Here is a 144,179-nt window from a genome sequence, read left to right as displayed (position 1 = left end):
GTGTTCATATTACTAGTTTGGCAGTAAGAGTCATCCAGCCTTCAATCTATTAATGGAACCCACTAAATCCAATGTTGGAGTCTTGGGGAGCTGTAGCTTTCTTATTAGCTTCAGATGAAAGGCAGAAACCAGTTCTTGGGTGAGGTACCAGTCCAGCACATGACACTTGCCCAATGTAGAATAACCTGTTGCCTTTAAATTTCTGTAAGATGTAGAAGGAGTACCCAAAAAAAGCCCACTCAGAAATGGGGAGAATGTTTGTGCTTCACAAAGGCAGTGACTACAGTATGTGCACCCTCTGCTGGACTTGGATGAATAGGCACTGCTATAATTGGCCATTCATGGTGTTATGTTATGACGTGATGGCATGATTGGTAGATGAATATAGGACATGGAAAAGAAACATGACCATGGGAGTGGTCTAATCTAGTACATCATATGCTTACTGCCCAACCATCTCTCAATGTGTTGTTATTAACAGGTGTGACCAAAGACACTATTGATACTTCAGCCGAAGTCTGCTGTCTGGACATTGCACAGAACAAGAGGCTCTTATTTTGTGGGCTGGTATCTGGCACAGTGCTCGTTTTCCCTCTGAATTCCCCCTCAGACACCATGTGCCTCCCGCCCCCTTCTTCTCCTCAAAAAGTCCGCTGCTTTGGAGTGAGCCCGAATGAGGAATGGCTGGCAGTGGCCTATGAGGACACAATCTTACTATATAATATCTACCCTGGCATGGAGCACTGCATGGTCGAGGGGCCTGATCACACCTTCCTACTCCCTCAAAAAGCAATCATTACTAGCATAGCTGTACTTTCTAACTACCGCATGGTCTACGGAACGGAGGCTGGAGAAGTGACTCTGCACCTCCTGAACGAGTCTACCTCTGTGCCTCTGAAGTCACACAGCAGCAGCATCACCTGCATAGCGGTCAGCCATGGTGAAACGCACGCTCTGATTGGCTCGCAAGATTCGGTGCAGCGCCTGTGGGACTTGAACCTTAGCCTTCTAGACCATGAAATAGACTATAAGGTGAGTCACTTTAAATTTGTTAAACGAAATCTGTAAAACCTTTGTGGGAAATATTGGAATCTTTTCAGCTCTTGATAGTGTGAAGTTCAAGATCAGGAGCATCAACTATTAAGCTTGTGTACATGCAAAAAGAGGCTTGAAATGTTCGTACACAACTTCCCACGCAAACATCAGGATTAATAAAAGAAATCTTGATGGGGGAACTTGCGTATATCTACAGCAACACTGATCCATGCATTTGCAATATTTTGGAGAAACTGGGAAATTACAACATCCTTGATCAAGTAAGGAAATGCAGTCAAACCAGCTAAATGACAACTTGCATGTATAATAATTCATATCACTGAGCTGCTATTATAAAGTGTGTTGATGTGACAAACATATTACACCTCAAAAGAGTTGAATATGGTGTTCAGACTGTGTTTTAGTTTAGTATATTTGCACTGAAGAACGTTTTGGGTTTTTCATCAGTTTATATTGGCTACCTGTTCTCATTTGTCAGGGAACTGGCTGACAGGTCAACAGTATCTCAGCCAAACCTCACTCCTTCGTGACCGCTGTGCTGAAAGCCATTGAACAACCCATGAGGCACTACATCCATTTTTCCTATGGTGTGGATGTACATACATAAAATATAAAATATTTTTGTGAACATAAACAGGCAATGTGCATTGTCCAGTTCTCTTAATGTAACAGGAGCAATTTACTACACTCATATTGCAATAATGACAGCTAGTTAGAATGAAGCTGCTTTTAAACGTGAGCATAACATCCCATTAAGACACAAGTCACCTGTGATGCCAAGATGAGACTGACAACCCTTGTGTCTCCATGGCCTGGATCAGCCTATGATTAGTTCATTTTGAGACAAAATGGCTTTGACAGGCATGATGGTGCTTTACATGGTAGCCAGCTTGTTGGTGAGGTAACTGGCTGAACCCGCAGTCTTTCACATAGCCTGTACTATTCATTGTAACAGCAATCACGTCATTACATGGATCACTCAGACCCTGGCACCTTATGCCTTTACCTGACTCTCAGAATGCAGAGGAGAGGTGTTATAATTCCACACATGATCTTTTGCTCTCAGTTGTGGAGCGCAGCCAGATACTCTTGAATGCAGGTGGCAGGGTATCGATGCGTCAGATAGGAAGAGGCTGCTCTACCAGCCATTGAAGTTCTGCAGAATTGTGATTGCATATGTATGAGGTTGATTGACATGCTCCATATATGAATGTTTCAGAGTAGCATTTAAGACATGTTCGCGTATGCACATTTGCATGGAGATTGTGTGTAAGCAAGTTTATATAAATCTTTTTTTGGCGTACATGCAGTACTTTTCTGCTTTTTTGGCATGTGCATATTTTCACACTCAAATCCACGCAAAGTTTAATAAATGAGGCAACAGGTCCTCAAGATGTCTAATTGATAAGCCTGACTTAACTTCAAGTCTTCATTCATATCAACAGATTAATCATTCATTTTCTGGCCAGCTCGTTGAGTTCAGGGTTGGCTATGCTTTCCCCACAAAAATCTGGATTAAAAATGCAGTAATCAGCCTTGGGCACATTGGACACTAATGCTGAGCCAATTTAATTTCACCAATGAGCCTAACACACGTCTTTGTGATGTGGGATAATGTACAGACTCCTGAGATTTGAACCAAGGACTCTGAAACTGTGAGACATCAACACAAACCACAATAAACAAATCAAGAATGTCAAAAACAGGCGTGAATGAACACCATTAGAACTAATATGTACTTAACTTTGTGAATTAACTAATGAGCAGTCCTCCTGTGTTGACTCAAAGTCAAATCTGGCTTGGCCTAGTGGTTAAGGTCCTGTACTGTAAAGCACAATGTTTCTGGTTTGATCCTTACTACTGACTCGTAAAAAAAACACTTTAAACCATTAATTCCATCAACTGTATAAGCACAGAAGCCAGCTGTATTATTAAAGTGAAAAAGTGGTGTAATTCTGTAAAATCCATAGAGTTTAACATTTATTGATGTGAAGACAATCACTTAATGAATTTTCAGATTAGTCTTTGGTTAAACCAGTCATTAATGAAATAATCTGGTAAGGCTTCCACATTATTTTCTTTATCTTTCTCTGTAGAAAGGATTTCCCTCCATTAAAAATCTATCAACGTAACTGAAGCACTACTTTTAAAAAACAAGTAATACAATTTTATCGAAAAATGCAAGGATTATAGAAATATGATAACTCATATATATCAACATAGAAGACAGGATGTAAGACAGATGAGACAAACACAACACAACACAGAACAGACTGGCTATTTGCTGGCCATTTAGACTTCAAATTAATCTTAGCACAGATAAACAGTTTTATTGTCCCAAGTCTTTAAGTATGGTGTCTGACGCTGTGTGCAGTTGAGTGTCATTGCTTTAGGGTCAAGGGGAGGATTCTTCTTGCATTTAATGCAGTTTTAGTTTTTGCTACATGGTCCTTTGCCCATAGTGTGGTATGATGTCACCTTCCTCAGCTCATTGTTAGGCTGTGTATTCTGCAACTTCATAAGGAAAAGTGTAACTCTGTGTTGCACAAGTGTGTAGGTGCTGAAGTTCCTTTTTTGAAATAATGGCTGCTTCTCAGTCTTCTCAGAGTGGACTTGGTCACTTGCTCAGAGCTTGGCTTAGAAGAGTGGATCCCTAGTTCATAATATGCAGCTCCAAGACTCTATGGAGAGTAGCTGTCATGAACTAGGAGTCCCAAGCAGTAATGAGTCCCAAGCACTTCCACAAGCTTCTTACAATAAGTTACTGGAATTTTAGCCCACTCCTCCAGACAGAACTGGTGTAACTAGGACAGGTTTGTAGGCCTCCTCGCTTGCACATGCTTTTTCATTTCTGCCCACAAATTTTCAGTCAGATTGAGGTCAGGGCTTTATGATGACCACTCCAATAGCTTGACCTTGTCATTCTTAAGCCATTCTGCCACACCTTTGGAGGTATGTTCAGGGGTGTTGTCCATTTGAAAGACCCATTTATGACTGAGTTTCAACTTCCTTGCTGAGCTCTTGAGATGTTGCTGCAGTGTATCCTCAAGATGCCATCTATTTTGTGAAGTGCACCAGTCCCTGCTTCAGGAAAGCATCCTCACAACATGATGCTCCCAACCCCATGCTTGATGGTTGGGATGGTGTTCTTTGGCTCACAAGCCTTACCTTTTATCCTCCAAACATAATAATGGTCATTAGGGCCAAACGGTTAGATCTTGAATTCATCAGACTAGAGGACATTTCTCCAGAAGTTAAGATCTTTGTCCCCAAGTGCCATTGCAAAATACAGTCTAGCCTTTTTATGGTGCTTTGGAGTAGTGTCTTCTTACTTGCTGAGCAGCCTTTCAGGTTATGTTGATATAGGACTTGTTTTACTGTAAATATAGATACTTGTCTACCTGTTTTCTCCAGCATCTTCACAAGGTCCTTTGCTTTTTTTCTGTTATTGACCCCCGTGACCCTGTAGTTAGGATATAGCAGGTTGGATGGATGGACTTTTCATGCCAAAGTACAGTATGTTCTTCTCTAGGAGATGGAATTCATTTCCTTCCTGAGCGGTATGACAGCTGTGTGCTCCCATGGTCTTCATACTTGCGTATTATTATTTGTACAGATGAACATGGAACCTTCAGATATTTGGAAATTGCTCTCAAGGGTGAACCAGATTTGTGGAGGTCCACATTTTTTTACTGAGGTCTTGGCTGATTTCTTTTGATTTTCCCAGAGAGGCAGTGAGTTTGACAGTAGACCTTAACATACTTCCACAAGTTGACTCCAATTAGGCTAATTGCCTATCAGAAGCTGTCTAATTGCAGGGACCCTGGGGCTGGTAGAGTTGGTACTGACATGATGACCACAGTAGTTGCTTAGACCTTTCCCAACCCCAGAAATGGTACTCAGAGGAAGTAGTCCTAGTGCAGGACTTTAAAGGATCTACTGGTCTTAAGCTGGTAATACCTGAAGTTGGGAGATGTAGTAGTGGCAAATGTAGTACTGGCAGGATGAAGAGAAACAACAAAAAGTAAAAGGTGTAAAGAGTCAGCAGACTTTAGGCAATTGGAGCAGCAGTCCTTCCAGTCAGTTAGGCATTGAACTATTTAGTTAGGTCCAGAAGGGCTTTAGGTTTATTATTTTTTCCTTTCATTTTGTATACTTATTTACAAATATAATGTATCATACTGTATCATACCATATCATTTTCCTTTTGTACATTTAGGCTTCCTTAGCTTTATGGGTTTGGCAGCATCTCAAGATCAAATCCAATAGTACAAAGACCCACTGGTCACACTTGCACCACTCCTATTAATAAGACATATTTGTGAGTAGTGGTGGTTAGTGCTGCTACAGTACCTCACAGATATAAGCTACTGAGTTTAACCCCTTGTCCACACAATGGGAATGCAGAGTCTGTAAATTTTTCCTGTGTCTGCTCGGATTTATTCTTATTTACTCATTTTTTCATTCCACATCATAAAGACATTCACGTTACATTAACTGGCACCTTAAAATAAGCTGGGTGTGGGTGTGCATGTGCCCCGTGATTTAATGCCATCTATCCAGGGTTGGTTCCCTCTTTGTGTCCTGTGCTGACAGGACAGGGACTCGGCTCTCTGAAACCCTCATCTTTATCAGTGGTTTTAAAACTGACTGGATATTATATTTTGTTGTGAATTACAAATATGATGCCCATTATTTTATTTGTGTTGTTGAGTATACTGTATTAAACACTATTAGAAATTGTCATAATCCTGTAATTGACTAATTGAAGCAGTTAAATGTTAAAATATATTCAAAGTGGCTATCATATTCAGTATGCATAAGTCCCCTGTTTAATGTCTTCATATTCTAGTTAATTTCACTGTGTATTTTTTTTTAGAGTTTCTTTTTTCAGGGGATCCTCTGTGCTGCATTTTCCCAGGATGATCAGTTTGTGTTTACAGGATCCCATGATAGGACAATCAAAGTCTGGCATGTAGACAATGGTAAAGATACCATTTTTTTCCTGTATTCTATGAATCCATTGTTAAGGAATAAGTTAAAACACATCTTTGATGTCACCTGTTTTTTTTCTTTTTATCATTCAGGTACTCTGCTGGCTGTTCAGTACGTCTATGCCTCTGTCATAAGAATCATTCCTACCTCCGAAGGCTTCACTGCCCTCACTTATCTGGGCTATGTGATTAAGGAGAAATTCTCCTGTCCCCGAAGGGTCCCACTGCAGTACAACCCACTGCAGAATTTCAGGGCATCATACACCTTGAACTCCCGTAAACCTCCCCCTGTGTATCCATCACCGTCTCCTGATCCACAGAAGAAGGTGGCCCAGCGGGATGGTGTGAGAGCATCTCAGATGTGCTATCTTCTCTAATCAATGAAACGAGAAAGTGGAAGGTACTGGATTTTTGAAAAGCAATTGGCTAGCCTTCTGGATGACCCAACAACGAAATACATTCCTGCGTGCTTTAGAAGTGAAATGAGTTGTTAAGTACATGGGTCTCAAGAAACTAACCCGTGAAAGAATATATGCTTTAAATAGCACCTTGCACAAAATACTATATACCTTACAGTTATCCAGTATTTAACAAAGTGCCAAATTTAATTCACTCATGTTTCTTCCATTTCTGAAATGTACAATAAAATTAAGTCATTTGTAGTTGTATTTCAAGAGTGAATTTATGTGTGTCAAGCAGAAAGCTGCATATTGAAATTGTTTATTGATCAAAGCAGAGTGGGCATTGATGGTCTGTTTGTTTGTGGTTTCTTAAAACAAATAAGTGTAGCATTAACTTTTATATTCCTTTTCCTCTTAAGACAGGGGTACTCAATCATGGTCCTGGAGGGCCACAGTGGCTGCAGGTTTTCGCTTCAACCCAATTGCTTAATAAGAAGCACTTATTGCTTAAGTAACACTTCTGCTTCACTTTAGTTAAGATTTTGAACCTTTATTGCTTTTTTTAGTCTTAAACAGCTGTATTCTTGGTTTTTAATTGCTCCTAATTAGCAATAACATTCAAATGACGAAAGAGACCAGCATTTCTCCATTTCGCTTATTACCATTTACACCTGTGTGTATTTATCATGCACTATTGGGTTTAACTAAATACTTGGAAGGAAAGTGAAGAGAAAAAAAGTGAAGGACTGAGAATTACTCATCCATTTTAGCCTTCAAATCATTTGGATGATATCCTTAGAAAGGGGAAGAAAATCTAGGATATGAGAATGACCTGACATAGCAGAGTTAGACCACTAACAAGCCATGACATTAAATTATTGGCAAAAATTTCTTTCTAACTAAGCAGCCGGGTTAGAACAAAAACTTGCAGCCACTGCAGCCATCCAGGACTGTGATTGAGAACCCCTGTCTTAAGAGAAGGACCAATGAGTCATAGTGGACTCAATATTATCAACCACCAGGCAGTTTTCAGAAGCCTTTAGGAAGGCTAACAGAATGTTAGGTTTTTTAGCACTATGTGTGGACTACAAGTCAGAGGAGGTTATGCTCAAGCTTTATAACGCACTGGTGAGACCTCATCTGGAGTACTGGGCACTGTTGTGGTCTCCAGTCTACAAAAAAGATACAGTGAGACTAGAAAAAGTCCAGAGAAGAGCAACTAGGCTGATTCCAGAACTGCAGCTATGAGGAGTGACTGAAGGAATTGAACCATTTCTATTTATAAAAATAGAGATGAAGAGGAGACATGATTGAAGTGTTTAAAAATACGAAAGGAATTAGTACAATGGATCAAGACTGTTACTTTAAAATGAGTTCAGCAAGAACACAGGAGCATGGTTGGAAACTTGCTGTGGGTAAATTTTGCATGAACATTAGGAAGTTTTCGTTTACATGGAGGACCATAGATACATGAAAATAAGTTACCAAGTAGTGTGGTAGACAATAGGACTTTAGGGACCTTCAAAACTCGACTTGATGTTATTTTAGAATTAAGTGGATAGGATTGGCAAGCTTGGCTGGAATGAATGACCCGTTCTTGTGAAAAGCTTTTCTAATGTTCAAAGAATGTCACTTCATCTGTGAAACCCCATCACAAAATATCTGTCCCACTCCAATACTGGTTCACTTATTTGACTAAAATAAGTTTATTCATGATATGTATTTGTTACTAGTCACACTGGTGAAAAAATATAAAACAATGCAGTGAAAATGCAGTACACCAGGAGTGTCAAATGGGAAGTCTCTGCAGGTCTTCATTCCAGCACCAGAGGATTTTTCTTCAGGTTCTTTGTCACATCCCAAGGACGTGTGGTGAAGCTGATTTGTCCCAATAATTGCTGTATAATAAATAATTCTCACACCCATTTAATCCAATCTAGTATCACTGGAGCCTGTTCCAGCATCACGGAATAGAAGGTAGGAATCACCTCTGAATGGGACTCCAATCTATCCCAGGAACATCGCACGCACTTTTAAACAAGAACATTTTAGAACTGCCAATTATCATAACTTATGAGGGGTGATTTCACACAGACAGGAGCTAGGTATGGGATCTGAACCCAGGATACTGGGTCCATGAGATAAGAGCTCTAACCACTACACCACCACCTCTTCCCTGTTCATGTTGTTCTTATTTAATGAATATTCAAATATCCAAGATAAAGAGATGAACTGAAATAGGTTCAAGGTATTCACATTTACACTAAGTAAGTCAGACAAGGGTGATGATGCCACTTCTATGTGGTAGTTTATGTCAGAATACAAATCAGAAGGGAAAAAGAAATCATCAACGCTGAAGAAAGCTTTTGATGGCCAATGAAGCAGTGTGTGGTGCACACATCTACCATCAGCACATCCATTTCAAAGCCTGGCGTGTCCACTGATTGACTGAAGACCTACCTATTTATTGATGCTACGACCACTCAGAGTTTAATCGTTATAAAGTGCAAGTCTGGTTGGATTCACAGTATCTGCTAAGGTTTACACATTTGCCAGTTTGCTTTAACTTTATACATTTAAAATGAGATCAGAAAATGATTTCTGAATAATCGTGATGACATAAACGTGTGACTCAATTTGGCTCCGGTATTGGGCCTGGTTAGGCCTATGCTTACTAACCCCAGCCTATGGTGCATGAGTGCATTTTAGTATACAGCTTCCTTTATTTAAAGATCAATTAATTATAAACCATCACAGTAAAGGTGCCAGTGTTAAGACGATGTAACATTATGTGACTTGTGTCATGGTGTTTGTCAGATTTGCCAACCCCATTCGCTGATCTTGTCATTGCACCACTTCAAATTACAGTACACAACTGAAAATCGCAGCCCATGTCATGTTTACCAACAGAGCACCGATTATCCAGTGCAGTTGTGCTTGGCCCTTTTTCTGAAAGCCAATAGTTTGTTGACTGAATGGTTAACAGCTGCAGCAAGTTCAGCAGCAATCTTTGCCCTTGAATTCTTTTTCCCAATCTGTTATGGTATGTAAAATAGGAGGCATCAGACAGACAAGCTTCTCATCTGCCTGTAGGGTTCCAGTAACCTTCTGCTCTCTGTTTCTGAGCCCATTTTCCTACCCATCTACACACTTCACCTTGAACTCCCATCTCTTTTAATTTGATGCTCAACCTCTCATGTGGCACCTTATCAAATGCTTTCTGAAAGTCAAGACAAATAATACGATATACTTCACTTTGATCCTTTTTCTGCTTCCTCACAGAATTACAGCATGTTAGTAAAACATCAAGTCCCTCTTTTGAATCCTTGCTGACTGTTCAGTAAAACTCCTGTTCTTGCCATGTGTTACTCAATCTCTGCCTTTATAATTCCTCCCAATAATTTGCCTGTGACTGCGGTGGGTTGGCACCCTGCCCGGGATTGGTTCCTGCCTTGTGCCCTGTGTTGGCTGGGATTGGCTCCAGCAGACCCCCGTGACCCTGTGTTCAGATTCAGCGGGTTGGAAAATGGATGGATGGAATTTTGCCTGTGATGCACATTAAGCGGGCGGCACGGTGGCGCAGTGGTAGTGCTGCTGCCTCGCAGTTAGGAGACCCGGGTTCGCTTCCCGGGTCCTCCCTGCGTGGAGTTTGCATGTTCTCCCCGTGTCTGCGTGGGTTTCCTCCGGGCGCTCCGGTTTCCTCCCACAGTCCAAAGACATGCAGGTTAGGTGGATTGGCGATTCTAAATTGGCCCTAGTGTGTGCTTGGTGTGTGGGTGTGTTTGTGTGTGTGTTCTGCGGTGGGTTGGCACCCTGCCCGGGATTGGTTCCCTGCCTTGTGCCCTGTGTTGGCTGGGATTGGCTCCAGCAGACCCCCGCGACCCTGTGTTCGGATTCAGTGGGTTGGAAAATGGATGGATGGATGCACATTAAGCTTACTGGCCTATATGGTTGCTTGGATCTACCTGGTTTCCCTTTTTATATAATGGGAAAATATTTGCCATTTTCCAGTCCTTCGGAAAATTTCCCCAGTGCACAGTGACTACCTAAAAATATGTGTCAAGGGTTAATATATGTACTCGTTATCCTTAAAAACTCAAGGATAAATATTATCTGGTCCTGTAGATTTGTTTGATTTTAGCCTATTTAATCTAAACAGCACTTCTCTCTCTACAATTTCCAAATCAATCTGTACCATCTTAGTAGTCTCTTTTACCCCTGGGAGGTTATCTACATTACTTTCTCACATGTAAAGACCTGAGAAAAATATGAATTTAGAGCATCAGCTATTTCACTGTCTGTATTCTTTAATTCCCCTTTACTATTCCTGATGTGCTTCACCTCTTCCTTGACTGTTCTTTTACTACTAAAATACTGAAAAAATCTATTTTGGTCGTCTTTTGTTATATTTGCTATGTTCCTCTCTAATAGAGCCCATGATGGCAAGGATTCAAGACAGGACACAGTCCTGTACATGACTGCCCATCTATTGCAGGGCCTTCCCAAACAGGATTAGATTGGAATGGCAAGAAGCCTATCCTGCACAACTTTGGGGATTTGAGAATACCTTCACAGATATGGTCGAAAATGGTCAAACTCCATATAGACCACATCAATGTTCAGATTTTAAACCAGATTGCATAATTTATGATGCAGCAGCAATACCTGATGTGCTGTGGTGGTGACTAAGAAAATTCTTACTGGAAAAAAGAAAAAAAATGCATGCATACCCAACAAAACAATTGAATTTACAGCCAGTCACTTGCATGATAATTTCAGGATTTTCAATCCCTGATTGTGCTTCACACCTCGAAAAGAGTAGAAGGTCCAGCAGTACCACAGCTGTTAATGCTAAACAGTGGTGCTCACATGAAGAGCTGTTCTGGAAGAATGTTAATGTGAGATCTATCCATCCATTCATTAACTATATTTTCTAATATTTCTATCCAGAACAGAGCTGTGAGGACGCTGAAGCTCATCCCAGCAAACATTGTGTACAAATCAAAAAGAATCCTTGGACAGGATGCCATTCCATCACAGGGTTAACACACAGACACACATTAGAGGGCAATTTAGCATTGCCAGTCCAACTAACTAAACTAAGAAGGAACACCTGGAGGAAAGCCACACGGAGACACGGAGACTAATGTGAGATCTACTCCACATTTAATGTTCTGGATTGAAAACAACAGAATATAATACAAATCTCTGTGTTATGGCATATGCCCCCTGGCTGGTGTTCAAAATTGTGTTTCTTATTTGTTTTGTGTTATTTTATACCATTTATTTGTATTAAGGTTTATTTTGTTTGTTGTATACATTTTTCTTTGTGTCCATTTGTCCTTGGTTATGTCCCTTGTGTTTTGTGGGTGGCTCCGCAAGGGGTGGGGCCACCTGCCAATCACCGCCAGGAGTGGCCCTTCATACTATTTAAGGGAGGGCTTCCCATGGCTTCACTGAATGTGCTGGAAAAGAGAGAGTTTTGATGAGTTAATGTGTTATTGCTTTGCTTTGTGTTTTCCAGATTTTCAACCCTGTGCTTTGTTTTTGACTTTGCCTCTTAAATTCTGTTTAGGAACTGTGCTTTCTGATTTTTTGAGGCTCTGCTCTGACGTGACAACAATTTTTGGATTTTTGGGACTGTGTCATCTGATATTTTTTGAACCTCTCCTCTGTTTTGACAATGATTTGGAATTCTGTAGTGGGTCTTTGTTTACTGTGTGTCGCATTGCCTTTTCAGGCATCTCCTTTGTGCTCTTTGGAGCTTTGTGATTGCACAGCCATTTTGGTAAAATAAACCTTTAATTTTTATCAAGCTTTGTCTTGTCCCTTTGGGGTTCTAGTTGGGGTATTTTGATGGTGTTTTCCCCCTCTAGGGGTGCTTTTGAACCCAAACAACTTCACGACACTCTGAGATCTTTTTCAGCTCTATGTGTATGCAGTATATATCTTACTCTTTATACTGTATACATGAATAGGAACTGGCAGATAGCCACCAGGAGACCGTTCTTCCTAGAATTATCCATCCCAGAAGTTCATAAAACATTCATCTTCTAGAAAAACATCAATTACATTGAAACACAACTTGGAAGGACTTATTTGCCACATCCCCTCATAGCCAAAATCAGGCTCTCCCGCAGAAGAGAGTTTTCATTGCACTACTTGGGCATCTACTTGATCTAACTTCATGGGTGGCAGTCTTCAGTCTTTTCAAAATGCTCATTAAAAAATAATAAATGTCAAAATAAACACTTTGTGTTAAAATGTAGTTTGATGTGGCCATGTGTTCCTTGATGGTTATAAGATGAGCTGTTCTGTAAAGGACATTGACATGGGCATAATGTGGTCATTTGCATAACAATTAATTTGCTGATTTGGCACAGAATAAGAGAATTTCCAGGTTAATTGAGGGTTTGCAGAGGGTTGAGGATTTTCTCTTTATTAAATGATCAGTAGAAGCTCAAGAAGATTTGAAGGTTCCTTTATTTATACCAATGGATGTTTTAGGCTGAACTAAGACAGTATTAAACTCCATGAGTATTTATAATTCTTGGACATCTTATGGCACTCACGTTAATCAATATATAACCATTAGTTAAGTACACTTCTTTTGTTATATCTGTCTGGACAAATATTTGTCTTAATCTTGCTGAATTCTAAAATGTCTACACTTTAAGTAAAACTTTGTTAATGTAAAACATTTCTCCTCGTACTTCAGATACCTGAAAAGTGGTCTTACTCACTTCTTCCAAAATGTGTTGAATGCCTGAAACTTTTCTGAACGCACTTCTTTCCATAGTGCAGTGTCTTAGGTAGTCAGAACTTCTCCTGGCAATTTCAAGCAAAAGGCAGAACACAGTCCTGGATAGGACACCATTCTGTTTTAGGATACAAGAGCATTCAGTATGTGAAAGCAAAGTTGTCGCTGATCCTAATCTGCTCATCTACAATGTATGAGGAAAACTGGAATATGGTGATAATAATCATGGGAATGTGAGCCGTGCTAGCATCTGACTTCCATGAACCTAGCATCACTTAATACTGATTCACCATTTTTGAATTTAAAATCAACAAGAGGAGTTTAGTTGTCTTCTGCATCAGTAGGCTTCCTGTACATTTAACCCTAGCTGTGCTTTCACTCTTAATAGGCTGAGGTGGAGCTAAATAAATAACCCTGCCCCCTGGATGCCATCCAAAATCCCACTGCTGTCACCACAAATTTCATTAATCCAAGCAATGAATGAAAGTGTCACATTAAAATTCTTTTCTCCTTCTGGAATAATACAGTCACAGGGTCTCTGGTGCCAGTGCTGCCATGGCATCCCTTCATGATCCAGTCTTGATAGATCCTTGAAAGGGACTGTCACCTATCGGGAGGTATACCTGAGGCTTTTCCTTTTTTTCTCATTTGATATCAAAGTAAGCTGAGAAATCTGGACAGAAGCCAACACAATCATGAAAATCTGTGGAGAAAAGGCAAGAGACATTTTTCATGCCATGGACACACAAATGAGTATGCACAGTATGTACACTGGTTATTTCACTCTTGGAGTTGTAGAGAGCCTGCTAATGGTATCTCTTCACCACACAGGTATGGTTGTGTGACTTACTTCAAGAACAAACAAACCCAGGGTGATCCCACCAATTGCCAACAGGTTCTGCCGTCCCCACACCACCACTTTGTCTAAGCAGCCTTCAACATAGATCTTATCAATCAGGTCCCATTCCCTTTGACTCTGAACTCCATAGCCACACATTGTGTTGATCACTGTCTGTGGAAAAAAACAAGAATGTTTTGGTGTGGGTTTGACCTTTTTAATTCACATTTTTTTTATATAAAATAATGAAAAGACTTACTGTTTGTCTCAATTGCTTTGGCACATTTCCCATAAATTGTGAATAAATTGGATTCAAAAAGTATTCTGACCCCTTCACTTTCTGCACACTTTATTGTGTCATAGATTTAATTTCAAATGGACACATGCTGCACTTCAGTCCACACTCAATAACCCATCATGACAAAGTGAAAAAATGTTTTAGGAAAGGTTGTCAAATGTATTAAAAATCCAAAACTGAAAACTCGAATTCATGAATGTATTCAGACTCATAATTCATTATTTTGTAGAAGCCCCTAAGGCAGCAGTTATAGCTGTGAGTCTTCTTGGGTAAGTCTCTTCAAACATTGCCCACCTGGGTATGGTTACTTTGTCCCATTCTTTCCTCTCAAGTTCCATTACATTAGATTGAAATTGTTTGTAAACTGTCGTCTTTAGGTCTCTCCATAGGTGTTCTATAAGGTCAAAGTCTGGACTTTGGCTGCAGCTACTCAAGAATGGTGTCAAATGTCAATCCAGCCTTGCTTTGGATGAATGCTTGTCATGCTGAAAGGTGAATCGTTGCCCCAGTCTGAGGTTTTGTGCACTCTGGAGCAGGTATTTTTCAAGAACCTCTCAGTATTTGGTTACATTCATTCTTCCCTCAGTTCTTATCCAGTCTCTGTGTCCCTTCTGCTGACAAGAACCCCCCATCGTCTAATGCATTCGCACCACTCTGCTTCACTGTGGGGATGGTTTTAGGTTGGGCGACGAGCAGTACCTGGTCTGCTTGGAGTTCTGCCTTATTTGGTTAATCTTTTCTCATAAGACCAGAGAATTTTTTCATGGTGCTCTCATAATCCTTTAAATGCCACCTAGCAAATACAAAGAAGGAGTTAGCCACTCCACCATAAAACTCTATTTGATGGAGTGCTGACAAGATGGTCGTCCTTCCAACAGGTTCTCCAACCTCAGCAGAGGATTTCTGAGGCTCTGTCAGAGTGACAATTGAATTTTTGGTTAATTCCTCGATCAAAGCACTTCTTGCCCAGTTAATTTTGTTTTGGGATGCCCATACTCTTTGTCTCCTCCGTTTTGATTTCCGTCTGTCTTTGACCACCATTCTTGAATACATTTTTCATCACCTGGGGCCTCATGTATAAACGGTTTGTACGCACAAAAATGTTGCGTTTCCTCGCACACTTTGAGATGTATAAACACTAAACTTGGCGTAAAGTCACGCACAGTTTCACAGTAGCCCACATAACCTTTCATCAGTGTCAAAGCAGTGCTACTATTTCTATGTCAGTTTCCTTTTTTTATCATATTCTCATCAATGACGGGGGATTGATCAAATTCACAGAAATTAATTGCATGGTGTTTACAAATTTAATTCACTTGATTGTAATCATTCTGTAACAATATAATAGTGCGTGGAATGGCCAAACTATTCCAACTACCATAGCTGTTTTAGTGTAGTTAGAAGACATCGCAAATTTAAAGAATTAGAAAAGAGTGTGTATTTATAGATGATGATGATAATGACTGATGGCTTCTAAGTCGATTTCGTTTTTGATTTCCAACTATCCTCTTGGAGCTGTGTGCTGAATTGGCACCAGCTTTACAAAGTGAGGAACTGTGCTTTATCTGCTGCTTTGCAAGTTCTGTCCACTCTCGGGTTTTTAACCACAGGAGCTTTTCAACGTGAACTTGCTGACCGATCGGGTATTTCACAAACATCACCAAGTCACGTCATGACAGCTGTATAGGATGGTAACATCACATCGCAAACATGACAGCTGTATAGGATGGTATTATCTGCTTGTCGTCCAGATATACAAGATTTCCTTACACTGTGTTTGAACTGCGAAACATCAAAGCTCAATTCGCAGCAATGTCCGGTTATTCAAATGTAATCGGAGCGGTCAGCTGCTATTGCAATGGCGCTAGACAAGTTACATCAGCCAGGGATGAACCACCAAAAGAATGAGCTGGCATTGCAACATATATAGCTGGAGAACCTATGAAAACGGCAGCTCCATACAGATGCAGGTGTTTTTTGCAACTAGCGCCGCAAAAGGTTTGCAGTTCTTTTAAAGATAGCGAGTCACCTCAGATCCGTTGTGGCGCTCGGTTCTTTCGCTACAGCAGCGTTTCTCAACCTTTAAGTATTTTCGACCCGAGTTTTCATAACAGTTTTAATCGCGCCCCACTAACGTTTTTTTGAAAGGAGCCCACTAATACCAATTTGTTCTTTTTTAATTAATGATATAATATAAATACTGTAAATCAGATATATCATAGATGCATATTTTATTATACCTACTTAACTTTAATCTAACTCTATATTTATTTTTCTAGTATCAGAATGTAGTTTAAGTTCATTTGTTTTGGTTTCAATAGATGTATTTTTCATATTTTCGATTCTTGTTTTCTTTTTTTCACATCTTCGCGCCCCCCTTTTTGTTACTTCGCACCCCCCTAGGGGGGCCCGCCCCACAGTTTGAAAACCACTGCGCTACACTATACAGTAAAGGCGCTTATGTAAATGCATTTGCACTCTATTAAAGTGCTGCTATACAGTCCACATAAAGTGTGTCGCAGCTTGCCAGTACCTGAAGAGATGTGATATGACGAACCTGATCCTGACCCCACCAAATGAGCAGCATTACAACTTCAGTTGAATGTAATTAGCGGAATGTAAAAACAGGTAATGAGATGCAGCATTTTTTTTTTTAAACCAATTCATATAAATAGTCTGTGGTGGGTTGGCACCCTGCCCGGGATTGGTTCCTGCCTTGTGCCCTGTGTTGGCTGGGATTGGCTCCAGCAGACCCCCGTGACCCTGTGTTCAGATTCAGCGGGTTGGAAAATGGATGGATGGATATAAATAGTTGTGAATATCACAAAGTACAGCCCTTATATTCCTTAGTTCACTGGCCACATGTCTTACAGCATCCACTATTGCATTTTGTTACTCTAAAACAGTGTCCGTCAGCACACAGCCAGATGGTCACCCAGCGGTTTCCGATGCAGAGCTGTGTGTGCAGTCAGTGCCCGAAGACGTGCTCTGCACAGCAGCACCATCATGTCATCGGCTTTTGTAATACTGTCTGAAACAGAATAAACGAACTGCGGGCTGCGACTCGCCTTTTCATGTTGACTGTGACATCGGACCACTTCTTTTTTTATTGCAGGCACTGTGCGACTTTCTGAACTTGAACTTTCGAGTGTCTCCGCCACGCTTTTGTTGCTTATACCACTGCCTAAGTCAACACATTGTACATTTTTCCTTGCCTCCACTCTCCACTTTCGCTGGAATTCTTCCTTTTTTCATGCTTTTGACACCCATTGTCTTTTATCATTGAACAGAAGGGGCTATTTATATTTCTTTACATATTAAAATATGCTAAATTATGGGGAGGAGTCGGGGTGGGGTGGCAGGCACTTTCATGTGCGTTACTCTTCACGCTGACCGGGACAAGTGCGTGGAGGTTGGCTTACGCACGGTTTTGTGCATCTGGATTGTTTTCGTGCTTATGCACATTTCCGTATGCAGTTTTGTTCGTACACCATGTTTTACTGTAAATTCTATGCACAGGGTTATACATGAGGCCCCTGGTCTTGCTTTTCACTTGTAATAATCCCCAGAAACTTTGTGCCTCCTAACACTTTGCTGTATACAACTGAAACAGAGCTGGAAGCAAATGAAACCCTCCATGGGTATGTTTGTGGATGAGGCTGGCCAAGGGCAGAAGGCAGGTGAAAATGTCATAGACCACCATTCTACAGTGGAGAACCTTGCAGTGTTGAAGTTGTGTCTGTGACGTGAATAATGTTCAATTTACTAAAAAAATATTAGTCAATATCAATGAGAAAGTAGAGGAAGAGTGTAATTTGGAGTTTTTGACATAAGGAGCAAGCTGACAGTGCACACTGACGACAATATGTCAAAGCATTTTGACTGTCATGGTTTAGACAATGATGAAGGTCACCCATTTTCTACCCTGCTTAGTCCTGAACAGGGTTGCGAGGGTCTGCTGGACACAATTTTGAATCACAAAGGTACTTTTCATTTTGGTGAAAACCTGCCAGCAAAGCATTATAAAAAAAGATAGGGGACACAGACATGTACTGGGCATATTTCGATCACTTTTTTGATCAAAGATGCTTTTTAACTAGGCACCTCCTGAAGTAGAAGAACCCAATTTGCTTAACACCAAATTCGGTGCTACTCTCAAGTTTACTCACTCACTGCCAGTGCTGTAATTGTAGTCAATACTCCTGAAGCCCACTGGTTAATCCCTCAGCCACTTAGCCATCCCAGGTCTCCACACTCAGTTTCCCCTTACCTCCTCTTTTTCAGGAATGCAGCAGGAGAAGGGCACCCCGCAGCGCTCCAGGCTTGGGTTTGAGGTGTCACAGCGGAAGTACACATTTGCAGACCAGTCCCTTAATGACTTACTCCCACAACACTGGAGCTAGATCAAAATAAACAGGGTGTTGTTAGTGGTACCCATGGGTAGCTCATTGCTCTTTCACCCTCAGCACCATCCACAGCTGTTCAATTCAGTCTTGTCTGGAGCTCCCCAGAAATAGAAATGGGACATCTGTGAACAAGCACTGCGTCTGACATACTCATAAAAGTCCTTGGAGACCCAAAACAGAAAAACTAAATTGTAAGTCTGCTACATTGGCATCCAGTGGAAAGAAATGAAATCAGTCAAGCTGCTCCAGTGAACACCGTGGCCCTCTCGACTGGAGCCAAAGAATTTAGAAATTTTGTGAAATCTGTCTACAGTCTCTATATCTCCAAAAGAAAAACAAAACATATATTTAGTATGCATGTCTTCGCCACTTCTTGGTGCAAGGTAACCTGGGATACAATTTTAAAAAATCGGGAATGGTCTCTCCTAGACTTTTTCGAATACTCAGATATCGGGATGGATATTTGAGAAGTAAACCGCAAGACAATGATTATATTTTTATATTATGTACATTAAAGAACCATCAACAACAAATCAAATCAAATTAATAATACATTGAACAATTATTATAAAAGTAAAGTTGAATAAATTGGACTCTGCAGCTGCATGAATAAAAAAGTACCACTTCCGGTTAGCGGAAATAGCCCAAAAGTTGATAGAAATCTATGTTTTGTACCTAATACTTGTATGCAAAATTTGGTTGACCTAAGTGAAAGTGTACTCAAGTTATCGTGTTTACACACACACACGCTCACACACACACACACGCACTAGGTACAATTGAGGATCGCCAATGCACTTAACCTGCATGTCTTTGGACAGTGGGAGGAAACCGGAGCACCCGGAGAAAACCCATGCAGACACGGGAAGAACATGCAAACTCCACACAAGGAGGACCCGGGAAGCACCACTGTGCCTACTGGTTACAGTTGGCTATAAATATATATGGCCAGTATGTATATATATATATATATCATTTCCTTGTTTTCCTCATATATCCCCAAAGCACAAGTTGCCTAACGAATCTAAAGTGGCCTGATTGCTGTATGATCAACTGGCAATCTGACTCTTTGCATTTCCAGTTCTGTGCCCACCAATAACTCCCTGCAACCATCTACTCAAAAAACTGGTTTCAGAACATGAATGACCAGATTATCTGCATAATTAAGAATCAAAGAAGACAATCATTTAGCCAGAAGTTACCTTTTTCTGGGTGAAGTCTATGAGATTGTCCAAGTCCAGATCATCTCTGTAAGTTGAAATTCCTCTTTCCACTAAAGCTTCAGCCCTTTCCACCACCTGGCAAGTAATTAAGGAATTGATGATAGGCAGTGAGTAAAAATGACCACTGGAGGAGCTACTGAGCTGGCCTGATCGCTTTACTGGTAGAATTTAAGTGCCAGCCAACTGAAAAAGGGACAAGATGAGCTTTAGTGCATGGTAATTTTTTTTTTTCCATTTATCTTATTTACCCTAAACTAAATTTAAACACCGCAATCCTAGGTGAGCTACTTTGAAGTGGTTGCACCTTCAGACAAAAAGGATGACAAAAAAGACAAATAAACAATATGGAAAATTTTTTATAAAGCTTACCAAATCACTGAATATAAAGCCAAGCACCGCAGCTGTTATTTGCAGGATAAGCACAACCAACATAATGCCAGCAAACTGTTGAAAAGACATAAAATAAAAAATATCAGGATAAATCCCAGAATTATGACATTGGGAATCGTAACAAGTGAGTTAAAAAAAAGAAAAGAACAAAAACGTTGCTTGACTAATAATTGTAAAAAGTGGTATCTAATTAAGACATCAAGTAGGAACAAAATCCTGAAGACACTGCAACCCATCAGGACTGAACATGAGGACCCCTAATGTATCAGTTGTGGCCTACATATATAAGCGCCAGGGTTGTTGCCAAGAAATGATTTGCAATTTACCCAGAAATAAAGGAAAGTCTCTCTTGGGGAAGATTTAAAAACAAAAGCCCTTTCTTTAAAAATTTCAGGTTCACAATTAAGCATTCAAGACTGTGATTTACTAGCTGCGTGTTGTCTTACGGGCAAAAAACAACCTGAAGATGCCTTAGCACTTTTACTGTATTCGTGAACTTGGAGAGGAGTTTGCTAACTCTTAAGAATTACCAGTGCAGAGGACATGGACCCACCTGTGGTTGCTGCCCACTGGCAATACCACATCTTAGTCGTATCGCTGGCATATCCTATTAATCTTTGTCTCAAGAAAATACCTCCAGATACACAAAGTTTTGGTGAAGACTTCAAGCCTTGCTCTCTGTTGCTGTTTCACTTCCACATTGTTGAGCTGTTACGATTGCTTTGTTTCGACGTTTCTGTTTATCTGTGTCATTAGCACGATGCATTGTTGCATGGCAGTGTTTGCTGCACCCAGGTCTTTCATAGCAAGTGCTGTGGTTGAGCGTGAGCAGAACGGACTGCTCCATACACACACACGCACACACACACACACACATATACACACACAAAAAGATCTTTTGTTTATATATGTCTAATGGTTTGTTCCAGCAAAGAAAGTTTGTTTGATTAATTTGTCCTTTCTTGTCCTGAGATTTCATTTGTGTCCTGTTACACATGTGCACATAGGGAACAGCTTAAAGCAGTGGTTCTCAACCTTATTTGGTCCATGCCCCACCTTAGGCCTCTCTAAAATCATGATGTCTCCCACTGTAACATATACCTTATTCTTATAATTGCCTATTCAAAAAGTAAACTCCTACTCACGTGGAGGAAGCCCATAATGTCATTAATTTGGTCTAAACAAATTAATTTGAATGTGAATTTCCCCTTGGGATTAATAAAGTATCTATCTATCTATCTATCTATCTATCTATCTATCTATCTATCTATCTATCTATCTATCTATCTATCTATCTATCTATCTATCTATCTATCTATCTATCTATCTATCTATCTAAACAAGCTTCCAAAGAACATGGAAACAAAAGAGGGAAAGGATAGCTGAAGTACTGACAAAGAAATCACTAAGAAATTGTTAAAAAAAAATCATATAATATGAAGTAATATGAAAATACAGCAAATGCAGTTTTGAAAACTTATAATAAGAGACATGATACTCATAAATATAAAATAACTTTAATGACAGCTTTTTCTGTAATATTTTGATCATTTTATATTTTTGTTATATTGGAAAATTTTATAATCATTGTTACAATTCATATTTTAATTGCAAAAACGATTTCTAAGTAGAAAAACCCAAGTTGGTTGTAAAATCATAAATTAAAGGGTTCTTCACCTTCCCTTCTATTTTTATATAAATATAGAAATGTCTCTGTAATAAAATAAAAATAAAAATTATTTGTCTATTTTTTGTCTATTATTTTTAACAGTGAATTTCGTTTTTTTCATTTTATAAATTGGTTAACGTACCTAAATTCTCAAATTGCCCCCCTAACAAATCAAATTACCCCCCCCCCCCCAGTGGGGCGTGTGCCCCACGTTGGGAATCACCGGCTTAAAGGCTTGAGTGATTGTAACTTTCTGCCGAGACATGAGGTGGTGCTGTGCAATAACGTTCTCTCTTCTCCTCCCTCTGCAAAAAGGAAGACTGACACTATTCCACCTATGATGTCACTTCCGGGATCCGACCACCTGGTCCCGCCTCTTCTTCCCAGAATGCCTCGTAAATCAAAGCAGTGCCATCTTGGGGAGTCTGACTAGGAACTACGGGAAGACCCAACATTTTTGCACATTTACACAGTTTTTTTTTTTACATATTATGTGCATTTAAATATACAGCATTGGCCAAAAGGTGCCCCCAACTACTTTCTTTGTGCTTGTATTTTTATAGTCCTCAAAAACTATGAGACATATCTGCAAGTTATAGGTACGCTAGTTATTATGAAGGAATGAAAGTATTCAAGATTTGACTCATGAGAGCAGACAGTCTTGTTAGTGACAGACTCAGACACTGTATGGCTTGTAACATTATATCTTGGACAAAGACAACCGTAAACCCATAGAAGCAACTTACGATTTTCAGTAAAATGGAGGTGTCCCTCAGTGCTCCTAGGCAGCCAAAAAATGTGATGACAAACATTAAGGAACCAATGACTATAAGCATCAGGGCAGGGTCAGTGGTCAGCAGGTCCACGATACCTGGTTAACAAAATGCATAAAAATACGCACATGAGAACATTAGAACAGCAAAGAGCGAGCCAGTCCTATTCAACTTCATTCTCCAAAATAACATCAACTTGAATTTTGAAAATTCCTAAAGTCCTACACTTGGTAATTTATTCCATGTGTTTATGGTTCTTTGCATGAAGAGAAAGTTTCCAACATGTGTGTGAATTTTGCACTTAACAAGTTTCCAGATGTGTCTCTGTGTTCTTCCTGAAGAATTTATTTTAAACTAACAACTGGGATCCACTGAATAAATTAAATCATGTCATTTCTTAATCTCTATTTCCTTAAATTAAAAAGTTCAACTCCTTCAGTCTCCTCTAATAGTTCATACCACTTAGTAGCAAAATCACCCCAGTCACTCCTCTCTGGACATTCTCTAGCACTGTTATGTTCTTTTTGTGATAATGAGACCAAATGCGTTGTGACGGATAGCAGGGGTCCATGTCCGGCCGGGACACCCCTGCAGCATATGTACCAGGGGAGCAAGCATGGGAAACAGAACATCTCCCCTTGGATGCTAGATGGCAGCCTCCCTGGGATGCAGTGGTGCCTTGGACTCCCCCAGGGCTTCATGGGGATTGGAGTTTTGTGCAGTCCTGTTGGGTTCCGCAGGCGCCGCCAGGGGGTGCTGCAGCAGGAGCTGCTAGACCCTTCTGGGCACTAGTTTCGCCACACCCAGAAGTGCAGCCGGATGTCGGCAATCAAACACCTGGAGCACTTCTGGGTGCCCAATAAAAGGAGCCAGCAACCACCACTCAGCGGCCAGAGTCGGGTGGAGGAGGACAAGGTTGCCGGGGAGGAGTGGTGGTTCAGAGTAAGGGTGGTTTGCTTTTGTGTTTTTTGGTCTTTTGGGACTGTGTTGTGACTGTGGGGATTACAGGGAAGACGTGCCCCACAAGTGAAGAAAAATGAAAGTTTATTTATTTTATACGTGTGCCTCCATGTCCAATCTGTGTTGGGTCGGGCGCATATATATTACAGTATATATACTACTACACATGCAGTCTCGCTAGTAAGATATATAGTTTAAGCACAACCTCCCTTTGCTTGTGCTCTACACATCATGCTATATAAACTAACATTCTATTAGCCTTCTTGATTGAGTCTGTCCACTGTCTGGATGTAGACAGTGATAAGTCTACTTCTCATAGGAACATTTTCACGTTTCAGACCTCTCATTGTGTATTCAAATCTAACTGTTCTTCTTTATAGCATATAGCATTTACTTACACTAAATTTAGTCTACCATATCCTGTATCTGCCCAAGCCTGTATACTGTGTGTGCTGTCTGGGTCCCTAAAATGTCATAAAGTGCATCAGAAACAGAGCAAAAAAAAGAAAACATCAGCAAGACATTTCAGAAGTCACTTGCCTGTGTTATTTGGAATGGAACAAAGCAAAATGGCACATAAAAACATTATGAGGCCATGTTTGATTTGAAAGAGTGTTTGTTATGGACAATATTATATGCAAAGAGTGATTTCTTGATCTTTAAGCAATTATCCTTCCATTTTTCTATGACTAGAAACAGCCTACATCAGCAACATCGGGGCAAGATAAAAATCAGCAACAAATGGAACAACAGCCCATAACAGAGCACAATCACACAGACACACACACACCAGGCCAGATGCCAATCTGAAGTATATCATTCACTGAGGGCACCAGCCGTAAATGGGGTACTCATCGATGGCACAACACATTTATGCCCATAACCACACCTATTTAGATATAGATAGATAGATAGATAGATAGATAGATAGATAGATAGATAGATAGATAGATAGATAGATAGATAGATAGATAGATAGATAGATAGATAGATAGATAGATAGATAGATAGATAGATAGATAGATCACTGTGGAGGCTTGATGTGAGTTGAGTCTCATGATTGTGAGATCAGAAGATGGGCAGATGATTGAAGATGTGGAAGTGATTCACACACTGACTGGCCACAAGGGTACGATGCCAGAGCATGACCTATAAGGAAATCTGATTTGTAATAATGAGTGTTGAATGATCTGGTAGATAAGATGGGGACATGGCTTGTGTATTAATGGTGAGTCAATGGAGCATGTTTAGATCTCTGTCATAGTAAACTGAGTCCTAGTTCAGATAGGCAGACCACCAAACTACTGCCATTAGAAACGCAGACAAGAATGATTCTAAAGGTTTAAATATTTTATGGTATCTATAAATACATAGATATATAGAAATGAAAGGTACCATGATAGATAGATAGATAGATAGATAGATAGATAGATAGATAGATAGATAGATAGATAGATAGATAGATAGATAGATAGATAGATAGATAGATAGATAGATAGATAGATAGATAGATAGATAGATAGATAGATAGATAGTCCTTTGTTTGTCCCAAGGGGAAATTTAGAGTCTCCATTTAACATGTGGCTGGTGTGGGATAAGAACGGCATCCTGGCCAGGGAGGAGTACAGGTTATTACCTGGATGAGAAGCCTGAGAGGAATGATGGACAGATTGGCCGGTTGGGTGGAAAGATAATTCTGTGCCCAGCCAGTATAAAATAATGGATGGACCAGCAGAAGCCAGAACTTGGGAATGGTTCCATCCCCCATGTGCTAGGTGGCACTGGTCCTCGTATGAGAACCCAGTCGGGACACCTGCAAGAGTGCTACGGAAATTGGGGCCCTGCAGAGGTCCCATGGAATTGGTAGAGGGGACTGTCAGGGGAGATCCACCATACTTTGTATATGGGCTTGAAGTGCTTCCTAGAGGAGACAAAACGGTACTGGAAGCATTCCCAGGTCCTGCATAAAAGGAAGCCTGTTGCCACACATGGTCGAGTAAGAGTCAGGGTCAGGAGGCATCAGGCAAATCTCAACTGATGGACGGAAGGAGGAAGATGAAGTAATATTGTTTGCTGTGAGTTCAGCGTCATGGTTATGGGAATCAGAAGATGTGTAAATGATTGTATGAAACCTTGAAGAAGCTGAAGCGATCCACACATCGACAGGCCACAAAGCAAAAATGCCAGAGCATTCCCTATAAAGAACTGTGAATTTTGAAGATCTGAATTTGGTGCACACACAGCCATTTCAGTTATGGGATGGTTAAAGGACATAAGAGCTTTCCTCTAGAATCACACCTTATTTTATTTTTAATGCCTCACCCATCTGGTGATATAGCTTGTTTAAATAAATAAATAAATAACAAATATGTCTATATCACAGTGGTAGGTGGTGCTGCCATGCAGCTGTGGAGCACTGGGCTCAAATGTAGGCCTGTTTGGAGTTTCTGTGTTCTCCCTGTATTACTGTGGGTTTCTGAACAAAATGTAATTTTTCTCCAGTATCTCAAAGACTTGTATATTAGACTCACCGGTGACTTTTATCAGATCCATTCTGAATGAGTGTGGGATGTAAAGCGAGTGGACTGGCACTCCAGCTGGGGTGTGTTTGGTGCTGCCAGGTAGAATGCAGGCTGCAGTCCTGAAACTGGATAAGTGGGTTCAGTAAACGAATATTTGTCAGGATCTATCCAGTCTAAACACACTTTGGTTTCTGTCAGCATATTTTTTTTCATATAACTAGTCTTCTACTTTAAGTGTGACCAGAATTTACATGAAATTATGTAGGAATGAGCTAAGACTTACTAGTCTATAATTAGTGGGATACGGTTGTCTCCATTCTTGTGGACCTCTTTGTAACGCTGCAGCTGAAATAATGGCTTTGTTTCTTTTAGGCTGATGAGTTTTTTGGTGTTCAGTTCACTTATTGCCTGAAGCACACTTTACACTTCAATTTCAAAATGTTAAGCAAGATCCTCCATTTCATTTGAACCAATAAACACTAAGAAAACCATTGATTTATTATCAATTAGTATAAGTGGGGAATCTGTAAGTGAAATGTGCAAATCCTGCTACTTCTAAGACAAGAAAATTAATCAGAATTTGGTTTTAATAGGCAGTATGGACTCAGCCCAAAGGTTGTGAAGTCAATCCCCACCTGTGACTCATGGTGTGACCCTGAGCAAGTCAAGTTACCTATTTGTGCTTTTAATGTAAAAGCTAACTGTAGACATCTGTACTTGTAAAGTGCCTTTGGGAAGTGTTCTGCTACAGAAAGGTGCCATATAAAGCAATGTTCTTTATTTTTTTTTAGGAATGAATAAAGATTAGTGAGAAAGGAAATCTAAAACACTTTATTCCCTGCTAATATATTTTCCTACAGAAAACAGACAATGATACTGTAATACATATGTGTGTGTGGCGGGGTCAGAGGTGTGTCACGCGACGATATCTTAGTTCTACAGAACGCACACTTACCTCCCTCTTTGGCCATTTTTGCGTAGATTCCTACAGCAATGAGCAACGCACTGGCCACCTGGGAATAAAAAAATGTAAAACAATGGTAAACATACTCCAAATACCACCAATACTTCTGAAAATTAAAAGTGCAATAGTAATTAACGTAAAAAAGAGTTTATAAAAATGTGAATAAGACAAATAGATAGAGACCGTAACTGTTAAAGGTGCTGTTTTACAACACTCAGTCACAATGGATTTCATTTGCCTGTTTTGTCACTGATCAATAGAAGAACACTCTTTAACATCAAACTGAAAACAGATCCCTGCAAAGTGGTCAAAATTATTACAAATGTAAAATATGAAAAATTCCAAGGGCATGAATACTTTTTACAATCACTGTAGATAGATTTATTTATTCACTATATTTTGGCCTACTTTTCATCATTCTGTGCACGAGGACTGCATCTACCTTGCCCTGGTCTTACAATACACAGTACACTTGTTCATAAGTCAGTCTCTTAATGCAGAACATTAATAGAAATCTCCCATCGATTGAGTGAGTCACTAAAATATATTTGGCACCCTGTCATGGGATGTGACTTCTGCTTTAATTTTTTTTTACTTTATTGTTATAAGGCACCTTCAACCATAATGATTATAAAACTTTTAAGTGCATACATATAATACTAATAATTCTTAACATTTATATAGCGGTTCTTCTCACTACTTGAAGCACTTTACATAGTGAGTGTAGAGCCACTTTAACCACCACTAATGTGTAGCATCCACCTGAATGATGCGATGGCAGCTGTTTGCATCAGTACGCTCACCAAAAATTACCTGTTAGATGGTGAAGGGGTGCAATGGATAACTAGCCAATTAGAAACAGAAGATGATTAGGGGGGGCAACATGACAAGGCCATAGAGGGCCGTTTCACCAGTACATTGAAATACACCATTCTCTTTATGAAGGATACCCAGAGATCTTTTATGACAGTCAGACAGGCAGGACCTCAGTTTTACGTCTCATCAGAAGGATGGCACCATTTCTACAGCACAGAGTCCCCATCACTGCAATGGAACTTTGAGATCCACATTCAGATCTCAGAGTAAGCGCCACCTGCTGACCACACCAACACCTCTTCCAGCAGCAACCCAAGCTTTTACAGTAACATCTGCATAGATAGATAGATAGATGCTAAACAGGCCTTTGCAATTCTATTGCCAAAATCAGTTCTGTGTTTCCAATTCAACATTGTACATATTTGTAAAGAAATTGTAAACAGCCTTAATTAAATGTGACATATCAGAGAATGTTATATAACGCCAATGCCACATTAAGCAACTTCTAATCCTAGGGTATCTCAAACCTGCTGACTGCTCTTGTCACCACACCATGTCAAACTACATGACTAATAATCAGTGGGCATATCACATTAAGTAACTACTTACTGACTTTCCAGCACATTTGGAGGCAGTTGTCGCTCCTTTATCTGAAAGCCAATAGCGTGCTGCCTGACTTCTGTTTTTAAGTCCAAAACAGCCCGATTCCAGAGTTCTCACTATTGCTTTATATACAGTATGTATTGTATTTCCAGATGAGCATTATTGGTTGTCAGCTCTTATGCACACATAGCCCACCCCTATGTCTACATCAAATCAAGCCTGTCTGATTTTGTCAGAGCAACCCATGAGTTTGTTGTAGTGAGCTGCTGGATATGTCACATTACACAACTAATTTCAAAGGAGTGGGCCTCCAACTGCCTCCAACTTGCTGAGATTGGGTAAATGATGTCTACAACTGAAAAATCAATGTGACATGGCCTAAAAAAACAATTGTTAATGCACATCTAACAAGTTTAAGAATCACTATTGAATGTAAATGCACCCATACAGCAAACCAGATTTATCCTCAGTGTTATGGTCTAGGTGAAAAATATGACCAGACTGAAGACTTACTGATGAAACAGCCTTAAGAGACTTAAACTTTATTACCTTACAATTCTACAACACCCCCACTTAATAATCTGAAGACACTAACAAAAGAGTTAATGAACATTTATCTGTTGCTCAGTCCTGCCAAATCTGAACTAGCAGCTTCAACCAGAGATGATCCATGGAAGAACATACAAAGTGGTTTCAGCACCAAAAGAAATACTATAATGGATTATTCACACTAAATGTCCAGATGTAAACCACAAGAATTAAGGAAAATGCCCATTAGAAAGGTAACATTTTATCCTTTTTATGTAGACACTGCAAAACAGGAAGATCACAGGAACGGTAGCCACCTGCTCCACACAACACATTAAGCATGCAATATGCCAACACCTGTGTGTGTTCCAACTGAATTTGACAACATTGAGAGAGCTCACACCTGTGACTTGCGGTGCTTTAGGCCAGTCAAGTGAGGCCAACTCACAGTTACACCGCTCTTCAGTACGCTTGATGTGGATGCTGATGAAACTAAGAATTGCACAAGTGTGTTGGCTGATCTCTGCCCCTTAAAACAAAATTGCCTTCAATGCTGAATGCTATGGCTAGAAACATTTACTTCTTTTCTTGTTTTTGGGAGATGAAAGGGTGATGAAAGATCAATGTGCCGATATCAAACAGCATGGCTAGTGAATTCTGTTTCCATGTAAATGTAACGTTACTTTCAGATGCTGTGGGCTGGTGAACAGCCACTTCTTGAACGCTGACATCGAGACATCGCAACAAATTGTCCTGCTTGTAAAACAGTGCAATCCACAAGTTCATTAATTGCCTAAAATGTACAAAACAAGACAAGGCAATCTTAAAATTAAAGCCAGGCAAAAATGACAATCCCAAATACATTTTGTAAATTAAACAAAGGTTAACATGACACTGATTTCAGTTTTCTAACATTATAACTGCTTCTTGTAATTTATTATCAGACTTTTCTGTTTTATTTTGCATGATCTGTTTCTTTTCTATGTAATACCTTTTGTGCCAAATTAAAAATGATTATCAAATAAATAATCTATTGAATAAGGGCAGCTACTGCAAGGAGTCATTAAATTGTGAAAAGCAAAGCATAATTAAACAAAAGCCATCTAATTAATGAAACCTTTACATATATTACTGCACATTTTAAACAGATGATTTATTTTACATTTGCCAATTTTTTTTTACTTTGGCACATATGATTTAACATATGTGTCTCTTTACAGATTAAATGTTTGCCGTCTTTCAAGCACTTTTTAAAAAATATTAATTAAGTGTAAGATCTGTGGTTAGGCAACTACCTCAGTGCTCTTGAGAATCAAAATCCAAAAGAAGCAAACAGTGCAGAACCGCCACGATCAGGCGCTTGTTTCTGATGTTTTCATGAAGTCTCCTTGACGTCAAAAATGATGTTAACCTTGTTTTAGGAGTTTTAGAGGCCAAGTAAAGGAATCTTCTACACTCTTAAAAATAAAAGTGCCAGAGTGTCTCTTCAGAGCGATGCCACATTGGTTACCAAAAGACCGATCCACATGAAGGTTCCAGAAAGAACCTTTATTTATTTAGATATATAACAGGCTCTGTACAGTAATTACCCATAAATAGATGGTAACAGATTTATAAAATACCAATAAGTCATGACTTGAAAAGGATTCTTGCTTACAGTACAACAGTCTAAGTCCAGGTTTTCGTAATTTATTAGCGTCATGCAAAGTAGCCTACCATGCATTAAAGATTTCAGATTTTCTCTGCATATTAGAAACCTTTTCAAAGGATAAATAACCAACTTCATATGCAAAGAACTTTTCCAAGTGTGTTTTGTCAAGCAATAGTTCTACATGGAACCACACACCCCAGTAAATAACCATAAAATGCAATTAAAAAACCATTATATTTAAGAGTGCGGTCACTTCTATTGTCATGTTTTTAGCAATGTTGAAAACAAGCAGTGTTTTCCATGACACCATTCTGTTTTCTTTTTTGTTTTGTAGTCAAATTTTTGCTGAAATTCAAAAGTTAACATTTTATATGAAAACATAATATATTTTGACAAGAAAGTCCACCACTCCATAACACAAGCAAACCTAGTCCATCCCTGCTACATTCAAAATAAGAACAACAACAAAAAGAATAAAGGAGCCCATTAGGACCAGCAAGCGAGGGAACAGCACAGCACTGACTCCATTAAAACTGTTTGTCTTCCTAAACAAATAAAGAATATCACATTACAGTATCTGTGGTGGGCTGGCCCCCTGCCCGGGATTTGTTCCTGCCTTGTGTCCTGTGTTGGCTGGGATTGGCTCCAGCAGACCCCCGTGACCCTGTGTTAGGATATAGCGGGTTGGATGATGACTGACTGACTGACTGACATTACAGATAAAACTTTCATTAGCAGAACACTTCACAAAAGCACTTTGAGGTACAGAGGTCTGCAGTTAATTTTCATAGTTAAACTACAGGCAGGTTAATTGACTTCCTTGGAGTCACACAGTGGGTCAGAGTGGGCTTAGATTCTGTACATACGTATATATATGCTGAACACATCAGTTTTTCTTCAAATTTAATCAGCTGAAATGCAATGCAAGACCTAAAATGGTGAAAAGGTAAGCAGTAAACTGCTAGAGATTTATATTTAAATTTTAGTTTAACAAAAACAGAAAAAAGGAAATTTCAGATTATTACAAATGGGTCTTCTTCAGAGAAGAACTAATAGCTTACAACATACAGATGTTCTACAGCAATTATTTTAATAAACCTAAACAACTGAGGTGTTCTAAAATGTTTGACCAGTAATGTACATGTGTGTGTGTGTGTGTGTGTGTGTGTGTATATATATATATATATATATATATATATATATATATATATATATATATATATATATATATATATATATATATACCTGTAAGATATATAAACTGCTCAAAAACTTAAAGGAACACTTTGAAAACACATCAGATCTCAATGGCAAAAAAAAATCCTGCTGGATATCTGTACTGATATGGACTGGGTAATGTGTTAGGAGAGAAAGGATGCCACATCGTTTGATGGAAAAGAAAATCATCAACCTACAGAGGACTGAATTCAAAGACACCCCGAAAAATCAATGAAAAAATCATGCGGCAGGCAAGTCCATTTTGCCGAAATTTCATTGCAGCAACTCCAAATTGTAGTCAGTAGTTTGTATGGCCCCCATGTGCTTGTATGCATACCTGACAGCTTTGGGGTGGATGGGTATGCTCCTAATGAGATGATGGATGGTGTCCTGGGGGATTTTCTCCCAGATCTGGACCAGGGCATCACTGAGTTCCTGGACAGTCTGAGGTCCAACCTGGCGGCGTCGGATGGACAGAAACATAATGTCCCAGATAGGGATGGGAATCGAAAACCGGTTCTTGTTGAGAACCGGTTCCCACTGTTTCAATTCCTTGGAATTGTTTGCCATTTTTGCAAACGATTCCCCTATCGATTCCATTCGCCTCGAATGACGTCACCACGTTGCCTAGCGTCATTTACCCAGCAGGAAACATGGGGCGCCTAAGCGGCACAAATGCTCAAAAGTTTGGTTAAACTTTACGAGAAAGGATGACAACAGGGCAACTTGCAATATTTGCAAAGTAGATATTTCATCAAAGGGAGGAAACTCTACGGATATGCAAAAGCATTTGCTCACAAAACACGCGATAACCTTAAATGAATGTCGTGTTTTTGATCCGCTCCGGACTAGTGAATCTCAACCGAGCAGCAGCGGTAACGTTTGCACGTCCTCTCCCGTTAATACGGCAGGTAACTAATCAACTAACATTGCATATTATGTTAGCGCGATTTGCCTTATTGCAAAATCTGCTATTACTGTGCATTGCATTTAGATGACCATGACGAGAGAGACAGACAGAGTCTGGCTGTCTCAGATTCTGGCAGTTCTCGCTGCAGTCTACCGGTAGCTTCTCCTTTCACAGAGGCGGGGAAAAGTAAAATGACACAGGCCAGGATAGACGAATGTCACCGAGCAGTGACTAAGTTTGTGGTAAAAGGCTTGCACCCATTTGCCACAGTAGATGCCCCCGATTTTCGGGGTGTGTTTAATTGTAGGCTAAGTCAGGGAATGTCAAAGTTGCATGTTCTCCTCTTACCAGATGTTTCATCCGTTTCCATTTCTGAGCTGAAACATGTGTTGAAGGCAGCCGTCACTGCAGATGGATGGACAAGTTTTAGTCAAGATCATTACCTCACAGTAACGCTGCATTATGTCAGGAATGGCCAGGCTCAAGAAAAAGTCCTCAAAACCAAACCAGTGTACCAGGCACAGACAGGGACAGCTGTAGCAGAGGAGATTGATGAGATCTTGGAGGAGTATGGTATCAAAGACAAGGTTGTGGCAGCCACTGTTGATAATGCGGCCAACATGGATGTACCTGTCAAAATAGTTGATGGTTGCAGAATTGCACAGTGCACAGTTCCATTGGACTTGAGTTGATTGTATTTGTTGCTGGCTGACGTAGTTTTATTTTTGAGTGCTCAGCTCATATATACTTTTAAAAAGGAGAGTGTAAATGTTACTGGACATTCTTGTGTAATTGCCACAGAATAATTTATGCTATACTTTGTTATTGCTATAGAAGAATATTTATTTTATTATTATTTTACATTTACAAATTTTTTTCTGGGGACCCCGTGGCACCCCATCGAGGAGCCGTAGGCTGTGGATCTCTTAAGATCTCACTGTTGGGTTTGTAAGGTTATCTTGTTCAAAGATAAGATATAAAACAAAGTTCTAAGCTAAGAGACCTGTGTGTTCTCCTTTTTTAAAAATAAGAATCGATAGGAGAATCGATAAAGAATCGAATTGTTAAACAGAATCGAAAATGGAATCGGAATCGTGAAAATCTTATCAATTCCCATCCCTAGTCCCAGAAGTGTTCTGTTGGATTTAGGTCAGGCGAGCATGGAGGCCAGTCAATGGTGCCAATTCCTTCATCCTCCAGGAACTGCCTGCATACTCTCACCACATGAGGCCAGGCATTGTTGTACACCAGGAGGAACCCAGGACCCACTGCACCAGCAAAGGGTCTGACAATGGGTCCAAAGATTTCATCCCAATACCTAATGGCAGTCAAGGTGCCGTTGTCTAGCCTGTAGAGGTCTGTGTGTCCCTCCATGGATATGCCTCCCCAGACTATCACTGACCCACCATCAAATCGGTCATGCTGAACGGTGTTATAGGCAGCATATAGTTCTCCACGGCTTCTCCAGACCCTTTCACATCTGTCACATGTGCTCAGGGTTAACCTGATCTCCTCTGTGAAAAGCACAGGGCACCAGTGGAGGACCTGCCAATTCTGGTATTCTATGGCAAATGCTAATCTAGCTCCATGAAGTTGGGCAGTGAGCACAGGGTCCACTACAGGACATCGAGCCACCCTCATGAAGTCTGTTTCTGATTATCACACCAGTGGCCTGCTGGAGGTCATTTTGTAGGGCTCTGGCAGTGCTCATCCTGTTCCTCCTCGCCCAAAGGAGCAGATACCGGTTCTGCTGATGTGTTAAGGACTTTCTACGGCCCTGTCCAGCTCTCCTAGAGTAACTGCCTGTCTCCTGGAATCTCCTCCATGCCCTTAAGATTGTGCTGGGAGACACAAAAAATCTTCTGGCAGTGGCATGTATTGATGTGCCATCCTGGAGAAGTTGGACTACCTGTGCAACCTCTGTAGGGTCCAGGTATCATCTCATGCTACCAGTAGTGACACTGACTGTAGCCAAATGCAAAACTAGTGACAAAACATTCAGAAAAGATGGAAGGAAAAATGTCAGTAACCTCCACCTGTTAAACCATACCTGTTTGGGGGTCGTCTCATTGTTGCCCCTCTAGTGCACCTGTTGTAGCCCAGAAGTTTCACTGACTTGATACTATATGATTAAAAAGTGTCCCTTTAATTTTTTGATATATATATGTATATATATATATAAACTGTATATTGTGCCTATAGAAAGTATTCACATGTTATTGTTATACATCATCACAATTGATTTAATTTGGCTTTTCTAAAACTGATCAACAGAAAAGGACTCTTTAATGCCAAAGTGAAAACAGAAGCTTTACAAAGTGATCTAAATTAATTTCAAATCTAAAACGCTGCTGAATAACAGTACCAAACATCAGTAACAGATGTGCTTCTCACAGTTTGGCTTTTAAAAAGCGTATAGGGCTGTTCAATACGCAGAGTTGTGGGACTCTAACAAAACTACGAGACAGAAACCTTGACAACCTTTAAGCAGCATCTGATTAAGATATTGGAACAGCTTAGCTATTAGCTAAACAAACGAGCTTGATGAACTGAATGGTCTTCTCTCGTTAGTCATTGTTTTATGTTTTTATGTAATCATCTGTAAGTGTATCTTAAAAAGAGATGTTTGATGTAACAGAACATATCGCGCCAGACGACGTGTTTTGGGTCTGAGCTTTGCAACGTGTGTGCAACTTATTACTGTTTATTAGATTCCTGCAAATTAACGAAAGTAAAAGATAACGTAAATAATGTTTTGAGGAGAGAGCTTTGACGCGATTTCGAGTTCTCTACGCCTGATGTCCAAAGCTCCTGGAGAGCCAACGGCTGATCTAGATAAGCAACTTAGCAAATGGATGGGTAGATGACCGGATGGACCATTTGCTTCACAACCATTACCGTTATATAATATATCGCAGTGTTTCACTTGACCTGTACGCATTCCTAGAAATCCTCCCGAGTTTCGTCCCCATTATATATCACTCTGGCACACGAAATGCAGTTGACTCGCGCGGACGTCCACTACTATACACCAGTTGACTTACAATACTCTGACACTCACCCAGAAGAAGAAGCAGAACGCGAACAGTGTGTATTTGATAGCTTTGCTGGTCTTCATGGTCCAGCTAATCAGTGGACGTGCGGTTCTCAAGTAGAGCCTGTCACGAAACTGACGAGTAGTTTAACCGGTGCTGTGCGCTCACTCAGATTTTGGCTCCCGTGTTTCCCCCGCTGGGTCTGCTCGAGATCCTGCCTCTTGTGAATTGTGCATTGGGTTTACTGTTGATCTCCTTCTCGGAGGACGTCTTCTGGTCCAGTTCAATCCGATCCGATTTTTTCTACATTTAGTTTCCTAATTATTATCAGTTTTCCCGGGTGGGTGAGCCTTCCTACACTGTTAATCTCATCGAGTCTATACTCTAGAGAGTTGAAAAGTGGTGCTGTCGAATGCTGACGATCATTCTTCGGAGTCCATGGCTTTGTCGGGATCCTCAAATTCCTGAGTACTACTAAACGAGTCCTCGTTGTCTGTCTAATCCTGCTTGGGTGCTTGAGGTCCTCATACCTGAAGTCGCTGGTGGCAGCCGGCGTGTGGAAGCTTGCTCTCTGCTCTACTGCCGGAATCGTATTGCTCAGTCTGTGATTCAGCAGCTTAGTGGGCAGTATGGGAGGGAGCGGCGATAGAGAATGTGAAAATCAGCTGCGGACTTTCTGACACTCTGAGAGCCCACCCATCCAGACATTCACTTGTTAATTCCGCCACTGAGTTTACACAGAAAGAGAGGAACCAACTATGATCTGAAAGACAATTCCCGATGTTTCGGCGTATACATTTCCAAAATGTGCAAACATTAAACGCTTCGGATCAATGTCGCTCCTAACATAATATAAATTCATATTATACACCCTTTGCGTTCACCCTTTAAGAGGCAGGTATGAACCGGCACACAGTACGGGTCTGGGTGTCCCTTGCGCGTGCTCGCCAAAAACTGTCCTTGCATTCAATTACAGTACTGTATTTGAAATCGAATTAAGCTTCTTCAGTAAATCGATATACTGTAATATGGAAAGAGCGGCATCCAGAATTATCCTGAAAAAAATTAAAACCAAAAGGCGTTGGCGTTGGTATATCAATAAGAATCTTAACCGACAAGATTAACCGCACAGTTTTATCAAACACACTTTCTTCTTGCGCATGGTGGGCTGTTCTGAGGTTTGGTAATCTCGACAAATTGTTTGTCCGATAGATACGCCCAGCTAATCATCTGGAAAGGTTCTGGTTGATTTATTACACGCATGTAATCCAATTCATTATTACCCGAATGTACATACAATTCAGGAACCAAACCTGGACCGGGCTGCCAGGTGCTCTGTCGAACCACACAGCCTATCGAATTGTGCTTCTGCGCATGCGCATTATACATTTATGCTAAACCGTCAATAAAAAGTTTCTTAAATAAATAAAATTAAGTTAATTAAAACAGACCATACTAAAATTATTATTTGCAGTTTATACCATTAAGAGCAATCCAATGCTTTTACCCGTTTTAATCTGTTTTTTTGTCCATCATTGTTGTGATTGTAAGTCGAACATGATTGGTATGGGCGACCTTACAAAAAAATCGACTGATGGTAATACCATAAAAATAATATGTTAATTTCGACGTTTTCACTTTAGAACGTGTAAATATTTGCATATGTATCTTGTTTCGACATTGCAGCACAAATCCATAGAATACCGGCACGCCGGACAATTTACATTCAGTCCCTTAAGAACGTCTTGGGAGTGTGGAAGTAAAACCGGGGAAAAACTCACCAGGAGAACTTAAGGATACGGGTCTGGACTTGAGCTTGTAGGACTGGAGCTGTCACCCTTTGTATCACCCAACCAAAAACCAGTTAGCAATTTTTATTGAGTGACTGAAAACTGCAGATCGCCCTCTTTATGCGCAACTTAATATTCGGCATATTCCAGTGATGATCACTGTATTAGATGGACTGCTTGTTTCACTTGGCGCTTTGCCATTGATCGTCCGTTTCCTGTATCACTTTCAGTTTTGATCAATCATTTCTTCCAACTTATTTTTTATTTTGACTGCTTTCCTTATTTTGCATTTTGAACAAGTTAAATTAATGTCTAGAACAGCAGTGGTGGTTTTGAATAACACATGCATAACTCTCATCCATGTCATAAACAGGATGTCTGATGGCGTAATTTTTCCAGTGAATGCCAGGTATAGCACAAGCAAACAAATGCCTTTTCTTTGTTCCTCGAGGGCAAAATAATTTGCCTGTCAGAACAGCGCACCTAAAAAATGTGTAAGCAAAATGCCTGGGGCTGATAAGGGGGAAAATTCAGTGAGGACCCAATAAGGTACTTCTTACATATCACATCTAACACTCCTGAAGATTTCAATAAAAAATGAAATGCATACCAGCAAAACTGGGTGAGTGCTATTACTGTGTGATTTTACTGATGGACCCTCTTGAACTGATTGAGGCATTTCCAGACACTACAAAAATATTTCCATTCATTCACCTGTCCATTTTCAAGACCATTTATCCACTTCCAGTACAACTATTTTTGCAGCCCTAGTTGAAGCTGTGGCGCCAGGACTGGGAAGAGTAAAATTTAGAACGTTTAGATACAAACAGTAAATTTACAGTTCAAGAATTGTGGGCATCGGATTTCTTATAGCAACATCTGTTTAAAAGACTGGTTACGAAAAAAATATGCGCTTGAGGAGTGATATTTCAGAAAATATTAGTAATAGGTCTGTATTAGCAGGATTTATTTATTTTACTTTTAAAGTTTCTATGAAAAATCAGATATGCATCAACAAAACAAATCATCACTTAAACAATAATTCTTCTTTGTAAACTCTATGTAAATCACCAGACTAACAGGTAGTTTGGCATAATGGTGACAATCCATTTATTGTTATATCTCACCCAGGGTTTCTCTCCTGCGGCTGGGGTTTAAAGTTTTGTTTTATATCCTTTTTGTTTTTTGTTGAACCATTTATTTATGCTCATGTTACTTTTGCTAATTATCTGCAGTATTTTCTTTGCCTGTGTTATGTTCCATGTGTTTTGTGGATGGTCCCCTAACAGGTTTGCCACCTGCCAATCACCATCAGGACCTTCCCTCCGCCCTGTGAATCCAGAGGTTCTCCCACAGAACCTGTTGGTTCTTTTGAATGTTCTAGGGAGTGGAGAGTTTGTGCGCTTTGTATTCCTACTCTGCTTTTCAAATTCTTGGACTTCATGCTCTGTTTTTTTGTCTTCATTTTTGGTGTACTGTATTGGGACTTTGATTGCTTTGGATTGCCACTCTGTTTAGTGCAAATCCTTTTTTTGTGCTATCAAGGAGCTTCATTGTCATTGAAGAGCATTTTTGTAATATTACATTTTTATTTTATAAGGATTCTACAGGACCTTTTTTGTGTCTAGCTGGGGATTTTGATGGAATTTTTCCCTCTAGTGGGCAGTTTTGGAAGTGCTTTTGGGACTTAAATGCTTTGGGGCTTTCAGTCAAAACAGTTATAATCTGACTTAGGCAGCTCTATGAACATATACTTTTTATTTAGGTTGCTGTAATAAACTGAAAACCTTAATGTAACCACATAAAATCAATGAAGTTGAAGTATAATGATTATCTTTAAGCATTTACCTATGGTTCTTATTTACTGCATCGTCACTAACATATGCAAATAATGCAATATAACTATTCAGTCAATGTATAACATCAGATAGTTTTTCCAGTAAGAGAATGATGATGGAGAGCTTTTCTTAGTTTGGCATAGATGGTGGTGAACAATGGAGAACAATATTTATCAAATTTTAACACAACTTTGAATGTAAGTCCATTTGAGAGATGATTATAGACGGAACTAAATCAGCCTCTAGCAATGCATTGAAGAGCTGCAGTCCTGTTGCTGTTTTGATCATGTGGACAAAAAAAGGCACACTGAAAGCAGGCAGATAATATTTCTTCAGGTCTCTTTATTATTCATTCGGAGTCACAGTAAGTAGAGATTCAAAGAGCATAACTTATTGCCGCAAAACTCAATTTAAAACCTGATCAAAAGCCAGGAGGGGTTTTTTATACTTCAGCATCTCATGATTAATAAGACAGAGAAACATTCTTATCATCTAAGTAGAGTTAAACAATATGTCTGTTGAGCTAAGCATTATCTGTGTTCTCAAAGCTAAGCACAAGAGAGACACCTTTGCATAAACTACATGTACTTTTCTGCAGCCTTGTGACCTTGTCCCTGAAACATTCACTCTGAGAAAGGGAAAACAAGAAACAGCTTAGATTTTATTCATGTGGACACTATTTCTCCTGAACCCTGGAATAACATATTTTTGTTAGTTCATAAGCCAAAGCGTCTCTCACTGGCAAGTTAGAAAAATAGTTATTATAAAAATTCTAATTTACTAAACACACAAAATACATGGTGCTGAGGAGAACATTCTTCTTCTACAATCATTTAATATTTTGTTTGCTATTTTTTTTGTGTGTCCTGTGCTACAGTATTTTGAGGATTATTATTTTTACTTTTTACTACCTGTGTGGGCGACACGGTGGCGCAGTGGGTAGCGCTGCTGCCTCGCAGTTGGGAGATCTGGGGACCCGGGTTCACTTCCCGGGTCCTCCCTGCGTGGAGTTTGCATGTTCTCCCCGTGTCTGCGTGGGTTTCCTCCGGGCACTCCGGTTTCCTCCCACAGTCCAAAGACATGCAGGTTAGGTGGATTGGCGATTCTAAATTGGCCCTAGTGTGTGCTTGGTGTGTGGGTGTGTTTGTGTGTGTCCTGCGGTGGGTTGGCACCCTGCCCGGGATTGGTTCCCTGCCTTGTGCCCTGTGTTGGCTGGGATTGGCTCCAGCAGACCCCCGTGACCCTGTGTTCGGATTAAGCGGGTTGGAAAATGGATGGATGGACTACCTGTGTTAACGGGCTTTGCCCAGGACGTTTCCTAAGACAGTAGGCCTCCGTTATAGTGCTGTCGGTTAATCGGATGTATCAGAAGTACTATGTAACTAACTGAATACATTTCCGTGTTAATATTTTTTTGTCCCCCCCCCCCCCCCCAGGTTCTATTATTATTAGTTCACTGGAGTTGCTCAATCTTAAACATGCTACATACAATTACACATGAGTAAAATATTCCTGTTATAGATTAATTCCTGCTTTATCTGTAACTTTCTGATGGTCGCTGCAAAACACAATTTTAGAGGAAACTGCATTCATTTGAATTCAAACAGGTAAATAGTATAGAAATAATGGGAATTTAAAGTATAAATGTAATTCCACCCTGTAGCACTTCCTGTAAAAATGGAAGCTTCAGTCAGATTTGAATGTAACTGTCATCTTGTACCGTTAGAAAGTTTTGGAGGGATTAGAACAAAAGAAATTTATATTAACTTTAGCTCATTACGTACAGTATTGACATTTACAGCCTGTACATTTATGATGTGGCCCATGGAATGAATTGAATGTTATAAGCATTGTACAGAACAGAACTGGTGCAAAGAAAAAAATATGCTGAACTATGTGCAATGTCCTCCTCCTCTATGTTCTGTCAGTGGTGGACCCCTTTACTGAGCTGTGTAAGTGTTTAAACTGACCAAGGCATTCCACTGCTCTGGGTCTGTGTTGTGTTGTTCCCAGGGCATGAAGTGTGCCCACATACTGTACCAGTAGTTTCCTATTTCTACTTTCAGAACTGGAGTGTAACGGTACATTGTGGTCTCACCTAAAAGGGGACACCTCACTTCTCTGGAATATTCCGTGTATTTTACCTCCAAGGACCCCTACCCCAACTCCATTCTTTGAAGTATATGCATTATATTCAATGTGAATTTCCCCTTGGGATTAATAAAGTATCTATCTATCTATCTATCTATCTATCTATCTATCTATCTATCTATCTATCTATCTATCTATCTATCTATCTATCTATCTATCTATCTATCTATCTATCTATCTATCTATCTATCTATCTATCTATCATTAAAGTGCACTTGCCGATCCAATCCAGCTTGAATTTTAGGTGTATTTTATACCGCATCGTGAGGAGTAAAAGGAAGCCGACAGAAAAGGGAGTACTTCATCCACTTCACATCTGATTTTCCATACAGCTCACCAGCTCATCTTCTTTTTCAGTGCAGGACAGCTGCCCTTCTTCACTTCCTGCCAGCCCCATTTCCTTTGCGATTACAGAATCAGTTGTTCAATGACACTCTTCTGCTTTTGGCGTTCATTTGCTTGAAGTGCACACCCTTTTCTGAGTGAAGTCTAAGATTAGCTCACCACTCTGTATAGCAGGGAAGGGCAGCATCAGTCCTGGAGGGCCACGCTGGCTGCAGTTTTTGTTCCAACTCAGTTTCTTAATGAGTAGTCAGTTATTGCTGATGAAGCACTTATTGCTCAAGTGACATTTTAAAGTTTTATTTTCGTTAAGGTTTCCCAATCTTAACCGCATATTTCAGTCTTAAACAGCTGCATTCACTGTTTTTAATGGCTCCTTGTTAGTAATAAGATGCAGATGACAAAGGAGCCAGCAGTTCTCCACCTGACTTGTTTCCATTTACACTGGTGTGGATTCATCATGCACTATTTGGTTTAATAAAACATCCATCCATTTTCCAACCCGCTGAATCCGAACACAGGGTCACGGGGGTCTGCTGGAGCCAATCCCAGCCAACACAGGGCACAAGGCAGGGAACCAATCCCGGGCAGGGTGCCAACCCACCGCAGGACACACACAAACACACCCACACACCAAGCACACACTAGGGCCAATTTAGAATCACCAATCCACCTAACCTGCATGTCTTTGGACCGTGGGAGGAAACCGGAACGCCCGGAGGAAACCCACGCAGACACGGGGAGAACATGCAAACTCCACGCAGGGTGGACCCGGGAAGCGAACCCGTGTCTCCTAACTGCGAGGCAGCAGCGCTACCACTGCGCCACCATGCCGCCCGTTTAATAAAACACTTAACGGAAAAATATGACAGACGGAAAATTATCCAGTTTAGGTTTCAAATCATTTGGATGATATCTTTGAAAAGGAAAAAAATGATATAAGAACTTAACACTGCAGACTAACAAGCCATTAAATTAAATAAGGTCTGAGACTGGCAATCATTGGTTTCAAACTAATCAATTGGGTTGGAACAAAAACCTGCAGCCTGTGTGGCCCTCCAGAACTGATGCTGCCCACCCCTGCTCTATGCCATTACTAACGACATACTGTACATTGACAAATAAAAAAACATGGGGTGGGTAATTTTCTTCTTTCCATAAAGTCATTACATTTCAGTCAATTTAGTCAAAGCATTTTTGAGGTTTTCAAGTATTTTGTTTGTCCTTTGTAAGGGGGTTTTACTGCTAAATATTGAAATATCAAAATGTCCTTTCTTAGTGAATACCTACAGCCCTAGATGTAGGATTCTGCCAAATCGCAGCCTTTTAACTAAATATGAAATCGTGTTTTTGATAATGAGTGACTGAGTGAGCAACTCAACTTTGCATTGTACTGTACATGTTATATACGTAGCCTATGATTTTTACCAAACCATGTTTATAACAGGTCGGAACACATGAACGTGAACACTATAAACCTGCTCCTGAAGAAAATAGAGAAACAAGAACATTTTGCAGAAGGGGAACCTCAGAGGAGCTGAGTTCAATGCATCTCAGGATTTGGAAGACCGCTTGTAAAGGGCTCATGTAGGTCATCAGATGCTAACACCAAACATTGTTATAATAATACAAAACAATATGATTGGATTAGTGGGAACTGGTCAGTTGTACGGAGTCCAGTCCAGTCTGTATTGTATTAAAAAATGCCACCACTCCCACATTTTGCTACTCTAGGCAACCATCTAGTTACTGTTACTAGTATTACTTGGCTGACATCTGTATTCAAGGTGACGTACAACATTTGAGATACAATTGCTCACACTTCCTTTTGTTTTTCAAATTGAAGAGCAGGTAAGTGAAGTGACATGCTTTTGATCACACAGTGTCAGTAACAGAATTTGAACCCACAACCTCATGGTTTGAAATCCAAAGCCTTAACCACTATGTCACACTGCCTAAATGGTAGAGCCAGCCCTGGACACAAGGTGAACCAACCCTACTCATCACAGGAGACACACACACCCACCTACACTGGGCCATCTTTGAAATACTCCTTAAACCAACTAGTGGTATGTAGTAGGAAAACAGGCATAATGTTTATTTATATTACAAGTATAACACCAATAATGGAACCCACAGGGCCTATAGTGCTACAGGTTAGTCCCCAGTTAAAGTTTAAGATGGCATCATTGCTGAAACCGTATCTAATATTTGGAACAGAAACTGGACGGTGGTATGAATTAAGTTGTAACTTGAAAATAAAGAAATTTGCATAAACTCATCACCCACTGAAACCACTAAATGTCTTGTCCATCCTGAGTTTTTATTATACTTATTCATATGAAAAGCACTTAGGAGCTCTAACATAACTAGATGGCTGGGTGGGCTGACAAGTGGTGACTTTTTGGAAGATGACCTGAATGAGTTTTGCTGTAACCTACTGCCCACTGGAAATTGAGCACTTGGTTGGAGATGCCACTCACACCCTGAATGTTTTCACTTTGTAAAAAGAAACTGAATGCCAGCAGCATTTAGAAGCTCAGAAAGATTTTATTACAAATGAGTGCTGCCCAGTAGGAGTTACCAGCTTCCAGTCCAGCATGTACAACAATTGAATGGGGCACAAGACTTTAAAACTGTCTCCTGCCCCCAAAGTGGTGGAGATGGCATGTAACGGTTGACCAACACTGCAGACTCTCCAAAGGGCCATGGCTGACACCTTAAAAACATTGTGGGACGATACCACTTGAGTCCAGTCAAGTCCCTTTTTCAGTTGCCCTCACTCAGCCTTCTTAGCTTTCCTCTTGCGTACTCCTTCATTCAGCTCCTCCTTCGTTTTGGCTGGAGATGGTGGGGCCGCAGGGGCTGCCACTGCATGGTGGGAGGCATCGTGACCATTGTGGTGGTTGTCACCCCCGGCAGCAGACCCGAACAGAACGGGGCAGACTAGGCCTTCGATCACGGCGAAGGGAGAGCCATGGGAGTGAGTGGCTGTCATGAAGATCTACAGAAGGAGGTAGAATGGAGGTGGGAAGAAGCAACAGGTTAGACACCACAAACTGGAAAATGAAGCTACGCTTGTCTGTTTTTGTGACTGCACCTCAAAAGACTACAGCATGCAATCAGTATCCCACCAGGCCAGTTTAACTCATTTCTCATTACTGGGAAAAAACAAATCTTACAAGCTTCTACCTTCAAAACTGCCATGAAGAGAGTGAAGAGGAAGATGAGGGTGGACTTGGACACGGGAAGCCAGTGCATTTGCTGCAAGGTGAAGAGGATGGCTCCATAAAAGCTAGCCTTGGTGGGGCTGCAGAGATAAACACGCATTAGAAAATACAATGATTCATGGTATGGGTAGCAGCAGAGAGCTTAACGCGTCCACATCCAAGAAAACAAGAAAAAGGTTCACTTTAATTAGCATCCATAACTAATAATAATATCTACCATGTATTTATACTCACTCCATACATATGTCGTTTATGAACGTATTTAAAGAGATAAGATCCACATGGTGCATGGAATCATAAATAGAGGCGGAGAACACCACAAATGTAAAATTAATACATTGCATAACAACTTTGAGTGCCTTACACTTGTGTTTCATGAATCTTTATTATAGGTCAGAAGATCTACTTATGTACATTTCATGTATCTGTATAACACATTTGAGAACTTTTGAGTTCTGTATGGATTTAGATAAAAGACTGAGAATTGTTTGCTGCACCTGACTGTATAAATATTTGAAAAATATACCCAGTATGAATAGATATCTATGAAAAGAAAAATAAATTCACACTTTTATGTTGTACAGATCCAAAGGAATGTCTCTGTATGAAACCCAAACACTTTGTATCTACAGCCAAGCGAAAAAGTAAATACAACCCATGACATTTTTTTCTTTTTTAAAATATTTAGATTTATCAAGATTTCATCTTCATTTAAACAGTATCGTTAGATAAAGATGATGTAATTGGAAAAATAAAATAAAATTTGACTTTGTAATAATTTATTTAATGAAAAATTGAAGAGATATACCATTTCCATCAGAGACCAAAGTAAGTCTACCCTTGGCTGTAATGGCTGCTATTGCCCCCACAAACAGGCAATTCCTATCCCTGCCTACCAGTACCTGACATTTACTGAGAGAAAGTATTTTTCCTACTCCTCCATGCAGAATTCTTTTTGACTTTTAGACAAATATTTTGACAGCCCCGTCCTTATACTTTGTATAATTCTTAGAAATGGCTAGAAATCCTACAGCTGTATATTTTATACCATTTTTGAGAATCCAGCACTTGTGTTTGATTCAAACCTCATATGTGCATTTTGCATGAACCTGTATAAAAATTCTGACAAGTCCAGTTCTGTTCTTTTGTATTGATACATATTACATTCTGAGAATGCAATATTGATATGCTGCACAGTACCATGTAAAAAGCTGAGAACTCCATGCTTATATTTTATTTATTTATTAGACAGTTCAAAGGGTATGGATGGAGCGGTGATCCAGATGGAGTGGTTGATGGTACCTTTTCCAGATTGACAGTTAATATAATGAATGGGCAGTGGAGTAATGCATGCCAGGACAATTTGATGTTCTCTCAGGGCTGTGGATGGCAGCATATCCCAGCATTGCTCTGGTTTGAACTCTCACACTGCTCTTGGGAAATGTAGTTGAGGCAGGCAGACCTGTCAAGGATGTCTAGAGCCACAAGAGGGAGCTCCTGGCTGGTGGCTTTTCTGCTCTCATATATCAGGCCAGGGTTTGGCCTTAAGAGAAGCTCTCCTTCTCAGTCAGGTGAGTTGGAGTTTGGAGTGGAGTAGGGGCAAAGCTCACCTGGATTTGGGGAGGAGGAGGAGGAATAATAGCACTACTGTAAAGAAAATCTCAGTGGTTATTGATGGAAAATGCGAAAAGAAAAAGTGTTTTTGAGCCAGAGACTTGATTGGAATAGTTGTGTTTCTGGGTTTGGGATGTCAGATGCTCCTTATCAATCACACTATTTATTAAAAGGCTGAGAACACAACATTTGTATGCTTTAGACATTCATGTCAAGAATTGAGAACGACATATTCATGTTTTTTTTTTTTTTGTATTTAAACAAAGAGCCTGAGTTCTTCACACTTATGTTTTGTTGGGAACACTAAACCTTAATTTTTTTGTATCTAAACAAAACCTTTAAGAAACCAAAATTTGTATTGTCTATGAATCTATGAAAATGGTTGGAAGCACTAAAGTAATTTTTAACCGTTTGGGAAGACTATACCTAAATGTTTGATATCCAAATCTTATTATGTGATATCATCCATCCATCCATCCATTTTCTAACCCGCTGAATTCAAACACAGGGTCATGGGGGTCTGCTGGAGCCAATCCCAGCCAACACAGGGCACAAGGCAGGGAACAATCCTGGGCAGGGTGCCAACTCACCGCAGGACACACACAAACACACCCACACACCAAGCACACACTACGGCCAATTTAGAATTGCCAATCCACCTAACCTGCATGTCTTTGGACTGTGGGAGGAAACCGGAGCGCCCGGAGGAAACCCACGCAGACACGGGGAGAACATGCAAACTCCACGCAGGGAGGACCCGGAAGCTAACTGCGAGGCAGCAGCGCTACTACTGCGCCACCGTGCCGCCCTATGTGATATCATCTACTGTTAAATTCTGCTCTGTTCTTTTAAATTTTTTATTTTTAGACTGTATTGAGGATTTGTTCTGTTCTGTTCTGTGTATTGTATTGTATTGTATTGTCCCCCTTCTTTTGACATCTACTGCACGCCCAACCTACCTGGAAAGGGGTCTCTCTTTGAACTGCCTTTCCCAAGGTTTCTTCCATTTTTTCCCTACAAGGTTTTTTTTGGGTAGTTTTTCCTTGTCTTCTTAGAGAGTCAAGGCTGGGGGGGCTGTCAAGAGGCAGAGCCTGTTAAAGCCCATTGCGGCACTTCTTCTGTGATTTTGGGCTATACAAAAATAAATTGTATTGTATTGTATTTTATTGTATATCTAAACAAAACCTTTAAGAGCCCAACACTTGTGTAATTTATGGATCTATATAAATGGTTAGAAGCACTACATTTTTATGTTTTGTATATCTGGTGAAAATTCAAGACCTGTGTTCCGTGTGGATCTATATGAAAGTCTGAGAACCCCACACTTATTTTGTGTATCTGTCTATAAGTTAATTTGAAACAACCAAAGAGATAATTTTAGTGGATGTTCTTGAAAAGGTTGAGATGACCACACTTTGTACGGTATAAACAATAAATATATATGAGAGGTTGGGAGCCTCATAAATAACAGCATGGATCCACTGTACCAATTTACCTTTCTTAATTTTGAACACTTCAGTCATGTCACCTTTTAATATGATTCTTTAAACTAAAAAGTCTCATCTCTTCATAGGTCGCTCCTGACAGTCTCACAATCAGCCAGTTGCTCTTCTCTGGACTTTCCCTAATGTGCTGTGGATTTTTGTTATACAGAGACGTAGACTGCTCACATTATTCCAGATGAGCCCTCACAAGTACAATGCATTATTTACTTTAAGCATATCCTCCCTTTATTTATACTCATCATATCATGGTATGTAACCTAACAATTCATTGACCTTTCCAATTGTTACTCTACGCTAGATGTGGACAATAACAAGTCCTCGATTACTTACTCTGTTTTACATTTCCATTGTGCATTCAAATCTAACATTTTTATGTCTCAATTGTAATACTTTGCACTTACTAACAGTATAGAACTAACTCCTTACGGAAACCACTTTTAATATTGCTGAATTTGTAAAATGTTTCTATACATCCTACATTTTTTCATTTTTAAGTCAGTTTTCCACCTCTCTACATGCTGTGCCTTGAAGTGCCACTTGTTTTAGTTTGATCACTAGGCTCTCCTGTGGTACCTTATCTAAAATATTTTGAAAAACAAGGTGAATGATATATATGCCCACCTGGTCAAATCCTTTTGTTGCTTCCTCAAGCTCTCAGCTCATGTAAACACAAGATGGTGGCTCAGTTATATACTGTTTTTTGATATGTGTTGCTAAATTTGTTCTTTAAATTATTAATTCTGTTAATTTAAGTGTGATACATGCTAAGCCAATTGATCTATATGTGATTTAATGACATGACTAAATAATAAAATGTTAGATACTCAGCTTGCATAAAGTACAAACCTAATGAAAACATTAAAAACATTTCACAGGTATGCTAAACGTATCCAGGTGATATGTTTAATAATATCAGGCATGCAATGCTGGCATAAAAAGATGAAGAACACTAAATGTATGGACTTACAATGACATGTACATGATCTCATTACTCTCTGGTCTCCAGACACCACGAATGAGTTGTTCAAAATTGGCCATCAGTGCCACACCAGAGCCTGTTTAAGAACAAAGATGAAGATTAGACTCCTTTGTAAACTATGGTAACCAGATTCTGAGATTTAACTGTGACAGTTTTTAGGCTATGCCTGCCGACAAATAATTTAAGAATAGGTGGCCCATCTAATAAACATAAGACCACTGACACAGACAACATTAACATTGATTTATTATTTGCGAACACAAGAAGAAACCAAAGGCAAGCCCCAATTTATTGTAGTTACAATTGAGCGTCTAAGGGGTACTCTGTGATCCCAACCATCTGTATAACAAGCTTTAAACTATGACTGAAAATCAAAAACAAAAGAAAATTTGAATATTATGTGGTAATGGATAAAAGCTGCCACAATGAATAGATTTTGGCGGGATATAACAAGTTTGCGATGGCTTATGGGTAGTTCAAACACAGCAGAGTGTTCTGCCATTAGTCTAGTTGAAGCCAAGGTCAAATGACCACGGAGTCACCGCTGCAGGATTGCACCAATTCGATGCAGTGAAATGTTCTGAAATTCACTGAAGGATGTTGGGTTGTGTGCAGATCAGTAAGCTGTTTGGGTATCCATCTTGCACAAACATTACTGTACCCCAAATCATCATGCACTATAACATGTGCAGATCCCTAGCTGATTTCTAAGTGTGCAGCAACAATGGACAAAATAATCCATTGGTCTTCTATGATGAAGGCATGCACCATGTTGTTGTGGGCTTGTGTGCGTGATGTTGATGGTTGACCAGGTCAAGCTTCGCTGGTTACACTTGTTCTTCCTGCTTTAAATATTTCTATCCATTCAAAACTTTTCTTTGCATCATGCTGTTTTCACTTTTGTACTGAGCCACCATCCTTCAGTGAATTTCAGAAGGTTTCACTCACTCATCCCAAAGAAATCACACTACAGTGTGTTGTTCAACAAAGGTGTAATCCCGCAGTGGAGCATCGATGCTCATTTGACCTTGACCTCAGATAGACTTATGGTAGAGCACTGTACTGTGCATGTTTGAACTACCAGTAAGCCATCGGGAACGTGTTGTATTGTGTCAGCTTCTATCCATTGCAGTTATCGCATAATTTTCAAATTGCCTTTACTTTATGATTTACCCTCGTACAACCTCAAAAGTATGTTTGATTTAATAAACTAGAAATTACATGCACCAAACTCCAAGGGAAAGTCTCAGCTTGTGACTTAGAAAATCTGGTCAGTCAGTTTCTAAATTAGAAGGAAGATGGTAAGCAGCAGAGAAGGGCCAGACAAAGGGGAGTGATGCAAGAAGACGATTTTACTGAAGTGAAATGAATAACAAGAGTTTGATGGGATTAGGGCTGAATTAATGTCAGGCATGGAGCTACATGAATAAATGTCAGGTAAAAGTACCAGGATATCAGTATGTGGTTGGTAAAGATGAAGACTAAAGGACAAAGGCCAAAAAGGCAAGATATATACAGTACATACTGTAAGGGAGGATTAAAAGGAAAGGACAGGGACTAAAAATAAGGCTTCTGCAAATGGCTGGGATTGACTGAACAGACAAACTGAGCATGAAGATTGTGTGCTGGTGGTTGTCTGAATAGTAACAAGAGTGAAAAACTGAAGCTTCTTGGTCATATTGGAGGAGATAGAAAGGGAAATGACCATCTTTAAAATTGAGAGAGATAGCTGAGATTTTTAGCTATGGACTTCTCACTGATGTAATTCCCACATCCACACAGCACTCCCCTTGTATTTGAATGTAAAAAAAAAAAGCTAACCTTTGACCCATCCAGTCAGGACCATAATGAACCAGCCGTGATGGTAGGCATGGTGTGCATGATGAACACCAGCAGCAATTTTGCGCACACGCACCACTTCCTTCAGGGCGACCAAAACCAGTTTAACAGGCAGGAAGGCAACACACTTGTAGAAGATGTTGAAAGGGCAAAAGAATATGAGGTACCTGCAAAGGAACAACAAGGATACAATTTCTATTGATAGGCCCCAGGAGAGAAAAACAACCTGTGTCGGATGCAGGGCACATCCACACACTCACCATACAGCTGATGCCAGCACCACATGAGAGTTGTTACTGAAGTAGTCAATAGGAGAGTGGCCCAGGAGGATGTCTGCCAGGACGTAGCTCCCGAAGCAGTAGAGCATTGCACAGAGCCAGGAGGCCACGGGACTGCGGCGGGACACTTCCACCGATCCTGTAGAAAACAGGGAGAGAGAAGTCAGAGGCAATTCATCTGAAGGCTCCATGCTTATTCTGATAGTTTCAATTTAATTTGAATTTGTTATTACTTGTGTTGAAGTATTGAAGCATTAACCTTCATTTTAGTATAACTTAGTATAAATCTTAAAACTGTTAATCCATAACATCCACTTTAATTTATAAGCCCAGAGCTCTGTGCACATGATTAGTGATGAAGTAATAATTGCAAGAAGCATTTTACACCACAGACACCCAGCAGTTTGCATGAGGAATGAATGTGATCTAACATAGTACCGATCTAACTATATGAAATACTGTTTATTATGGATGAAACTGTGGTAATCACACTAAGCAACTGGTGTCGGTAATTAGGGAATGTTATTCAAAACTTAATGAGTCAAGGGACAAACTGGAGAATTAAAAACAGTAAAAAGGTAAATATGCACATATGTACAAATAACAATTTGCATAAAACAATTTGCACAGTTATCAGTCAATCAAAGCAAGCCTAGCACCTGATTTGGGCTCACAGCCTGTTGTATGTGCAATTGGACAGCAGTCGAAAAGAAAAAAAAATTAAATAAAAAAGTTGTACCTTCACTTGTGATTGGATCAATCAAAACACATACAGATTTGCCAATAAATGTACAGCAGTGTCCTGTAAGACTGGCTTAAGTCCACTCAAGCTGAAGCCAGCAGGTAGACTTAGCGGCCTGGCTGAAATCAGTTTCTGGCCTGCTCCCTAGCCTGTTTTTGGAAGCCAACACCTATTTTTTACCTTGGAGCAAACTCCACATCATAACAGTTGGTATGTTCTGTCTGTGTCTGTTTGGAGTTTCTCTGGGTACTGTAGCTTTTCCCAAATCACATAAAACTGTGTGCTAATATCTCGTTTGTATATAATTGTTCTGGTAATGGATGACGTTAGGCTTCAGCTACTTGAGACCCAAAAAACAGGATTGCACAGCCTCAGTAAATGTATGGATTTTTAATAATAATAACAACAACAACAACAACAATAATACTACTAATAATAATCTCTCTGTTATAAAACAAATCTTGACATGAGACAAGACTATTGCCAAGAGATTTTTTCAAGTTCCGCACTACTCTCAACCATTTACGGTTAACGGCCCATGCCCACTGTCCTCTCACCTCACATTTGTGTGAATACTTTTGTCAGACACAGTTCTTGCACTCTCAGCTCTTATAAATTTTTACATTTTCCTCACTTTAAGTTCCCAATAAAAGAAGACTTATTATGTCCAAATCTTATTGAAGAAGTTCATCCCGAAGGGTTATCAACAGAAGAAATGAGTACACGGGCAATCCTAGCACAGAGAAACGATGAAGTCAAACGAATGAACGTGAAAATTGTCGATCGGTTACATGCCAAATTGGTTAAATGCGTAGCAATAGACTATGCTGAAACATAGTCGATACTGTCGAAAAGTTAATTCCAAATATTGTTTTTACTGAAGTTTTACAGTAAAAGTGTAAGTTTAAAAAGTATTTGATTGTTAATTTCAAAATCAAACAGAACGAAAATGTATAATGCAACATGAAAGATAATTTTCTTTCAATTTATTACGTTTTACTGTTTTTTACTATGGTTAATTACTTGCTGTAATGTAAAATAGTTAGGTCTATTATGCATGTGTAACAATTCCCATGAATATAACAATCTGTTTAAATTGTACATCCGTTTCCCTAAATGCAAGCGGCAGAGCTGTGAAGTGGCTAGTGCGTAGCACTCGCACGGGGGTTGGCGAGCGAAGCGAACAGGGGGCAGAGCACCCTAGTAATAATAATAATAACTCATCCTAAGGATGATATAACCCTAGAGCTCTGGAGACTTGAGATTAATTCTTGTCCTACTCTCTGTCTGTGCAGAGTTAATGTTCGTTCTATGTCTGTAAAGGTTCTCTCACTCTGTCTCAGTCCTCCTGTTTCCTTCCAAATGTCAAAGATTAGTGTTTTAGATTAGTCAGTTCACTCTAAATTGAGTAGTTCTGACCTGATGGATCTGTTTCCTACCTTACATCAGTACTGTAGAGCTAGTCTTTGGCTCTCTGTGGTCCTAAAACTGGATTGGCTGGCTCAGTACATTGACGGATTTCTATGATAATTCTTATACTAATAAAACTGATAATGTATAGTAACGACAGTATGATCATACAGTGTATAACACTACAGCCTTAGCACTCCTTACAGCTCTTTTGCACAAGTGTATAGGGTAGGTCTCAACCTTTATGGCCTTGGGACCCAGTTTTACCTATTAATTTTGTTTGCCATGGAGGTGAGGGGAGAATGTGGTGTCCCCCATGGTGATACAAAATTGATTTGAAACAAGAGGTTAAATAAAATTGTGCAACTTTGTTCCCAATTAAATGAGCCAAGTTTGAAACGGGAAAAAATATCACACAGCACTGAATCCCTTCAGTGGAATTGAGGGACTCTTATAGTAAATGAGATGATTAAACTTTTTTTTTTTTTTTTAATGTGCTTATGAGCCATAGATGTCAACTCTCAATCCGTGACGCAGAAGTAGCTCGCAACCTAGCGGTTGAAAAATACTGGTATAGGAGGTACTTTAACTTTTTCAGCTGACATATTTTAGATGATAGGTATTAACCTGAAAATCTTGTCAAGATGAATGGAAGTGCAGTGTAACCTGGGAAATACTGAAAGACACAGCAAGATTTAGAATATTTTCCATAGATGGACTGTGCAGTTTTTGATTTTAATGGGAAAATAACTTTGAGTTATTTATAATAACGATTCAACAACATTTTTTTTGTACTTGAGCAACTGAAAAAATGGAGTGCTCTGCTAATTGAGATGAAAACAAGTAAGCCAGGTGTTTGACATGTTCTTGTCTTGGGATAACTCATTAAAAATATTGTAGTGAATAGCACCAAAATCTGCTGCTAAAAAAGCTCCACCCACAGGGTTTCTTCCTAAACACCTGCTCCCAACATCCTCCAGTCCATGCACTTTAAAAGCTTGGGGTGCAACTGAAAATGCAAGTGATGCAAATTGGAAAAAAAAGGAACAAAAAATTTGACATTAAAAGAATAAAATGTTACAACTGCTGCTACCAGTTAAAGAGCTCAGTGACACAAGTTAACTGAAGGATAAAGATTAATTTATATAGCTTTCTGTCATTTGGACTATTTCATCACTCCATGATACAGTATAACAACAGCAACTAGTCTTTAAAGAGGTACTGTGGTCCATATATTGTCATGCACTAGTATATAGGGGACAGATTAAGAACTCTGGTGATTGTAATTACCCACCGCTCCAGGGGGCTGTGTTCTAATGTCTGTTCTCTTCCTCCCTGTACACACAATATGATTGATAGCTGTAACATTTCTCACATCACTTCCGGTGTTCATCCGCCTGTGTGATGATGCGGGTTCACTCCATGCTCCCATCTTGCGTTCGGGGAACCCTGAACCCATCACCGTCAGTAAGCTTGACAGTGAGGCACAACAATGGAGCAAGGGGATGGTGTAAAAAGGTGCAAAAGTGCTTTTATTAAAAACAACAAAACAAATGTCCAAACAAGTGCAGTGCATCAAAATCATTAAATAAATAATCCATAAAAACAAGTGCTGAGTGGAGGTTAAAAACACCATAGAAAAAACAACAATCCTTTAAAACAAGGTTAAAACAATGCTGGAAGCAGTCTCTTATCTCTTTTATCTGGCAGCACTCCTGCTTCTCCCATTAGGGCCCCGCAACAGGAGAGTCACCTTCTCAGCAGCTGACCTTCTCTACTGTCCGGTTGCCTTCCGTTCCCTGGCTCCATACGGCTTCCTTACTGGACCGAGACTTGGGTTCCTCAACGGGCAGGTCTCTCACGCTGAGGCACACCTTCCCTTAGGTGTGCACTTAGGTGAGAAATGCCCACACCATGAATCCCCCTGGAACTGCTTCAGCCACTCAACCACCACGCCCCCTCGCTAAGCCGCGAGTGCGGCGATTATTTATTTTAAACTGGCCTCTTGACATGAGCTGTGGACTCACTATACCACAACCTGGACCTGCCTCCTCCTGCCAGAAGGACATACAGTATAACCAGAAGTTCAACTTATTTTGAAATCAGTTCACTGTGGAACTCTGGTCTGAAAAGACTTTCCCTGCAATTATTGTTTGTTTTCTGCTTTTCAATTATATTGTGGTGGTGCCCCAACTTTTTATTGTAGTCTTTCTAATCTCTTACAATATACAGTATATGTTATGTGTTAAAGTGCTCCTGCTATATTCTGGTATGGAATACCTGGCATTTACAATTAGAGAGTAATGTTAACTTACTTTAGCTATTTATGTACACTGTGCAGCCTCAACCATGGTCTGTGGTAATGCTAGAGTGTTGTTTGGCATATTAACTATTTTCAGCGTACTATGTACCAAAATCTGCTTCTCCCATGGCTCTTCACTATCAATAGCAAAAAGACCTCACTTAGCAGGAGCTCTTTTCAACTTTTGTTTTTACTCAGTGTGATGGCAAACTGATTGTATGAATAGATACTGTACAGTTATTTTTTTTTTCTCAAACATTGCTGCCAATTCTTTGTACCTCATATTGACTCTGACTGTATTGTCTTCATTGTGAATGACATTGACCAGTGCATTGTTCACTTTTACAAGTCCAGTGATGTGCTCAAATGCCAAATTATAATTGGGTTTTGCTGAAAGATTCTTCCCTTGTTTCACTTTTTTAACACATGTAATGTATTCTCCACACACCCATGCCACACATTTATTTATTTCACAGGGGTCTTTTTGAGAGACTTTTTGGCCATGGAAGGTTTATCCATCATAAATGTAGGCTTAGAATTGGTCAGATGACGTCAAACAGAGCACCATTACTCTTTTTGTTTGAGTTCTGCCTTCATGAGATTTTGGATTGTTTTAGAAATGTAATCCGCAGCGAACCATCTAATTGTTCCCACCCATATTTAAAAAAAAATCAATCATTGTTGTCTCCAGATGTATATGTATTACACATCTGGCTCTGCAAGATAATGTATATGCTAAGAGGAAGGAAGAAAGTGACTGCCTGTTATTAGACACTTTTGAGTTATCTCTCAGCTAGTGCTTGAAAATGGACTCTTTTAGTTCAGTTGCTGCTTTTCTGACACTTTTGTGAAAAGTTAAGTCAGTTGCAAAAACTTAAAATGGGTGTAGCATAGGAGACACAAATTAAATTAAATGATCATGACAGAAATAGAACTGCAACTCTAGGTTCTGAATGCTTTGCCAAAGAATGATTTAATTCAAAGAATAAGCATCTCTCAAATGGGCTTACATTAAAACTTATGTTAAAACTCAGCAAATATCATCCTCCATTGTTCACACCACCTGTGACTTGGCCAATCACACTTTTCACTTCTGGCAGGCTAAAACATTCACTACAGTTAGACCCTGGCTATAAAAATTCTGATGTCATGCACTGATTGGATGATGACATTTCACTCTTTACATACTAGGATATAGTAAAGAGGAATAATGAGAAATGTTTAAAGATAATAATTACCTCAGTTTCATTTAATTTTGTAATTATATTAGATTAGTCATTTTATTTCAGGGAGCTAAATGTATTTTAAATGTTTATGGGGCTGTATGGTAAAACTATGATTTTATTGTTATCATCATAAGCTACCTGTTATACTGGTGGGATAAATAGAAAGCTACCCTTTGAAACATTTGCTTATGTTGCTGTTAAAATAATAATTTATTTTTCACTCTTATAACAAAACTTCAATAATTTTACATAAATGTGAAATGCAAAAATGAAAGAGAGTCTGCCAATACAGCCTACCTGCTATGTGTTTTCTAAAATCTGCATATTTGTCCAAGACAGTCATTCCAAGTGACTCCCCTCTCAAGCCAACAGGTGAAGATCCAGGAGTGACGATTCCACTCAAATTCCTGTGAGCATTTGCCATCATAAGTTGACGAATTCACAGACATCCTGCACTGTACATACAGTAATTTGCAGTCTGCATGTACCTGGCATTCGTGGCTGTCAGATTGCATCACTCTGATTAATCAATTTTTATTAATTTTGCCGATACAGGACAGATGTTGGTACACAGTCCTATCAGATTTTAATCTCTTGCAGAATTACTTTGAACAGTGAAATAGGCCAAAAGTCAAAAAAGAGTCATTTTTAACTGCTAGCTTTAGTAGCCTGTAGTAACATAAAGTCTTGAACAGTACTGGTAAGGATTTTTCAATTCACTATATTATATAATATTACAGATTCTCTACAATTGCTCAGAGACTTTTGGACTTTGGGGACAGCCGCACCAATGCCCCCCCAGAAGATAGTGCCTAGCATATACAACCTCTTAAAAATGTAAAAACGTTTCTGGTATTTAATCTTTTTTTGCCTCTATATGTTTCAGGAACATATGGTTGACTAATTGTTTGTGGCTCTCTTTGTCTTTATATTTTTATTTTTATGTTTCTGATGCTTTTTTGATCCCTCATTACTGGTTGACTAGGACCATTTTAATGAACACTGATATAGAATAGAAGTAAGCCAAGGCTGAAGGCCAAACACTTCAGAGACCACAGTTTTTTTTTTTCACTTCTGTTATGGTACTTCTGATAGCATGTTGTGTTTTGTCCCTAACTTATTAACAAATGAAGCTGATAGTTTGTGACATTTATTGTGTAAGATAAAAGTGGCATTAGGTTGCCACAGGACATGAAAATATTCTGAGAGGAGTTACATATAAAGAGGGAAGACTATGCTGGTAGCTGGAGGGCTTATTAGAAAACCACTGGGGGTAAACAGGGACTGTCAGATGGGCAGTTTGCCTAGGCAGTCCTTAAATAAGGGGGTCTTGAAATGAGTATCTAAGAGCACCAGAATGAGAGGACTTAATGAACTGGAAGTCAAGAAGATAACTACAATATTCTAGTGGGGAGTTGGCAGGTACCACTGAGGGAATGGTGGGGTTCTGCTTAGGAAGAACAAAGCAAGGCACCCCAGAATGAGATACATGCATGTTTATTAAACTTCATATCAGGACCTAGAGGTACAGTGATATTAGGGGCAACAGACTAGAAACTTTACAGGCTTGCCTCAATCCCTAGGTATGTTTTAGGGAATAACATGGAAGTAACACCAAATATTTGTATAAAGCATAGCGCTATGTGGGTAGAATAAAGTGCAGGTGTAGTGACATAATAAACCCCCAAGGGGAAAAACTTTAGCTCCAAACCAAAATTTCACTGACTATACCAACTATACATCTGTGTCAAGTCCCAAACATGCATCTCAGGGACACTGTACCAATAAAGCTCAGATAGGGTCACAAAATAAAGTAACATAGCCTCTGGTCTTTCCCTGTACAGATGGAGAAACTGTACACAGTTTGTCAAGGATAGGTTGAATGGTGTAGATTTACATATTGGACAAACATACAATCCTTTTCTAAATTAACATTATTAAGTTAAGAAAAGCATTCCTTCAACAACATGTAAGAATGGCAGGCTTAAACACTTAAGCAAATTATCAGTTTACTTAATCATAACCATAACTAGAGGTTAGTACCGCTGCCTGGCTGTTGAAGGCATCGTGATGTCGGTCCCAGTCTGTGTGGGTACTGCAAGTTCTCTCTATGCTTGTGTGGGTTTTCAATGCTGGGAGAACTGTGTGAGGTCCAACTAATGAGATGTCTAACTTACACTAATGTGCCTCTGTACATTGGTCCTACAAGAGTGAGTGAAGCTTTCAGAGTAAATTCATATAAAAATAAGCTCCATGTAGTATTACCTGATTAATAATAATAGTTACTTCCATTAACAAGTATTAGGGATCTGCTAGAATCCATAAGTTCAGTTTTTAGCCTAAACCCATGCCTTGGCAGCTCATTCTTATCATAAATGTGAACATGGCACTAAAGCCCTTAAGAGGTTAGACTTGCTGTTTATGCAAAGCACTGAAGTGCAAAGAAAATATAAAAATCTTAGGAGGATTAAATTGAAATGGACAAATGTGGCTGCAGTAGGCTTTGGTTAACTTTTCTGATAGACCTTAAATTCAAGGAGAGGATATTGGTCATTTTAATAAGGACTGCTATATAAATACCAAATATTATTTAGTTATACTGTATATAGCACCTTTCTGTAGTGAATACGTTTCCAAGGCGTTTCACAAGTACAGAGATATAGCACAATCATTATTTTTATACAAGCAAATAAGTAATAGCAATAATAGTAGCATGGGTGCCGACTTGTCATAAACATGAGGAACATGGAAGGGGCAAATATTACAGGCTTCAACACAGTAACAACAACAACAGCACCCATCATAATAATAATCCTCAAACAGAAGTACCATAAGAGACGCAGGTGTGGTGAAATAAAATTAAATTATAAACATGGCAACAGGTCTTCAACTCTAGGCTTTGACTGCATTGCTAAAGGCTGATTTAATTCAAAGTATGAACATCTCTCAATTAGGCTTATATAAAAATTTGTGTTAAAACTTGGAAATGATTATATTCTGCTAGTTGATTACATTCTACATATTTGCTGTGGCATACTAATAGGTTCTAATTTCATAATAGTTGGTCCCTTGTGGGACAAATTCTGATGTTACATATTGATTGGTTTGTGATTATAAGCAAGGATGCTGAAATTAGGAATCATGGGTAAATGTTTAGGTATAATTATTATCTCTTGATTTTATTGAATTTTGTATTAAATTAGGCTCTTCAGTTTATTTCAGAAATTAAATGTATATGGTTATGGCTTATTATACTGCCTTGGTAAGATTATGATTGTGCTATCACCTGTCTGGAGGGTTGTTGTTACTCACGTGACTTTCAGATTCGACCTTTCTAGTGAAATACAAAAAAAATAAAATAAAACTATTGGCTTGTTGATTCAATTGTTTGCAGTATTCTGCAAATGTCACCTGCTAATGCAGCTCAAATGCGCTTTATGCCACAGCAGGGTAGAAAATTGAATTTTTCCAAGAGAATCTTTTATGTAGACATTGCCATATGTAATTGAATGTCCTCCATTCCCAAGCCCTGCACAGCTCGGACCATCCAGTCTTGACTCTTTTTTTTGTGTCTTTCAGACCCGGCAGTGATGATTCCATTCAAAGCAACAGCTACGATTCTTCATTTTCTTTTTTTCTTCCTTGTCATCATGCAGACATCCTCAGACATTCTTTACTGTAAACAAGTAAAACTCTGCATGATGCTGGTTGTCTATTAGATTGTATCTGTCTGATGAATTTATTTTTACTACTTTTGCAGGTTCAGGATAGCTATCTGTACACCAGTTATACTGGATCTGAATCACTTGCAAAATAAATTTGAAGAGTTGAACAAAAAATAAAAATGAGTCAAAAATAGGAACCGAGTCAGTTAAACTGTCCAGAAAGTATCCAGCCATGTAATATGAAAATTTGATGCATTTATTGAAGAACATACAAGATACTTAGGACAATGACGCCTCAGTACCCTTCAAAACTGGCACCTTAGGACCTCACACAGTTCTCCCAGCATCTCTTTCACTGTTCAAAACACTCTGCAAAATCCTTTGTTGGAATCGCCATCAGCTGCCTCACATTTTCCTGAATCTCATCAATAGTCTGAAATCTCTTCACTTTCAAAGATGACTTAGTTTTGGGAAAAGCCAGAAGTCGCAGGGCACCAAATCTGGGCTGTAGGGGGGCCATCTTTGAATCGTTAGTGACACACTTTTATTTGCTTTGCACTCATTGCATCGTCCCCAAAAGCCTTCTGAATCATCTGAATAGTTTCCACAGATGAATATTCATGCTTAACGTAAAATTTCATGCAGATTCATTGCTGTACTCGCTCAGTCATTTTGAATGCGACGGGCACACAGTACACATGCTCTCTAAATGGTGTCTAGCGCCCCCACTGACTAGTCCAGTGAGGTCATTGTTGTTCACGCATGTGCATTCCAGTCCACTCTCCTTGGCTGCCAGGTTACATCAATGCTGCGCAAATTGTTCTCGTTATATTAACAATGGCTGGACTTTTTCCAGATAGACCTCATATAGCTTTAGTAATCTGTAGCAATGTATACAGTAGACTGAAACACATCCAGTATGGACTTTTCATTTCACTTTTACCATTGTTTCTTTTCTCTAGCATCACTCCAGTATTAGAACCTCCATGGACCACACCTAAGAGTAGTATTTTAGATGCTTGAAGAGTGCAATAAAATTTTTACTGTATGACTGACCAACATGAACATGCAGCCACTCTCTGTTACATTAACATACATAAAAACGAGTTGTTCAAGGTCACATACTAATACTGAACTGGTAACCACGCGCTCCATAGTCTAGGGCAGAGGTTCCCAAGTTCAGCCCTGGTTTACCATTGTAGCTACAGGCTTTCATTCCAGCCAGTTTCACACATCTGTGGGGTTACTATTATGTCTCATCAGTTTAGTCATTTTGCTGGCCTTTTGCTTTTTTTATTCTGCATTCAGAAAAGTCTTCTAGTATGATGTTTGCATTCAGAAATGTGTTTTCTATCATAACTTTAAACAACTTTTTTTTTACCATTTTATTTCAATTCAATCTATTTTGTGGAGATTGCTCCTTAAATTGTATCCAAATACTCACCATTAGTGATGAGAAGTGAAGACTCAGGTGCAAATGACAAAGCAGAGCCATTACTTCAATGTTCCACTCATTCATGTGCTAATAAGTCATAAAAGATTTCACTACTGGTAAATGGTCCCCAAGTTCAGACCTGTGGACCACCTTAACTGCGGGTGTTTAATTGAACCACATTCTGCTTTAAAGTGGAATCCTGCTTTTATTAAACAAGCTGTTATGTTCTTTTTTTGTTTCAAAACAGAATTTTTAAAATGGGTTTGCTAAATGTTTAGCAAGAATTTGTGATTGTAATACTCATTATTATTTTTTCTTTCTTGCTTGTTAAGATTTTGCCCTTTTTTATGTTCTGGTCATTTAAGCCTTTCTTATTAATTAGGTTGAATTTTATTTTGAAATATCTGCTTCTCTTTAGTATTCAGTGTCATTTGCTCCCATGTATGCACTGCTCATTGTCAGCCTTTGAATACAATTAATGGAATAAACTCCACAGGAAAAGGTGAATTAAAAAGAATATGGCAAAGAAAGTTAACGTTTAAAGACATGGTAAAAAATGCAAATTTCTGTATTTTGTTAACATGCAAATGTATAAGCACATATTTATGAATGCAAAATAAGAGAAGAAAAAGACAAATTAAACAATTAGATCATTTAGAAGTACAACTAAAAATTTATTTGTGAAACTATTTAGAATGAGACACTTAGCCACAGTGGTACGTCAGGACTGTATTTGGTGACCCTGGTATAGGGAAGGGGTCCTGATTTGTGGTCTTCAACAGCCGTAGTGGCTGCAGGCTTTCATTTCAACCAGTTTTATAATGAGAAGATAGGCCTAACTGATAATTATACTTGGTATTTAATTAGATTTCTATATGGTTAGTGCTTTCATGTTTCCAAGACAAGTCTTAATCACACTGTAGATTTTCCATTTTCTGAGAACATTATCCAAATTTAGTGTGGTCCAGAATAGATTTAAACGCTTTCCCCTTTCCTATTCTCTTATTTATTTCAAGACATTTTATTAGCACAGATACTTCATGATTCATTCACACAGGTTTAAATGGAAGAAAGTTAGCTGGAAAGCTGGTGGTTCCTTTTTCATTCACACCTCATAATCAAATGAATAAAGGCAACAAATAAAATCTAAAAACATCTGCTTATTCTTAAATAGGCAGTTAAGGGTTCTGAATTGTAACAAGTGAGGTAACTAAATCTAAGTTCAGAAAACATATTGTTTTAGTAGTAAATAAATGGGTTTTAGGTAATAAATTGGTTAAAGTGAAATGTGCAGCCACTATGACCCTCCAGGATCAGGAGCCCTGGTCTAGGATTTTAGCCACTAGGCCTCACTGTATACAGAATCATTACACCTTTTAGATTCTTAGCAAATGCAAATATGATTTTACAGAGCCCTATTTCAGGCCTTTTAAAAGTACTTAACTTTATTTATTTTAGTATGTTTTTACAATTACAGCACAGACAAGTTACATAACTTACACAGGGAGTGCCAGAATTGGATTGAACCTGCAGCCTTGTGGTTTAAAGTTCAAATCCTTACTCACTAAACCACACACACCCAACAATGTACTTAGTGTGCATGTTGTCAGGCCAGTTATCACTTATCACAGTTAAAAATTTAAAGGTAATGTGGCACAGACACACACGCCCAGCAGGAGCTGAAAGGAAAGTTGACCAGGGCTTCTGCTGTGGCATTTGTCACTGAGGGCCGCTGACGCCAGTGCAGAATGACCCGCCTCAATTGCGTGAGACATACCCTGGACTCTCCAAGTCACCTGATACTGTCAAGCCCTTTTCCGTCTGCAATATGCGTTTGGTTTAACAAAATCCTTTGTACGTGACTCTCTGGATTTATGAGGGCATTGTGAGCATGATAAAAGACGCCAATTTTCCTAAAATAAGCTTCCCTAAATGATACAATATGGCACTGATTTGGCTAAGCAGGATAGACAATGTAAAGATACTACTTAAGAAAAGAATTTATTTTTCTCTTCTTCTGTTTAATATATTCATTATTGCAGATAGACACGACCCATTTTTAATTATATAAATGCATTGCTGGCAAACAAGGCACAAGCTTTATCTCTGAAGACTGGGGCCAAGTGTGCAAAAAGAGAGCTCCCTAAAAGGCAGCAAAAACTCTCATGGCAGGAACTAATGACCCAAAAAAGAAAAAAAAAAGAGACTTCATATCTGAGAGTCGTAACCATTGCTTCCCTTCCCCCGACACACAAATGCACATAGCAATAGTGATGCCCAAAGACAACTGCGGGCCAGCTACCCCCAAACAGAATGATTATCCTGCACTTTGACTGAAACTGATCCTTCGGACTGCAAGACTAAAAATAAAAATGACCTCCAACAGGCCTCATCACCTGCTGCTCCCGTCACAGGGTTGGGGTTGGACAGAGACGCCCTTTAAGGAAAAGGGGCTTCCGACATACCACAGCTTTATAAATGAGCAGCCTGTGACTAAACACGAAAGGACATTGTCCATGAAGAAATGCAAAGCAGTGTTCAGTCAGTGAGAAAAGAGGTGTGACCCCCAACCCCATGATAAAATCCCACAGGTGGAAGACCCTTGGCAGCAATGCAACTTCTCAAAGAGAAGACAGGCAGGTGATCCAAAAATGAAAGGCCGTAGGATTGAAAGTGACCCACTGTACTCATTTAGAAGAACTTCTTTCATTTCTTTTTTTTCATTCTGAAATCTGCTTAATCCAATTTAGTGCTCAGAGAACACTGGAACTTATTCTGACAACACTTATCCTGTACAAAGCATCAGTCCATCAGAGAACCCACTCACACCTACAGCAAATCTGGAATCATGAATGAGCCTAATATGAGAAGGATGTAAAAAATGAAGGACTGAGAAAAATCCCACACAGATACACATGTGTACTCTACACCGTCAATTACTAGTAGTGGGGTTTGAATCAAAGACACTGCACTCAGGATGCAGCAGTACTGACCAGTGCACCAGGCCACCTTTTATGAAGGCCTATATCTTTAAAACTGACCACCAGTAAGATGTTGAGGTGGTTTTATGAAAGGAGGATGGCTCTAAGTCGTTAAGGTTTCAGACTTTGCATGAACACTCCACTGACTCTCCCTGTCACCATAGGTAAGTACCAGCATTCACTCTGCAAAGCATAAATATGCAACATTGAAGGACTGCAGGGTCACAGCGGTTTGTGGCTTACAGCTCCAGGAGTCTGAATGCCAGTCACTTACCTGTGTGGATTTTGTCAGCTCCTTTCCTTGGGATTCTCTAATTTCCCTTTCACATCCCAGACCCTGGCATGTTAAGTTAACCGGACATTCAGACCTGATCTGGCATGTCTGTGTGCGCCCTGTCCAGGGTTAGTTTCTGTCTTGTATTAAATATTCCCATAGGCCATGAATTAGACAAACAGGTACAATTAAATGATAATACCTGGAAGTACAATAAATGAGTGTTACGATTCACTGTAAAGCACCTTCATATGATATTCATTACAGAAATTGCTAAACAAAATAAAAGTTTTAAATCCATAATTTCTAAGAATAACTCACTGACATCACTGGGGTTCCAATTGTAAATTTTGTTCTGCCTAAACAATGGAAGTATAAATGAAGTGACCACTAGTGAGCACCCTTGAGTAATTCCAAGCCCAACTAGCAACCAAGGTGGACAAAATACAAAACAAGAAGGGCTTTTATTATAAAAACAGGTAACACAATGTGGACAATACAAAAGCACTAAAGAAACGGTAAGCTAATAAATCCTTGTACCTAATGGCTAATCTAAAAATGGGTGTTCATTAATGACCACATGTGGTGAACTCTGCTTACCTTCTCCCCACACATTCTTTTGCCATTTTAACCTCTCTTTCTCCCACCAGCCCTTGCCACTCTCTGGTTTTCTGACTCTGCCCTGATTTGAAATCACTTGAAGGGTGCTTCTTTTACTGAAATGATTTCTAGGGACTGTATGCCAAGATCTCCCAGTAGCAACACCAGATAGTCCTGTACTATTTGTACCTTGATCTCCACACCAAGTTACTGGTGAACCAAGCGAAACTGACCTCCCCAACAGGTAGCTGAGCAAACATACATTGAATTGGAATTCCACATGGCCAGCTAGGGACTTCCAGCAAATCAGTGAAAGTTCCCTGAAGTCTTTTAAGTACTTCGGGCTCCTGAAGGGACTCTCAAGCACATGTGCTTGCTGCTTAAAAACTGGGTTGCATGGTATGTTAATGTCCCTCTTTATTCTTGAATAATGCAATTTAATGGAGCATAAAGTGGCTATATAAAAAGGCTGCCTTTACAGCCTCACATACTGTATCTGCTCAATGTAATGGCAGTAACTGTTGTATAGGTTTATTACAGGGTCATTATTACACTACTAGCAAATAGTGTGAGATACTATCTAAGGTATTAAATTAGAAGCCTCAAAGTTGTGGGTTTAATCGCTACCTTCTGATGCAATGCTCTTCATTGTCAGATACCTTACATTGTAATTAAAGGCATTTGTTGCTAGTCCCACTGGTGCAGAAAACCTGCTGCAATAATTCAGTACATGGTATAATGACACAGCACAAATAAATCTACAGCAGGGCCAATGTGTGGGGTGAGACATCAAGGCGATTGCCTCGGGTAGCATTTTGGTAGGGGAAGCATTTTCATGCAATAGTGTATAAATAATTTTTTCCAACATCACGAAATAAGAACACCGGAAAATGAGAGTTAACTATGAACCTTGAGTCTGACATATATATTAAGCTCTGTATTTGTATATTACCTTAAAAAACTGTTTGAAATATCTTCATCATAAAAGTTTTGAATTTTGGCTTAACACAAATATTGGTATATCAGTAAAGGATAATGACTTCTGGTTTCTAAATTTCCAGATATTGTATTATGTATGTAATGATTATATCATATTGTAAAATTTTGTTAATTTCTGGAGTGTTATTAAGTTGTCAATCACACATACATTGTCTTTTATTTCACATTCAGTCTGGCAATTGCAGAAGTAAACAATTTGATGGCCAGGGTCAAACAGAAGTATTGAATTAATATGTTGTTGTTTTTTTGTTTTGTTTTAAAGCTAATCTTTTGTTTTATTTTTCACTTAAAAATAATATTTTTATACTGTTTACTGTTTTTATCATTCTGTGGGATTTTGTATCAGAATATGTATTGTATGTGGACTAATTGCATCATCTCAAGCCTTGCAAGGTTATATGTAGGGGGGCTGGAAAAGAATATGCCTTGCCTCAAGGTGGCATTATTTAACATGCTGGCAACTGATCAAAAGCAATACAAAAAGAATAAATAAACATGCAAAAACATCAAATTAGAAATAAATAGTTAAAAACTGTGTGTGTCACTTTATATATGTCAAAAATTCCACCATCATGTAAAGTGCCTTGTGGTGGTGGTCACTTTAGAAAGACACTATATAGATTATTAAATGGTTATCTCATAGGCCAAATATTGTAAAAAAGATTAGATATTATTATTGGGGTATAGAAAACATCTGAGATAAAATGATGTATTCTTCCTTGTAATTCCATATCCTAATAAATTCTGGTAATGACGTACTGTATAGGAACTAGCTCAGATCCTTGGTAGTTGAGGCACAAATTATTACAGCCATTTATCTTCATGAAAGAGAATTTTATTATCGAGTTGTTCATTCATTGAGAGGTTATCTGAATAGAAGACAGCCAATGAAATGGAGGTTAGTGCTATTATCTCCTCCTAACACTTGTATGCCTCGCCCAGCTGGCTCCTTCCTATGCTGCTTGGATCTTTGATCCTTGTGGTGTGTTCCTGTTTCCTCATTTGCTTGTGTACATTTCATCCATGTTTTATGCTGGCACCTAACCAAACACAGGTGAGCTAAGCTGTGAAAATGCAAATCAGTGCTTCCACTCCTATGAGACACAAAACATGGACTTCATAACCCTTTTCTTAGGCATTGCACTGGTCAACTGGTCACATCAATAGATTCTAAATTGAGCAGTGCTTGAAATTCTTTAGGAGCAAAATATAAAGGCAGCTTCTGACATGAGATACTGCCAAATGATTAATGATGAACGGTGTATACTTATCAAGCTTTGGAATGAACTCACAGTGCCGGTGCTAGGTTATTTTGTGCCCTAGGCCAAGCTTATTAGTATGCCAAATGGCTGCTCGGTGGCCAACCCATGCGGCAGAGTTTTTCCCCCCATATGATCAGTGTCCTAGGCAAATGCCTAATTCGCTTTAATGGTAGTGCCAACCAAACTCACAGGGATTCTAGACTCCTTGTCCATGTGCTTTACATTGAGTCCTTTCAGTTCAAGTTTCAGCATCTGCACTAATTACATAATTAGTCACTGACTGAGTGCGACTACACCTGTGTTCTTGGAACTTCTAATGCCACACATATTGGTGTAGCCTATTTTCAGTGTCAGGTGTCCAGACCACTTTATGGAACCATATAACAGGGCTATTTACAGAAGGCACTTGTAATGGTGGGAAAAGCAATAGCAGTAATAGCAGTATTGTTACACACTTTGAAATTGTTTAAGGTATGTAAAATGCTCATGCAAATAGATGTCTGCCAAAGGATTGTGGGAGATTAAATATACAACAGCCTGGGGACAGCTTCCTGTAACTCACTAATGGACATGTTCAGAACATTTTTGTAATGTTCTCTTCAGTGTAACTCATGCTACAGAATATCTGTGCATTAATTTTTTAACACATTACTGATTTTTTTTTTATTCAAGAAAATTTAGCTAATAACCAGTAATCATAAAAAAGTGCAACTGTGATTTACAGTGTGATTGACACACAACACATACTACATAAAGTCATATTCCATTTCTGACCTAGTTGCCCCAGTCACGAGATACTCGGAGAGGATTAATGATGAATAGTGTATACTTGTCAACTTAATATAGAGCCAAACACACACTTTCTAATATACCAGCCATGTTCTACATTCAGATTGCAGTGAGAGAGTGGAATTATTTCACAAATTACTTCAACACCCTTTGTTTGTTATAATCCATCCATTTTAGCATAATAGAAGATGGCCGAATGAATATATAAGTTTTATCAAATGTACTTTTTTTATGTTTCTGTAAGCATACTGAACCCATTTGAAAATTAATTTATACAAATGTTACAAAATTATTTATTGAAAAACTACTGTTTGAATGATTGTATATCTTTTTATTTTGCAGTTTGTTCTACAAATTGTTATATATTTTTGTGTATATCTGAATACATATTGTTTTCTGTTATTTTAAATATTGTATGTTTGCTGCCAGTATGCTGTTTTCTAATTACTGTCACTTCATAGCCCTTAAAAAAATTTTGTTTTACACTCTTTTCAATTATTAAAAAAATGTTCAGTTAAGGATTTTAATGCACAATACAATTTAGAATTTCAATGTGAACTACATGTGATTCCCTCCGTAACTGGGCTATATACAATATTTTCAATATAATTAAAATGAAAACCTTTCACATAGTCTTTTATTGGGAACAAAAGTTCTTAGGATATATTCCAAGAAACTCCTTGGATTCAAGTGATTTCCTCTAAAGAGTGCATACAAGACATCCCCAGCTTCAAGACTTGTTGGGAGAATATGGTGTTAAACAAAAGGAGTTTGTTCACTACAAAGAGCATTGCAGAGGTTCCAGAATTGCTAAATGTAATGTCTGAGAGCTCCTCTTGGGAATCCTTTATAGAGCATATACAGGAAATGTAATCAGGTGAGAAAACAAGGTTGTGCCAGAAATTTTTGGGATAGCATTAGAAGAGTTAAGTAACATTTAACAACCTTTTATTTACATAAGTAATCTTGGGCGTCCCGAGTCTTATGGTATATTCGCTAAAGGGAACACTATAGATAAAGACAGGGTTTCAGTAATGTACTGCATTCTATGAAAACCTTTCAAACAGCCAAAAGTTTGCTACTATTTATCATGATGTGCCTTCAGTGATAATGCCAGAAATTGTGCAATGGAGCTCCCAGGTATTCTTCTTTACATAGTCTCTATGGGAGCTATCCAGGTTAACTGAAGATGTCTAAAATACATTCTTTAACAACCCTTCAGAAAGTTGTAAGATGTAATAGTTGTTACTGGTTAAGCAGAACTTGAAAAAAGGTCTTGCCAGAATGAAGACTCTGGTCGCATCTGATCTTGGCCATGTTGCCTGTCATTAGCTTTTTTAAGCCTGACACTGCCGCACTATTAATAGAATAGAAAATACACTTCACACCTTTCCCGTCTCCCGACCGAAACCCACACGCTGAAGTAAAAAAAAAAACACGCTCACCGACCTGGTTCGTACTTGAGGTAGAGGATCGATACGATGTAATAGGCAAGATCGAAGACGGGAAACATTGCCATTTTGGAAAAGTAATGGGCGAAGTCGCCCAGATTGAGGGCAGCCAGCACCTCCATGCTGTAGCTCCGGGTGCGCTGTGCGTCTGGCTTGTGCTCTGAGTTCCTTGTCCCGGCCCGACTGACAGCCGCGCTCCGCGGTATCTGACAGCGCGGCTGTTTAAACGGGTGACGTCACGGGCGCCCCCGCCTTTCTTCTCCTCCTCCTCCTCCTCCTCCTCGTACTCCTCCACCCCCTCCGCCTACTCTTTTGCCGCCGCGGTAGCCGTCTGGGTGCATATGCAGGGTGTGAGGTGTTAGAAGAGTTAGTGAGATCTCGTTTTCCGGAAGATGAAGGAGAGGCTTTCTGGACGAATTCCTCCTCATCACTCTTGCTCATGGGCGATCTGCGGCACACTCTTGACCTGTCAGTTGTACAGATAGATAGATAGATAGATAGATAGATAGATAGATAGATAGATAGATAGATAGATAGATAGATAGATAGATAGATAGATAGATAGATAGAGCATGCAAAAGTTTAGGCAGCCTTGCTTAAGTTGTCTCTTACATCTCTTATAATTAAGTGAACAGATGAACTGATCACCAACAGGCATAAAGTTAAAGATGACACATTACTTTTCAGTATTTTATGCAAGATTAATGTATTGCTTTTGTTCTGTAATATTGTACAGTGAAAAAAGGAAAGAGGTACCATGCAAACGTTTGGGCATACCAAGATATATGAGGTCTCAGATAACTTTTCCCAAGGTCTCAGATCTTAATTATGTCATTAGGGCTATGGCTTGTTCACAGTCATCTTTACAAAACCTCTGTTAATGCAAATTGTATAAATTCTCTGACTCCTCAACCCTTGTCCCAACAATCAGAAGCCTTGGGCTCCTCTAAGCAGCTGCCTAAATAAAATAAGCATTTGCAGGCAACTGTTTCCTCAGTTTATAATGTTATTAAGAAATGGCCTTTAACAAGAATGGTGGAGGTTAAGTTGAGGTCTGGAAGACCAAGAAAACTTTCTGAAGGAACTGCTCGTTGGATTACTAGAAACGCAAATAAAATCCCCCATTTGACTGCAAAAGAACTTTAGGAAGGTTTAGCAGACTCTAGAGTGGTTGACTGTGCAGCGACACCTGAGCAAATATGATCTTCATGGTAGAGCCAACAGAAGAAACCTTTCCTGTGCCCAAGCCACAACATTCAGTGCCTGACGTTTGCAAATGAACGTCTAAATAAGCCTGATGCATTTTGGAAACAAGTCCTGTGGATGGATGAAGTCATATACTTTTTGGCCACAATGTGCAAGGGTATGTTTGGAGAAAAAATGGGTGCTGAATTCCAGGAAAAGAACATGTCTCCAAATATTAAGCATGGCAGTGGATCAATCATGCTTTGGGCTTGCGTTGCAGCCCATGGCACAGGGAACATGCCATTGGTAGAGGGAAGAATGGATTCAAATAAATACCAGCAAATTCTGGAAGCAGACATCACCCCATCTGTAAAAAAGTTGAAGTTAAAAAGAAATGGGTCCTACAACAAGATAATGATCCAACACACACCTCCAAAATCTACAATAGAACACCTCAAGAAGTACAAGCTGACGGTTTTGCCATCAGCTCACAGTTCCCCAAACCTAAACATAATTGAAAATCTGTGGATAGATCTCAAAAGAGCAGTGCATGCAACACGGCACAAGAATCTATACAGAATTAGAAGCCGTTTGCAAGGGCAGCTGAGTGAGAAAACCCCAGCAAAAAGTATTTACAAGCTGTGCCAAAGCACTTGCCAAAGAGGGTGTTTCTAAGTACTGACCATGTAAGGTGACCAAACTTTTGCTTCATTCTCTTTTCATTTTTTTTTAGTATTTGTAGTTGTGAATAATGGAAATAAAAATGTAGTCTTGCATATAATGCTGAAAAGAAAAGTGTCATGTTTAACTTTATGTCTTTTGATGACCAGTTCATCTTCTGCTCACTTAACTATTCCTAGTAACACACGTTTTAAGTAAGGGTGCCCAAACGATAGATAGATAGATAGACAACTTCAGGACAATTGGTAAACCTTGAGATGTGACTTTGGAATTTGCTAGTAATCCATGTATTTGTATTAATACTTTTTTTTAGCAAAATATTAGCTGTCCTTATAATTATCAGGTGCCTAGCAAGCATTTCAGTCTTCCCCCTGGATGTCTGCTGAAGCCAAAGTTCTTTCTTTCTTGAAGGAGTATAGCAACTTTCTTTCTTGAGAGTTCTCTCCTTATTTTACCTTACATTGAGGAGGTCTAATCTACTCTTTTGGGGGTATCTGGTCTCCCTTGTGGAGTGTTCCCTGGATCTGTTTGCATCTTACAGACACAGGCAGACTTAATGCACCAAAGGCAATGCTCATTTTTCATAAAGAGTTAACTTTTCCAGACCAGTGTGCTTCACACTAAGATCTGGGGAGCTGAGGACCCTGCCATTTTCTATGCAGTCAATTATACCATTCTACATAAATTGTCAATTAATGTCAGTCTCTTCATCTCAACACATTTTGAATGTAGTTGTACTTTCTCAAAACTAAAGACCCAGTTCAGTCACTTCAGCTCTCGCAGTCTGTGTGAGAGTCTGCGTGGAGCTTACACATTTTCTCTTTGTTCACATGGGTTTTATTTTGGTGACTATAGGTGTGAATGTGAGTGTGACATGGAGATTGTTCTTTTCTTGCATTTGATGTTGCCTTGACAGACTTTGACTTTTTTTCTGCAAGGTTACAGAATAAAGAAAATGTAGGTAATGGATGTAGCAAAGATTGTTTACCCTATACTGTAATAATATAATTTTCTAAGGTTAGCTAATGGGTAGGTCCACAGGTGACAGAGAGCGGAATTGCTTACAAAGTGCATGTAAGGTAGGGACAAAAAAGGAAAAACTCAAATAAACAGTCCTGTGTGATGATGCGGTTTCGCTCCATGTTTCCATCGTCCTTCCGGGAGCTCTTGAACCCGACACCGTTGGTAATGTCACCGAGATGAGCTGACAAATGAGGACAATTCTCTAATGAAGCCAGGGGATAGTGCAAAAAGTGCCAAAGTGCTTTTATTAAAAACAAAACCAACAAAACAAGTGTTCAAATAAATAAGTGCAGTGTATCAAAATATCCTCAAATAAATAATCCATAAAAACAGTGTCCAATCTTTGTTGGGTCGAGCACTTATATAGCACCTTGTTACAAATGTTAATGAGTTAGAGACAGTTGTGGTGTACTTCTGTGACTGGTGATCATATAGTCTAACCCCGTAGATTCCAGTCCAACCAGTCTGTGTCTCACCCTAACAAAATCAAGCAGGTTTCATTTTGTCTTTAGCCACTGGGAAAGGGTTCTATGTGCATGAAATCTGCCACTGAGGGTTCACCTGGAAGTACAATTCAAAAAATGCAGCTATGAGAAATAAGCAACACAGGTATTTTGGACCTTGCAATCAGAAAAACAAGGTTTATCTGTCTGATGTCTTGTGAGTTACATTCCACAAAAAATAGAACAAAGAAAAAAAGTGCTGAGATAGTGGCTGAACTTGCCTTACTTGGAAGCATTTGTACAGGACCTGCTCTGTCAGTGTGCACGTTACTGGCTGTCAGAAAATGGAATAAACTCTCAATATTTTGGAAATATGAAACTGTGCCGGAAAGTCATCACAGAATCATCTAATTTGTCATCACCTGCAATTTCTAGTCAGATAACTTAATATCCACAGACAACTCTATTCATCAAGTTTGACATCCCCTCCAACTAGAAGTTATGTAAAGAATTACCAGCTTTAAAGGTAGCCACAGTATAAAAAAAAGGGAATGAAATCAGGAATGGATTCAGCATAATATATTACACTGACAAAAAGTGGCATCTTGATCTTTACTCAAGATTAGGAGGTCTGCCTTATGGTGCAAAAATTTCAAAAAGCATCCACTGAAGCCTGTGTGTGCTACTTCTGCTTCATGGAAAAGAAGGCAGCAGTATGATACTGAAGTTTCAAAGTAGTGAAGAAAGAACAGGACTGAAAGAGAATCGTTAGCTGGTCTTGTGCTGTGCAGCCAGCACTTAGATGGGTGCTCCTACTAGACAGTCCTACAGACTTGTGTTCAAGTTGTGCTGCTTGTGCAGTCTGTGTGCCTAGTCTTCTCCTGGCAGCAAAACCTGGAGGCACCCATGGACACAAACTGGGCTGTCCTTCTGAACTACAGTGTCCAGCATGAACTGTGGGTTTCTGTGTTGGGTCTAAGCCAGAGGAACATAGCCATCCATCATTTTGAAGGAGGAACTGCACTTGCCAGACAGCATCCCTCTGACCATCCATTATTCATTCACCTCGATTGGCATAGTAACCGATAACCACTCTAGCCAGGTCACGCTTCATGCATAATGTCCATTCATTACCAGGGCCAGTCCCAGAGTCTTGTTTTCAAGTTGTGCTGTTTGTGTAGTCTGTGTTCTTCACCTTAAATTTATTTCAATCTAAACCTGAAGTGTTGCTGTTTCAATTGAATTAGTTCATAGCTAATTGCAGATGCCCTGTTGAATGGACTGGCATCTTGACTGGGATGAGGGATGAATCCTTGCCCTGGTTATGAATGGACATTATATATGAAGTGTGACCCGGTTGGTGTGGTTATTAGTTACTATATGCCAAGCGAGGTGAATGAATAATGGATGGTCAGGGGGATACTGCCTGGCAAGTGCCTTTCCTCCTTCAAAATGATGGATGGCAGTGTTCCTCTGGCTTAGTCCCAGCATAGACACCCACAGGACATGCTGGGCAGTGTAGTTCAGAAGGATAATCCAGTATGAGTTTATGGATGCCACCAAGAGAAGACCTCCCTGTTTCGTGGGACTTCATCCTGAACCAGAAGTGCTTCCATTGTCCAATACTATGGCACTGGAAGTACTCATTTGTTTTCCATTAATGAAGGTGCTCCACTTAGGAAGTCAGTCAGAGTCAAGAGGAGGTAGACAAGACTGCAAGGGAAAAGTAAAGAGTGTAAGGAGCAAGAATTTAATTATATATTGTGTTCACTAAGGAGTAGCCTGTAAAAAGTATTTCTTGAATAAAGCGATACTGTATATGTTATGAATCCAAGCCTGTCTTGGTGCACTTGTGTTTGGGGTTTGGGCCACAGTAGCCCCTCTACTGGCCACACTAATATATTTTCCTAGGCAGCTGGTGGTTGGGAGGCTCTCAGTTTACTTAACATTTAAATCTATATTGTATTTTGTCAGATGATGTTGATATCAGAGAGTAATGACCTGATACCATTCAAGACAGATCAGGCACCAACATCCTAATGTTTGATTGATTGTAGTTCCTCAAAGTGCTCCTTCCACTCTTTAACAATATGCCCAGTAAAGAGATTGTTTTTGCATTGTATTTTTCAACTTGGTGGCACAGTGGTGCAGTGGAAGTGCTGCTACCTCACATCAGGATATAGATGCACCCTGTGTGGAGTTTGTATGTTTTCCCCAGGTCTTCATGAGTTTCCTTTGCGTGCTCTGGTTTGCTCCTACAGTCCAAAGACATGCAGATTAGTTGGATTGATAAAAAGAAATTGGCCCTACTTAATGTCTGTGACACCCTGCCTTGGGATTACTTCTACCTTGCACCCGATGATTGCTGAGATAGTCCCCAGTTGTCCCATCACCCTGCTCTGGATAACCAAGTTAGGAAAATGAATAAACTCAATGAACAAATGAATTTTTCAGTTCTTCTGAGAAAACATGTATGTGAAAATCTCCTTGTATTATGCACATGTATACACATTTGACCTGACTTGACAAGCCTGGGTGACATCCTGCCTGCCCACCCTGAATCACTGAACGTCTTTGAGTCTATCTGAAACTCATTCTCCATGGCCTCACCCAACTCCACCCACACATATGTTTTTGCTTCTTCCACTATTGCAGCTGCCGTATTTTTGGCCTGCCATTGCCTCTCAGCCCAATCTGAAGGCCCTCCTACTGACATTGCACATATGGCATCTTCCTTCAATTTGACAGCTTCCCCTATTGCTGATTTCCAACAATGGCAGATAGGGCTGCCACCACAACAGGCTTCTTGCAGCTGCCTGCACAAATGGTGTCTTGAACTGGGTCTATTCAGACACCCTGTATTTGATCTCTCTCTAAATGCAGAAACAATTTCTCCAGAGGTGAGAGTTGAACTCATTCTGAACAGAGACATCTGCTAGTCATCCCCAGCACAACCTCACTACATGTTTGGGCCCTCAATGCCAGTCCAAGGGATGCACCATCTTCATGAGCTAGCTCACCACCAAGTGGTGATCAGTTGACAGCTTAGCACTTCTTCTTACAGCAGGTGTCTTCATACAGCCTCAAATCAGATAACACCACTCCTAAGTCAATAATAGACATTTAGTCCAAGGTATACTAAAGTTCATCGTTGTGTTCAAATATGGTATTTTTCAAGGACAATTCATAAATAGTCCAGAATTCCAATAACAATTTACCTCCCTGAATCAGATCAGGAAAGGTGTTCTTCCAATCACACCCTTTAAAGTATATATACCATACTCCATATGAGCATTGAGGTCTCACAGTATGTAACATCAGGTATCCTTTTGATTACCAAATTCCATATTTCTAAAAAAGCTGACTACCCTGAATAGTCAAATATTTACCCTTTTTAACTCAAAGTTGCATTGAGCACTTATGTCCAGCATAACAAAATACAACATATGGCACATAGCTGCGGGCTTGTATGTCTTTTCTGTTCAGCGTGTAGTCTTCTCCCATGGAGACACCTCCAGCTTGGAGTTTGCCAGATGGCATTTAAAGGACTCTGAGAGAAAGAGGGAAAAGGTTCTCTGGTCTGATGAGACAAAAATTGAAATTTTTGAAACTCTAAGCACTATGTCAGGCAAAGACTAGGAACTACTTATCACCCACCTAATACCTTTCCTATGGTGAATTGTGGTGGTGGCAGCATCATGCTGTGGGAGTGCTTGTCAGCAGCAGGGACATGAGACTGGTGACAAACTGAGGGAAGGATGAATGCAAGTAGGTCAATGCATTTTTGCATTTATCCCCTAATTCTTCATGATTACATCTTGCCTAAAGAAGGGGCCTCAGTTGCCTCGAAAGCTTGCATATTGTAATCTTTTTAGTTAGCCAATAAAAGGTGTCATTTTGCTTGGCTTTTCTCTACATTCATAATGGCTAACACGGTACAACACCCTAGTACTACAGCTTTTTAACTAAACAGGAAATAGTTTTTTTATTGATGAGCGAGTCAGACAGTCAGTCAGACAGTCAGCTTTGCGTTATATGTAGTATATAGATTTCAAGAATATTTTAATTCTCTTGTAGGTGGTGTTCTCCAATCTCCACTCTTAAATCTATTGCAGATTAAACATGTGTGCACTTTTCTTTACAAATTTTAAACTTTTGCAAGTCCCTCTTGTACCACTTGCTATGCTTGTCTACTGATCAAATGCCTGCATATCAATATGGCTCACTATGCCTATTTGTTGTTGGTTGTACATTAAGCTCATAGGCTGCTAGGTCTCAGCCTGCCCTCTCTACAGGGCACTACTCCAGCATGGTGTCACATGCCTCTGGCCCTTTCCCCTGCAGTTTCCCGGTGCTAAATTGCCAATTATGAATTGACTTTTTCCCCTCTAATAAAGTTTTTTATTTGCCCTGTACCTCTTAACATGATTCTTTGAGTGATCAATTAAAAACACATAGACCTCCAGCCTACAGAACACCATTTGGGTTATAAACAGCACAAGATGTGCACATTGCAATGTGGCCTGTGCTGCATGTGAGGATGTTAACCAATCAGATCTCAAATAAAGATCATTTGTTATTGTTATTGTGATGATGCTGCACTTTAGCATACTGCCATTCCACTCAACAGTTTATGTGTTAACCAAATATAAAGCTACTTGGTCAATCAGAAAAAAAAATTAATTAAGTCTTAGGAAAAATATTCAAGCATTAATACCCAGAAACCAATCATATACTCAATGAGAATTGGGAATGAAACTGTTATGCAAATTTTGTGGAACAGGAAATCAGTTATCTAGTGAGAGGAAAAGCTCAAGTTACAAAGAAAACTGAAAATTCCCTTTGGACTTTAGTAGTTACTGACCTTTCACTTAACCTTCAGAATGTTCCCCTTCCTCACTCTGCCCCAGGCTGGGACTATACTACGTCAGTGATGTCAACTTTTGACATTAATGGCTTGTGTGAACGAATGATTCTAAACACATTACTCCAATAGCGGACCCTGTAATGTTATAATGTTTTTGGTTTTATGTGGCAAAACAATTATAATGAGTCAATACAATGTATTCCACAAGTCACTGCAATACAGAAATGTGCCACTGCATCATCACTTGATTCACACATGGGCAAAATCTGTGCATGAGATTTAACAATTTAAATAAAACAAACATGTAAACCTTGTAACATGATAAATTAAATAATATTAATTGTAACATGGTAAATTAAATAATATTAATGAGAATGTCATAAGCCTTTTTTACTTAAGGGCATTTGACTTCCATCCATCAATTATTAGGGATGCAGGAGTCTCAGAAGCATCAGATGCAAGGCAGAAACCAACCCAGATGTGGCTTTGCTGGGCACACCCATTATGGGGCAGTTTAGTGTTGGGAATTAACCCAATGTACATGTTTGGGATTTGGATGTAAAAGAAGAGTAACTTGATAAAAATACACTGTAGCAGATATGCCCTTGATCCACCTCTCAGACCCTCAGGTACCACTCCAAACACGATGTAAAAGTGTAACAACTATTTATTTTTCTGTTGTCACGTGCACAAAGCACTCTACACACCACACTACTCATATAAATCACAATAACTCTTTCTCAAACCAATCCTCCTCGCCCAGACACTTGCCACCCTACCTCCCAGCTCAGCTCAATGTACTGGGCTTCCCAGAGTCCTTTTATACACCCTGACCCGGAGGTGTTCCTGTCCAATCAGTCCACAGTTCCTTATTCCTTCCGGGTCAGGGTAAACAGTCCTTTTCTTCACCCCGGGAGCACGTTGTTTCTTCCCGTCACGTGACCATGACGTACTCCCGGGTTATAGGGCACATACGAGCCTCCGAGTCCCCCTACAGCGACTCCTGGTGGCCCCCAAGGTATCCAGCAGGGCTGTGTATAAAAACTACATAGTCCATGAGGCCCTGCTGGAACTCGGGGCACGTCCACGCTGCTGGGAGAGCTCCTCCTGGCGGCCTGGGGGTGAGGGCCGGAGTAAAAAGCCGGCAATCCATCACAACACATAGAAATGGAGTTAATGTTCAAACTTGTCCGGGACGTGAGCCCAGGATTCTGAAGCTGTGAAGTAGCAGATATAACCTTTATGCCGCCATCCCTTCTGAAATGTAACTATTTTAAATTCCAATCTGAATGAACAGTTCTATCAAAGTGTCACACTCAGGTTTTGGTTATTATGAATTAGTTCATAAGATCTCTACCAGAAACAGCTATGGATTGAGAGCACCTTGTAAAAGCATCTTATGGGATATCCATTAATCGCTTAATTAGAGGAGGCAGAAGAAATTCGAATATATTGCATGAAATTTCTCTATTTACACTATACTGTATGACCAAACATATTTTGACAGGCCACTTAAGTATTGAGTTTGGGTGTTTCAGCTACATCCATTGTTAACATATGCTTAACATCAAGCAAATAGCCATGCAATCTCTGTTGACAAGTATTGACAGTAGAGAGGGTCATGCTGAAGAGCTCATTGACTGTAAAAGTGGCACTATCATAGGATGCCACCTTTGCCACATGTCAGTATGTGAAAGTTCCGCTCTGCTAAATCTGTCCTGGTTAACTGTAAATGTTATTACAGTATAGTGAGTTGGATATGTCAAGGAGCAACTGCAGCTCAGTTTTGAAGTGGAAGACCACACACACTCACACAGTAGAACTGCTGAGTACTAAAGCACATAGCAAATAGAATTTGCTTATCTTCTGTTGCATCACTTACAAGTCACAACAGAGTTCTAAACTGCATCTGGAAGCAACATCAGCACAAGAACGTTATATCGAGAGCTTTCCAAAACGGATTTGCATGGCTGAGCAGTTTACCCCATAAATATAGAATCACTATGTGCAATACCAAGTGTCAGCCAGAACGGTGCAAAGCCCACTGCCACTGAACTCTGGACCAGTGGAAATGTGTTCCCTGGAGTGATGAATCATGCTTCACTATCTGGCAGTCTGATGAATGAATCTGGGTTTGATGGATGTTAGGAGAACACAACTTTCTGGACTGCAAAGTGCCTGCTGTTAAGTTTTGTGGAGGAGGGACAACGATCTCAGGTTATTTTCTAGGGTTTTGTCTATACCTGTTGGTTCCATCGAAGGGTCCTGTTAATGCACTTCCAAGTTTGTGGCAACAGCTGGGAAAAGATTCTTTCCTGTTCCAGCATGACAGTGCCCCTGTGCACAATGCCATGTCCATAAAGACAAAGAGGAGTTTGAGGGGCCTGCACAGAGCCCTGACCTCAACCCTCCTGAACACCTTTGGGATGAACTGAAATACCAAATGTAAGTCAAGTCTTCTCGTCCAACATTAGTACCTGACCTCACAAATGCTCTTTTGGCTGAAAGTCTTCCAAGAAGAATGGAGGCTGTTTTGGCTGCAAATGGGGGTTCAACTCTATATTAAAGAACATAGTTTTGGAATGGGATGTCCAACAAGCTGATATGTTAGGTGTTCACAAAATTTAGGCCATACAATGTATGCTTCAAAAGTTTCTTTTTTAAAATTATTTTTCTAATGCTATTACTGTAATTATTTATAGCTTACCATGGTCATAAGTGAAGGTGTGCTTGATAAAATGGGCCTGGCCTGGCTTTAACATCATATAAATAGGATATGACATAACGTTTTTAGACTATTAGAGTATATATTCTCTTAAAAAGACTCTTGCATGTTAGAAGCACACCATTAACATCACTTTACAACTAAGGAAGCCTGAGTATCTGAGCTCCAATTTTATCCTTCAAGCTATCACATCAGGAAATCCATCTGTACAGGAGGATGGGCCCAGGGTAGACTCAGTGCAGAGCAACTTGGCCTTTTCAGAGACTCTGTATCCTTTAAGTCTCTGGAGAAACTAGTCACACTTGTTCTTGTGCATGTTGTGTTTCAAATCTAGTAACCAAGTAATTATTTTTGAGGTCATTCAGACTTAAATTTATCTCTCCATTATTCAACTAGTTCAGGGTCATGGGGAGTGGATTCCTACTGTGGCAGCTTTAGGCCCAAGGTAGGAACCAGCCTGATTCATGGCAGGATTTCATTGCAGGGCACGTTAACTTTATCCTACGAAGTGTGAGCAAACTATAATATCCAGAGAAAAATTCCACATGTACAACCTGCAATTTGAAGTTAGGATATTGGAGCTGAGGGTGTGCCATCTTACGTAAATTCAATGACATTATTTTTCAACCTTCTGAATGTGTGCAGCCTATTTTCTGCCTGTAAATCATAGGTCTGGGGGAAGAAAGAATAGATTTGTTATTAAGAAGAGATAATGCCAGATCTTTGGAGTAATAGTGTGATTGTGCCTATACTGTATACAATATAAGGAGAGTGGAGACATCCAGGATTGTGGACTTCATATACAATGGGAATATGGGAAAGAATAATGGTTAATAGAATGAGAAGACAACAAATTAGGAAAAGGACAGTTTGGATTTATTTCAGGAAAAGATACGATAGATGTGATTTTTTCCATGAGATAGACTATGGAAAATTATAGAAAGAAACAGAAAGGACTGGACATGGTATTTATAGATCTAGAGAAGGCATATGAAAGAGTTAGCTGGAAAGAAATTTGGAGATGTATAAGAGAGTAATACAGTATGTAAGGAAAGTTAATGATATGTATGAGGGTGCCTAAACACAATTGAGAAGTAGTGTAGGATTAACAGATGGATTTGTAGTTAAAGTTAAGTTACATCAAGGAGTATCATTAAGCCTATATCTTTTTACTTTAGTTAGGGATGTTATTGCTAGGGGAATATTAGACCAGGCCCCATGGTGTTTGCTATTTACGGATGACATTGTGCAATGTGGCACCACTAAGAATATTGTGGAAGGGAAAAAAGACAGAACATCTAATATTTTAGGAACAAGAACAAGATATAGAAATTAACCTCTGGGGGAAAAAGGCTTCAAAGGGTATAAAAGTTCAAATATCTCAGATCAACAATAACAGAGGATGGAAAGCAGAGCTAGATCTAGAAATAAACCACAGAATACAATCAGGTTGTAATAACTGAAAAAAAGGTGCAGGGAGTGTTATATGACTAAAGATTTACTGCAAGAGTGAAAGCTAACATTTATAAAACAGTGGTCAGACCAGCATTGTTTTATGGATCAGAAACCTGGGCAGTTAAAAAGGTACATCAAAGGGAACTGGATGCTACAGAAATGAGAGGTTGAGATGGATGTGTGGAGCAACCAGGCTAGATGGGAAATGAGAGAATCACAGGCACGGTTAAAGCTGGGTAAATCTCTAGGAAAATACAAGAAAGAACGTTAAAGTGGTACGGGCATGTCGTGATAAGAGAAATAAACAATATGAGGAGAAGAATATTGGATATGGGGGTGCTGAGACAGAGAAGAACATGACGGCCAAAAAGAAAGTGGGTTGATTGTGTGAAGCGGGATCCAGGGGAGAAAGGGGGATCAGGAGAGAATGCATTGAAGAGGTGAGGCTGGTCAAACATAGCGAGCCCACGTCAAAATGGGAAAAGCTTTGAAAGAAGATCTGTGTTCTAAGGTAAATTACTGAAAGAACAGACAAAAATTTTACAACATAGCATAACGTAAGTCAGATTTTTTATTCAAGGGGAGGCAACACTGGGCAAAATGCAGACGATTGTCAGATTTTTTATTCAAAGTCGAGGTGAGGCAAAACCGAGCGAAATGCAGACCAAAAAACCTCTGGACAATGCGCCCTAGTCACAGAGTCAACCATTTAATAACGCCGAATTCAAATACGGGAAGAGGTGCGTATTGTTTGACACTTACGGTGTTCCATAGACGGACTGCGTGGCACTAATGAAGTGACGTCGTCTATCAGCGACAACCAATCACATAGCCTGAAAACGTCTGAGCAAAAAGCTTTTTCCATTTCAATTGGCTAATATCCGCATTTGGTCTTTTTTGATTGGACTAGACGCATGTCACTTATCAGAGTGTTGGTTGCGTCGGAGACAAGATGATTGGGGACATCCTGCTGTTCGGGTAAAAAAAAACAACATATAAAACAACAACAAAACACTTATATATAAATCTACGTGGTAGATTTGGTATTTGTGTTAATGTCGCTTCTAGAGATTCAATGAAGAGTTGTTCAAGTATTATACGTTTCATTAAATGTTAATTACTGATTTTTCAATGTAGAAGGGAGGTAAGGGCGGTTACTTACTCCGGTGTTTTTGCAGAAAGCGAAAACAATCATTGTCTTTAATCTTTCTACAGGACTCTGTTGATGAACGCCGGAGCCGTGCTAAATTTCAAACTGTGAGTACCTTTCTGGTGCAAATTTAGTTACAAATGATGTACGCCTGTGTAGTGGGATCTGTGCTGTGGTGGTTAAGACAGTTGGGCTTTAAATCGGAAGATTGCCGGTTTGGTTTAATCTCCGCCTTCAGATGCCAATGTGTTCTGAATGTATCACCTGACCTGTACGTAAACGGTGGTATTTGTGATTTAAAATTGTTGTAATGCCCACTGCTAGAGATTAAGCATTTTTTCAGAATTGAGACTAAATTATTAAAGAACATTAAATAAATCTAATGAGACATTTAAATTCGTGAGAGCTGCATTAATGGACATATTTTATAATTCCTTCAAAATTTCTTACAGTAGAAATAGCAAGAATTAACTTGTGAATGACTGTTAGAAAAAAAAAATTGCAGCTACCAAAAAAAACAAAACAAAAAAAAAAGGCAACAAAAAACACCAAAGGTCAGTCAGGATGCATTTCTTGTTTTGACTGTTTTTCCCAACTCACAACCATCTGGAGGTGACTTTACTGACATCTCCTGGTGAAGGTTAAGAATAACACATGCTTGACACATCTAACTATAGTTCCCTGTCCAACACAACTATCTCAGATTTTTGTTTATAGTCAAGTTGCCCGTACACAGTGGTGAATTTATGTATGTGCCCCAGCCATCTGTGAGATGTATCAGCCGTACTACCTCCACTTCAAAACAGGTAATTCATCTCTAGCTAAGCATGCTTGAACCCAGCCAGAACTTGGATGGTAGACCACCTAGGAAAAGCTTGGGTTGCTACTGGAAGAGGTGTTGGTGAGTCCAACAGAGGGTACTTACCCTGTGGTCTCTGTGTGGATCCCAGTGCTGTGATGGAGACTATTGAGCTGTAAAAATTGGTGCCATCCTCCAAATGAGATATAAACATGAGGTCCTGACTGTCTTTGGTCGATTTTTGGGCATCTTTCTAAAATAGTAGGGTGTTTCCCATTATTCTGGCTAAATTGCAAACCACAGCCTGGTCTATTCTAGCTCCCAAATTATGCCCTATCCCTTATTGGCTAACTATCTCTTTCATCCTTTCAACACCTAATAGCTATTGGGGGTGGGTTGCTGCGTACTGACACGGGAATGGCTGCCGTAACATCATCCAGGTGGATGCTACACATTGATGGTAGTTGAAGCAGACTCCCCAGTGTCTTTGTAAAGCACTCTGACATATACAGTATGTACTAAATGGGCCCAGCGGTAGAGGCAGCACAGAGTAACTTGGCCCTTTCAGAGACTCTGTATCCTTTAAATCTCTGGAGAAACTAGTCACACTTGTTCTTGTGCATGTTGTGTTTTAAATCTAGTAATTAGTTGTTGTTGTTATTATTATATAATATCTGCTGATCAGAATTTATACTAATTTTTTTCTTTTCTTTTTCCAGAAAGAAAAAAGACACACAAGGATTTGGGGATGACAGCCGCGGACCTACTACAGGTAAAATGTGTGCTAAGCTCTATAATGGACTGGTGCTTTTGGTGTAGGATTCAGTCTTCTTTGAATCTGCAACTGGATTAAACCAGTTAGGAAACTGGTGTCATTTAACTCATGGTTAGCTTTTGGATTACACTATATCTTTATTTGATTATGGTTGGAGATATTCAATTCCATTAAAGTTTTATGTCATTGTACTCTGCCTGACCATATATGTATAATGTAAAATAATCTGTGCTAAAAGAAAACCAACAAGGTGGCGTCAAACAATAGAAAATAATAACATTAAATTATATACATAAGAGAAAACTATAAATGTGCGAGCAGTAGGAGCGGGGCAGTCAATAGACAGTTCAGTTTTAGAGCATTTAATGACATCATAGTTATGGAAAAGAAACAATGTCCGAGTCTAGATGATTGGGCCTGGACACACGTATAGCACATTTTGTGAGGGAAGGATTGAGAACACTTTGTAGCTGGGGTGAGTGGGATCATGAGTGATACGGATCCCTCTATGTAAGCAACACTTTGTTTAGATGTCCTTCACAGCTGGAAGTGGGATGCCATATTCTGCAGCTTTAACAATCCTCTGCAGGGCTTTCTGGTCAGTAACTATGCAGTTGCCCAACCACACAGTTATACAACTGGTTAGGATGCTTTCTGTTGTTCATCAGTGAAAATTGATAAGCAATTGAGAGGATAGATTGTCCTTTGTTGAGCCTTCCTTCCCAAGGAGGAGGTGTTTGTTGTCCATGTCAAATCCTCTGTGAGGTTAGTGCCAAGGAGCTTAAAGCTAGACACCTGTTTAACTTCAGCTCTGATGAACCTCTTTTCTGTAAGCCATCTCATTTGAAATTTTGCCCACCAGCATGGTGTCGTCCAAAAACTTATGTTCAAGTTAGGTTTGTAACAGGGACACAATTGTGGGTGAAGATATAGGTGAATGATGTAAACTTAAAAGTCCATGAATACTGTAATGAAATGTTTGTAATACTTTTAAGTGCCCTTTAGCACGTTTGACTTGAAAGATTGGTCATTCTTTTTCCATGTATGACACAGTGTGCCTGAGTGTTTTTCATACTAATGTGTGTTTTCTCTGCAGGAGACAACATCCGAGAATTTTTGCTGAGTCTGCGATACTTCCGGATCTTTATTGCATTGTGGAACATATTCATGATGTTTTGTATGATACTGTAAGTGAAGTCTGGTATATTTTCCTTTAGGAATATTTTGTAAATGCTTTGTTAAGGGAAACAAATTAAGGAACCTCTTTGGCATTAAGAGAGGTTTACAGTGTATGCACACTAGACATGCAATTATATGGTGAACTGGAGCAAGAGGCGACAATGAGAGCAGAAAACGTTGTAAAGAATTGATGTGGGAATGATCAGGCAGATGTTAAATGTTTTATTGTAGAACAGGAACCTTGAATACAAGGTTGAGAGAAAGTACAGGAGATGGAGGTTATAAATTGTAAGAAGTGAAAAAAAAGGATAAGTCACATTGACATTTGGCTAAATGTTAGACCGTAACTGAGTGCAGAAGAGCAATGTGATTATGAAGCTAGTTCATAAGACACCAGAAAGTGCTGCAAAGTGAGACCTCCACCGTGCCCAGATAATGATCGTTACATTTTAAAACTTCCCCTTGGTCTGATGCTGTTGAATGTTTTGATATGTGTTAAACTGTTGTAGAATCAACATAGAGTTATTCCCCAGTGATTCTTATAAAGTCAAGGTTTTATTGTCTTGTATACCTAATACAATGAATTTTTTTACTTGTATGTCTCCTCAGAATAGTTGACAGAAAGAAAATACAAGAGAGAACTTAAATTAGTTTATAATTTTGAATTGTATTCTTTTAAAAAATTATATTTGTTTAATGATTTATTCATGGCAAGTAAAAATACTAGATATAATTATGCCATGGGGGATGTCTGACACTTGAAACTGCAGTCTAACTTATTAGAAGGATTTGGAGTTGCAGTGAACTTTTCAAGTATTAGAAAGACCAATAGGATACTGAGTTACTGTGTGCTGATGAGTTCAAACTGGATTCAACACTAGGTTGTGTGTGAGGAGGAAGGATCAAAGGAAATCGGTCTTTTCAGTTTAAACAAATTGAGATTAAAAGATAACACGGTAGAGGTGCTTAACCCTTTTGGCCCTGACATCCTATTGCTAGTACATATATATATATATATATATATATATATATACTGTATATGCAGCCAACCTGGTGTGCTACTATTAGCGCAGACTGGAGAGACTGGCATACAGTCCGCGAAACACTGAAGTGAAAATGGATGCTTCCAGACTGTGCACACCACATAGTAAGTAGGTCCACTTTCAATTTTATTTCCTCAAGAAGATTGAAGTATTTGGCAGCTATTGTGTAATAGTGATAATTTTTTTGTTTTGTTTTTTTTATTTTTGAGCTTTCTAGACACCCCAAAGGTAGAATATCTTACAAAATAATTTTTCCCATAAAATTGAAAAAAATTAAAAATAGAAAATCCAGGGCCGAAAGGGTTAAAATTATGAAGCGAATATGTAGGGTGGATGACAGATCAGTTGATGAGGGGGGGTGGGTGGGTGGGGGGAGTCCATGTAGCATGTACTCTGTGTAGAAATCGGTAGATTTTGTTTAAGCATGTACATTCAAGAAATACAAGCAAATGCAGAGGTACCTTCATGCCTTTAGAACAAGCAATATGAGCAATAGTGTTAAAAGAAATATATACTTGACGGGGGGAGAAACATTTTTGCCATATTGGTAATGCAACAACTGTAATGTTGGAAAAACACCAAAACCTAAAAAAAAAGTATACGAGTGTTGAGATTTTGTGAACAAAAAGATAAATAACAGAACACCTAAGTAAGAATGGGAGCATGCGCTGATTGCAGCATGTTGCCACACCCACCAACCGATGAACCACCCAGATTGGAATCTGTCTGCAGCCATGCAATGGGTGACACCTCGGCACCACACTGAACCTAAGTATGTCAGCTAAAACCTGCTGCAATAGTGGGTTCAAAAAAAATAAAAAAAGACAAATTATCAACATAAGAAATTAGTCAAAACCTTTCTTATTGAGAGTTGATTTTACGAGTGTTCACATGTAATGCTATAACACCTTCTGCAATAACTGATTTTGTCGAAGTTTAGCATGCCTATTAATAACTTCACCGAGAAGTAAACTTGCCTGAAAAATTTCCTTGAAGTCTCTCAAATACAGCATTCTCTACAAAGTTTTAAAATTTAACAGCTTAAAATTAAAAGTGCCGACAAATTTGTTAATGTGTCAATCTTATAGTATGCTCTGCAACTTCAACTACAGATTAGTTTACTATATCAAATTTACCTTGAGAGAAGTCACCCAACTTGTATATTATCTAAAAATGAATGTTAGATTAATGAATTATGCAAGTGTTTCTCCATAAGCATTGAATAAAATATGTACTTCATATTTACATGTTAAAAAAAAACAAAAAAAAAACCTAATGGCTGCATTATCTGCAAGTTATAATGATTCAGTACTTCTCTGACGGAACACTTTAGGGAGAACTCCAGACCTGCTCTCCATAATGGTCCGCAACAGCCAACAATTTACCATTGAGACCTAAACAGGTTTTAATTCTTCTATGTCTTTCAAAAATGTTGCGAAATTTTATCTACTGTTGACCATAGATCCTGCACATACAATAAGTAACAGTAGGACATCAGTCATTTCTGTTCACTGCGAAGCTGTTGTCTGTGAAAGCTGTTGAGCCACCACAAGCCTATTTGGACTACATTTTTCACTGCATGACATTGGAAAGTGCTGTTAAAAGGCATGTATTTAATGTGGTCTGCTAACACATGCAACTGCATTTGAATATTGCTGTTATTGTTTTAATATGATTCACTGTTACATAAATAAACAAAAATGTGATAAGTGACTTTTTAATTAACTAAACAAAGTTAAAATGCTACATGTTTCAAGTCAAAGTTAAATAGCCCCCGAACCCACCTGTTAAGTGAATTTTTGTTTCATAAGGGCATCATTGGAAGCCTCTTAATTTTATTTTTAGTCAAATGGTAAGTGTGCCTTTTTTGAATAGGCCTTCATCAGACAGTAACAACTGCTGTACCAAGTTATTAAAAACTCAAAACTTTACATGCATTTTCAGCTTACACCCTCAATAAACATGAATTTATAATTTCTCATTGTGCTAAAAGTAGAAATTAAAAAGAAATCGGCAATAACTTTGGATTTCAAAACTAGCAGACTCCTTGAAGGTCACCATATTTAATTTAAATATCACAGAACTTCACCCTAAGGGTACACTTTTGTAAAGGAAACAAGTAATTGCAAAAATCAATGTGGCAGAGCTTATTAAGTGGTACCTCAAACTTTGATGTGCTTGAATTCTTCCCAGATCTTGGACGCATTGTGTTGAGTTTCTGCATTTTCTCTGTCTTGATGTGGGTTGACATCAGCTAGACCTGTTTTTCCACTCCATCCTGAAGACCTTTATTGTTATGTTAATTGCCTTTTTCTCTCATTTTAAGTTGGTGTTCTATAATGGATTATTATCCCTTTTAAGGACAGCTTCTTTCCTTGCCCTTTTCAGTTTTAGAATAGACTCTGGATTACTGCAGATCCGTCATTGAAAAGGTAGTTTTAGAAGATATGAGGATAGAGATTTGCACACTAGGGAACAAATACAATATAAAATCATGAAACTTAGTATTGTATATGTCACAGCAAGGACAATAAATGTATTAATTCAAATGGTCATAGGAAATAACTAGCTGTGTCTTAAATTTTTTTTACTACCTAGCAATTTCATGTGTCTATAAACATGTCACAGGATTGGGCAATAGAAGACTGTCAATCCTGGCTGATGGCTGTCAGTCAGGGCATGTCTTTCACAAATGACATGTGCAAATTGAAAGCAGACTGTCTGAGTAGCATATAAATATATCCTGTTCTGATGAAATCCAAGTGTCCATGTGAATCAAATGCTTTAACACTGCCAGAACACAATTTCCATCTGGGCAGAACTACTATTACAAAATAAGAAAAGGGGAAAAAAATACTAAAATGATCAGTTGATTGTCAGAAGAGATCCCAAATACAAAATTATATTTTATTGCATAAGTCGCATGCTCTTTACAGTCCCACTACCAGTCACTGTCTGTCTTCTGCTAATGACATTTTGCATCTATTTCTGTAATGATTAGTTATTAAATACTGTGACCCCCCTCTCAAATTGGCTTTACATTTTCATTTACCTTTGTATTTCTGTACTGGCTCTGCATACACTACCGGTCAAAAGTTTTAGACCTCCACAGTTTTTCCAATTTTTCTTCAGATATAGTCAGTTGAAATACAATGAATGACCTAAAATGGTCTGCGGTGGGTTGGAACCTTCCCCTCCATTGTTTCCTGCCTTGTGCCCTGTGTTGGCTGGGATTGGCTCCAGCAGACCCCCGTGACCCTGTGTTCGGATTCAGCGGGTTGGAAAATGGATGGATGGCTGGATGGACCTAAAATGGTGAAAAGGAAAGCAGTAAACTGCCAGATGTTTAAATTTAAAGTTTAGGTTAGCAAAAACTAGAAAAAAGGGAAATTTCAGAATATTACAAATGGGCTTTCTTCAAGGAACTACTAATAGATTACAACCTACAGATGTTATGCAGCAATTAAAGTAAATTAACCCTTGCAAGTTGAAGTAAACCATTTGCCTAGGTGTCCCGACTTCTGTTGATTACTTAAAAACCCCTCTGTCTGTCTTAAAGCAGAGTTAGAACAGACTTTGTTACTACACCCTCTGGACTATTACTTGGACAATAATTACACTGTAGAAAGCTGTAAATTATAGTGATAATGACAAGAAAACTGTAATTAACAATTGAAATGAGACAGAGCATTATTACCCTTAAAAGTGTAGGCCTTTCATTTAGAGAAATTGCAAAAAATAAATAAATAAGTGTCAGTGAGTACAGTGCTGCCCTACACAATCCAAAGGCAATTGGAAACTGGAAGAAACTCTGATAGGAAGAGATCTGGCAGACCCAAAGTCACAACCCAATCAGAAGACAAGTTTCTGAGGGTCACCAGCTTGTGTGATAGATGCCTCACAGCACAACAGCTTCAAGCACAGCTGAACAGTAGTTGAAAAAACCAAGTCTCAGTTTCTACTGTGAACAGGAGACTTTGTGCTGCAGGTTTGACAGGGCAAGTGGTAGTTTAAGGAAGCCACCAACTGTTATACATGGAAGAAGTGTGATGGTCTGGGATTCTATTACTGGAGGCAGAGATGGTGACTTACACAGAGTGACTGGCATTCTGAATCAAAAGGGTTATCACAGATTGGCTGTTGTATCTGAAAAAGGTGGCTACTTTGAATCAAAATTTTTTTTTTAAATTTTGTGTAATTTATTATTCCTTGATTTATTTTTTATTTGCCATCATTTATTTGTTTGTAATATTGTCCAAGTAGTACTTTTTTTTTCAGTGTTTGCTAACCTAAACTTTAAATTTAAACCTCTGGCAGTTTACTGCTTACCTTTTCACCATTTTGAGTCATTTCTTGCATTTCAATGAGCTATGGGTAGTGACCGAAAGAACGAGATCGCGAATACAAGCGGCTGAAATGAGTTTCCTCCGCAGGGTGTCTGGGCTTTCCCTTAAAGATAGGGTGAGAAGCTCAGTCATCCGGGAGGGGCTCAGAGTAGAGCCGCTGCTCCTCCGCATCGAGAGGAGTCAGATGAGGTGGCTCGGGCATCTGATCAGGATGCCTCCTGGACGCCTCCCTGGTGAGGTGTTCCGGGCACGTCCAACCGGGAGGAGGCCCCGGGGAAGACCCAGGACACGCTGGAGGGACTATGTCTCTCGACTGGCCTGGGAACGCCTTGGGATTCTCCCGGAAGAGCTAGAAGAAGTGGCCGGGGAGAGGGAAGTCTGGGCATCTCTGCTCAAGCTGCTGCCCCCGCGACCCGACCTCGGATAAGCGGGAGACAATGGATGGATGGATAAATGTGAAGAAAAACTGAGGTGTTCTAAAATGTATAACCGGTAATGTGAATATGGGTATATGCTTGAGTGAGCCCCGAGACAGGCGGATATCTCTTCCATAGTTGGTTTTTACCTGGGGTAGGCTTAATTGTAAGACATGTTACAAAACTGCTTGAAAATTAGAGCCGCCTTAGGCTGGGATGAATACACAACTGGTATGGTTTTGGAATTTTATTTTACATCTTTATAAGGAGTCAATATACTTGGGTTAGTTTGATGTGGATGATGCTTGGTGGAGTTTAATTTAATTGTAAATTGTACTTCATGCAGACTGAATGACCGTTCCGGTTTGCCACTTTGGTTAATTCTGAATGCTTCTGCCCCTGTAACACTAAACTGTATTAATTGAACTCTGTCTTGGGTAGTACATTATATGGTTGTAGTTTTTGTTTTTTCCATTTAATATTTCAAAAGCAATCTTGAAAAGTACCTCTAATATACTGCTTTTATATTGCTTGATTCTTGTCTTGCATCCATTGCTCTTGGGATTGGCTGCCATCTCTGCAACCCTCACTTATTTTAAGTGAGTTGCATAATGAATGAATGGTTATATATTAAATATAAAGCTTGAATGTGGTAGTGTGCCATTCATACTATGCAATATTTTGTGTGTGAGAGAATGACATTTTGACTTCAGCCAGTTTATTAATGATTTTGAAATTGGTGGAGGAAGGTGATGTTTTATTTGGAATATTCAGGAGTTGGAAAGTCAAGCTTCTTGCTGTAATGTTGAAATACTAAAAGAAGCTGATTTAATTGTCAGTGTTAAGTTGTAGGAAGACAACAGCCACACATGCACTGATAATCTTAAAGAGTAAACTTGTCCACAGCCACGAGCAGAAGTGATATTCATGAAATAGCTTAGTTTTACCAGCATACAGGAAGAACATCAGCCAAACATTCCCCTAGTAGCATGTAAATTAAAACAAAAAGGAGGCCAAGAACAAACATTGATGATATAGCAGGGAACCACAAGAACAATCTGACAACAGACCACTTTCTGCCACTTTATTTACCTAAGATGCAAACTCACTGAGCTGCCCAATAACTGATTTTTCTTTTCTTTTTTTTTTTTTCTTTTTTTTTTTTTTTTTGCTTGTTTTATAGATTGTTTGGCTCCTGAGACAGACGATAAAGATCCATGTGTATATCTTGTTAAGGACGGAGTTTGATCTTCATGTATGTGGGATAATGCCATCAATATGACTTTTAATGCTTACCATTGCCATCAGTCACTTCAAACAAGTTTTTTTCCTCCCCTTTTGAGGTTTGAATGTTGCCATTTCTTAGTTTTACAATTTGGCATCAACTGGAAATTCTTTCCATACTATGTTGCTTGACTCACAGCCAATGTGCAAAGCAGCATGTTGACCAATGTACAGTTCAGAATACCTTATTACATATATAATTGAGGGAATGGGGACTGAAGTTATTTTTCAGACATGTTTTGTAAATATATATATGCTTTTTTCTGTGAATAAAGTAGCATTTGTAAAATTTAAAAATTGGAATATTGTGTTTTTTTAATTAGCTAAATACACAAGAATATACATTGCAGAGTCCCTTTCTAAACCCACAAAGTCCAGTGTGCTATGATTTTTATATATGTGCCATCATGGAAGGAATATTGTGGAGACACACTTTTATTTCTATAACACATTTTCATATAAATGATGATATATTTCAAAGTGCTTTACAAGAAATGTTTTTTTTCTTTAAAAAAAGAGTACTGCAATATTGCATTTAAACACTGTGCAATTTGTAGTTTGGTTTCAGCCTCAATAATTACAAAGCCTGAGTAAATAAAATAGAAACATTTTGGTTTCATTAGAGTTTAAAGTATCACTTAGTACTGAACATTAATACCATTAGTAAATTTTAATATTGTGTATAAAGTATATCTTATATGCATGTTGTTTTTCATAAATGTTTACTGAATGTAAGTTTGTCTGCATTGGTGCATCTAAATTGGCATTGTGGAAATGGATGTATGTCCTACAATGGACTGGTATTCTGTCCATGGTTGGGTTGGCTTTCAACTTGCCGTTGAATAGTGTAGGATTAGGAACAAAATCCAAATGGATCTGAACTTGACAAATGGCTTAAGAAATAGATGAACTGGTAGATTAGGCCATATGGAGTAGTGGTTAAAGCTTTAAACTTCAAATCCTGAGGTTGTAGGTTCAAATCCTGTTACTGACACTGTAAGCAAGTCACTTCACCTGCCCTGTGCTCCAATTGGAAAAACGACTTAAATGTGATCAATTGTAAGTCACCTTGGGTAAAAATGTCAGCCAAATAAGTAAAGATAATGTTCTTTGCTATATGTAATTTAAAACAGAATATTAATGGTCGTAAGAATTAGTTTTATGGAATGGATTACAATTTATTATTTTATTTTTTAAACAAGCATAGCTGACTGGGTATGCACAAAATCGAGTACAGTAGTTTCATGCTTAACACAATCCTGGAAAAAGACCTATTATGTCGGGGTAATACTGGCGTTATCTATCAATACATGACCTGGAACATATCTATACAAAAAGAATCCGGCTAGTTAAGACATTTCTAAAGAACCAGGAATTCAGTTTTTATTATAAAGAAATTTGCGGCAGTGGAAATTAGATTGTTTGTTTGTCCTGGTTTATACAGTCACTTTGGGAGAAGTGTGAAACTTTGAAGGCGTGCATACAAAATTCCTACCAATTGATGTTTTCCCTTTGGATTAACTTTTTTTTTTTTTTTTATAATGCCCTTACCCTGTGATGTCCCACAATTACTTTTTCAAACTTAATTCAGATTTGGATGTAGCTGCCGTTTGACAGACTGGATATACAAAGAAATGAGAAACGATCCAGCGGCCACTGACAGTTAAACTCTAGTGCTACCTACTCCATTTGTCCAACTTGTAAATGCCCCTGTAATTTAGTTTTATCAGAGGCACTATAGGACAACTGCCTAGTGCTTGTGTCACTACTAATCCATCGTTTCCTTATTTATGACGCTCTTTTACTGCCCTCTATTGTCCATCAGGTGTCCTCTCTTTGAAAGCTCCCGCGGCCATCTGATCGCGCTGCTTAATCTCGAAGCAAAACTCGCACAGGCTCCTCCTACTCTGTCTTCTAGCGTTGGCTCCGCCTCGCTCTTTCCTTTCAGTGCGCATGACCCAAGCCAGCAGGCGGCTGCGTGCAGACGCCGAAGCTGTGACGCCCCGGGTTTCCCAGGCTGCGCCGCGGCAGTTTATATCAGAAAGCCGAGGCGCAGAAAGCGGAGTGCCAACGAGAGCCGACCGCGTTTGGAGTGTGTTCTCCCAGGTTTAGAGAAAAAGCCCTCGCTCTTGTTCCTGGCCTCTGCACGTCGCCGGAACATGCCGTTTTACTTCCTACAGGGTCTCGCGGCGGGCCTGTGAGTGTCTGTCGGCCACCCACCCACCGTCTCTTCGGAGGAAACCTCCCTCCCCCCCCCACCCGCCGACCTGCTCCGGCCAGGCGATGACAGCGGCCTCGGCAACCCCGCAGCAGATGAGAGACCGGCTGCTGCAGGCCATCGATAGCCAGAGCAACGTGAGTACCAGGCGCTGTGTGCGCGCAGGGGTCTCCAGCTGGCGGTCACAGGCAGGAAATCTTGCAGGACGCTCTGAGACAGTGTCCGCGTTGGCGACCGGAGAGCGAGAGCTTCGAGTTGGTCGTGTGCTTCACTTCAGCTGTGCTGCCCTGTCGTCCCCTCCTTACCTGTTATTACACGAACACCTCCACTGTTTGGTTGTTGGAAAGCCTGTCGCTGTTGCGTGCAGGCAGGGCCACAAAGCAATAACACTTTGTGTAGTTTTGAAATATTCATCCAACACTGTGTCAGAGAGATTCCGAAATACCTGCTTAAACGTTTACGAAAATCTCCCAAACATGAAATAAAGTATTAAGAAACGTAAGCATAGGATAAGTCATCCCTTGGCCCACTACGACCGTCCGCTAACTGCGGTCGATCAGGCGTCCGTCTTCAGCTTATACGACTACGCGAGGCCGAGGCTGTGCGGCCTAACATGCAAGCCCCCTTCTCTGTGTGTGTGCGTGTGTGGGGAGGGAGCAGTTACGGGACTACTCACGGCCTAGTCGACTAAACTTTGTGTCCGGGGGGGTTTTGGAACCAAAGGCAGCTTTATCGTTCAACATTTATCAGGAGAGAAGGTTTCCGTTGAAGTCCTCAAAAGTAATACTTCGTCTGTGACAAGGCCATGATGGAGTTCTGACAAACTACTTTGTTAGAGTAGTTTGTGCCGCCGTTTCTGTGCGTAGGGCTTCCCCTTCTTGGCAGGTATACGGACGCTGTCCCTACAAACTGGAAATGTTGTGCGAGGGGTTACAGAGTCGGGGAGCCCACTCCATTGTGTCTCCCGGGGGTGTCCCCGCCAGACTGCATTCTGTAACCTGTTGTCTAACGATTAACTCTTCCCATGCCAGCATCCTTCACGTGATCCTTATGATCTTAATTTTCAGGCATGTAGGACATCATTTCAACGACCTGCTTTCTTAAACCGATTTGTTGAGTGTTTGATAGAGCACGATGATGTCGGTATATAACGGACGCGCAGTCAGCGGGATTTCTGCCGTCTCATCGAACTTGCTCTGTTGGGTTCTGATGGCGGTAGTAGGTGTTTGTTTCAAAATTAATCCGATGGTGCGTTGCACGATTGCAGCTGGTATTATGCATATGTTTTATTGGTATGCTGGAGTGGAATGATTCATCTGGTGGCCTGTTTTCAGTGACTGTGTGATACTAAATGGCTTTAGTTAAGTTTAGCTGTACCTCATACTGTCATTGTTGAATAAATTTTGTTTTTAATGTCCTGGGATTAATAAGTGGTGGTGTTGTAGGCCCTGGAAGACTGCATTGGCAGTAGGTTTTCATTGAAGATACTTGAACTGCTCAGAATCTGTGCTTGAACCCCCGTTGTTTGCAGTGTTTCTGTAAAGGGAGCAGACGTGCTGTATTTTGTTTTTCTTTCTCTTATTTGTTTTATAAACCCTAATTACTTAACTTTGGGCTGACCACGTTTTAAAAGACGTAATCCTGATTTTTCTGAATCTGTAAGATTGCAGGAAGCTGTAGCCTGCCCTGACAACATCAGGCAGAAAGCAGCTCTGGATGAAATGACAGCCCATCATGGAGAATTCATGTGTGCTCAGAGACAATTACAGTAACCAGTCAGACAATCGCATGAATTTTCCAGTGAATAATTTTTATCCTTCATCTGAGTTTGTATGTTTGACATTTGTTTCTTTATTGAATTCCTGCCTTTTTGGAGACTAGTTTGAAGAAATAACCAACAGCAGTGATCTTAGCATGGTTAAATAAAGGTGTGCAGCTACTGAAGGCATCTAGGACAGGGATTGACTAAAGGCTCACATATTGTTCCTTAGGTTCTTTGAGACACTCTAAGTGCATGTACATGTGCTTTAATAACCTGGTTATTCCCAGAAAAGGTTTCAAAAATGCCATGTATACTCTAATTCAGATTAGATAAACTGGGATAACGCATTTCTTTGCAAGTAACCTAGTTATGTTTCTGTATAAACACTTAAGCGTTTAATAGTCTGCACAAGACTTTGCTTTACACACACATCCAGCAGCCACAGGTAGAAAATGGTGGAAGCATCCACAAACAAATTTTCTGAGGAAAAAGCTCAGGTAATAGCATTATTCCTTCTTCTGACTGAAACAATCTGTAAATATTTCAGGGGGTTTAGGGTAAAAAAAACAAGGTTCTGTCTTAAATGGGTTACACATCTTGTCCCACTTTTGTGTGTACATATACATGTGGAGAAAATATGAATATTATAATGACAGGGTTAAGGTGTTAATTGAAAGTTGTCTTGGACTATCTTTTAAGGGGAAAGCACTTTTTTGATTTATCAAAATAAAATTTTGATTTTTAACATCAAATAATTCTAAGTGTATGTCAAATAACATTACCATAAATACAAAATACAATTGTAGCTGTCAATCTAAAGTTCTGTTCAGTTTAGATGGTCGTTAATGACTATGTATTCTGTTTACTACAATGGGATCATATTTTGATGTAGGAGACATGCACCAATCATCCACAACATTTAAAAAACACTGACTGGTGAAGTGAATAACATTATGTCATTGCTATAGCACCTGTCAAAGGGTGGGATATATTAGGCAGCAGGTGAACAGTTAGTTCTTAAAGGTAATGTGTTAGAAAAATTGGCAAGTGTAAGGGTATGAGTGACTTTGACAAGGGCCAGATTGTGATTGCTAGATGACTGTCAGAGCATCTTCAAAATGGCATTGTGGGGTGTTTACCATATGCAGTGATTTATTACCTACCAAAAGTGGTTCGATGAAGGTCAACCGGTAGTGGGTGCCAAAGAATCATTAATGCATGCAGGGAGCAAAGGCTAGTCCATCTGGTCTTATTCCACAGAAGAGCTACTGTAGCATAAATAGCTGAAAAATGTAATGCTGGCCGTGAGAGAAAAGTGTCAGCATGCATATGCATTGCCACTTGCTGCATAGCCACTGACCCACCACTGAAAGCACCAACAATGGGCAACTTTGCCTCTGAACTGGACCATGGAGCAGTGGAAGAAGTTGACCTGGTCTGATGAATCACATTTTCTTTTTGATCATGTTACACGGCTGGGTGCGTCTGTGTCTTTTGCCTGGGGAAGAGATGGCAGCAGTATGCACAATAGTTCTGCCAGGAAGTCTTGGATTCTAGCATTCATGTGGATGTTACTTTGACACGTACCACCTGCCCAAAGGTTATTGGAAACCATGTAAACCCCTTCATGGCAACAGTACTCCCTGATGGCAGTGGCTTTTTTCAGCAGAATAATGTATTCTGCTGCACCACAAAATTTTTTCAGGAATGATTTGTGGAACATGACAGAGTTCAAGGTGTGTGACATCCGAATTACTCTGATCTCTGTCTGATTGATCATCAGTGGTTTGTGCTGGAAAAACATGTCTGATCCGTACATGGCTTAGACATATTGTAAAATGCAAGTAGTTAATTTTGTTACAACCCAAATTCTGAAAACATTGGGACAGTAGAAAATGCTAAGTAAAAAAAAAAAAAAAAAAAGGAGCGATATGTAAATTATGTTAATTTGATTTACTTTGGGAATTTACTTTCCCTATCAAATCTCCAAAAAGCTGTGTCAGTCAAGTATTTACCACTGTGTAACATCAACATTTCTGTTAATGGCACTTACTGTAATAAGCGGATCACTAAAGTCACAAGTTTATTAAGGTTAGCAAGAGAAAATTTATTCTATCCATTTTGCAGGTCTTCAGTTGTACAGGGCCTTCATTGGTGTATTCTGTGTTTCATAATATGTCCCATTTTTCAATCACAGATGGGTCAGGACTGCAGGTTGGCCAACCTAGTTACCTGCAATCTCTGCTTACACAGCCATGCACTAGTAACCCTGGCAGAGTGTTGTTTGTTGTTGTCCAGCTGGATAGTGTGGAGATGTCCCTGGAAAAGATGACTGGATGGCAACATATGTTGCTCCAAAATTTGTACATGTCTTTTTGCATTAATGGTGCCCCTCATTACCCATGCCCATGTATTTGGCACTGACACACCTCCAAAGCATTAAAACATTGGCACTGACACACCTCCAAAGCATTAAAACATTGGCTTTTAAACTTAATGCTCATAACAGCTTGAATAGTCCTTTTCCTGTTTGGCCTGAAGCACACAATTCTCCAGACCCCAAAAGTGTTTAAAATGTTAACTTTTTGGACCACAAAACACAATACTGTTGTGCTATGCTACTTTACATCACAGATGGGGCAGAACCTGTGGTGCTTTTGGACAGTGTTAATGTATGGCTTTTGGTTTGCATAGTAAAGCCTTATCTTGCATCTGTGGATGGAGCTCCAAATGGTTTAGAATGACAGGTTTAGTGAAACATTCCCAAGTCCACGTCACGAGTGTTCATTACTGGCGCATGACAGTTTAAGATGGTGTCAGTCAGATGTTATCAGTCCAAAACTACATCTTGTCCCAGCTTTTTTTGTACATGCTGCAGGCATCATTTTCTGAATGAATGTACATCTTTAAACTATGCAATGAATTAGGTAAAACATGAAATGCCTTATCTTAAAGCTTTTTTTTTTTGTTAGAATACTAGGAGGCTTTGCCCCTTACTTGCTTCGCTTGCTAACCCTAGTGTCTGTGCTACGCACTAGCCTCTCTGCGGTTCTGTTGCTTGCGTAAGGGGATGTGGTTGTACAATTTAAGCAGATTTTTATTATCATGGGAATTATTGCATATGCCTAATAGAACTATTTTACATTACAGTGAGTAATCAACCATATTGAAAAAGAGAAATGTAATAATTTGAAAGTAAATTGTTTCATGTTGCGGTAGTTATTCATTGATAATACGATTTTGTTCAGTTTGGCTTTGAAATTAACATGCAAATACATTTTAAACTTTTACTGTAAAACTTCAGTAAAAACAAGTTTTTCAATTAAGTTTTTGTTGTTATCGCATTGAATTTTGATTCCATGTTTGGACTTTCATCATGATGACGCAGCATATAACTTGCCCGTGATTGAATTTCGTTTCTTTCTCTCTGTTATTCAAAAAAAGTCATTTTATTTATTTGGCTCAGAGATTTAATTGTCTTTGCAAAAGCTATTCTAATGGGAAACTGTTAACCTTTTAACACGAATGGCATATCAAGATCTCCTTTATTGTGTAATGTTATCCGTGGAAGATGTACTACATTACCTTTCTTGAATACATCCTTCTTTTTACAGTAATTCATGCGGTGGAAGACCGGATGATGTTAACAGTTGTAGATATTCTTCGGGATATTGAAAGTTGTTTTCATCTTTCGTATGATCACCACCAACTGTTTCAGCATAGTCTATTGATACGCATTTAATCAATTTGCTGTGTAACCGATCAACATTTTTGGCGTTAATTCATTTGACTTCGTTTCTCGCTGCTAGAACTGTTCATGGACTCATTTTTTTTTCTGTTGATAACCCTTTGTGATGAAATTCTTAAATAGGATTTGGACATAATACATCTTCTTCAATTGGGAACTTAAAGTGAGAAAACGTTAATTTCTAAGAGCTGAGAGAGCAGAAAATGTCTGTCAAAAGCATTCACGTGAATGAGAGGTGAGGTTACTGTGTGTGTAGTTGAAAATGATTGAGAGGAGGTTGTGACTTGAAAAAATCTCATGGCCAAGGTTTCAACTCACGGGACTTGTTAAAATCTTCCAAAAAGTCTCATCTTCCAAAAAGTCTTGTCTCGTCGCAGGATTATTTTATTATAATAGAGAGACAAATCAAAGTAAATTTACAAATCACTTTTTCTTTTTTTTTTTTTATTAGCATCTTCTGTAGTCTCAACTTTTTTGGAATTAGGGTTGTATTTGCCTATTATATCACAAAATAATGTGCTGACCTAGCATCCCCATATGATAAATATGGTATTGAAACCAGTATTTAACTGGTTGAAAACAGTTTTTAGTGGTGAAATTTTGGTAAAGATTATCTGAAGTGCCATATTCCTGGTGGTTGGTCTATAAGTTGTTTTGTAGTGAAGATTTAGTGTATTTTAACAAACATGCTAAACACAAGTACTGTGGCTGGAGCCTATCTTGGTGGTATTCGGTGAAAGCCTGAAACCAGGCCACACTGGGTTATTGGCCAGTTGCAGGATCCGCACATGCACACTTGCTGTGGCCCATCTTAGAATTGCTATTTAACCTCTGGGATGTGCAAAGTAAGCTGGAGTATAAGGAGAAAAAAATCCATGCAGACATGGGGAGAATGTGCCAACTCCACGCAGTCAAGATTTTAGATAGTGTAGTGTAGTTTACTTTTCTTGGGCAAAACTTTGGATTTTTAAAAAGTGTGGATTCAAATTTCCCACCCTTGCATAATTTAGAATTGATTTTTCCTATCACTAAAATAGGAAGTTCACTAAATATACAATCATGAAAATAAGAAAAATGTTAATTTGCCCAAGTATGGGTAGAAGGCCCATCTCTTGATTTAGTTGAGGTGGCACCTGTGCTGTTTGTCATAAGACTGGGCATATTAAAGCTATGTGTAGTAATGTTTTAATTAGTCTGATCATAATGGTATAGTGCCACTTGTGTTCATGTACATGCATAAAAGTTTCTGCTTGGCTAGTAATCTGCACAATGGGAGAATTCACATACATATATTGGCTTATTTTATTTTGAGACTGACCCACAAATGTTAGTGTGTTAGAGGAGCACACGCTCTTCATTTATAATCACAAAGTGGCAAACAGCTCATATATTTTAGTAATGTGAGCTATGTTGGTTTGCCATCCAGTTTTATCATCTTGTTTGTATGTTTATGTGATGGATATTAACTGTCTAAGAATTTTTGGTACTTTCCATTTTTTGCTTACTTGCACCTCCCAAACGTATTGGCTAAGGGCATCTTTACATGTGAAACGCATTGTATTATGTCATAAAATCCTTGTTTATAAATTAAGCACAGCCCTTCTGGAAGAATGGGCATGGGAAAATAGGTTTCCAGCAGCTGTAGAGGAAGTAGTGAGAGTTTAGCTTTCACCTGCATGTTAGGCAGGTTGTTCCCAAGAAATGTAATGCTAAACGGTTAGAGAGTTGGTTAGGTGTATTCACTGGAGACCTGGCATTTTGTTTTTCTATATGTGATCCTCACAGTGTACATCTGTGTAGTTTAATTTTTATAGCTATATTTCACTCCCTGCATTATCCAACTTATCCATTTTGTTTTCACTCTAAAGTGGCTAAATTGAACTTAAGTGTTGTATGTTCTTTCTGTGAATGATCAATGCTGGGTTGTCTGATTCCCCTGTAACCAAATTATTGCAAAGCATTGTTGGCAAGCCTGAATAGGTTTACCATTTAGCAAGACTTTTATGATATTGTCAGACTGCTGTTAATTAGGTAATGTTCTTTTTATTTGTTTAATATGAGTAATTTTTTTTTAATCTTTTATTTTCAGCAGATTCGTGATATGGGGGTTGTACAAGAAGTGATCTCCAGTTTGGAGAAGTACCCCATCACCAAAGAAGCACTTGAGGTAGGATCAGAATCACAAACTAAATTAGCTGCCTGAATATATTCATTTTATGGTCTGTGACTGTTTGCCAAGGTGTGCTGGTGTGCGTGTGTGTTTTTTTTTTTTTTTTTTTTTAACTTTTAAAATACATTTTTGTTGGCTTTGGCTTTACCAATCACAAGTGTAATAGTAGTGGGAAATATTGTCCTAAATGTATACAGTAGAAGATTTTGGTGGAGATCCAGTTTTGTGGTTTTCAGAGCAATGTTGTGTGTTTTTTTTTTTTATTCTAATGTCAATGTTTTCTTTAATTGATTTCCTGTAGCCTAAGTGTGTCTGTGATCTTTGTTAAAGTCAGATGCTACAGATCCTAGGTTTCCTCACCTAGCCCATACTCATGGTCTGATGAGAGACCATTTTGAGATTACCATATAAACTCTTGGAATTTATTAAAGAAAAATGCATAAAATTCAGTGGAATTGTACAGTGAAATATTAAAATTAGTTTGGAAAGTTTGACATTTAGTGAAATTACATTTATGAGAAGTCAGTGTTAAAGTTTATTCAACACTGGGAGTAATGAAAGTTAATCAACCAATTTTGTATATTAAAAGTAGTGTAAACTAAATACAAAAATGAGGTATAGATTTTGGCATTTTTCTCAGGTTTGTTTAGATGGCTTTTAAAGTAGGAAAGTAGTCTATGGGCCTCAGTAGCCAGTCTTTTATCAACACTTCCTCTATTGTTGATTTAAAAATATCCTATAATGTACATGACACAGTACTCCCTCTCTTGAGTTTATTCTTATAAGGCCAGCTTTTCAGCCTCTGTCACTTCAAGGAGCCTTGCTCACCTCATCTTTAAAGGCGTCTCTCAACGTGCCTCCTAAGCCTTTATTTTTCCTCTTTGTGTCTCACACTTCGTTTCTCTTTTGATTGCATCACCAAACTGCTGTCCTGTGATTTTCTACCTTGCTGGATTAGTCTCTAGCTTTCCTGTGACCCTGGCATGGATAAGCCAATTAAGAAAATGGAAGGATGTTAAATCAGCTACTGAAAAATGTCAGAAGAATTGTGTAATGTGCCACGGTTCAGTTTCAGATTTAAGAATAAACTGTCTATAACAGCAGTGTTTCCAGAAAATGTCAAGTTTTGAAAGTTTGCTATCAAGTTCATATTCTGATTCTACGATGTTCAAAAAGTCGAATAGTAGATTTAAGTATGCCGTCCCTGTGTGTCTTTGTCTGGAAAATCAAAGTAGACTTTCATGCCTTAAAATTTGATTTACATCGGAATATTTTTTTTTCCTAGTAAAGATTCAAAAGTTTTGAGTGTTTTCAAGGATATCTACCGTGAGTGCCAAGACCAATGTTCAACAATAACAAACAAAATTTGACTTAATTTTCCTAAATTTCATTGTTTTTGTCTTGTTGAAGACCCTACGTTAATTGTTTTTAGTAGTTTGTTTCAGTATGTACCGCCATACCCTTCAAAAACACTTTGACTTGGGTCCAATGTTAATTGCTGTAGGAATTGTTTAATTTTAGCCAGGATTTTTGCAGTCTGCTTTGTTTAGTCATGGGATCAGGCATTTGATTGATTTGTGAAATTTTTGCATGCGATATAGGATTTATTTAAATATACACTAGGGGGCTCCGCCCCCTGCTCGCTTAGCTCGCCAGCCCCCTGGTTTGGTTAACTGGATACACAATTTTAAGATTATTTTCATGGGAATTGTTACATATGCATTATTTTCAATTTTACTTTAAAACTTTAGTAAAAACAATATTTGGAATTAACTTTTCTTTAAGATTGCATTGAATTTTGATTCCATTTGAACTCACATTGTGACAACGCAACGTATAGCTGCCTGTGAGTGAATATCGTTTCTTTCTTTCTAATAAATAAAATGACTTTTTGGAATGTTTGTTCATGCTCTTTCTTCTTCGCTTAGTCGTTGACATGTCATCTAGAATGTATAAAATTATTGTCCTGATAAAATTTAAGTGCTGAGAGCGCAGGAAGTGTCTCTGCCAAAAGCATTCACACGACTAAGAGCTGAGAGCATAGGAACTATGTCTGACAAAAGCATTCACACGACTGAGGTTAGATGACCGTGGTCTTGTTTGAAAATAGTTGTAAGTTGGGCGTGACTTAAAAGAATCTCATGTTAAAAGTCTCCATCTCACGGGACTTCATACCACACCGTTTTTGGAATCTTTTAATTCTCACTGGCAACACAAATTAGACGATCTACAAGTCTCCGACTTAATTTTAAATCCAAACAATATATTTGATCTGTTTTCGCTGTTCCATTATTTCACTGAGTAATTTCCATTTGTTTGCGCTAATGCGACCTTTACTATCCTTTTTTTTGAGACTTTAGAATTTTTGTACTTCCATTATCTCTAACCTGCTCTGCATGTGTACCGCGCCAACTTTTTAAAAATTTTTTATTTCTTGCAGATACGCCTCTTCATTGGGAAGAAACACTACTTTTTCCCAGGCCCCCACGACCCCCACCCCCATTGGCAACACGAATTAGGCGATCTTCAAGTCTCTGACTTAAAGTTTAAATCCGAACAATATATTCAATCTCTTCGCTGTTATTATTTCACCGAGTAATAATTTTCACTAATGCGATCTTTCCTATCCTTTTTTTGAGACTTTCGAATTTTCGTACTTTCATTATCTCTAACCTGCTCTGCATGTGTACCGCACCAACATTATTGAATTCTTTACGACGTTCTACTTTGTCATCTACTCTTTGACCTTTATTTCTGGCCCCCAGAAATCCCGTCTCACGGGATGTGTGTGTCTTTCCGAGAAAATCACGACTCGTCTCCTTCCAGGATTTTTTTTTAATAATAGAGAGATGTATGCACGCATGGAGGCTTACACAAACACACCCATGCAAGCAGACACACACTCAAAAGAAATTTACAAGTGAAGATAGCTGACGGCTTGTTTGCCCCACCCTAACATATGATAGATGGTGAAGTGAGAGAAATTAGCACATGCATACCCCTAGATATACAGTATAAAAGTAAATCCGGACAGAGGCATTAAGCCACCCCCTATTATCAGTCTGTCCATGCAGCTTGTTTATTTCATTTGACCCAATGTGTTTAACTTCTAATTATTATTGAAGTTTTGCTCTTTTTTCTCTGTTCCATTGAGGCATGGGCTCCACAAGACCTCTGAAGGTGTCCTGTGGTATCACTTACCAACACAATAGCAGCAGATCCTTTAAGTTTTGCAGCTTGCGAAGTGGGGTCTTCATGGATCAGACTTCCCATCCCCCCCCTCTTCAAGCACTTCTCACAGATGCTCAGTTTGATTGAGACCTGTGGACTTTGGAGGTCAAATCAACACCTTAAAACTTTTTGTCACATTCCACAAAACACTCCTGAACAGTTGTTAGAGTGGCAGGGTGCATTATCCTGCTTGAAGAGGCCACTGTCATTGGAGAATACTGTTGCCATGAAGGGGTGTATGTGGTCTACAGCCATCTTTAGGTATGTGGTACATATCATACTAACATTCATATGAATGCTGGGACCCAGCGTTTCCTAGCAGAACATTGTCCAGAACATTACACTGTCTCCAGCATTTATCCTGCTGTCATGGTAAACAATGTGTCCATATGATCTAAAATTAAAGAAGACTCATTAGACCAGTCCACAATATTCCATTGCTCCATGGTTCAGTTCTGACATGCCCACTGTAGGCACTTTCTGTGATGTACAGGTGTCAGAATGGGCATTGTGATCAGTCTGTAATCTACTCTTGCATTTTGCTCTGTACTTGTAATACTATTGTACTATTGTATTGAGGATTACTGTGTTCTGTTTACTGTATTGTATTTACCCCGTCTTTTTTAAACCTACTGCATGCCCAACCTACCCAGAAAGGGGTCTGTCTTTGAATTGCCTTTCCCAAGGTTTCTTTCATTTTTTTTCTCCTTTACAAGGCTTTTCTTTGGGTGTTTTTTCTTGTTGTCTGTGGGGGAGGCTATCAAATGACCGGGCCTGTTAGACCATTGCGGCACTCATGTGATTTTTGGGCTATACAAAAACAAATTGTATTGTCTGTGGCTACACAACCCCATACACCGCAAGCTATGATGCACTTTGTGTTCTGACACCTTTTGTGGGATTACCAGAAGATTCTTCGCTCTACACATTTCTTGCTTCCAACAGATCACCTTCAAGAACTGACTGTTCACTTGCTGTAAAGTATATCCCACCCCTTGATGGGTGTCATTGTAACAAGATCATCAATGCTGTTCACATCACCTGTCAATGGTTTTAATGTTGTGGCTGTTTACTCTGTGAGAATAAGCGTCTGTGTCTGTTAACCGGTTTTCAATACTGTACTGAGTGCTCTCATGTTGTCTGATCTGAATGTTCATCAGTTTTTCAGCTAAACAAACGAATAAAATAGTGATTGGCCATACCACTAAAAATGTATGTGATGCCTGTTTTAAAGTTGCTTTTAAAAAGTGAAGTAATTTAAAAGTTGATAATGCTTTAGTACTGACATCACTTTCTTCAGAGTTAATTGCAGACCTTGGGTGTTGAGATTTCAAGTTGGCAACACCCCATTAAAGCAATGGTACCAACACAGTATCTGTCTGATTTTATGAAGTTTTTTTGCAGCTAGAGAAGTATTAATATGAAACAGAATATAGTAAAGATTTTTTTTTATGGCTGGTAATTGATTTTAAATAAAATTAACTATTTGCATAAATGTGTATGATTGCATCTAACGTTAAAACAAGTAATTATAATGTAATCATAATTCATGAAGTAAATACACAATCACAAAATAAAGTAAAAGCAACACAAAGGAATTATAAAAAACACTTAATGGCATTAAACAATGACCTTAAACCTGAGCTTTTAACAAAATACTCCTTGAGCAAATACAACCTGAATTTGAATGTCTTCATAAAAGGCAAGTTGAAAAGAAGGCAGTAAGAAAACAAGGCAAATGTATTAATTATCAAATTGGCATAGCATTTGAAAAACCGATGAGTCAAAGTAAAAAATGATTGAAACGACTGTTGACTTTGTATGCACTGCTAAAGACTGATTTAAATTGAAATACAGTAATGCCTCGCTATATCGCACTTCGACTTTCGCGGCTTCACTCTATCGCGGATTTTATATGTAAGCATATTTAAATATATATTGCAGATTTTTTGCTGGTTCGCGGATTTATGCGGACAATGGGTCTTTTAATTTATGGCACACGCTTCCTCAGTTGGTTTGCCCAGTTGATTTCATACAAGGGATGCTGTTGGCAGATGGCTGAGAAGCTACCCAACCACAGCGCGTATTACGTATTAAATAAAACTCCTCAAATATATTGTGAGCACAGGGGCTGTTCGCACCCCTAGAGGATACGGCCACTCCTCAAAAAACGCTGAAAGATTACCTTCACAGTGCTCCCTTCTTTGCTGGGCTTACATGTGGCTGCTTTGTCAAGCGATATGCTTCCCGCACGGTGCTTCGCATACTTAAAAGATCAAACAGCACGTATTGATTTTTGATTGTTTGCTTTCCTCTCTCTCTCGCTCTGACGGAGGGGGTGTGAGCAGAGGGACTGTTCGCATACTGGCCTAGAGGATACGAACGCTCCTCTAAAAAATGCTGAAAGACTACCTTCACATTGCTCTCTTCCTTGCAGCTGCTTTATACGGTGGTGCTTCGCATACTTAAAAGCCAAACAGCCCTATTGATTTTTGACTGTTTGCTTTTTTCTCTCACTCTCTCTGACGCACACTCCTTTGAAGAGGAAGATATGTTTGCATTCTTTTAATTGTGAGATGGAACTGTCATCTCTGTCTTGTCATGGAGCACAGTTTAAACTTTTGAAAAAGAGACAAATGTTTGTTTGCAGTGTTTGAATAACGTTCCTGTCTCTCTACAACCTCCTGTGTTTCTGTGCAAATATGTGACCCAAGCATGACAATATAAAAGTAACCATATAAACATATGGTTTCTACTTCGCGGATTTTCACCTTTCGCAGGGGGGTCTGGAACGCAACCCCCGCGATGGAGGAGGGATTACTGTAATATTCATCGCTTAAATGGGCATACGTTAAACTTGTGTTCAAACTCCGCAAATACTATCCTCAATTGTTCATCACCATCAATGATCGAAAATTATACTCTACACAAGTGCTGTCTGCTTTTTTTGCCGCCCCTGTCCTACCCCTTTGAACAGTTTAACAGTCTGAGATTTAGTGCTTTTGTGTTTGGTAGAATCATGGTGTACCTTGGGATTGGGTTACAGAACTGTGCCACAACAGAACAACAATTATAAAACACTGCTCTACCTACACCTTTGCTCCTGGCATGCTAAATAAAGATCTCTGTAGCTGCTGTCTTGCTTAAAAAGTCGCACTGTGCATTACTTGGGTGGTTATGTTGCGTCATATTAGGGACGTCCGCACTGTAAGCAGACTGGCGAGTTAAATACAGAGATACTAGAGGCTTATTTTGGTTTTAGTGTCAATCGTAGATAACTTATTTAGTACTTATATGATATGACATTGAATCAAACTTTTTACAGAAACATGGAAAAAAAAGCGTAATTTTTACCTTTGCAACTTTTCTCTAACATTGCTTCAGGTGTGCCATAAATCCCACTCCCCTGGACCTGTGTCAGTAATTTTAAATTGAGAAAATGAACACCAGTGCTACGTATTGACATGTGGTGTATTGTTGTGAATGGCGTAACACGAAACTTTAAACCTTTAAATGGAAATTTCATAAAAATCTTTAAAGATACAGTAGTATATAAATATGGTACTGGATGTGCATGTAATTATTTCGGTACACACTTTTCTGTAGTATTGTTTCGTAATGTTACAGATTACATGAAAATGCTGCCCAACACAAAGCACTGCCTGATCCTTTTTCCTTGTGGCCAACTCCGGATACAACAATATTTTTTAACATGTTAAACAGGCCACGTTGATTGCAAAAATTAACACGTTAACTTTCCCCGACCTAATTTTTCCCTTCCAGCTGAACTATAAGGACTCTAGTTTGTTACCATATACATTCATGCTCTAACCCTGCCCTGACACGGTACACTTGGATTATCCATGGACAATTAAATCTTGAAAAAACTGGTTGAAGACTGAACAATTTTATTAGGTTGATCATTTGCTACTTGCTAGAATTAAAAAGGCAATTTGGCAGTACTGAGTACTGCTGCTGTTTTCATGTGCCTTTTTAAAAATGTTTTAAATAGTCTAAAGAGATGTTAAAGAAAGCTGCACTTGTATTCTATGGAACCCTGTAAACTGCCATTATGTGAATAGTAAGTAAGCAAATTAAAAGCTCAGTTCAGCTTTATGTTCTGCTTGCACAATATGAGGTCATTGACAGCCTAGATTTTTTTGTGGCTGCTAATGTATACATCTCAAACTTTTGCTTCTCCTATCTTACTGCTAATTTATTCTTGGAAGCAGTCATGCTGCTAACCATGTTTTTGCATATTACAGGTGAGTGAATCTCTTAATACCTACTTACAGAATTAGTGTTTATTAATTGATTATTAAAGAGTATGCATTTCATTTTTTTCTTGGATCTGTCTCCTTATAAATGTCATTACCTTACTACCCAGATTCAATCCTCAAAACATAGCACATTTCATATTTATAAACTGCAAAATATAAAATAAAACAAACATGCAAGTAGGTTTGAGCTTGGAACATACTTATAATCAAATATTAATATATACGTAACATGAAGTAAAGTGCGAGGGGCCAAAATCTGTCCTGGAGGCCGCAGTGACTGCAGGTTTTCGTTTCAGACTGTTTAATTAGTAACCACTTACCGTTGCTAATAGAAAACACTAATTTTAAGTGGTTTGCTTTTTAAACACTCCAGCAGCCAAACAACAATGACATACAAGGCGATCTAATAAGTGACTTACAAGCTTCATTTCATTTGTGTCTATGTACCTCTCATACAACAATCTATTTCAATAAAAATATTTTAAAACAAGAGAATGGAGGGCTGAGAAATATTGATCTGTTCTAGGACACAAAACATGCATGGTATTTTTAAATTAAAAGGAAATCAGTTGTGTGGTGTGGCATAATGAGAGCACTAACAAACCATAGAATTAAATAACGAGTTTCCTTGACAGTGAGAATTTGCATCTAATTAAGAATTTGTTTTCAACCAAAATGGTTTCCCTCCAGAAACTGAATTTAAAAACCTTGAGATAACTAGTTAGTTGTTGGCCTATTTTGTATCTTATTGCTTTTTTACTTAACCATCAGCCAAACAATAATTGGTTCTTATCTTCAAAGCAAGTTTAATTGGTTATTAATAAAAAAAAAATAGTCTGAAATACTGCAGCCCCCGCGACCCTCCTGCACTGGAGTTTGTAATACAGTTGTTTAGATATAGGTATTGACGATGGGGTAAGAAGCAATGTTATCTTGAGCAAAAAAAAATTTATTATAGCAAGCATTTTCAGTTACCCTGTGAGTACTGCTTAATATTATGCAATGAAAACTATCTATTCATATGCAGTAATTTTTATGCATTACAGAATGCACTTGAAAATGTGTTGAATTTCATGCTTATTTAACTTATTGAAGTCCACACAGTTGGATCATTCATTCGTTCATTCACGTGAACAGATATGCAGTGTGACTAGCATTTAAAAAAATAACATAGGCAATTTCACTGTGTACCTTTCTTAAAATTGTGCATTATATACTAGATTGCTAAAGGATAGTCCAAAGTTGATTTTTGAATTGCTACAAATCATATTTGTATTTGAGCCTAAAAGCAGAGTTGCCTGTGTTATCACACTTGGCATTTGTGCTGACCATAAATATATTGTTCATTTTTAATTTTTTAAACAAACTTTTCCTTCCATCTATCTATCCATTCTTAATTCCACCTAATCCACTAGATCCTTTCCAGACTGCATCAGGTGCAAAACAGAACTCAAATCCACACCAACAAGTTAGTTATCAAGAAAGACAACAGTAATACAAGAGACCTAAGAAGAAAATAATATGCACCACCAATGAAAAGCAGAGATAAAAAAAAAATGGACTTGACAGTTAGCATATGTGGTTATTAACAAATAACCAGCTGCTGTTTTGTGCAGGAACTTTAGTCTGCCATCACTGCAGACAAATGGATTTCTTTGCCAAGACAGATGAACATAAATTTCCTTGTATTATTAGAACATAGCTTTAAATTTTAATAACCTTTTAATTGCTTGCAATAGTCATTTCTGTCAACTTGGACACAGCCATCAATGCAGTTTTAAGTACAGTCTGTGTCTTAATGTGGCTGCTGACTTGACAAAACAATACAGCATAATGAAAAATATTAACCTACCCTGTACTATATTTTTCTGAAATTATAAATGGAGTAAAAGGAAAATGAATTTAGTTTATCCTCTTAAGTTGTTGAGCATCTGCTCCTGCCCACAGCACTCAACTGACATCATGTGCTGTAAAGAATGAAGTCAGTCCCAGCAATCAATTATCCACCACTGCTTTTATTAATAGATTAAAAAAATTCAATAGTTATTACATTTAACATGTTTGTTTGAATACAGATTAATTTTCACCTGCCTTATTTATGCTGAGCACAATTAATTTGTGTAATATGTACTTCATGCTTTGCAGACACACCATGAGCAAAAAGTATCAATATTAGTAATGAAAAGCCTTTGCATTACAAATGCAGTATGTAGCACCCAGAATATTTAAGCTATATTTGAATCTATTCAAATACCTACCTATTTGTAATATGCATATCTTGGCTAATTTGGTATCTTTTTGAAAGTGAATAACATTTGTGTCGAGCAGGCATGAAACAAACTGATTGAATTACTTAAATGTCAGTTTTCAAATTATTTCCTTCCAGACTTTCCAAATGTTAAAAGTTTTTTTTAATCGCTGATTTCTGGGAGAGTAAGAATTGCACAGTCTGCCCTTCTGTAAGCTTTTGAACGGCTCCTTGGTGCACTACTGGAAAAATGTGCACTGTAGCATAAAAATTCACATACGCAGACTTTTGTGGAAACATTAGTGAAGAGTGCTTTTTGTGAAATAAAATTAGTTGTATATTTTGATGCATTTTTTTCTTATGGAGCTGGAGAGTGTTCACTTGTTGCCTGCTGATTGGACTTGCAACTAAGATTCTCATTTTACTCTGTACACCTACAGATGTGTTGCTTAGTAGTTGTAGTAATATTGTATGTGATTTTAAAAAATTGAAAACTGAATTCTAAAAATACTATTGCGCAACATTTTAAATACAAGAGACACTCCAACAACAAAATAAACAAGAACTGTTGCAACAAAACAAGTGTGTAAAATTGACTATGTGATCTTAATGTAGCATATTCCAAAAGTCCATATTTCACTCTTGCAGAAGGAACTCAGTTTTATTTAATGGCAGAATTGTACAATATTAGTACATTTTTAATCTTAAATATGTAATTAGTTGTATAGCTAATAAGTCATTTATGTTTACTTGCAACAGTGGTTTCTTGGGTGTGTGGCCATCTCATTTGGTGCACATGTCCTAGCCATCACACTTGATGTTGACAGGAGAAGATGATTACTCGGGGAACCAGTCTGCTTCAATACTCTGACATTTGTTACTTTGTTGCCCCACGTGATGCAGAGGATTTGCCTTAAGCAGTGAAGATGAAAGCTTTCCATGCAGTTCTTCTGTCTGGTGTAGGTTGTCTGGTGTAGGTTGTCCAGGATTCACTGCCATGCAGCTGGGTACTAGGAACACATGCCTGGTACACCTTAGGTTTTGTGTATGATGACGGATAGCTATTATCCCACACTCTCTTGCTTAATTTGGCTATTGATGCAGCAGCCTTGGTTATTCGCTTGTCGAGTTTCTTGTCAAGCGACAATTTGTTGGTAATCATAGTGCCCAGTAAGTGAATTTGTTACTCACTTCAAGCACTACATTGTCAATGCTGATTGATGGTAGTGTTGAGATGTCCTGACTCAAGACATTTGTTTTCTTGATGCTGATAGTAGGCCCAAATTCATCACAGGCATGGGAAAATTTTTTTGTTGTTTTGCCATCTGAGATGATCACACCCTGTATGTCTACATGGAAATAGGTGGTAGTGCTAAGCAACTGTGGAGGGCAGCTGATCTTCAATAGGTGGAACAAACCTCTCCTGCCATTAAGGTTGAACACCTTGGTGAGATTGATAAAGGCAATGTATAAAGGCATCTGCTGTTCTCGATACTTCTCTTGAAGCTGAAGTGTTTTCTGATGAATGCTCCCACTCCCCTACCCTTCCTTTAAGGCTTGTTTTGCCTGAGCACATGGCTAATTTGCATACATAGCCATGCAGTGAGTGCTGGTTGCCAGGTTATAGGGATCTGTGTTGTGTATTTGTTCAGAGCACACAATTTTCTCATTATGGTCTGCAATTGTAGCTAGCAAATAAACTACAAGTTTTTTTTTTTAAACCCAATTTGTGAAACTGTGTTATCCAGGGATAGCAAGTTGGCAACAATCTTACAGTAAGCATGAGTGAAAGTTCTACACATGGTTATTAAAACTCTGATGTCACACTGGTCTTGCAAGCATTATGAGGCACTTGGAAAAAAATATTTGCATAAGTTGTCTGCATGGCGAATTTCCACGAAAATATTCGGTGCACAAGGTCACTGGTGAACACAATATGTTCGCTGTGAAAAATGCTTTGAATGTCGCCAATTAAAACATTTCCTTCAATACTAATAATAAATTACTGTCATATACCCTTAGAAAAAAAACTGGTAAAAAATCATATATTGGAATCACTACAGGAACATGTTTTGGGAAAAATGAAGTAATTTTAGTAAGTTTGTTGAATAATACATTAATTTTAATTCATATGGAAAATAAGGCCTAGGGAAAAATTTTTTTTGTAGGTGTTTTATTATGGTAAATCCAGGGGACAGGGGAAAATCTACCCTCGCAGCATAGGCCGAATGCAGAAACTATTCCAAGGTGTTTTGGAGCCCTTTAGAAGTGCATGCTTACTCAATGTAAACAAAAAACCTATAACAAAAAAAAAAATGAACAGCATAATTTGCACATCTTTTATGATACTGGAGGAAAATGCAGTTGACAGAGAACCCACAGACTATGCAAGCAGTTTTACATTAGAATTTGAACAAAGGTTTCTGCAGCTGTGAGGCACCAGTATTAAACTGTGGCAACTATTATTATTTTATAATTTTTCTTAGTCTGTTTGGCGATTAGTTTAAAATTTGCTTGCAAATTGTCATGTTTGTTTTGTTTATGTAATGTAACTTAACCAACATATTTCGACTATCAAAGAGTACTTGCTTTTGGGTATACTGGTATGAACTTTTTGAATGGACTCTGGATGCATATTTAACATAAATCTCTAAACAATACCTGGCGTTCAGTTTAGATAGTCTTAACATTTTTCTGATGTTTTTTCTGTACATTTAAAGTACCCTCAGTTGTGCTGCTTTAACTGCAATGTTTAAAATGTTGCCTTAGCCTTTGAAACCCCTGTAATGTCCACTTATTTCAGAAAGCTAGGGATACTTGCTATCTTTTTGATTATCTTCTAAAATCCTTTAAATCTTCCATGTCTCACCTTTTCTACAGAAGAAATTCTGCTGTTTGTGGAGTATTTTGCTTTTTGGTATAGTTTCTAAGACCTGTGAGATTTCAATTGAGGCATGATAAACTTACTACTTGCTTGGGTGGGGGTTAAATTCTGTTTTGTTAGGTTTTATCTCTTTTTGACCTTGCTTTTTTTTCTCTCCTTTTCATCTTTTTTTTCTACTTTAGCTATGAAGGCATTTGTTGTATACGTTTGACTTGATTGTATGGAATGTTATTTTCTTAAAATAAAATAATAAAAAAAATACTGCCTGCTGCAGGTGCTGACTGAGTCCATCCGCCTTTCCTTTTTCTAATCCAGTTCAGAATCCTGGATGGCTTGGTCCAGTTCTACTGTGGTGCTATTAGTGCTCAGCTGTAAGACAGCAGCCAGTCGTCCTGGCTTGCACAATTCAGGCACTGTAGGTAAATAATGAAAGGTAGTATTCCACATATAAGTAACAATAGCTCAGCAATGACTTGAAGACCAAATTTTCTGGCGATGTTCATGAAATTCATTATAAGCTAGCTTTAGTTTAATTTTAAAAAAAAATTAAAAAAAAAAAAAATTTAAAAAAAAAAAAGATTTTGCTGTTCAGTTTTTAATACAATCCCTCTTAACATGGTATTTTTTTATTTTGTGGATAGCATAGTATTTGCACAAAGTATGAAGCTGGAAAAAAAGCTTTAAAACGATAAAACAATTTCTGTGCAACTTATATTTAGGGAGATATAAGTCAAAGTCATAACCACCCCCCATAAGTTTAAACTTTGTTAGCTTAAATATACCTTAATATTGATCCAAGACGTATGCAATTTCAGTTCCATGGGTTACTCATATGACCAAATCACCATGCCAAGTTTTGTTTAAATTAGACGATGAGATCCAAAAGTGTGGCGATTTGACATGGAATTTCTATCTATCTTAAAAAAAAAAAAAAAAATTGTGAATTTCCCCTTGGGATTAATAAAGTATCTATCTCTATCTATCTATTACCCCATGCTGAAGGTTGTGGATGTACTTTGATCTACCAAATCACAGCTTATGTAAGGATGTGCGAGTTTTGTCTTTCTTTTTGTAGTTTTCTTATGTATTTTGTGAAATCTATTGTATCTGTAAACTTGTCTGTTAATGACAAACAATGACACAGGATTTTTTTTTTTTTTTTTTAACGTAAGGGAGACAGAATTTTTTAGGTAAGGTTGTTCTACTCACTAATCATGGATCTGGAGAGTGGTTACCTGTTGCATAACCTATAATAATTGGATGTTTCATTATTGAAACGTTCTGAGATGAAGTGTAATCTTAGGGTAAAGATGTTTTTAGTATGAACTGCTAAGATCATATAAGATCACACAATTAGTACTGAGGTCAGTGACTGTATGTAGGTTGTCAATTTCCTTTGGTTAATGGTCATTGGACACTGCAACGTTCCATGATCTTTTTCAGAGGTCAAGTCTCTACTCCGATGTGTATTTGTACATTGAAACAACATTTGCAAATGTTGTTTTTATCCAGTCTGCACATAATTTTATTTTTTTATTGATAACACAAACAGTGAGCTTTGTCTAGTTATATGCATTTAAATTATGATCTGATAGCATCAATACTCCTCTGCAATGCCCCTTGCTTTGTTGCTTATTGTGGATCTGTTGTAAAATAAAATAATTATCAAAATATGACACACATTTAATCTCTGTCAGGCTTTCTTTGCTCCATTCTTATTTTGCATTGTATTTTATGTCAGATATCAAGATCCATACTATTCTTTCTGCTGGCCCATTTATGAATCAACCCAAATCCTATGTACATTTTTTAATTCAGCAGTTGTACAATGATTATCTGGTTATTTTTAATCTTTTTTCTGAATTAATATATCCTTACCGAAATGGATTAGAGCTGCTGCTGTTTTAGTAAATGATATATAACTTATGCTGAACACATACTGCAAATGTTAGCAGACTACCTTCTGTCTTTCAAAGTTGTATCGCATGTCTCAACTACAGCAGATAGGTCTGTTTTAGCTGGATCAATGTATAATATGGTGTCTGAGACTTGGCAGCGCCAACCGTTGTTAATGTTGTACTGTTTGAGATAGGCTTCATTGTTTTTCTGTTTGAGTACTACATAGAAATCCAAAGTGTAGGATTTGAAGTCTGCCATAATTGAGTTGGCTGCATTAGGACCTTTCACTTTGGCCTCTGCTATTAGTAGAGATGCTCCAATCTGTTTTTTTTTTTTTTTTTGTTTGTTTTTTTTTAGGGCTGTTACTGCTCACAGATATCTTGTTACTGGATTGGCTGATTCCGATACTGATTTTTTTTCCCCCTCTTTTCAAAAATTTTTTTTTACTCTGAGCGTCTACATAGCCAGGCATTGAGAAGCCTTATGCCCTATATTAAAGTGTTAACCTTGGGATTTTTATAATGAAACTATAGACCACAGGATAAAATTCTGTAGTCTTATTGTTTAGTGACCATAAAAATAGTAAAATAAAATTCCCTTTAAAATACATGTTTTTAAACTAATAAAATTCATATAGAGAAAATATTTATCCATAATACATATGGCATTGAAGAAAATGCTACTCATAATTACAAGCTGTCATTGTTTAATTTCTTCTGTACTTTTTTTAAACTAAGCTTTGTTTTAGAAGTTTTTACTATTCGTCTAACATACATATTCTCACACATTGATTTAATTAAGTTTAAGCAGTGTTTAACTACAAATTTCAACTATACATGTACTTAGTTTTAATCATTGATTGCACTACAGCTTTTTGCTGTTAAAATATGCAGTTTTTTCCCCCAGTGTACCAGCTAATTATTCCTAATTCTTGAGGTGTAATTATAAATGAGTAACCATTTTAATTATGCAATTATCCAAATTCTTTTATATGACACACACAAACACTGTACATTTTTTTTTTATTATTTTTTTTTTTTTTAAAGCTGCAAATCTATCAAATGTTAATGTGACGTGTTATCAAGAAAATAACAGGCTAACATGCTGAATGTGTTTATAAGTAAAATACACATTTTGCTGTTGCGCTAACAAGCATTTGGTTTACTAAGCAGCGATTAAAAATTCTTTCTTTTTCTAATTGAAAATATGATTGGCGGTACTTAAGCTTGCTCACTGTCCAAACTCAGACAAGAAGTAGCTTTTCTTTGTTAGTCTAATTACACAGGATAACTAATCAGATTTTGTTTTCGAAGTTTATTACTTAATGTAAAGTCTAATTTAAATTTCTCTCTCTCTGGTAAAGTCTTTACTGCTTTTTGTTTACAGGAAGATGTGGGAAAGCTCAACTACTGAAATACCTTGTGTAGTGGAGCACTACAACTAAACTACCATAAAGCTTAGAAAAGAAGGTATTAATAAGAGATTGGACATTTTACCGATCACTGATAGTCTTTTGTAGTGAAAACTAGCCAATTTAGATTGGTGGCTGATTGATTGGAGCATCACTAGCTGTTAGCTGACGAATAATGGTAGCAGTAAATGATATAAAGTCTGATCTGGTCTTTGGTTTCTAAGAATATGGTCTTGAATTGACCTTAAATGGCACTTCAGTGTATTTTTCATGGATTAGCTGTCTTTAATTTGAAATGGATTGCTGTATTTTTTTTTTCACTTGTACATTTTTCCTTTTCTGCTTTTCCTTGAGTTTTTGGAAAGAAAAATGGAAAACCCTTCTAACCAATAACTTTACATATGTGCTTTAATGATAATGGTAGTCAAAAAATTGCATTACAAAATTTTAAACTAATGTGTCAACTTTAGTTAAAGCCAGTGGCGGGCCATGCTTTTCACACCTAGACCTTCAGTGGTGTCCTACCTACCTGAATTAATAATCCACCTCTTAATACCATCATTATGATACCACAGCTATAGAAAGTAGGGCAGGGCAATATGGCCAAAAATATTTATCACGATATGTATTTGAACATTTGCGATAATGATATAACTGACGATATGATTGATGCGAGACAAAATACTTTACAACTCCACAACTTTATTAGTGCAAAAAAACCCCTTCAATTTATTTTCACTTAAACAAGCAGCTGTTTTTATGTGCATTAAAGCTATATACAAATTTAACAGTGCAAATGCAAATTCCTTGCTGACAGTTTAACCAAAAGGCATTTCCAGTGGAAATGGGCTGACATATCCTGAGCATAACCATGTATAATATCCACAAAACTTAAAAAGAGTTGCTTTGCAACATAAAACTGCAGTGTGCCAAATAAATAAGTCAAATAATAAAATTGCACAAACTCTTGAGTAAAAACAAAACAAACAAACAAAAAACATGGATAAATTATTGCTACTGCTCATGGAAGTTTTCTACTGTACATTTCAAGTTTTAAGATTCTTTGTCAGAAACACTAACATGTTCACAGATGTGGGCTTAAGGGACAAGTTATAACGTTTCCACCTGTGCTGAACAACCTTTCAGATGCAGAGCTAGTTGCTGGAATGCAGAGGTATTTCCTAGCTAATCTGCTGATGTGGGGAAAGTTTACTGTGTGAACTTTCCACCACAAAAGAGGATCACACTCACTGTCTGCTGGTGGACTATTCACATAACTGTTCAGTTCAGATAATAACCTTTCTGTAGTTACATCTGTCTTGCCACTAACTGGTCCCTTCAAAAAAACTCCCGAGACTCTTCTTTGGCTTTTTAACAGCTCCCTGACTTGTTTGGTCTCCACAAGATGTAGGAAGTGTTTCTGAAAAACCTGTGGCTGCGCTTCCCTGGTGTGACACAAGATGCTCTAGTTCACTCATGACTTGAACTTTGATGGCTTCGCTCTCACTATCACTGAAATATTCTGTATGAAAACGTGGATCAAGGAGAGAAGCCATGTTAACAAGCCTCTCTGTGACACTGTCTTTGTAGCTTTTGTTCATGTAGTCAAGTTTTGCTGTTTTGATGTCTTTGGTCAGCTGAGTGTCACTCTCTTTTACTTTTAACATGTCATTGTTAAACATCTGAAGAACAGGCTTAACACATGAAATGGTCACATACTCTTCAGCAGAAAAAGTATCTGTAAACTCTAGAAGTGGACTCAATGCAGTGCTGACAGAGTCAAGCACCTCAATGTCTTGCCATGTCAACATGAGGTGCCTTGTGGTTTTATCAGCAGCTAAAACCTGTGTTATAGCCTTTTCTTGTTCCAGCAGCTGCTGGATCATTCTCTGCTTTGAACCCCAACGAGTGCAACATTCAGTTATGAGTTTGTGTTCTGGTAGGCCCAGTTCTTTTTGGGCAGCCTGCAGAGCTTGCTGGCGCTTCCAGCTGTGGTCAAAAGCAGCAACAATCTTCTTTCCCACTCCAACTGCTCGTTCGATCCTTGGGTCCTTCACACTTCTTTCTAAAAGACATACATTTAAAAGGAAACACAGTTCATTACTTGACACCAATATTAATGCGGTGTGGAATGTGTGACATTTAAGTTTTATGTATAACGCACACACACACACACACACACACATACACATACATATCTATATCTATATCTATATACAGTGGAACCTCTAGATACGAGTTTAATTCGTTCCAGCACTGAGCTTGTATAGCGAATTTCTCGTATCTAGAACAAACTTCCCCATTGAAAATAATGGAAATCCAGTTAATGCGTTCCGCACCCCAAATATATCAACATAAAAATCAATTTTCCTAACAAATAACACTGATAAATTATATATATATATATATATATATATATATATATATATATATATATATATATATATATACTGTAGTCTACCTTTAATAAATAACACTGGTAAATAATATAACTGATTATTAAAAGAATCAAAACAGGTGTCCAAAGTGCAGTAGAGCATTCAATAAATCTTTAAATAAATAATCCTTAAAACAGTTGTGAAGTGGAGGTTTAAAATCCACAAGAATAACAATCCTTTAACACGAGGTTAAAACGTCAACAGGAAGCAGTCTTTAAAAAAACAGATGACAATCCCCGGTGCTTCTTCTCTGTTAGCGTCTCACCTGCTTCTCCCATGCGGGCTCTGCAACAGGCGAGACACTCTTAATGCAGCTGACCTTCTCTACACCGTCCTGCTTCAGCTGTTTGGCTCGCCTGTTCAGCTACACGCGAGCCTGCAGTCGCTCGCTCTCCCGCACCGACTTCCTACTGCTGCCGATTCCTGCTGCTTCCTGTCTCCTCCTGCAACCTCCGTTCTCTCTCCTCTCTTTTCTTTTACTTCTTCTCCCCCTTAACCGGCTCGCGCTTCTCTATATATGCGGGGAGGACATGGCAGCTGCAGCCCATCAGCCACAGGAACAATCATGGATGTGGGCAGTTTCCCACCTGTGCACTTAGGTGAGAAATGCAGACACCGCAGATCGCCCTGCGGCTCGCTACAGCTACCACGCCCCCTCGCTAAGCCGCGAGCTATACCCACAGCCTGGCTCGTGGCTCGTATTTAGATCTGAATTTTTCGCTCATACTTTCCTCGTATTTTGAATTTCTCGTATACAGAGGTGATCGTATCTCGAGGTTCCACTGTATGTATAGGTACAGATATATATATATATATATATATATATATATATATATATATATATATATATATATATATAATGCAGCACAACTGCCCACATCCAGCCTGCCTGTTCATTTTTAAAGACTAGGGGGCTTCGCTCGCCAACCCCCGTATTTGGTTTTCCGGATACACACTTTTAAGATTGTTTTTTCTTTGAATTGTTGCTATTTCATTAGTTTCACTTTTATTTCAGAACTTCTGTAAAAACAATATTTGTAATCTTGTGTGTCCCAATATGCTGAATCTTTTTAATGAGGTCAGGATAGGTTTCTCTGTTTGGAATTTCAGCACCGACAAAACGATCTACATCATCAGCATTTAATAATTTTTTTTTACTAAGTAAGTAGAGTTCTGCATTAGACTCCTGTCTGTAAAGTCGTGCTATTTTCCTCTCACAGTTCCAAACGTACATGGGTTTACCAAGGTGATACCCCAGCTTTTGCCTAGGTTTTTGTACAAGGGCTAGACAGAATGTTTTTGACTCCTGGGGTAAATGTATGTTTTTAAATAAGCAGACATATATATATATATATATATATATATATATATATATATAAACAAAGTAACCAATAAATGCATGTGCGGTAAACTCCGTTTTTGAAATTCTCTAGATTCTTTATTTGTCACACATGCATAGTTATACAGGACAACACGCAGTGAAATGCATCCTGATCCGCTTATCAAAAACTCTGCAAAGTTAGAAGAATATCAGTTAGATTAACAAAAAGTCATAGATCGAAAGATAACAGTATAGTAGAACATAATAAATAAGTAAAATTACGTGAATAAAGTAGAATTAAGTGTTAAGGTGCAATAGTGTAGTAATGTGCAAAACCAAAGTTAGACTGGTGCATAGTTAAATGAGGCAGTTTTTGTTTGCGCTACTGCGATCTTTACTTTTTTATATTTTCTAATTTTCCTACTTTCATATCCTTTAACTTTCTCCACGTGTATAGTGCCAACGTTTTTTTTTTTTTTTTTTTTTTTTAGCCTTTCTAATTTCCCTGGTTTCATAATCTCTAACCTGCTCTGCATGTGTTTAGCGCCAACGTTTGTAAACATCTCTATGACGTTCTACTTTGTCATTTTACTCACTGTCATTTATTTAAGAGCCGGATTGGACGTGCTTTTTTTTTTTCCAATTCCTCTTGTTCCGGGCTGATGATTACTTTCCTTATTTTCTGAATTTGCACCTCGATTATTCTTTTTTGCTCTTTTTTCTGTCCAACGCATTTGAGTCTCTTTTCTCAGCACTTTTCTTTCTTCTTTGTTTAATCGTCGATGTTTCATTTCTACCCTATTCATTTCATTTCTACCGTATTGACCTTATACACTTTATATGCACTGAGCCCTGGAGCTGTGTGTGCTGCATGACTGCCTTTACACTACTGATTTATTTTTTTTGATATTGCTTGTAAGTAGGGTGTGTCTTGCAAGACTCTCGTTCTATGTTCCCGTGAGACGCACCGTGGCAGGTCTCTTTCGTCTCGCGGGTCTTTAAATTATCTTCCGAGAAAAATCACATATCGTAGACTATCAGGACAGGGGACAGGATTTCTTTTTATAATAGAGAGACAACTAAAGATTAATTAAAACAGTATTATTACCATCATATAAACTAATGCAAGAAGTGCTTAATCTGACGTTATAATTAACTTACCTATTGCAATGTGCAGGCGATGTCTGAAGCAAAGTCTGGTCCAGTTGTTGAGTGCGACGGCTTTCACAACGTTGGCCCCGTTGTCGGTCTTCACACACACATTTGTTTTTCCTCCTGAAGATTCCACGAGCTGAGGAACTCTTTTAAGCCTTTGGCTATATTTTCCCCTGTATGGTCCTCGGGGGGGGGGGGGGGGGGGGACTTGTTTCAAGGCACTTGTTTTGTAGCTTTCAGTCTTTGTCCATGTAGTGTATTGTAAGGCTCATGTAGGGGTCTGATGTTCGGCTTGACCACATGTCCGTGGTGGACGCAAAAAACTCCACCGAAGATAATGCATTTGACACCTCAGTACGGACCTCTTCATATAAAGCAGGCAAGGCGACTTTAGAGAAGTATTTCTTGGTGGGCAGCTTGTAGCGTGGATCGAACTTTTTAAGCATCTTTGTGAAACCTTCTCTTTCCACACTCTGAATGGGCATCATATCCCTGGGTAAACAATGCGTCACTGCATTAGTTAGTTCCCCCCAGCGTTTGCTACTTTTGTCATAAGGTGTGCAGCTATTTAAAGCTACACCGATTATTTGTTTAGTCAGCTTCTTTGGTCTCACCACCATGCTAGTTGAAGCGGACACCTCTTCACATGCTTTAACAGCTTTGTTGTACTCCAAGTGCTTCTGCTTCAAATGATGAAATAGGTTTGTGGTGTTTCCACCCTTCGCTACAACGGCCCGCTTGCATGTTCTACAAAAAATTGTGCTTTGTTGGGTATCTGACGGGCGAAAACCAAACCAGTTCCACACCACTGAAGTTGCACCATTTTTACAAACCAATTCTGGTTCATCTGTTTCATTCAACGATCCGCTTTCGCCCTTCTCATTCTCTGTCGCCACCATGTGCGTATGAAAACAAAAGCACTGCGCATGCGCGTTTTACCCATATTCTATCGTGATATTTCATTTTCTTATCATTGCCTAACATTGTACCGGTATTACCGTGAAAGGTATAATATGGCCCAGCCCTAATAGAAACCATCAATATTATTCAGAAATACAGAAACAGGGCGTTGCATAACAGACAGGTATGTCATGTAGCAAGAATGAATGCCACTACTAAACCAAGAAACGCATCTGTGGGTGCAATGAAAGACTTATGGAATTGTGTTAGTTGCAACACATTTCATATCTAGCAACCTAATAAAATGACAAATATAAAAAATGCATTGTACTCACCAAAAATACTGATTTGTTCACAAAATCCATCCTCCCTTTTCTTTCCTCAAGAACAGTTCAATCACTCAGTTGTACAGGTTATCTGTGCATTTCAGTTAAAACAATAAGTCCTTTACAAACACCATGGAGGCAAATGATGAAAGTTGAGTCTGTCCAGTCCTAAGTTTTAATTCACTTTAGGGATGAGAATGTCCTCTTGACAGAAGCAGTGGACCCAGGGATAGTCACTGCCAAACATGCCAATGTGTACAGCTGCCCCATGCTTACACCCAGATTTTTCTGCTGAGCAGAAGGAAATCAAGGAGATCAGCAGGACTCTTCCCTTCAGAATCCGTCCTGCCATACATTAGTCAGGTTTGTTTTTAGCCAGGACAGTGTTCTGTAACTCTGTGTTAAGCTGGAGAAGGCTGTGTGAGGGAATTTTTTCCAGTATGTTTTGAAACTGCTGGGGGTTGAGGAGGGAGAGAAACATTAATTTTTGTTTTTTTCATGGTAAAGAATGTTGTCCACAACATTTCTGTGGAATTGGTGGTAGTATGCATGCAGGTCTCCTTGTGCTGGGCCTCTCCATGTGCTCGGTGTACTTGAGATGCAGACAGTGGCCTTGTAGATCTGACCAAATCGGCCCCTCTCCAACTTAATGGTCTCACAAAATTCTTTCAACCTTGCCAGACAAAATTGTACTTAAATGTTTTTTGTTCTGTAATACTGCAAAAAGCACATCTGAATGCTCAAATTCAAATGTGTGAAGGAAAAAAACAAAACTCAATATCATCCAGGCAATACTCATCATGATGTTCCAGTATGTGGTGAAACTGCTACTTTAGGGTAAAACTCTTCTCAAACACTGTACTGACCAGTCTCGATGCGTATTGGCACTGCGTTGGTGGCACATGAGGAAGACGGCGCTGGCAAATGTCATCCAGTAGTTGCGTGCACAAAGGGGATCTGGAGAAAATTTGAACCAGGCCACAGAGGTGGGCAAAAAGATTTTGCAATCTTTAAGCTTTGAGACCCCTTGAGTCAGTTCTAAATTCAGTCAGTATGCATTTTAGTGTATGAATAATGCCATAGGGGCCTTCTCCTGAACTTTAACCATGACAGCTGTGCCATCAAAACACTGTGCCACAACTTTATCCAGACATTCATATTCCTCCAAGAAGTGGACAATAAGCGCAGCAATGTCATTGGCTCGCCTGCCACTAGTAACATCTTCAACTCTGACAAAACCGCTCCTTAACACCTGCATCCGTCATATAGCGCAGGACAAGTGCGAGCTGCACTGCATTATTCATGTCTGTCATCTCATTCACCATATCGACACCAAAGGGTGCTTTATTAATCTCCCTTTTTAGCTCTTCTCTCATCACTTCAGCAATAACATTAATTAGGTCGTTTTCTATTTTGTCTGATGACCCACAAAACACTTTGTTAGTGGACAGGCGGTAATGCGAGTCCAAATCGTTTTTAGTAAGGAAAGAAGCTCCAAATAGTTGCCTCTATTTGTGGCTCCTGTGCTTTCATCATGTCCCCTAAATGAAAGTTCCTATTTACCCAAAAATATGACAATCTATCAGTCTTTTCAGTATTTCCCTATTTTTCTTCACCTTTTCGTTGTGGAGCTCCATTTCCTTGGAGGCTGTGAGCCAAGGGTACCGCTTGTAGTTACTGGTTTGAAAGTGGAGGACAACTCCTTTCCCTGGCTGGGTCACGCTTGCTAGCTTCAGGGTTGGTCGACCTTTTTTCACGATGCCCAGCCTTTCTTGAAAAGTCTGTCTTGAAAATGGCTTTGTAAGTATATCTGCAGCAAATCAATTTCCTCTCCTCTGTCAGCCTTTATGGGTTGAACAAACCGTGATTAAATCTACAAAAAAATGTTTTAGCTTGTGCAGGTTGCTACAGATCGCTCTCTGGCCATCCAGTCACAGGACGTGAAAATGCAGACGTTATCATATGCCTGCTAGATGGCCCTGGTGTCCCCAACTTGAAATTTGATTGGTTTAAGCAACAGTTTCATTGCCATCTGTTTTAAGCTACAGGTGCCCTCACTGTTGATTCTGATGGCTCGGGGCAGATGATTTCTTTTATCCTGGCAACACATGATGGCTGAAATATGATTGGATAAAAGCAGCGCAACCAAGAGAAAAGCTATGAAATGTGAAGAGAATAGACTATTGGGAATTATTTAATGCATGTTCATGGAAAATATATTAATAAAAAAAAAATAGTAATAAAACATAGGTCAGTGATTTTGACTTGTGTTTAGGCCAGCAGAGCAGGCCTTTCTGGCCTTGACGGCCCACCATTGGTTAAAGCGTATAAAATAATAGTAAAGAAAGATAGATAATTGTCATGCTTATCTAAGGTACAGTGTTAATATAAAAGGAGACACCATACCTTCTGAGAGATCAGCTAATTGCTAGATTTCTGCATCCCTTACAGGCCAGTGCAAATTCTGCTTTCTGTATGGTTCAGTAGCAGGATAAGACTGAAGAAGAAATAGGACAAAAATGATTGACCAAAATTTAACAAGTAACAGAGCATTTTCTAACTTTTTTTCATTGCTTCGTTTTTTTTTTATCTTTAAATGTTTCAGTAAGATAATGGCAAGGAAAAGAATTAAGACAGCAAGCAACTTTTTTTTGGTTTGAGTTAAAACATATGGAAAGTTTCTTCTAAGATTTTCAAATGCCAGTGTCATAAGAAATTTTTGTCAACGGTGAGGAGATTAGACTATTCATAACCATATTCACTGCAGATTGTGTCTTCCAGTAGTTTTAATTACTCTGTCTAGCTTGGAAGGGTTTTTCACTAAACAGCTTGGTCATTGATGTAGTATCTGGATATTGTGGAAATCAATTTAACCACTCCTTAAAATGCAGTTTTCTTACTCAAACTATTTTAATATTTAACAAATCAGGATAATAGTGTAGAAATGTCCTGCAACGCTCTTTGCAATTCTGGGTCTGAATAAACAAAGTCTCCTTGCAGTTACTGCTGCCATTTTTCACTTTAGCAGACAGAGGCATATTGATCTGTAACAGGAAGAACTGTAATACAGTAAAATCTCGATTATACATCAGGGGTCGGGACTGAGGCCGTGACAAATAAGTGAAAAGACAGATAACAGAACAGTTACTTTAAAAAATATATACAGTAGACTTGTTTAGCCAATAGTTGTATTTATTTACAAAACTATATTAACAAAATCAATTTATATGATAATGACCAGCGTAATAAGCAAATGCAACTCGGAGGTACTGGAGTTTTCTAAGTTTTACTTAGAATCTTCATTCTGTAACAAACAGTGCCCTGTCTTATATTCTGTTATGAGTTACAGAGCACACCTCCAAAACAGTAAAAAAAAAAATAAAAAAAAATAGAAAGCTTTCCCTACCAATTTTTTTTTTTTATCTCCTGTCACTCACATTCTGTCTTTCTCTATACCGCAAACACTCCTGCTTATTGCCTCCCGACTCACTACTCCAAACTTTCTTCCGCCACATTTTCCTTTTTATCCTAACTTCTCTGGTCACTCATCTCCTAAGAGGCATGTCAACCCCTTACAGAACAGAAGCCCTTCACCCAGTCCCATCACTTACACAGCGTTCTACCCTTTTTTGTTTTCCCCCAGCCCATCACCACCTGCCTGTATGTCACAATAAATTAACAAAACATAATAGCACTTAAAAGTAAAATTATAATACAGAAAAACATTAACATTAGTACAGAATAACATTACCATCAGTGGTTTCCATTTTCAACACGTTTTTCAATTTTGTCAGCATCACGCTTTATAACGTTCACTGTTGTTCTTCCTATTTCGGAAATTGAAGCAATTCTTGAAGCACTTTCACCATTTCATATAGTGTTGGGCGGTAAGACCAAAATTCTATATCACAGTATTTTTCTAAATTGTACCGGTTTCATGGTATTCAACGATATTTTTTTCCAATGTATGAGTTAACCACATTTTCCACTGCAATTACTGCAGTAGACTGGCTAAGAATAACCTATTCCACTGTCATGAGAATTGTACATTGTACAAAAAAACATTTTAATGTGCACACAAGTATTAATACAGGTTTACATGGCTCCATAAAGTGATAGTTTTCAAGGGGGGGGGGGGGGGGGCACTAATGAAGAGAAGGAATCGCACTGCATGACAGTTGCTGTCAAAATATAGAACCTTTTTATTGAACAAATTTTGCAAACCGCTTAAACTAAAACTTTTGACAACAAATTGTCAACCATCCAAAGAGGCATTTAGTTGTATTGCACTGAACATGTCTTAGAAAATGAATAAATGGCAAATATTTTTTGTAAACCAACTACACTTTGTTAATGTTAACAATCTCTGTCCACTGACATGTTAAAGTGACTTTTTAAACAACTTTACCATCATTAAACTGCATAATATATAAACTAATAAATAATAACAATAAAATAAATAGTGCAACTTCCAGTAATAATACTATTACATCAAAACTTCAAGCCCAGGTACATTACACAGTATTCACCAAACTAAAATAAAACAAGTGCAACTTGGAGATGACATCTTTACCAACTGAACCGTCATTAAGGCAAATTGCATTAATATAGACCTTGCTTCAAGCTAAGCTATATATATATATATATATATATATATATATATATATATATATATATATATATAAATATATATATATATATATATATATATATATATATATAAATAAATAATAAAACTGCTCTGCAACTTGCATTTATAATACTATTTGTTGTTTAGTGTGTCAAAAAAAAAAAAGAGGTCCGTTTTTAAATCCAGTTCGCCGTGTCTGTCTTCGTGGGCGTGATTGAATGACCGCGGGGAGTTGATGAGGTGATTGGGGCGTAGGGGTGGGCGGTATGACCAAAATTCTATATCACGGTATTTTTCTAAATTATCCCGGTTTCACGGTATTGGATGGTATTTTTTCCCCATGCATGAGTGGATGTTAAACACATTTTCCACTGCAATTACTGGCTAAGAATAACCTATTCCATTGTCAAGAGCACTGTACAGTACATTGTATAAAAAAAACATTTAAATGTACACACAAGTATTAATACAGGTTTGCATTGCCCCATAAAGTGATACTTTTCAAGGGGGTGGCACTAATGAAGAGAAGGAAATCACATTGCATGACAGATGCAGTCAAAATATAGAACCTTTTTATTTAACAAATTTTGCAAAAACTTAAATTATAATTTTGACAACATATTTTCAACCATCCAAAGAGGTATTTAGACTTAGTAAAATATCCAGAAGTGCTTGTCAAAAGTTGTATTGCACTGAACATGTCTTAGAAAAGGAATAAATAAATATTTTTTGTAAAACAACTACACTTTCTATTAATGTTAACAATCTGTCCACTGACACGTTAAAGTGACTTTTTAAACAACTTTTCCATCATTAAACTGCATAATATTTAAACTAATAAATAATAACAATAAAATAAATAATCGTATTATTACTGATAGTTGCACTATTACTTCAAGGCTTCAAAAGCCCAGGTGCATTACACAGTATTCTCCAAATTAAAATAAAATAAAACAAGTGCAATCTTGGTGACGACATCTTTACCAACTGAACTATCATTTAGGCAAGCTGCATTAATATGGACCTTGCTTCAAGCTAAGCTATATACATAAATAATACAACTGCAACTTGCATTTATAATTGTATTTGTGGTATAGACCTACGGAATCGTATTAGGGCCACGGTGAAGAAAACAAAATACGGACACAGGGAAGGAAAAAAAAAACTATACGTCGAGATTAAAGTCGACATTTCCACTCTATTCTCATAGTTTACTTTATAATTAAAGTAGAATGTCGTAAACTAAACTTCATCCTAAAATCATTGTTTAATTTATTAGATTTTCTCAAACCCCGTCATAAGTTAATGTAGCACATTAAATGCTTTGTGTTGTGTTCCCCGACCCAGTTGTTAATCACTACGCTTCTTAAACTGACTTCCTCCTCACTAAGAGGAGACAGCAATCACCATACAGAATCTATTCACTGTATGATATTCCTGCTGTCTGAAAATTTAGAATTTATATCAAGTATTTATTTATATCAAGTATTTATCTTGGCATTCTAAATGTTCAGAGAGCATGAATATCATGTGAATGGATTCTGTGCGGCGATCACTGCCGGTGCCTCCTCTTAGTGCAGAGGAAGTCAGTTTAAGAAGCTCGGGGAACACTTAACACAAAGTTTTTAACTTATGACGGGGTATGACAAAATCTAGTAAATTAAATATTCATTTTACGATGAAGTTTAGTTTACGATGTTCTACTTTAATGACAAAGTACGAGAATAAAGTCAACATGTCACAATATTACACAATACCCAGGTACATTACACTGTATTGAAAACAAATAAAACAAGTACAACTTGGCTTGCAGTATTATCCAGTAGTATAGAAACAGTATTTACACATCTGACCTTTTAAAACTAAAGCATCTCCAGGAGACAGACGTGACTCCTTTTTTTCGGCTCTCTGTCCATTTTCACCACACGTCATACCTATGCTACCGCCCACTATTTGGTGGTGTAGCAGTGAAAAAGAGCCCAAGTGCAACAAATCTGTGTTTAGCGGAGTAGCAGTGAAAAAGGTCCCCACTTGAACAGTTTCTCGCTGCGCCACGTTCCGAACGTCGTTTAGGCAATTTAAACCGGTGTTGCGGTATAAGAAAAATCCGTATCATAAAAAAAATAAAAAACGGTTTTCGGTATGAACCGGTATACCGCCCAGCACTATTGGGGCGAGTCGCATCTGATCATTCTCAATTGCTTCGTCGGCTTAGTGTGGTGTGTGAATAAGGCGCTAAGCCCACGGACGGAGACGTATATTTGTGGGCCGGCAGGATGGGGGAAGGAAAAAAGAAAACAGAGAACACAAGGAGGTTAAAGAAGGGAAAAGGCAGTCATGGGAGACGATCCAGACACCAGAAAGGAAAAGGCAGCACGAGCTGGGGCTCCGTGAGGGAGTGCAGGCTTAGGCGATCTAGGGGCTGGTTCACCCCACTGAGTAAACGTGTGGAGTGGGGCGAGCGAAATGTAAGATCTCCAAATGGATCTGAGGAGTGACTGAATGAGCACGAAGGAAGAAGGGAGGTGTGCCGACCTCGGACGGTCTGGCTGCGCAGTGTGGCGGTAGCCAAAACAGTGGTTGGCAGAAAGCAGTTTGTGCTGCAAAGGCTCCGTCAGCAACGCCAGTGAAGGGTGAGCCGTGGAGACAGAAGGTGGTGTGCTGCGATCGGGCGAGGAGAGAGACTGCATTTTAACGGATATATTTATTATGGATTTTATCCCCACATTTCACTGGCTTTATGGTTTTGCTGTTTATTTGGGTACTGTATTTTTCTGAACACTGTCCAATGGACACTTTTGGTTTTACTTTGACTGTTTTTAACAAAAGCACTTGAGCACTTTCCAACATCCCCTGGCTTCAATGAGATTTCTCAGCTCATCTCGGTCATAACTATCGTCGGTGTTGGTTCAACAGACTCCCATGTGGAAAGAGGGAGTCTGTAGGGGACCGGCACCATCACAGTATTACACAGTAACCAGATACATTACACATTATTGAAAAAAAAAATAAAATAAAACAAGTACAACTTGGCTTGCAGTATTATCCAGTAGTATAGAAACAGTATTCATACATTTGAACATAATGCTCCACATCCGACCTTTTAAAACTAAAGTATCTACAGATAACAGACACAGCACCTTTTTTCGTCAAAAGTTCTTCTGTGTTATCATGTTCAACTTTATCGTCTGCTACAGCTTCAGTTTCAAAATGTTCCCTTTCCATTTTCACCGCTCAATACCTCCACTAACACATGTACTCTGTTGGATGCTTATTTTGCGGTGCACCAGTGAAAAAGGTCCCCCTTAAACAGTTTCCCGCTGCGCCACGTTCTGAATGTTATTTAGGCTATTTAAACCGTTGTTCCGGTATAAGAAAAATCCATATCATAACAAAAATAAAAAACGGTTTTTGGTATGAACCGGTATACCGCCCAGCACTAGTGAGCTAGAGGATTAGTGGATCAAATGGTGATGATTGGTAGAGGTGGGAATTGCCAGGGACTCCCACTGGATAATATTCTGATACTTGGATCATGACGGAATACTTTTTTTGTTTTTGTAATTAAAATATATTAAGTATTGAAATAAATTGTCCAATTCATTCTTGTATATTAGAAAATCTGTCACACCTGATAAATGTAGTTTTTTTTTTTTTTTGTTTTTTATTTGTAATTGGGATGTCAGCCAGTAATGTAGGTTATGATATTTTATATATAAAGTGTCTTGTGAATATATTGAAATGTGTTTAAATTATTTGGGGTTTCATAAACATATGTTTACATGTGTACCACTAATGTGATATTTTTTACAGTAACGTAAAAACATTTATGCACAAATAAACCTTGGAAAGTATGTTTTCACTTTCATTATGGGTTTTTGAGCATATGTCGATATTTAACCATTTGAAAAATGAAATATAACACAATATAGCTTGCTTAAAGTGAAAGGGCCTGAATACTTTCTGATTCACATTAAATGTGCAAAGGGCAATTTTTGTAGGTGCTAACTTCTGGAGTGCTACAAGGTGTAGAATTAATACTTTTTGTTGTGCGGGCACAGGTGGCTAATGCCAAATGTTAGCAGTGCTGCATAAATTGCAATACCTAGACATAACACACATTTCTCTAATTGCCCACAGTGCACCAGTCATATCAAAATGTTGCAATACTCATTTTTTTCTGACCAAATATGTAATTATTGTTTTAAAACTTCAAAACAGTGACCATGTGCTTCCTTAGAATTTTCAGTAACTTTTTTTTTTTGAGAAAAGTTGGGAAGCAAATGTAGCTAACAAAAGATAGAGATCTGATTATTTTCCAGCAGAGAAGAGAACAATAGTTGCTGTACTGTTGTACTCCTACGTTTGCATATACCTGTCAGAATTTGGAAGGAGCTCACCTTTTTTTATTTTATTTTAATTTTTTTTTAGAAAATAAGTGATCACATGAAATACATCCAGTAACAGTACTCAAATAAGTTACTTGTCATCAGTGTTTTACATTCATTATATTAATCATTATAACAGTTAACTTCATGACCCTGTTCAAAAGTTTATATGCCCTGTGTTGGGCTGTTAATACATATTTAAGTAAATTAAGATCACTGTAAGGGTTAAGAATCTGCACCAGTGCCTTGTTAGATTGTAGTCTGTGCCTTTGTATAGATAGTAATTGTTTTTCTTAGTTGTTGGGGAAACTTATGTTTGCCTGTTCTAACAGTTTGTACAAAATAAGACAAAAAGCAAACACTGTCTAATTACCTGTGAGAAAAAGCAATTCAGCACAAAAAAATCATAGTTCTTGTATTAAAGTGCCTGCCCACAGTATTTAAACTCTGATAAGGTGGAAAAGCAGTGGTTCTTTGGACACTGTTTTGGATAACATACATTTTTGTGATGACTTACTTGCGCCTGAGTGCTGTTGCTGACTTCAAAATGCTTTTGTGGTCATCCATTATATGGTGCAGATCCTGCAAGTGCTTTGTAAATATAAGGGGGGCATTTTGTATGGACAGCTATAGTTTGCAACATAGCACCTCTGAAAATTTTACAATATAATTTGGAACATGTTACTGTGCTGTGTGTTTTCCCACACCCTTTATAAAAAAATATAAACACTGGAGTTACTGCTTTAGACTCTGTTAGACCTCCAAATACTATCCAGTCTTAATAGTCTTATTGTGACAGCTACAATCTGGGGTTTAGTAAATACAAATATATATTTTATTCACATTCCATATACTGTATAATGTGTAAACTTGTATAAAATGTCATAGTACCAAGACAGTGCTCTTCCATAAGCTGTATTTATGCAGAATACAATATACAGTGATCCCTCGCTATATCGCGCTTTGCCTTTCGTGGCTTCACTCTATCGCGGATTTTATATGTAAGCATATTTAAATATATATCGCGGATTTTTTGCTGGTTCGCGGATTTCTGAGGACAATGGGTCTTTTAATTTCTGGTACATGCTTCCTCAGTTGGTTTGCCCAGTTGATTTCATACAAGGGACGCTATTGGCAGATGGCTGAGAAGCTACCCAACTTACTTTTCTCTGTCTCTCTTGCGCTGACTCTCTGATCCTGACGTAGGGGGTGTGAGCAGGGGGGCTGTTCGCACACCTAGACGATACGGACGCTCGTCTAAAAATGCTGAAAGATTATCTTCACGTTGCTACCTTCTGTGAGCAGCTGCTTCGTGAAGCGACTTGCTGCACGGTGCTTCACATACTTAAAAGCTCAAAGGGCACGTATTGATTTTTCACTGTTTTGTTTTTCTCTGTCTCTCTCCCTGCTCCGGACGGAGGGGGTGTGAGCTGCCGCCTTCAACAGCTTTGTGCCGGCGGTGCTTCGCATACTTAAAAGCCAAACAGCCCTATTGATTTGTTTGCTTTCCTCTCTGTTTCTGACAGCCTGTGCTCCTGACGCGCACTCCTTTGAAGAGGAAGATATGTTTGCATTCTTTTAATTGTGAGACAGAACTGTCATCTCTGTCTTGTCATGGAGCACAGTTTAAACTTTTGAAAAAGAGACAAATGTTTGTTTGCAGTGTTTGAATAACGTTCCTGTCTCTCTACAACCTCCTGTGTTTCTGCGCAAATCTGTGACCCAAGCATGACAATATAAAAATAACCATATAAACATATGGTTTCTACTTCGCGGATTTTCTTATTTCGCGGGTGGCTCTGGAACGCAACCCCCGCGATGGAGGAGGGATTACTGTACAAGGAGATTAATGACAGTGGAGAATACAAAAAATGTACCCAAATAGGCCAAATATCTTGCTCTTCCACTTAATAACATAGGTGTGGCTGTAATTGATATAAATTTTGTGCATGCTGTGGCTTCAGAAGATGCTTAACTTAAGACTTTTATTTTAATGCTTAGAAAAATACTGCTTTTCATGATGCATTTGACTATTCATATTTTAGTACCAGAGTTCCTTAGTCGGGTTTCCATGGGTGGTTGTAGTCCCCATTTGCATTTGTGGGAACACTGTTGAAGGTTTTTTGTTGGCAGCTATCTGTCACATCATTAAGCACACTGTTGAGGAATGTCACAGTTCATTTATAGAATGTGGTCTTTTACATAAATATGCAGTGCTTCCTATTATCTTTTAAGCCACCTGTATTAGTGTAGAGGCTGTCCTCTTAGCAATTTTTTTTTTTTTTAGGGATTGGCCATTTTATAGGTAAATGTGTTTTATGTTAATTTTCACCCTAAAGTTTTGCCCTTGAGCTGAAAGACGACTAGGATAAAACTTTTTTTTAGTTGTTTACTGTTTAATAATAAGAGAAAGATCAAGTAGTACTAGGGTGTTGTACCGTGTGAGAAAGAGAGATGTAAATGTGAATGATGCATATGTGGTAGGTTTCTGTGTGTAGAGAGAGTTCTATAAATTTCTTTTACAAAAACATATTGCTATGTTGCTGTTTACATTTGCCTGTTCAAATTTGCTTTGCAGCATGCTGCTTATTTCAATAATTGATTTACAGTTGTGTTGTAGAAATGATGTACTGTTCTAACACTGACATGTCCAGTCTTTACAAATTTAAAGAAATGTATCCATCCATTTACTTAATTTGCCTAGCTTAGAAAAGCTGACTTTGAAATGCTTGGTTTTTTGTGAAGAAAATTTTAAAGAATTTACCTTTTGAAGAATTATTGGCTTATCTATGAGGTATTTTTCAGTTATGTAATTTTATCATTATCTTACAGCCTGTTATGTTCTCTCAACAGGAAACTCGACTTGGAAAGCTGATTAATGATGTGAGGAAGAAGACAAACAATGAGGATCTAGCTAAGCGGGCTAAAAAATTGCTCAGGAACTGGCAAAAACTTATTGAACCTGGGCAAGCAGATACAGCACCTAGGGTACCTCCACCTGGCTCTGCAAATGGTGGGGCACACCCTTTGCGACAAGATGTTCTTTCTCCTTGCCCTGCCTCCCTGCAGGAACTGAAGAGCCGGAGTGAAATCCAAATCCCTTGCTCCCCTAAAGCAGAGAGGTCGGGAAGCCGCAAGAGGAAAGGAGAATTGAGGGATGGTTTTCCTCCAGCTAAACTCTCCAAGGTCAACTGTGACACTGTACACAACTCCAGCCCGCCCCCAACAAATGGTATTAGTGGGAGTCCAGAGCCTCTACCCAGCCCACCACTTGTGGCAGAAAGAAGCCGGTTGGAAGCTTCAGAGAATGACCGGCAAAACAAAATACCTGTTAATGCTGTGAAGCCACATACAAGTTCCCCGGGGCTTGTAAAGGTCCCCAGCACTTCTTCGTTACTCAAAGCAGCAGTACTACAGCAACAGGCCAAAGCAGATGAGGTGGTTGGGGCCTCTTGCCCCCCAAGAAGTCCACGATGTGCATCTTTCAGCCCAAGAAGTATTAAGCAAGAAACTTTGGCCAAGCAGCCCACCATTTATGCAACCTGCAGCCCCAGGCCCTCCATTGACGCTTCTCAGGTGCCATCTTCACCTTCCCCCCATCTTTTGACCCCACTCCCACCACCAGCTTCTCCCCCTCTGCCAGTTTCAGAGACTCACTCCCAGCATCCTAAAACAGAGGCTTGCAAAGCTGTTGGTTTACCCCACTCGGAGATAGACGGGGGGGTTATGCTTGATGGTGTTACTCCTGGGTCTGAGAGCAAGCGGAAGAAAAAGTATCGGCCTCGGGACTACACTGTAAACTTGGACGGTCAACCAACATTAGAAGAGAATAGCAAGCCAGTGCGGTTAAAAGAGCGCAAGCTTACCTTTGACCCTGTAACTGGACAAATAAAGCCCCTTACTCACAAGGACTCCCTGTTGGCAGATGAGGTATCACCCCATCACCTCAACCAAATGTTGGTGTCGCATCCAGCAGAAACACACAGGACAGAGCTGCTTAAGCAGGAGCCGGGATCCCCGACTTTAACCAGCCCTTTCCAGAAAACAAACTGGAAGGAACTGGCATGTAACAATATTATCCAGTCGTACTTGAATAAGCAGAGCAGCTTACTATCATCATCGGGGGCACAAACCCCTGGTGCCCACTATTTCATGACAGAGTATCTGAAACAGGAAGAGCACAACGTGAAGGAGGCACGCAAAACTCATGTGCTGGTGGCTAGCAGTACGCAAGCTGACTTGCCAGGGGTAAACCGTGAGCTGTGCACAGAGGACTTGCAACATATTCATGAGCAGCATTGGCCAGGTGTTAATGGCTGCTTTGACACAAAAGACAACTGGTACGACTGGACGCAGTGCATCTCGTTGGACCCACATGGGGATGAGACCCGGCTCCACATTTTGCCATATGTTTGTTTGGACTGAGTGGCAGGTGGAGTAAAACGAACCAGGTGTTTCCATGGTTAATGAGGCAGCAATGGGTAAACCCAAAGCTCCGCCCCTAGCTGTTGTGAAAGGGGGAAAACGGGGCCAATCTGCTCCTTTGCTTCTGTTTCATTGAGCCTCTTCCCTACCCCTATTGGTCAAGGTGCTGCTAACATCAGCATAGCGGTGGGGCTGGGAGAGGTTGGGTCTGGAATGCTGTTTAGGCAATGAGATTTTGGCCGATGGAAGGAGATGAGCCTGCTACATATGGGGGGTGGTGGGTAAGTGCAGAATTACCCCTCTAATATGCCAATCTAGGGCATGACTTGTGAGGACAGGTGCAAAAAAAGGGCATGGCACCCATAACTACTACATTACCCTGAGTGTGTACGCATGAATTAGTCAAGGGGGCTCCCATTTTCTTTTGGATCACCCCCAGTGCAGTATAAAAACAAAACAAAAATTCAACACCCTGTCCCATGACATTCCTTAGGAGCCCCATCATAATTTCTCAGTTTAAACACAAAGGGAAGCAAGAATTTATTTAAAAATATTACTTAACAAAAATATATGTAATGTGAAGGAGTCTAAAATGGGGGAGAGGGTTCAATTCTTTTATCAGACTTTACCAAAGAGAGAGGATTATTTTTTTTGGGGGGGGGGGGGGGGGGGTTCCATTTTTTCTTTTGGTAGTAGGGGAGCTTTTATCCTGCTTTTTTTTTTTTTTCGTTAGAATCCTAGCTCATTTCTGATTCTGCATTCTGTTTTTTGCTTTTTGTGGTGTGCTTATTAATGTTTTTTTTTTCTTTTGACTCTTGTCTGTATTCCACACAAATCTACTGTTTCTTTTTTCTTTTTTGTTTTATTTGTTGTCTCCTCTCTCCTACTTGGTAGCTTCCTGAAATTTTTTTTCTGCCCAACACCAAGCAATCTAGGGGTGCTGTTCAGCTACAGCTTTGTCCTACTATGGTGTTCAAATTGAATACCAGAGAAAAAGAGTGTCTACCTACTTGTCAGCATTCCTTCTTGATCATGTTTGCCTTACGGAGATCCACCGGGGAAAAAAAGCCTTAGTGAATGTACAGAAACCAGACTTCTGGTAACCTTTCATGCTGAAGGGAGCGACTTTGCTATTTGGTCCTTTTAATTGGACACCTTGTGATATAAATGTGGAAAAAATAAAAAAAAAAAAAGTAACTATTTCGAGTGTTTTAATTTCACTAGTGAAAGGTCCAGTGATGTGTACAAATTTTATGCAAGTACAGTATAGGCCCTTTATCAGCTGAGAAAATTCAACATTTTTTAGACTAAGGTAAGTGCAGAAGTTAGGCATCCCCAAAAGTCTTTATTTAACAAAAGTAATAAAAACCACATTAGTTAAGATACACAAATTAATTGTGTGTAGATTCTATGATATGGCTAGAGGTGGAAAGTAACAACTGTACCCAGGAAAGGAGGTGGGTGAAAAAGTGCATATATTTAAATAGCAACAATCGCCAAGTACAGAATCTCTGTGAATAATCCAGACTAAAGCATTCAATCACAACTGACATCTCTGTAATGAAGGATGAAGCATCATAACTAAGTGCAGTGTGACTTTTTTTTTTCTGTTGAGCTTTGTAGATTTGCATTTTTCATTGCCAGTAGCCTCATCACATAATTAACAATAAGTTGATAACAATAAGTTTACTCATTTACTTAAGAGTTGGTAATATAAAAAAAAGCAAAATACCAAATATTAAAAACTGACATTTTCAAAAATAGACTGGGAAGATGGAGGTGATTTAATGTGTATCTGAACAATAGTTACACAGCTGGAACCAGATTACAGGTGCCCATATATAAAAATCCATGTGCAATTTGGAAGCAATGCATGAAGATATGAAGTCTGTTGTGTAAAGGTAGGCAAGTTTGTAAACTTAGATGTGGAATGTCCTGACTTGCAGTATTTTGTGGACATCGTGGCTGTACCAAAAAACAATGGAATTTGGCAGAACGAGTAGATCGTGTTACTTATTGATCTAAGTGTAAGTTGCAGTGAAACAACATCACAACAAAGAGTGTGTACTTAAGATTATAAATTTTGCATACTCTTTAAATTGAACATTAAATGTCAGCCAAGATGTAGGTGCCATTTAGCCTCTACTAATAAGGCCCTTGTTTGGCTACACATGACTTAGTATGCATGAAAGTAGGAGCCAGGGTTTCTAAAAGGGTTAATTTTTTGGCATTTTTACTTAGTTATGCCACCATTCACTAGAATGTGTAAGTCTCATATAAAAGTGTGCCATATCCAGCTCTAAAAATGTCCTTTTGCAGTGGTTAAATTGTGCCACGGCACCTTTTACCACAGCTATACCTCATTTTTCTTGCACTTCTGTACAAAGCATAACACCTTTGCACCTTTTTCCTATACATGGAGGTTTCCAAAGATCTTTAACGTAAAAATTCTGGAACAATGTTACTACCAGTCATTTCTGACATTTGGCTGGTTGTGCAAGTTGTGTTAGAATGTATTCCTAAAGGGTAATGAATGAAACTTTAAATGTGAATGAAAGTGTAAGTCTTTCTTATTGCTGGGGTAAATTTGGGAAATGCCTTCCTTCGCTCTTAGTGTCTTAAGATCAAGGTATTTCACAAATTTTTCAAATATACACTTCATTTACAGTTAGAATTTGGGCAGATGAAAACATTCTTAAGCCGGTGGCAGAAACAGCACATTGTTGCCTTGGTTAGGTCTAATGCCCAAATTATTTGCTGTTCAGTATAATAGCCTTCACAAATCATTGATTAATGTTGTAGTCAAAATATACAGTATATAAAATGCATTGAGAAAGAAATTGCTTGTTTTAGAATCTTTTAGGGTAGAGAATAAAGTTATTACATTTGGCATATGGTTAGCACAGCTAACTCACAGGTTCCATTGTGGTTTTTCTAAAACATTCCAAAAAATAAGCATGTTTTAAATTTTTGATTGTCTGATTCAGTGTTCTAGTGTAGAGGTGTTGGGTGCATTGCATGTTAGAGAGTCTTTGTTCCCTAATAGTTATGCTTACAAACTGGAAAATATTTGTCACCAATCAACCTTACCAACATAGGGTATATGCAGGAGTTATTAAAAGTCTATGCACATGTATTAAAGTAACAGGTTTTTGTGAAATTAAAAAAAAAAAAAAATTATGAAATTGCAACCTATACAAAGAAGGTGAAAATCAAATATTTTAGCAGGAAAAAAATACATCTATGCAACCAGTGTTTGATTTTTGTAAAAACTCCTACACTGCTGGAGTAAAACAAATAGTTTAGTGTATGTGGTGGCTAACAGTCTTTTAGCTTGGCACATCTTGGTAATATTTTCCTACTGTTCATTGCAAAAATGGTCTAGATGTCTAAAATTGTGAGGGTATTTCCTGTGCACAGCCTTCTTCAGGTCACCAAATAAATTTTCAATTGGATTCTGGCTGGGCCATTCCAGAACAGTCGTCATCTTTGTGCTGAAAGGTGAAAATCTTCATCTGAAATTTACTAGCAGACACTTGGAAGGTTTGTACCAAAATAACTGACTTTTGGAACTATTCAGGATCAGCTACGCCTTTCAGAAACCCCAGTTCTGGCTGAAAAAAACCCGGAAGCACACTGCTGCCACCACCACGGTTCACTATGGGTATTGTGTGTTCTTTTGGCGATGTGTTGATTTTTGCATCAAACATCTATTGGAGTTGTGGCTAAAAAGTTCAACCTTAATCACATCATGCCATTTTTTTTCCCCACAGGGTTTTGGGAGACTGGATGATTGTATGTTTTTTTTTTTGCAAATTCTAACCTAGCTTTGCAAGAAAACACTTCTGTCTTGCTACCCTATGCCATAGCCTAGACTTATGAAGAATACAGGAGATTGTAGGTAGCAACAGTTCTTCCCAGAATTGCCTGCACTCTTTTAATGTTACAGTAGGCTTCTTGACAGCCTCCCTGACCAGTTTTCTCTCTCATTAATTTTGAAGAGATGTCCTGTTCATGGTAGTGTTGATGTTGTGCCACATTTTCTCCACTTGTTAATGATTGTTCTGAGTGTGCTCCATAGTAGATCTAATGCCTTATTTTTGTACACCTCTTGTGATCACTTCTTTTACATAAGTAAATTTAAAAGACGCAAGCAACATATACTGTATATTTATCCCATTAACAACATGAAATGCGAGTGTAAATTATTTATTTCCACTATGCTCAGTATTGTAATTTATTGATTTGTTCTGAAATCTTCCTCCATACCTTACAACTTAAATTGAATCACAGCCAAACCACTGGCTGTGTGAACTGGAGAAAGCACAGCGGTTTACTGAAAAATTAAGCTGCCTCACTGCTTCTGTAAACTGGATTTTATTCCCTGGCTGTCCTCTTCATAGGGTTTACACTTTTTCTTCCACATTCACACACAGTGCAAGTTAGTGTAAGTTTTCCCACCGGTGGACTGTCTTCCTAAGCACCCAGAACTGGAAAAGGCGAGCAGAATGGATTAAATGTGGAAAGCTGTGGACGGTAACGTCTACTAAATTACATAATCTGTTAAGAGTTGATTCGCAGTAGCTCTTTTTGAGTCAGTAAATCTTAATCCACTGAAATCTCGTTTTTGAGTAACGACATCTGTTGGCTTTCAATT

At 38.8% G+C, this 144,179-nt stretch overlaps 5 protein-coding genes across 6 annotated transcripts in view; 3 read left to right on the top strand and 2 right to left on the bottom strand.

Annotated features, from left to right (window-relative positions):
• nwd1 (NACHT and WD repeat domain containing 1) overlaps positions 1 to 6,958 on the top strand; it is a 59,419-nt gene extending 52,461 nt beyond the window's left edge. The window contains 3 exon segments of the mRNA XM_028816147.2: positions 482 to 1,032; positions 5,936 to 6,041; positions 6,144 to 6,958. Coding sequence (XP_028671980.2) covers positions 482 to 1,032; positions 5,936 to 6,041; positions 6,144 to 6,427 — 941 coding nt within the window. The 3' untranslated portion in view covers positions 6,428 to 6,958.
• Positions 6,959 to 12,874: 5,916 nt separating this feature from the next.
• Positions 12,875 to 36,707, bottom strand: zgc:113223 (uncharacterized protein LOC541424 homolog). Its single transcript, XM_028816145.2, has 8 exons — positions 36,042 to 36,707; positions 27,246 to 27,303; positions 22,782 to 22,906; positions 20,346 to 20,420; positions 19,956 to 20,051; positions 18,618 to 18,746; positions 14,062 to 14,223; positions 12,875 to 13,914 (listed from the first exon to the last, which is right to left on the bottom strand). Exons 1-8 carry the CDS (start codon positions 36,096 to 36,098, stop codon positions 13,819 to 13,821), a joined length of 798 nt encoding a protein of 265 aa, XP_028671978.1. The 5' UTR covers positions 36,099 to 36,707; the 3' UTR covers positions 12,875 to 13,818.
• Positions 36,708 to 44,666: 7,959 nt separating this feature from the next.
• tmem38a (transmembrane protein 38A) lies at positions 44,667 to 70,925 on the bottom strand. Its single transcript, XM_028816144.2, has 6 exons — positions 70,716 to 70,925; positions 51,564 to 51,720; positions 51,286 to 51,470; positions 49,453 to 49,540; positions 45,329 to 45,446; positions 44,667 to 45,140 (listed from the first exon to the last, which is right to left on the bottom strand). Exons 1-6 carry the CDS (start codon positions 70,837 to 70,839, stop codon positions 44,916 to 44,918), a joined length of 897 nt encoding a protein of 298 aa, XP_028671977.1. The 5' UTR covers positions 70,840 to 70,925; the 3' UTR covers positions 44,667 to 44,915.
• A 13,026-nt stretch (positions 70,926 to 83,951) lies between these two features.
• On the top strand, positions 83,952 to 94,385 carry smim7 (small integral membrane protein 7). Its single transcript, XM_028816143.2, has 5 exons — positions 83,952 to 84,074; positions 84,312 to 84,353; positions 85,765 to 85,817; positions 86,917 to 87,007; positions 93,988 to 94,385. The coding sequence occupies exons 1-5, from the start codon at positions 84,049 to 84,051 to the stop codon at positions 94,001 to 94,003; spliced, it is 228 nt and encodes a 75-aa protein (XP_028671976.1). The 5' UTR covers positions 83,952 to 84,048; the 3' UTR covers positions 94,004 to 94,385.
• A 1,576-nt stretch (positions 94,386 to 95,961) lies between these two features.
• On the top strand, positions 95,962 to 140,719 carry crsp7 (cofactor required for Sp1 transcriptional activation, subunit 7). 2 transcript variants are annotated; one of them, XM_028816142.2, is made up of 3 exons: positions 95,962 to 96,443; positions 103,909 to 103,983; positions 137,951 to 140,719. In XM_028816142.2, the coding sequence occupies exons 1-3, from the start codon at positions 96,372 to 96,374 to the stop codon at positions 139,520 to 139,522; spliced, it is 1,719 nt and encodes a 572-aa protein (XP_028671975.2). In that variant the 5' UTR covers positions 95,962 to 96,371; the 3' UTR covers positions 139,523 to 140,719. The 2 variants fall into 2 exon arrangements, with proteins under 2 accessions (XP_028671975.2, XP_051790478.1); XM_051934518.1 differs by having other exon boundaries at positions 103,906 to 103,983.
• Positions 140,720 to 144,179: the final 3,460 nt, after the last annotated feature.

Source organism: Erpetoichthys calabaricus, chromosome 12 (assembly GCF_900747795.2).
Source record: "Erpetoichthys calabaricus chromosome 12, fErpCal1.3, whole genome shotgun sequence".
Taxonomy (NCBI): Eukaryota; Metazoa; Chordata; class Cladistia; order Polypteriformes; family Polypteridae; genus Erpetoichthys; species Erpetoichthys calabaricus.
Note: the sequence above shows the minus strand (reverse complement) of the source record. Positions and strands in the feature narration are given on the sequence as shown.

What these genes read in the sequence shown, in the direction of transcription:
- crsp7 (XM_051934518.1), top strand. Translation starts at nt 96,372, where the DNA reads ATGACAGCGGCCTCGGCAACCCCGCAGCAGATGAGAGACCGGCTGCTG. An exon ending in CCATCGATAGCCAGAGCAAC is followed by an intron (nt 96,444 to 103,905) that starts GTGAGTACCAGG and finishes TTTTATTTTCAG; the next exon opens with CAGATTCGTGATATGGGGGT. An exon ending in TCACCAAAGAAGCACTTGAG is followed by an intron (nt 103,984 to 137,950) that starts GTAGGATCAGAA and finishes TTCTCTCAACAG; the next exon opens with GAAACTCGACTTGGAAAGCT.
- smim7 (XM_028816143.2), top strand. Translation starts at nt 84,049, where the DNA reads ATGATTGGGGACATCCTGCTGTTCGG. An exon ending in GGGGACATCCTGCTGTTCGG is followed by an intron (nt 84,075 to 84,311) that starts GTAAAAAAAAAC and finishes ATCTTTCTACAG; the next exon opens with GACTCTGTTGATGAACGCCG. An exon ending in GCCGTGCTAAATTTCAAACT is followed by an intron (nt 84,354 to 85,764) that starts GTGAGTACCTTT and finishes TTCTTTTTCCAG; the next exon opens with AAAGAAAAAAGACACACAAG.
- tmem38a (XM_028816144.2), bottom strand. Translation starts at nt 70,839, where the DNA reads ATGGAGGTGCTGGCTGCCCTCAATCTGGGCGACTTCGCCCATTACTTT. An exon ending in CTACCTCAAGTACGAACCAG is followed by an intron (nt 51,721 to 70,715) that starts GTCGGTGAGCGT and finishes TGTTTTCTACAG; the next exon opens with GATCGGTGGAAGTGTCCCGC. An exon ending in GTGCTGGCATCAGCTGTATG is followed by an intron (nt 51,471 to 51,563) that starts GTGAGTGTGTGG and finishes GTTCCTTTGCAG; the next exon opens with GTACCTCATATTCTTTTGCC.
- zgc:113223 (XM_028816145.2), bottom strand. Translation starts at nt 36,098, where the DNA reads ATGAAGACCAGCAAAGCTATCAAATACACACTGTTCGCGTTCTGCTTC. An exon ending in TAGACTTCACCCAGAAAAAG is followed by an intron (nt 18,747 to 19,955) that starts GTAACTTCTGGC and finishes ATTTTGATCTAG; the next exon opens with CTCCAGTGTTGTGGGAGTAA. An exon ending in GCATTCCTGAAAAAGAGGAG is followed by an intron (nt 14,224 to 18,617) that starts GTAAGGGGAAAC and finishes TTTTTTCCACAG; the next exon opens with ACAGTGATCAACACAATGTG.